This window comes from Peromyscus californicus, unplaced genomic scaffold (assembly GCF_007827085.1).
Source record: "Peromyscus californicus insignis strain IS unplaced genomic scaffold, ASM782708v3 Scaffold_4__1_contigs__length_199733344, whole genome shotgun sequence".
NCBI lineage: Eukaryota > Metazoa > Chordata > Mammalia > Rodentia > Cricetidae > Peromyscus > Peromyscus californicus.
The window spans coordinates 49,572,866-49,701,809 of NW_026294562.1; the positions used below are offsets into that span (position 1 = coordinate 49,572,866).

Here is a 128,944-nt window from a genome sequence, read left to right on the forward strand (position 1 = left end):
GTGGCCAGATTAGCTGAAATTGGGATATCTTTGAAGTATTTTTAAGATATTGACGTATCCATATTATTGACTTAAAATTAGAAGTTAGTATTTGAGGGCTTGAGAGATGGCTCAGTGGTTAAGAGCACTGACTGCTCTTCCAGAGGATCCAGATTCAACTCCCAGTACCCACATGGCAGCTCACAACTGTCTGTAACTCCAGTTCCCAGGGCATCCAAAACTCATGGCAAAACACAAATGAATAAAACAACAACACAAAGAAATTATTGTTTGAAAATTGGTTTTATGAACTATAAGTTAGCATGGCTTTTTAAATGCATATCAGTTGCTTGTTTCTATGATAAAATATCTGAAAGAATGGCGGAAGCTCTACTGTTGGGCTCATAGTTCAAGGGTAAACTGTGACAGGGAAGGGAAAAGGTGATGGATACTGGCCCTCAGCTCTCATTCTTCCTTTTACTCAGAACTGCAGCCCCTGGGATGGTGCTGTCTACAGTTACGGTGGGTCTTCCCACTGTATTTAATAGATTCTAGGTAAGTCCTCCCAGGCATGCTGGGAAGCTTTTCTCCTGAGTGACTCTAGATACTGTTAACCTAGATAACAATTAATATTAACAACTAATTACTGATGTAAATTTACCTGTATATTCTCTCCCTCTAGCAAATTACCGAGGCTGCAAATGCTCTCCTGTGTGATTATTCATTTAAATTCTACTATAATACCCTGCCGTGTTAGCATGGCAGACACAAGAGGAGTAAGTGCAAAACTAGCGTGGACACAGGAAGTAGAAGTCTATTTCTTCCTGTTTGTCTTTCAAGCAGCCAGTTGAATATTTCTTAATACCCACCCCTTGCCTAGATTAAGCTTGCTCCACCCTGGAATTCCTAGTTTATCTGCTCAGGAGCAGTTTTCTGCTTGTCTCCTCAAACGTAAAAAGAGCATATGAAACTCTGAAAAAGCTATTCTAAAAAAGATTCATAATCTCACTACCAATATAAAATTATTCCAAATTCAGTCTTCACTTTATCAGAATGAATTCATTGTATGTGTGGTTTTACCCACAGAGAAACGAAGTGTGTGTTCCCTGACAAGGTTCATACGTAATTCTCTTAAAAATGTAATGTGTTTTTTTTTTTTTTTTGAGACCTGGTCTGGATATGTGGCCTGAAATTCTCATCTTCTTGCCTCAGCCTCTCAAGTGCCACAGTGACAAGCGTGACATTCCATGCCCAGCAATAATGTGCAATCCAGACTTCAAACCCCGTTAGTGAGAATGCACTTCAAAATATTTTCTTCTTTAGCCGTTAATGATCAACGTAAGCGAGTCTAGCTTGTGTTTGTTCTGCTCTCTCATGGTTTTACTCAGAGACACTGCAGGATGAACCAGTTTAGTCAGTGCCTTCTAACTCGAATAATGGCCAGACAAGAACTTCTCCGCTCTCTGCATAGGCAGCTTAAATAAACGCAGTGGTCACCGGTGTGTGGCCTTTGACCTGCACATGAGGTTTCCGACCAGCAGGGGGCGTGGAAACGTTAGAGCTCTGCTGCGAGCGGCCAGGGGGCGTGGCTTCTGCATCCTTGACGGACAGCTAAGGAAGGATGCAGGCGAGGATGAGGTAATAGCAGGCAGAACGAGGAGGGCGTGGGGTTGTTCGTGCATGCGTGTGTGTGTGTGTGTGTGTGTGTGTGTGTGTGTGTGTGTGTGTGTGTGTGTGGTGTGTGTGTTTGTGTGTGTGTGTGTGCGCGCGAGTGTGAGTGTGTCCGTGCGTGCGCGAGCCGGAGAGAAATGCGAGCCTCGGAGCTCGCACCGCGGACACGGCCGGCTCTGCGCTGAAAACAGAAAGACAGACAAAAGTTCCATTTTTAAAGAGACTGCAAAGTTAAGGCCCGGCCGTGGCCGCTGGGGTCGGGATGGCGCGCGTGCTCTCGGCACCCGGGGACTAGGGAAGCGTCCGCGGGCGCGAGCTCGCCCTGGCGCACTGCCGGGGAGGGGCGACTCCTTCTGGAAACCACTGAGCGGAGCCACAGGGAGGGGGAGCTGTGCCCCCGCGGTCGCTCCGCTCCGCACCGAGAGAGGGCGGAGGGCGTGACCGTGCGGCGCGATCCACGCGGGCGCCCGCGGAGCCCCAGGCGCAACTGGTGCGAGGCGGGTGCAGCGTCGCTCGGGCCGCGCGCCCCCGGGTGGCTTTGCAAGGCGGGGCGGCGAGTGCGCAGGGCCGGGCCTTTGCATGAAGCCGCTGGACCCTTCGGAGCAGCGGCAGCAGCGGCGGAGCCCGGCGGCACGCGGTCGGAGGCGGGCGGCCCCGGGGTCCGCGTCCCGGTGCCTGTGCGGCTGCGGACTCCCCCATGGGCCGCAGCTGAGGCTGCCCGCGGCGGCGGGGCGCGGGGCCGGGGGCGCGGTCCAGGCCCGGAGGCGGCGGCGCCGGAGGAAGCGCAGGAGGCCGGGCCCGGGAGGCGGGCAGCGCCGCGCCACGGCCCCGGGCTCGCCATGCTCCTGGCCTCGGCCGTGGTGGTGTGGGAATGGCTGAACGAGCACGGCCGCTGGCGTCCCTACAGCCCGGCCGTGAGTCACCACATCGAGGCGGTGGTGCGCGCGGGTCCCCGAGCCGGGGGCAGCGTGGTACTGGGCCAGGTGGACAGCCGGCTGGCGCCCTACATCATCGACCTGCAGTCCATGAACCAGTTCCGCCAAGACACGGGTGAGCCGCCCACATCCCTTGTCTATCGCGGGTGCTACCGCCCTCGTGGTCGTGGGTCGTGGGCAGTTTCTCTTACTGGTGTCAGGGATCAGTGCTGAGGGCAGGTGCTTCCCTTCCCTAGGTCCTCTCAGGATCCCATGACCACCTCCAAATAAATGTCCTTCCAAGTAGTTGATCCAAGTGTCTTGACTGTGCAAACCCATCTGCAGCCTAGCAGCAGGAGACCCCCTTTCTGCCCCTAGTAGCTCTTTGTGCAAGAACTCTAGGACTTTGCAGCCCCCAAGCAATGCTTAGCAAGCAAGATATTGTGGAGCCCCTTGGCTACTCACACCTTGGCTGACCCTGCTTTGTCTCAAGCACCCTTGGGGCTACCACATGTCCCTTTTAACCTTACTGTCTCTGGCTCTCTTCTGTGGACTCAGCTTTCCCACTGCCTGCTCCTGGGTATAAGACTTGGGGAGCAGAGGGATTCCCCTGGCTTAATTACAGTCAGTCTAGTGTGTGGAAGTGCAGGAACATTACTGGGAAGAGAGAATGGAGCCAGGGGTTCCAGGGCAGGAACACCCTGGATGTGGTGACATCCACAGATGCCTCTACTTGTATCCTCCAAGCACTGAAGCAACAGGCCAGAGCAGATGGAGAGAGGAGGGGGAAGGACAGGGCTCTGGAATGCCTGCCAAGGAAGCTGCTCCCTTTTGTCCATGGAGGAGGAGGGAGGGAGGAGGAGGAAGGCTAAGAAGAAACTGTCCCCAGGTTTTTTCTTAAAGTAGCACACAAGGGTCACTGCGGCCTCCCCAGGCACTGAACTCTTCTTGTCTTTACATAAAAACCAAGTTGCCAGCAGGACCACTCCAGACCTCCCAGCTGTGCAGCCCTTCTAGATCCTAGCCAGGAATGGAGCTGCAGAGGTTAGAGCGTGGCCTGGGAGCCCCTGGAGGGAGGAGGAAAGCAGTTGCCCTCTCCTCTGGGTCCAGTGTGTTCAAGTTTAACAGGTGACCTGGGATAAGTTTGTGTCTCCAGAGAGTAATCTTTTCAGTTGGGGGTCATTTCTGGAATTCTGGCTGGCCTTTCCCAAGGGTGTAACTGCAGAGCCCGGAGAAGCAGGTGTGGTGGGGAGGGGCAAGAGGGTATGAAGAGGAGGGCCCTGTGGCCCAGGGAACAGCTGCTGGACAGGTCCTCTGAACGGCCTAGGAAAACCCTCACATCCTGCGTGCTAATTGGAATTGTCATGGGAAAGAAGTCTATTCCTTCCTCTTGTAATCTGTAGTCATAACTCTGAACAACCGCTTTGCCAAGAACTGTATGACCCTGGCCAATGGGGGAAAACTTTTTTTGGGGGGGAAAAAAAATTCCAGAAGTTTTAGCATCTGTCGGGCTTGAGCCTTGATGGAGAAAGCAGGGAGGAGGAGCTGAGAGGAAGAGAATAAAGAGAAATGAAGAGAAGTGGGGGAAGAGAATGAAACGTGGCCTGAGATTAGGAATATAAGATGCTGTTGTGCATTTGAATACAGCATGTGGAAGTAAGGAGTGGAGCGAGTGAGCGAGCGAGGCCTCAGATGGAGGGCGAGCATGTGTGTGTGGAGGAAGCAGCTGAGCTGTGGAGGTGGGATCAGCAGACCACCTGACAGGGAGTTCCAGGCCTGCTCAAAATAAAACAGCAAGTTTAGCTCTTCTATTTCAGACTAAGTCTGCGCAGCATATGGAGAGCCATTCTAGCAATGGGCAGCCCCCATCCCCTGCCCCACTGTTAGGACGTCAGAGGGTTCACCTGCATTTGGAGCTATTTAAGATGGACGTAGAACTAGGAGCAGTCATGACCTAGACATTGCTCTTGACAAAAGTGAAGTTCTGGAGAACCAGGAGTGAATTGACAGTATCTCCTCCCAAGGTCTGTCTGCTGGCGGCTGTTCTCCGGGCAGTAACCTATTGGTTACTAGTGGTTATAGCAGATCACTCAGCACTGGAGCGTCTTCTGTTTTATGTCTGAGGCTGAGAAATAACAATGATCCTCGGCAAAACTCTGCCACTGAACTATTTCTTCTGCCTCAGCCTTTTTAAAAATATGATCTAGGTCTTTGCTTCAGGCTGGCCTCAAACTGGCCAACTACCTGTCTTAGCCTCCCAAGTGCAAGCATTGATTACGGGCGTGCCCTCCTCCTCCAGCCTGAATCCTTTTAAAGATTGCCTCGTGGGTGTCACATCCACGCTGCTTTGGCTTCATCTCCTCTTTCCTGGATCAAGATCACTTTCCTAGGCACCTCTCTCTTATGTCAAGTGCTGGGCTGGGATGCTGAAGGCATACATAAGGCTGAATTCCTAGAAAGGCTGGGCCTGCCAAGGAGCTTGTCAATGCAGATTAGAGTCCCTTCATGTCAGCTCTGACCCCTTCTGCTCCCTTCCTCGTCCAGACAAGAACTCGGTTCCTCTCAATATAGACCATTGATGAGACTGTGACGTGGTAGGAACTTTAAGCCACCAGCTCCCAGGCAACCTCAGCCAAGCCCCAGCAATGTTTAATTAAATTACTCACTGTCCCCAAGCCACACTGTAAAGCTGGGAACCAGAAAAAAAAAATCCCTATAGAGACAGACAAGCTGGAAGTTCCCTGCCTAGAAGCAATTCCTCTCTCTTTGGTTGTCTTGTTTTATAGGCATTTGACATGAGAGCTTTCTCTTTTCAGAGTTGTATGCCTGGATACCTAGGGAGCTTGGTCTCTCCATTCCTCAGAGCTCTTGACTGCATCCAGACTGTCTCCAGGGAGATGGCTGGGAGGTTGCAGACACCCATCTGCCTGCTTCTGTTTGCCCTGGGTTCTCCTTCCCCAGATTTTGCAGATAGGAGCTGATTTGCATTCTAGGCTACTTTTCTCTGGGCATTTGGGCTGGAGACTATTAAAGAAGGTACGGAGTGGGGAGGTTCGGGGTTAGTCTGTGTGCCTTAGTGGAGCCTCTCCATCCAAAGTCCTCCACTGTCATTTTCCTTTTCCTTTGCAGTGAGGCCTTCCCATAACGGTTCAGGTCTTTTCCTTTGTAGACTGCAGAGAAGCCTTCGGATCCCTTTCTTTTCCAGCATAGGCATCTGTAGGTGCATGATCTGGACCCCCTGCACCAACAGTGATGCTCGGGAAAATAGATGGATGCAAGAGTAAAGTGTTTCCAGCTCAGCGTTTTCAGTACTAGCCTGTCTCTTTTTTTTATCTTCAATGTAAAGGGTCCAGTGGAGTGAGTGGGATTACACGAGTTGACAAAATCTCTCCTATTCCTTCCTACCTCGTGTGGGCACAGGAAATGAGGAGTCAGACATTGTGATTACCATGTGGATGCTTCAGTATAGAGGAGATGTGTCTGTGACATGCCAAGCAAGTTCACAGGTGTCTTACTCAATTTTCATAAGGATTATACGAAGACTAATTATTCCCATTTTATAGAAAAAGGAACGAGCTGAAAGAACTTAAATTGGTCAGGAGTTCAAGTTACTTTGTCAGTGACTGAGCTAAAAGTCCAATGGAGTGTCCCATGTCTGCTTCCTGCATTTGTGAACATTGTGGACTGACTTCATGTGCAGTGGCAGGTGTGTGGGGCCTATCGGGAATAGAACATCCAAGCATTTACCCTCATGGAGCTTTCTACACTGAGGGTGAGGTGAAGTCGTGCTGGTAGGGGGTGAGGATCTGACAGCGTAGACTATAAAAACACAGGTCTGGGTTACACGTCAGAGACCTCGGCCCATGCCCGGAGCACTGTCTTCTAGTTCCCAAAAGACAAAACTTTTTTGATGCTTTTGGGTGCTGGTGTCTGGGTAGCTGGGAGAAAGCCATTTTTCCTTCTCTTCCTTCCTCTTTGGTTTGTGAACATTCTCTATGCCTGCCGTATTGGAAACCTTCTCCTTGGGTCATCACACCATAGTATAAGATGGAATTTCTCCAGACTGTCTAATCCATGGTCCTGATTCTAGAATAGCCCAGGGCTAGACTATTCCAAATAGTCTCTAGAAATACAATCTCACCTTCTCTCTTCTCCCAAATTTTTGGTTCTGAGGTTGTGTGTGGGTTTTTTTTGTTGTTGTTGTTGTTTGTTTTGTTTTGTTGGTTTTTTCGAGACAGGGTTTCTCTGTGTAGCTTTGTGCCTTTCCTGGAACTTGCTTTGGAGACCAGGCTGGCCTCGAACTCAAGAGATCCACCTGCCTCTGCCTCCCGAGTACTGGGATTAAAGGCGTGCGCCACCACCGCCTGGCTGAGGTTGTGTATTTTTAATGACTACTCTGTAGGGCTGAACTAAATTCAATAACTTTGTCTCCAAAAGACTAGCTCATCTTTGCATGCCTCTGTTTGCTGCCACTTTGCAGTTTCCTCCTGGTCATCCTCAGGATTCTTTGACTCATTCTCTTATTGAGAGCCTGGGAGGCTAATATGTCCAGTATTGCAAAATGTGTAGCCCTTGGTTGAAATTTTAATGTGCATGAAGAGAACTGGATTCCCAGACCAAGGCTCTTGGGTCTTGAGGTCATTGCTGGGCCCCTGGGGGTTGTTAACAAATGGCCTTGAAACATCATTTTCAGAGAATCCAGCTGCCCATGCTCAAGTCCTTCCTAGTCCGCTCTGTAGGGTCTCCCCACCTCTCTTTTTGCTTTATCTAACATCCATCTGCCACTCTGAACTGATTAGGAGAGCAGCTTTGGTCTTGTCACTTATACTTAAAACCCTTCACCATCTCTTCCTTACTCAAAAACAATGCTATCACAGCTTGGTGTTCCAGACCTTCCATGCCCTAGCTCTAGGCTGGTCCTCTGTGCCTTATGTTTTCCCAGTAGTTCTGAGGTTTCCTCCACCCTACCTGTTCACATGGTTCCCCCTTGAAGGGATGCCCTTTCTTTCTATTTGACTATTGAAATTCTCTTTATCTTTCAAGTCTTATTTATCATCTATTTCTTCAAAAGTTCTGCAAACCATCACCACTTCAGGTATTAATCACTATTAATTGGGCCCCCGCCCCCTCAGGCTCAATAAATGTCAGGCCTATGGGACAGTGCTAGGGTAAACAGTTTACGCTTACTGTCACCGGATTGAGGATCTAGGGAGGGAGGCAGGTCCTCCTCTAACTAGCCACATAGATAAATGTGCAAACTGCACATTGAGATCAGTGCTGTTAATTCGGAGGGGGGACCTAGCATGGTGAAGGGTCCCAGAGTCAGAGAATAGCAACAGGAGAGACTGGAGGCCACTGTGAAAGAAATGTGTGCAGAGTGTGTGGGGGAAGGAGCTGTGGAGGTGGGTGAGGCCGGGGATTTGGGTCCTGGCCGAAGAAAAAAATTCTGGGAAGATTTAAGCAGAGAAGGGTCTAGTCATTTTCCCGACAACTTGCATTTCCTTGATGTCCTTTGGCTCATTTTGCATCATAAACAACCACTCACACATTTGCCCACTAACTCCTTTTGAGACTGCACTCGGCTTAAGAGTTTTATGTTCTCCATAGCAACTAATGGGATGCTGAGCAATATGCGATCAATGAGAAAAATATGATAGCAGCCAGACTGTTCAATCAATCATGGCACAGTTTATGGTGCTTTTATAACTGCCGGACATTGCGTTGGGGAGTGGAATACAAAGAGCCACACAGCTGTATCCCTGCCCCCACTCAGCACCTAAAAGGAGGGTAAGCTTAGACATCTAAAAACCGTCAGTCCAGTTCTGCACCTAAAACTTCCTGGGGGGTGAGTGAGGCTGGGACTAAAACATTTCAAAAATGGGTGAACAAGTGGCCTAAGAACCCAAAAGAGAATTTCAGTAAGTGAAAATGACAAGGAGTTGTAAGTGATAAGGTTGTGGTGTGGAGATGTGAAATATAGTTAGGAATACTTGAGAATTAAGGGGTTCTGGACTTGACAGAAATAGTGGAAAATGCAAAGGATAGGAGAAGATAAACTAGGAACGTGTTATGGAGCCAGGACATGGTCTAGAGAGTTCAGAGACTGTTCAAATTTTTCCAGGATCACTAACTTTACTGTCTAAAAACCAGTTGCTCAAACAAACAAAAATGTCTTGTAAGTACAGTTGTAAGCACTGATCAAGTGCATTGCCCCTATTCCCTAGAGGGAATTTTCAAAAGTGCCATGAAAACTCTCTGAACTTAATTTTCTTATCTGCAAAAGGTGTTTTATAGGATTGCCATGGAAATTGTATAGAATGGGTATCTGTGAGCAACCAAGAGTAAAGACTGTGCAAATATTCTGGGGTGATGTATTTTTTTCTCTTCCTCCGTATCTCCCCCCTGTACACACACACACACACACACACACACACACACACACACACACACACACACACACACACACACACACACACACACGGGCTGTGTCCTCTAACTACACTTTTCCTATAACATCCCAAGGATGAACTACAATCATAATCACTTGCTGTGTGACAGGTTCCTATTTGTAGTTTTATACTGGATTCTCCATTCAATCTTCAAATTCACCTGTTACAGCTATGCAGAGACCTAAGAGAGGAGGAAAGAAGGCTTCCTCCCACTGCAGGAAGGGATGGAACCTCCTCCGTGGACCCTGGGCTTTGTTCCCCAGACTGCTGCTGAGGAAGGAAATGGAGGCTAACCCGGGCACTTCCCCCCTCCGTCCTGATACCCCAGGGCCCCCAACAGAGGTCCTGGCACTGAATAGAGAATTGTTCTGCTTCTCCCTTGTGCCTCTGAATGTTGATGTTTTGGGTTATTAAGGGGCTTGGAGATGGGGTGGGGAGTAGGTTATGACCCTGGCAAAGTCCTGAATAACCATTGTTCCTTTCTTTTCCCCTTGAATGGGATTCTGTCCCAGTCATGGTGTCTCCCTCTGGGTTGGGGGAGGGGGCGGGTCAGAGGCCAGGAAAGGGGAGCCTTTTCCCACCACTTCCTCATATAAAGCTTAAGCTGGCAGATGCAGGGACCCCCAGCAGCTCAGAGCCCTCTTCAACCTTGAGCCTTGATGTTGATGCCATGAAATGAGTCCTGGTTGGAGACAGAATTTGGGACTAGGGTGGGTAGAGGAAAAAGAGGCAGCAATTCTGGAGTCCAGATCTCTTGTGGGCCTGCTGGGTCACCTGCGCTGTCCCATTATCTTGTTATCTCCCTGGCTCTTGCAAACCCACAGGGAGACCATTAAAATGAAGAGGATGCTATCTTTAGAAGGGTTGAGTTTCTTGGAAGAAAACCTTAGATAATTATGAAATGATTCTCGTGACCATTGAGAATGCTATTATTACTGATAAAAGACTTAATAGTGGGAAATGGGTGAGAGTTCTCTCAAGATGATGCCCCATCTCCCAATAACACATTTTCATCTTAATTTTTTTTTTACATTTATTTGTTTTGGCAGGGTAGAGGATGGGTTGAGCCATGGCATGTGTGTGGAGGTCAGAGGGCAACTTGTGGGAGTTGGTTTTCTCCTTCCCCCGTGTGGGTCCTTGGGACCAAATTCGGGTCATCAGGTTTAGAATCAAGTTCCCTTGCCCCCTGAGCCATCTCGTCATCCCAATTCTTCCTTCTTCTTAATGTGCTCCGAAAGAGCTATGGTCAGCTTAATTGCCATAACCTCTGGCCTTTTAGATGGAAGCAAAGTTGTCCTCTTTTCTTCTGGACTTGGATGGTTCTGTGTTCTTTTCCTCCATAGCCCTGAGTGCAGGGCTGTTCAGAGAGGCAGAGATGGCCTATGAGCACTTCTCTGTGTGAGGTCATTTCTCTGCCAAGTGAGAGTTACCAGACATGTGAATTTCTATGCGTTGACTATATAATCACCTTTAGTGTTTGTTTACCAAAACGTCCAGGGAGTAGTTACCCCATTTCTCTGAGCAAGAGTTGATGGAGTATCCTTATTAGCTGGAAGGTGAATTGATTGGTCTGCAAATCAATACATCTGAACCCTGAGTTTGGAGGTGTGTTCTGCTGCTTGGCAATGCTTCCCATGCCCTCCATGTGGCTTCATCTGCTTCTGCTCTGGAGAGGTTGTAGACCCTGAATGAGTCTTACTCAAAACCCTACTAGGCAGCACAGGGCTGACCACACAGTAGGACTGTTGTTATGTTTACCTGTGAATCTAATACAAATCAGTGGTATTCTCTACCAACTCTGACCCCTCCTCTGCCTTACTTTGACAGGGACCCTACGACCAGTTCGCCGCAACTACTACGACCCATCCTCAGCCCCTGGGAAGGGTGTGGTGTGGGAGTGGGAGAATGACAATGGTTCCTGGACGCCCTATGACATGGAAGTGGGTATCACCATCCAGCATGCCTACGAGAAGCAGCACCCCTGGATCGACCTCACTTCCATTGGCTTCAGCTACATCATTGACTTCAGCACCATGGGCCAGATCAACAGGCAAACCCAACGCCAGCGCCGTGTCCGCCGCCGACTAGACCTCATCTACCCGATGGTCACAGGCACTATGCCTAAGGCTCAGTCCTGGCCAGTCAGTCCTGGAACGGCCACCTCCCCGCCTGCACCCCCCTGCTCCTGTCCACAATGTGTTTTGGTGATGAGTGTCAAGGCGGCTGTGGTCCATGGAAGCACTGGGCCCCTTCAGCCTCCAGGAACACGCAAGAACGTGGCTCCCTCTGGAGTGGGCAAGCTGCCCCCGCCCCCGGGCCCTGGGGCAAAGCCACTAGACACCGCAGGCACCATCCGGGGCCCAGGGAAGTCTGCCCCATCACAGGTGATCCGGAGACAAGTCTCTAATACACCAGCTGGGGCGACTGTAGGCTCCCCCACCAGCCCACAAGGAAGCAACAGGAAGACTGGAAGGGTGGCACTGGCCACTTTGAATCGGTCCAACCTGCAGCGACTGGCCATTGCCCAGTCCCGGGTGCTGATTGCCTCGGGGTAGGTGTTCCCATGGCTGCCACAGAGCATTTACCCACCTCAGAGATAGCACATGACTCACCTCTGGGTCAGACAGCTAGAGGAACTGGCTAAGGCAGGCATACCTAGTCTTCTCAGGCTGAGCTGAGTGTGGACCGGGAGGGATTTCACATTGGGTACCAAGAGGTCTGGATATATTGAGGTTTTGCTTCTTAGTTGGCATGTGATCTGAGGCAAGACCCACACAGGAAGCTCTGACTTCATCATTAGCAAATGCTGCAGACATACCCATGTTACAACCCAAGAGGGGACAGATGGCCATCCTAGGAAGTCTTAGTCAGCATTGGTTGAATTTCCACTGTGTTCTGGTTTAATGGTTTTATCATCTCGTTTATAATCTTTAAAATGACTCTGGAGACATTATCTCATTTCACGGATAAAGAAAATCAGGTATGTTATAGGAGTCCGGTCTTACCCATTCCCTACCAGACATTTATGTCAGTGCAGGCATACAGTAGGTGCCAAGCATGGATTGCTTCTTCCATGCCCCATCTTAACATTCTTAGGACATGCTGGTGCTGTTGGAGGTAACATTAGTGTTTCTTACATTCTTGATATCCCTCATCCACCAAATAGGAGTGCCCGGGCCCTGCAGCCTTTGCCTGACATGCTGGCTTCTTGTCAACCCCAACTGCCCTCCTTTTGTCCCCAGCGGTCTGGCCCTGCTGCTGCCCTGTGGCCCAAATGGTTGAGATGGCGTTAGAGCTGGAATGGGTCCCTAGACTGAAAACCTAGGCTGCCCCGAGGCAGTGCCGTAGATGCACAGCTGGGTCTGCAAACATCTTAGCACGGGAAAGGAAATGAAAGAAGGGATGCAGCTGGAGGGGGAGCACTAGGCTGGAAGAGCCTCTGTTCCTGCCTCTCATTTGTGTAAGCCCTAGGATCTTTGCAAGGGTCAGTGTCCTTGTGTGTCAAATGACGATTCCAAGTTTACAACCTGCTCATGGGAACACAGTAAAAACCTCCACGGATAGAGTTGACTCCTTGACAAGTCCCAGATGTGCTTGTCCATGTTATCCCATTGATTTCGCTGATGTATTTTAGGGATGGGCACTTTGCTAAGATTTTTCTTTCCTTGGAGGGTCACCCAGCTCATGTGGTGCCGAGAAGTTGGGACACAAGATTTTGTCCACTGTTCCATCATTGTTTTGACTAAAGCCTCAGTGACGGTGAAGGCAGCTTATAATGCAAGTCAGAGGCATGGGTACGCTCATGACTTCCTCCATGGTGAAGTATGGGACAGGGGAAGAAGTGCCTGGATCCTGCTGTTCCTCTGTGCCTCTACCCTGGATCACAGTAGAGTTCTAGGTGCTCTAGCAGAGTTCCAGGGTGATTGCTGGCACACAAGAGGAGCCCTTCATTGCTGGGCTTGAACCCAAGTTCCTTGCTGTGCCACTTGGAGTGAGTTTTGCATCCTCTGTCTTCAGTGTTCTTAGCTGTTGAGTGGCATTATAATAGTACTTCAGTTCTAGGGCTGCCACGCGGGTTCAGTGAGGCCTTCAATTTGGAGACTACATGGCATCCAGTGGGTGTTAGCTACAGATGATGATGTATCTAACGGTTATACACTTGCGTTGTTACTGCACTGAAGACAAAGCTGAACTGATCCAATTTACACCTCATTTCTGTCCCCTTTGATAAATGCCCCAGTGACCCTGTGCCATCACGGAGACAGATGCCCCTTGAACTGCAGTGAGTCCCAGGAAGTCAACAGGCTTCATTTCTTTCCTTTATTCCTCTCCTAAGCTGGACGAAGGAGTGGGGCTGTACACTTTCAAAGGGGCTATAGAAATGAGTCGCTTTTGCTCTGTCTTCCTGAAAGGGAGGCCCCTCCCACCTCTCTCTGTCTTCCAGCCCTTTCTTCTCACCTTTTCCCACCTCCCACACCCCTCTGCCATCTCTTCCAGCTTTTCTTGGCCACTAATGAGCGTGTGTCACCCCTTTGTCTGGCACCACCATCAACCTTCTGTCATTACACAGCCAGTCCCATCCTCTCTGCCCGTGACCTCTTCAGGCAACTTTCCCACAGGAAAAGAAAAAAAAAAAGGAAGATCAGGCAATGTGGGATGAACAGAAAGTCTTGGCAGGGAACAAAAGATGCAGTGAATTATTCAGAGACACAAGCAGGAGGTTCTTAAAAGGGGTAGGGAGGTCTGTGCAGGGCAGCAATCACCCCTCTCCCCCCAGAGTCCAGGTTTCTGTACCTCCAGCTAGGCATGGTTGTTGGTTGCCTTAGAGACAAGGCCATTGTCCTTCATGAGGCTTCCTGGGTTGGTGAATAACTCAGAAACACCAGCTTTCTTACCATGGGGTCTGCAAGGATATCCCCCCCCATTCAGGCCCCTTCCCTTTACTGTGTTAGCTCCCCTCTCTCCTCAGTTTTATTTTATCAATGGAAATAGAAACTTCGACCCTCCCATAACTGGTAACAGCCCAAGAGGATGGGGGAAGGGCTGTCTTCTGATTGGCCAGCACATGACTGGGTCCAAAGGCTTTGGCTGAGTTGCTTGGAGGATGTGAGAGGCAGGCTTGTGATTGGACTGCTGTTTCCTAGAAGGAGGGGCTCATGCTCAGATGGCTGAGGCCCCAAGGGCAGAGGACAGATTTTCTGGGGTTTTCATTTTAACCTGGAACTGTGGGGGAAGGGTAGGCAGGTGTTGCCTGCTCACAGTCCCGAGCACTGCTGGGCTTTCAACTCTGCCCTTTATACCTGATACCCTGTGCTCAAGAATGTGAGAAAACTGGATTATTAAAGCAGGAAGTGGCAGGAATCAAGTCCTTCGACAATTGGAAAATAAAAGTGTAAACAGTTGCCCAAATTTGCACAAGGCTCTGCTGTTTACCAACTACTTGACCTAGATGCTACAGCCTCACAGGGACCCCACGGGAGCAGACATTTATCAGGTCTTGTTTACAGCTGGGGTAAAGGCAGGCAGATGTGATCACAGAATACAGAGGAGCTGGCCAGCGCTGCCAAAGGCAAAAGCAGGCTGAGTACAGATGGGGCAGGCACTTTGCATTTCTCCCTCCATGTTTGGTGTTTGGTAAAGCACACAGCCCTGGACTGCACTGAGTTTCACTGCTGCCCACAGACGAGAGACCACATGGCCCCCTTCCGGACACACAGGGGCAGGGTGGTCCAACCAGTTGACCCCAATCTTCCTAAGTGTTCAGGGGTTTCAAAAGCGGACTTCCCCTATGTCTCTCTAGACTCCCACACCCCACAATTCTTGGGCTGCTCTGAGGGTTGGAGTATTTCCTGGTTGACCAGATAGCATGTGGAAACCTGCCAGTCCAGTTTGTGGGAACAAAGGTGGCCTTTGTCACTCAGATCACAGTATTTTATCAGCTGAAGTGGGGGCTGTGGAGATGGTGAAGGGGCAGGTGCAAGGCTCTGCTCATGCTGTCCCCCTGGGGGAAGCCAGGGAACATACCACGGGAGGCAGACTCTTCAAACCTTTTCAGGTAGAGTCTGGAAGGTGAAACTGCCCTGGAGGAGGTCCAGGGCCTCTGAGTCACCTTCCTCTCAAGTAGTTTTATGGGAAATTGCCAAGGGGACACGTTCTAGCCCCACACCATTGAGGCAGTTGGCCGACTTCATATTATTTGCAGTGTTTGGTCATTTACAGAACCCGGAATCAAGACTGTTCCTTTTTCCTTGGTCTGGTGACTCTTATTTAATAATGACATCTTTTTCCCTGCCCACATCCGGTCTTGCTTTATTCAGGGAGCAGTTCAGAAAGAAAAGTAGCCTTTTGGTTTGGCCAGATAGATAAACATAACATCCTTTTATGAGCTTCATGGCTTCTGTGATCAAGGCAAGAGAGGAGTCGCATCATACTGGGCCTGTGTGGGACAGAGAGACCTGGTTCTTGGGTCTCTCTTCTGTCCTAATGGTGGCTTTATTCGTTACAGCATGGGGCAGTGGAGAGCTTGGCATCATGGGAGGCACAGTGGAAGGACCCTGGAGCCGGATACTGTGTTGGACTCTTAGTTGCAATCTTGGCCTTGTCCTAACCTCTGTGTGCCCCAACGCTGTTACCTATACAGTGAGATTGACAATGGTACCTCTTACATAGATTGTTGGGAGGACTGGGTGGGTTTATCTGTTGTGGGCAGTTATGGTCACCCCCTAGCCAGATCTGAGTTCTGTGAATCATAGAGTAAGAGCCATGGGGTGTCATGTTCACAGCTACACCCCCAACATTAAGCATAATTGTCCCAACATGGGTTAAACAAGTTCTTTTCAAATAGATAAATAAATAAATATTGACTCCTGACTTCCCAGCACAGCCCTAGCCCAGCTGGATTCTCAGGCTGCCTAGCTCCCAGGCATCTATCACTAGCCCCACTGGCTTCTCCAAGCCAGCTGTGGAAGCCTGGTTGGAAGAAGCCTGGAATGGCACAAGTCCCATCTCTACGTGTCCTGTATTTTCTCTGTCGGTGCTTTCGCTGTGGGCGGCCTCGCCTTTCCCAGGCAGCTGTGTGGGCTCCTCTCCAGAGATGGGGAGGACAGGGAGGGGAGGAGATTCGACTTGTGTTTATAAGTTTCTGGGACAAGGAGAAGTGACAGCTGTTCAAGCAGTGGTTTCCAAGTACTGGACCAGGGATTGCAACATCTCCATTCTGAGAAGCTTGGGGAGGGGGGGGCGGGGTGCTGGGGGGATGCAGATTCCTGTGGTGCATGAATTTGTGGGAAAGGGTTATGACTCTGATCTTGGCTAAAGATCTGTGTTTTAGCCAACACTAAGGGAGTGTAGGTGGAAATGGGCAGTGACTTGGAAGAACGTCTTAGGTAGAAGAAGCAACATTTATAAAGGGGCTTAGGCGGGAGCATGACTGGCAGGTGCTAGGACCAGCAAGAGCACAGAGTAAAAAAGCGCTGAGAAGAGCCTGGCAGTGGACTAAGGAAATCAGGGCGGAGGTACTGGCGGATCCTGCAGGGCCAGGAGCCCTTGCTTTGACTGGATCCATTCTGCACTCTGAGGTTCTGAGTGGAGGGTGTTCTGACCTGAGTTCAGTTTTGAACCTCTTCCCTCCCACTGATGTGTTAAGAACCTACTGCACGTTGGTAGGTTTAAACACGGGTTCATTTTATTCTGTTTGTCAAAGCCATATTATATGTGCCCTTTCCTTCCACAGGGTCCCCACTGTGCCTGTGAAAAACTTGAATGGGTCCAGCCCTGTCAACCCTGCCTTGGCAGGTAAGAACTAACTAACCTGGGCTGGACTAGCTTAGGCTGAAAAAAATCAGTCATGGACTAGCTGAGGAACACTTGCTTACAAAGAGGAGAGAATGTGGGTGCTAACTGAAGAAAATGAGATCTTAGGAGTTGAACAGGAAGATTTGGGGTGGTGCTAAAAGCAGAGCATGTCATGGGGCTTGGGAGATAGCTCAGGTAATAAAGGGTTTGACAGGCAAGCATGACGGCAAAAGTTCTATCCCAGAATCCCTGTTTAAAAAGGAAAAGAAAAACAATTTGGGAATAGTGATGGCTGCGTATAATCCCACTGCTGGAGAGGCAGAGATAGGCAGATTCCTGGAGGTTTCTGGCCACCAGTTTCCTGGTGAGGTCCAGGCCACTGAAACCTTGACTCAAAACACAAGCTGACCCTCTAAGGTTCAAGGAACATCATGGAAGAGGGGGTGAGAAGAATGTAAGATGGGAAAGATAGGGATAAGGGCTGTAAAATTCCACCTTGTCAGTATACTACAGTTTCATCCTGATCTTACATTGGCTGTGGCTGCCTGCCCCGGGCCTAGAGAAGAATGGCTTTGTCATTGGTCAGGCATGGACTGGGAGGGGCCTCAGAGGGCCCTGTATGTCCCTATTGAACTGATAGCTACTGGTAGATTCTGAGAGGAGGAAGAGACCTTGCCTTCAGTTATGGGCCCCACCAAGCTCTTAACGGCTCCTCCATACCCATGGTCATACACAAGCCCCTGGTCAAAATTAATGATTCACAGAACAGAAAGACATGAATGTGGAACAGAGACTTTTAGATAAAGGGAGAAGGAGTTAACAGGGTAAGAGTTAGAGCAAAAGTACGTTTAATTACCAGGGTATTTTTTGTGTGTGTGTGTGGGGTGGGGGGGGGGGTGGTTTAAGTGAGGTAGTTAGCTTCTGAGGAACAACTTACAGAGCTGTCTTCGGGCCTTCATCCACCCCTGCACCCAAGCATGCCACTGCATATATGTGTGTTAAGAGAATGCATGAATTATGAGAACTGTCTGTGGAGAGGAGGAGAGTGGGCAAATGGGAGGGAGGGAATCTTGGGAGCACATTCTTCAGCCCTTCCTCACCCCTGCCCTGCCCCTTCCAGGAATCACCGGGATCCTCATGAGTGCAGCGGGATTGCCTGTATGCCTCACTCGGCCACCAAAGTTGGTCCTCCACCCACCCCCTGTCAGCAAGAGTGAAATAAAGTCCATCCCAGGGGTGTCCAACACAAGCCGCAAGACCACCAAAAAACAGGCCAAGAAAGGTACAGGCCTCTTCTGATTAGATCTCTGGAGTGAAAGGCTGGGCCTCCAGCCCCGGCTCTGCCTGCACCAAGGTCAAAGCCGTGGCTTACCCCCCTGGGCTGTCACTTCCCCGGCTGCTAAGCAGGCCTCACTCATAGATTTTGATGAGTCTACCAAAGTGGTTTGGGTGTAGGTCAGAAAGAACTACCTGGAAACACATAAACACGCAAGCCTACGGTGGCAGAGGCATCAAAGTGTTAAGTGCTGTGCAAGGACAGTGTGTCAGGAGAGAAACAGAACTGGTGTCAGAAGAGACGCCGTGAACCAAGAAGTCCTGACTTTGTCACGTGCGAGTTGGGTGCAGCTTCTGCTCTCCCGTCTTTGTAATGCCCGTGACCAGCAGCAGGTAGATCCTGGAATGTGCCCATGGCGACTGGAAAGCCAGCACGGTCTTAGGTCTCTCTGGACCTCTGGCCCCATGAACTCTCTGTATACCTGTCCATCATCCAGCGACTAAGGGAAAGGTGCCTCCCTTGACCCCAGAGACTCTGGGTTGGCAGGTTCTGTGGCTGATCACCCTGCTAGCTGCTGTTGGTTATGAAATGACCTGCTGCTTCCTCCCCAGCCTTCATCTTACAAACGTCTCATGAAATTGGAGTCAGAGTGTATGTGTGTAGCACTTAGCCCAGGGTCTGGCAATAGGTAATAGGCTCTCAATTAATAGAAGCCTGATTCTTTCGAGAGAAGCGGGACATTAGGAGGGAGGGGCTGCATCTCCGCCGTTTGGCTGTTGTCCGCTAAACTTCCTCAAACCCTTGTCCTACTTTTCCTGTCTATTTCAATTTCCCTGCTTCAGTGAACTCGCATGCCTTGTTCTTCGCCCAGTGGGTCAGGCAGGGGTTTAGACTTCTGCCCTCTTCCTGGCACTATTAATAGCACATACTGTCTCCTTATCTGGCAGAGTGCGATCGGGCTGTACATCCATCAGCTAATTAGTAATCAAAGCACCCACTGCGGTAGGTACTATCAATGCGTCCTTATTTTATGGGTAAGAAAATAGCTTGGAGAAGTCAGGGGAGTGGCCCAAGATTCCATGGGTCTTTTTAAGCTCTGTGGGTTCTTGTAAACCCATGTGAACCTATCCTATGCCTTCGGGTTAGCTTACTTCCCAAGGATCCAACTCCGGAAGATCCTTGATTCCTCTGGCTCTTAGGATGCTTCCCACAGCCTTCCCCTTTCCCCACTGCTGGACTGCATCTGCTGGCAGCAGCAGCTTTATCTAAAGCCAGGGAGGATTGTCCTGAAACGGGGGGTCACAACTTCCTGCTTTCCCATAAAAATAATTTGACTGTGACACCATGTCACAAAGCTGAGCTAGGGCTTAACGAGTTGTGAAAGGAATGCAGACTGACCGACCGACTGGTGTTTGTGGAGCGGGGCAAAGTGTTTTCATTTCTATTTTCTCAAGGGATCGTTTAGGCAAGTCTAGGCTCTTTGATTATCAGGAGGAGAAACTCAGTTTATCTCAGTTAAAATGCAGGTTTGCTGAAATAGGCAGACATGTCAGAGAGTGGGCTGGAAGAGGTCAAGGCAGACAGGAGCATCTCATCCTTCCTCAGGCCACTGTGATTGATCTGGGAGAACCTCTGTTCTCATTCATGCCCCTTAAATCATTGCCATATAATTTGACCTCCTTTTCTCGTGTGTGTGTGTGTGTGTGTGTGTGTGTGTGTGTGTGTGTGTGTGTGTGCGCGCGCATGTAAGTCTGCACGTGGAAACCCCAAAGGTCATCCTCAGCATCGTTCCTTAGATGCCGTCTACCTTGTTTTTTGAGACAGGATCTCATTTGCTTGGGGCTTGCCAGTTACTCGAGAGTTGCTGTCAGCAGACCCCAGAGATCTGCCAGTCTTCAGTTCCCTATCTCTGGAATTAGAAGCATGCCCCACTGCACTGGCTTTTCACTTAGTTTCTGGGAATCCATCTTAGGTCCTTGTTCTTGCAAGGCAAGCGCTTTCCTGACTCAGCTGCCTCCCAGCCCCTTTTCTCTTTGAACTTGCTTCTCACTTTCCTCTCTGACACATAGGATGGCAAGGCTGGTTGATCCCATCTCCTCTGCCTCAGTGACATGGTGACTGTCTTGTCTCCATAGGTAAAACCCCAGAGGAAGTGCTAAAGAAATATCTGCAGAAGGTCCGGCATCCCCCAGAAGAGGTGAGTTCAGGAGATACAGGGTAAGGTTCACTTTCTCCATCACCAAGTGTGTCTGTCCTCTGTCTCCATGTTCTGCAGGATGTGGCAGGTGATGCTTTCTAAGTCCTGACTGGCACAGAGCAGATTTAGCTGATGCCTTCCCTTCAAGGCTCAAGGTTTCAAGCTGCAGTCATGGTTCAACTTGCCCTATTTAGCAGAATTCTAAATGATTCTAAGCTACCTTCCATGCTTGTCTGAATTTAAGCGAAACAGTGTGCCAAAGCCGTGTGAACTCCCTTTAGAAAGGATTTGATACGGATCAGCGATTCTCATCTGAAATGATTTGCCCCTGAAGGAAGATGGGGCCTTGTGTGGGGATTCTCTGGGTTGTGGTGATTGCCTAGGGAGTGTGCTACTAACATCTAGTGGGTAAACACCAGAGACACTTCTGAGCACCTCATAAGGCCTGGAGCAGTATCCACAGCAAAGAATTACCTTACCACAATGTCCACAGTGATGAGGCTGGGAAACAGGCCATAGATTTATTTAGATACAAGTCCCCTCTAACACATCTGAAATACAATACCTTTACAGATGTGCAGCATAAGCAAAGCTTGCCATGGTATCTGTTGACAAGCAACTGGAAGACTCCAAGCAAAGGCAATGTCGCATCAAGAGTATAATATAGTCAGTGAGTCCAGGTTGGCATGTACGGGAATTATTTGAGGAATTTCTCCGCTGTGTAAAGCAAGACAGCACTATATTTAGAATCCCCCCAAACACAGCACCCCTGATGTGTGGACTTTCTAGAAGAGGGGTGAACCACTCCTCGGATGCCTGCCATGGTGCAGGAGGAACATTTCATGCCCTGGCTGCCCTGGCTGGGTGAGAGTTGATCCCTCTCTGTTCTTCGTCTACCAGGACTGTACCATCTGTATGGAACGTCTCACAGCCCCCTCTGGCTACAAGGGCCCGCAGCCTACAGTCAAGCCTGACCTGGTGGGGAAGCTGTCCAGGTGTGGCCACATCTACCACATCTACTGCCTGGTGGCCATGTACAACAATGGGAACAAGGTTAGTGTCCCTGGGGCGGGAGACGGGCCTGCGGTGGTCAGCCACGGCTTGTTCCTCGGTGTCCTTGTTCTCCCACAAAATGCTTTGGAGCATGTAACCGGTACTCCAGGCATGTGTGCTACTCTGCCTATTGCTGTGGCAGACTACTGGCAGAAGCCATTTAAAGAATTAAGGGTTGGGTTTGGCTCACAGTTTAAGACAGCCTGTCATGGTGGGGAAGTCATGGCGGTGGAAGGAGCTTGAAGTAGCTGGTCATATCCATACGGAGATAGGAGGCTGAGAGTGATGAGCACTGGTGCTCAGCTCACATCCTCTTTTTTATTTAGTTCAGGACTTCAGCCCATAGAGTGGGCTGCCCACATTTAGATTGCTGCAGCCCAATCTAGACACTCCCTCACAGACATGTTTCCGTGGTAAATCTAAATCCCATCAGGTTGACAGTCGGGATTAACCTTCACATCAGCGCGCATCAGGAATGAGCATTTTCGCTGTTTTCAGGATTAGTTAGCCCCCACATTGCAAAATCTGTCTTCATTTTCCCTTTGGGCCAGGTTCCCCTCATCTCTAGTTTGGGTATGTATGGTGGTCTAGCAGCGGTGAGCTTTGTCCACGAAGGTTCTGAGGGAAATGGTCCACCGCTAAGTGAAGTGGATTCCCATCAGGGAAGGAGGCCTTCATCACAGTGCTGTGGACATAGTGAGCATTTGTTCATTCATGATACTGTAAGTGGGTTCTCAATAGCTTCATTCTTCATGCCAGTGGCTGAAGTTGAAATTCATCTTCTCTGGACAAGTCCAAACACCTTTGATTGTCCCTGCAAAGGCATTATCAAAGTACCTGGTGATCCCTGCCCCTAGCATCAACTATTGGAGACTGAGACGAGGCCTCTCTCCATTAAGTGACATAGGGTGCCCTCATTGTAGTTGGTGTCAGAAATCTGGGTGTTTCCCTTTTCAGTAGCTGGGCTTTTCAAAGTCACTGACTTGCGTTCTTGCCCATGTCTGGAACCACCTTCACCCTCTTCTCCGTGAGTCTGAGTACCACTCATGTCTCTGGACTCAGCTCACTTTGTATCCAAGTCTCAGATTTCCATGATGTCTCTCAGCTTCTTACCCAAGAACATGTCTGGGCTTTAGGGACTGCTCCTTATGTCTGGTGTAGTGGGGAAGAGTGGGGGAGGCATGACAGGAAACACACCTGTGTGGAAATCTTGGCTTAGGAGCTGAATGACTCACAACCTCTTCAAGATTTCACTTTCCATTTCCAAAGTAGAGATGAAACAGTAGCTGCTGCTCCTCCCCCCATCCCCGTGTGTGTGTGTGTGTGTGTGTGTGTGTGTGTGTGTGTGTGTGTGTGTGTGTGTGTGTGTTCCTGTTTGTACATGCACATGAGGAGGCTGGAGGGCAACCTCTGGTGTTACGTCTTGAACACTACCTACCTCTTTTGAGACAAGGATGTCTCATAGCTCACAAATTAGGCTAGGGTGGCTGGCCACCAAGTGCCAGGGATCCTCCTGTCTCCATCTCTCAGGCACCAGGGTTACAAGTGCATGCCATCACTTCTGGCATTCTAGGGATCAAACTCAATGCTTGTAAACAGACTACTTACCTTCTGCGCCATCCTTCCAGACCAATGGCTACATCACAGATGTTATAACTGTTGTTACTCAAAATGGTATCTCCTTTTTATTATGGCTCTCATTTCCCTCTTTCATCTTTACAAAGGGCTGAAATGCTAACGCTTCAAGACTGCCCGGTAGCTCCACGTATGTGTCTGTAGGGCTCCAAACATGTTTCTCAAGCCACTGTTCTTTGTTCTCCCTTTCAACAGTACTTTGAAGCGTTTTTCAATTCTCTTAAGCACATCGAAGAAAAACATGAGAGAGAATGGACTCATTTGCCCCAGGTCCTGAAGCAAATTAAGGCTAGTGGAAAAAGCAGGGCCCTGGTTTCAGAGAGCGGTGACTATGAACATGAGCTGTTATTTCAAACCAGCCAAGCTTGGCTGGAAACATGCCTGAATAGCCCTAAGAGGGTCTCCTCTCCTTCTTACAAAGCTTCCAGGTGTCTGTCTGCTGGTCCCAGCTGAGCAGCATCTCATTCTGCATACATGTGCTTGCTGCCCATGCGTGCTTCTTTTCTCTGAACCTGAGAATTTCCTTCGCTGTCTGGGACCTCTTGCAGGTTATAATCAGCCCTAGCAGGTGATGCTTCGCCAGCTCCTCCTGTGAAACTACAACTGTTTGCGTTACTGTCTCCACAGCCCACATTCAAGTCCGTTTTCATGTCTATGACAAACATGTGAGAAAAGAACAGAAAAGGAAGGAATGGGTTGGTTTTTGTTGTTTGTTTGGTTTTGGCTCATCACTTCAGGGGTATAGTCTGTGGTTGACAGAGTTCATTGGTGTGGGCTTATGATGAGGCAAACCATGGCAACAAGCACATGAGAGGCGAGTGGAGGAAGTCCATCCCTGAGGGCAAGCCCTGTGTGGGTATATCATGGAGCCTCTGTGCCTGCCCGCCTTTCCCCTCCCCACCTCTGTCGCCTCTGTTTCTTCCTGTCCTTCGCACCTCCTGGCTGCCGTCACGTCACTCCACCCATGGTAACTTCATCTACTGTTGAGGTTTGAGTCCTCCTTATCCAGTCACTCTCCAGAAGCTCATCAGTGAGCTGGGACTCACATCTAGGGAGCTTTACTTTAGAGTTCACACTCCGGACTCTGCACTTCTCGGGCTCCCAGGTCTGACTCAGCAGGCCTGACGTGGGGCCTGGAGGTCTTTAATTTTAGCAAGTTCCCTGGGTGAGTCTGGGGCTCCGCGGCTGGGCAGCTGTTGCTCTGGAGCAGTTACTGTGTGTTCCGCCCACGTGGGTATTAGTTAAATCGCAGTTCCCTGTCTAGCTTCCTGCCCTAGTTAGCGCTTCCTCTCAAGGACAGGGGTGTCTCATCTGTGCGCCTCAGCTACTTGTGTCATTTTCTTCCTGCTGTTTTAGAGAAAGCCTCAATGGCTTAAGTAGCTTGAGAGGGTTTCAGGTCTGTTATCCATTGGGTGAGTTTTGTCTCGAGACCTTGGTCTCTGGTGCTTTAGGGGGCTGAGGGAAAGGTCATGACCACAGTAGTTTCCTAATCTGGCTGTCTTGAAATTTGTTTCCTTAGGATGGGAGTTTACAGTGTCCAACATGTAAGACCATTTATGGTGTCAAGACAGGCACCCAGCCTCCGGGGAAGATGGAGTACCACCTCATCCCCCACTCCTTGCCTGGCCACCCAGATTGCAAGACCATCCGGATTATCTACAGTATCCCACCTGGCATTCAGGTGAGCCCACCCTTGGATGATGACGTTTATTATTTCAACTTTGAATGTTTGTGGGTAAAATGTTATACTTTAGAAAAAGCCTCCTTCCCATCCTGTCCCCATCATGTGTCTCACTCCCCTGGTTCTCCCCCTTCACTACCATTGTTCTAATTTTTCTGTATCCTTCCAGCATTCCTTGTATATACTCAGTGCACACTGCATCCTCCCCTCCCATTTCTGCACAAAGAGCTACACTTAGGCACATTGTTTCACACTCTGCCCTTTTCAGCTCACAATATGGACCTTAGCTTTTTTTTCATATAGAATGTCCTCATTCTTTCTTATGTCTGTATAATAATCTAGCATATATATAATATATATATATAATATATATATATAATTTAATTCAACACCTCCATTAGCTGTCTGTTGAGGTTGTAATCTTTGGCTGGAGCAGATAATGTTATCACTGATAACCTAGTACACCTGTGACCATGTCTGTAGGATAATTTCCTGGAGGCAGAAATTCTTGGTCAGTTATTTGCATTTAAAAAAAAATGGATGGTTATGCTTGGCTTTGTCTTTGGTGGCATTTCTTTCCTCTCTGGTTTCTGAAAGACAGTCAGCCCTCAGGAACGTTATGAATAATAATCCCGTGAGTAAGTGCAGTGTAGCCCTTCGCTCCTACGGTGGCGCCTTTCCTAGGTGTCCTCGGGAGCACACTGGACTCATCCCTTAGCAAACGTTGGATAGCTCACCCTCTCTCACCCCCACCTGTGTCTTCCTGCTGTCCTTTGTCTGACAGATGTTTGCATGTGGGCTCTGCCCAGGTGTGTGTTGGGTTCTGGTGAAACTAGTGTTGGAACTGGCTCAGTCTTTGATCCCTGAAGGCCCCACCGGGCCGGAGGATGATAAGCAAATAAATGACAGAGCACTTCCATACAATAGCAAGTTACGAGGAAATAAAACAGAGAAGTGTGATAGTTCATAAAACATGCACCTTCCCTGGGGCATTTGGTAACGAGGCAGAGCATGATAAATACCTTTCGCTTCTAATCTGGAGAGCAGAAACGGATATGCACCATTGATGAAAGTGAGCAGACAAAGGGAAGTGCAGGGCTTCAAAGTCTTATGACCCTGGGCCCCACTTCCTGTCTTCAAGGTGCCTGCGTCTTTTCCATCTGTGTTTGCTGGGAATCTGCTAGGCATAGAGCCAAGGGTTGGAGATCCAATCCGTGTGCACATCTCAGGGCCCACTACCAAGGGGCTCAGGACCTTGCTTCCTGCTGTCTAATTAGCTGATAGGTTAGGATGAGGAAGAGTTGTTTATGTGTGGTCTATCCGGAAGGTGGGAGGAGAATTTCTGGTGCAGGACACTCTCTAGAAAAGCTATGGAAGACATAAAAAAGTGCAGAGTTCATATTTAGCTGGAAGAGGTAACAGTTGTTGAAAAAAGTTGCATGTGTATGGACAATCGCATGTACTCAGGAGGTTGGGAGCTGAGGCTTGCAAAAGGCATGGAAGAAAGAACGTGATGAGCATGTACGGGACAGTCACAGAAGGCCTTGAATGCCAGGGCCAGGCATGGAGACTTAGGCCTGGAGATTGCTCGTCTGATTGTAAAACATCGTGTAATTGACATTATGCTTTACAAAGCCGGTGTGACTTAAGAACCGGAGCTGAGTGGAAATAAGACCACGGCAGCATGTCAGGCTCCTGAATAATGGGAGGGCCAGGCTAAGAAAGTGAGATGTGGTTGGCTGGTGCTCAGGAGATGGTTGTCGAATGGTTCTGGGGTGGCTTCTAGAGTGGTAGGGAAGAATGAAAATGTGGGAGTGGGCTGGAGGGTTGGCTCACTGGTAAGGAGGCTTGCGGCCAGTCCTGACAACTGAGAGCCCCTCCTGATAAACCAGGTTCAATCCCCAAAACCCATGAGTGGAAGGAAAGAACTGAGTCCTGCAAGTTGTCCTCTGACCTACACACACACACACACACACACACACAGTTAAAAAGAAAATGAAAAAAGTCCAGGAAGGGTGAAAGTAGAACTAAAGGTCAAGGTGGGGCATCCGTTGAGAAGACATCCACATTTTTAAGCCTCCAGGGTTAAGGAACAGAGAGAGCCACTGTAGAGGGGCCAGTGCTGCCTGGCCAGTGCTGCCTGAGCAGGGTCCTAGCACCTCCAGCAACACCCTGGCTTGTGGAAGCAAATACATCTCTAAACAGTCAGGTGCTCTGCGGACTCATTACTGTGAGTCAGTAGCAAGATGATCCGTGCTGTGTCCCTTGAAGCTCCAGGGACAATGCAGGATTGGGCTTCGGTGAGCCCAGGTCTTCAAACTCCGCTTTCACCGCAGAGAGTGAGTCCCTTTGGGAGAAGCTTTGGGCCAGGCTGAGGCAGAGTCGTGACTGCTTTGCCTGGCGACAGGCCCAGAATGCACAGCCTTACTGGGTCACTGCCAGACAGGCTGAGTTGGACACACACCCAGCAGCCCCAGGCATCAGAGAAGCAGTTGGAGCTCTGGTCAGGCCTGGTCCCTCAGTGTTGAAGGCTGCCTTATCCTTCAGTGTTGGAGGCTGCCTTAGAGAAGTGTGGCCATGGGAATGTTGTACATTTATAGAGGTTTAGTCTGCATGTGAAGTTACAACTGTCGGATTCTTTTGTTCCAAAAGAACCTCACTGCTTCTTTTAGCTCACAGTGACATTTGTATATCTTCTAACATTTTTTCTCTGTGATCAAAATATACTATGTACACATATGGAATTCTCAAAGAATAAATAAAAATATACTTTAAAATTTTGTAATAGTTTTACTCTTTGGCAGTATTATGCATGTGTACACTGAGTTTGAGCATTTTCACACCCCTCTCGCTCGCCTACCAAGTCTTTGCCCCCAACAATCCCTTTTCTTTTTTTTTTTTTTGAGCCAGTGAGTTTAATTTATTTCTTTCATCCATTCATTCGTTTGCTCACTTATTATGTAGCTGGTATACATTTATTGACCTGTGGGAAAGCATGAACCAACAACTGCATAGAATTGTCAGTATTATATGGCTTGCATTTATAAAGAGTTTTAAATAAGGGTCTACTTCCAAGGGGTCAGGAATGTTCAGAAATTATAGACAAGCATTTGTATAGGTGGAAAGTTGTTGAGTCAACCTTCATAAACTTTGCAAAGGGACCATTGAATCTGTTGAGGTCTGTGATAGCTCTGTCAATGCGACACAATTTAGAATCACCCAAGAAGAGAATCCCATGAGAGATTGTATAGATTAGTTTGGTTTATAGGTATGACTCTGGGGGATTTTCTTGAATACATTAATTGAGTTGGGAAGACCTGCCCACTGTGAGTGACATCATTCCCTAGGAAAGGGGGATCTGTAATATGTAAGAGGGGAGAAAATGAGTCTGTCATGCATGTTTTAAATCATTGCTTTGTGTGCTTGACTGGATGTAATGTGACTGTCCGCTTCAAGTTCCTGCTACTCTGACTTCTCCACCAGAACAGACTCTAACCTGAAATCATGAGCCAAATAAACCCCTTTCCCTTAAGTTCTTTTGTTGGGAGTATTTTGCCATATTAACAAAAACAAGACCAAGACAACACCAGTTGAGAAGCCTAGTTTCTTGTTCTTTTTTGCTGTAGCATAACAGAATCTCTGAGCTGAGTAATTAAAAAAAAAAAAAAGAGGTTAATGTGGCTCATGGTTCTGGGGGATGGGAAGTCCAGCAGTTGTGTCTGGTTGCATTGGGCAAGGATCTCCTGGTACCTCAGCTCATGGCCGCAAATAGACAAGCAGAAGTGTTCAGAAGAGGAGAACACAAGGAGCGGTCTTGCTTTGTAAGCAGCATGCTTTCACACCAGCTAACCCAGTCCCTTGAGAACAAGATGAGAACTCTCTGAAGAAAGGCATTCATCCCCTCTGACAACCTCATTGCCTCTTACATGCCCCAGCTGCCCACAAGGCTGCAGTGGAGGCCAAACTCCAACAAGAGTTTGGGAGGAACAAACCATTCCCAGTAGCATAGCGTCAGGGTTCTGACTCAGCTCTCCTCTCGTGTCTTTCCCACTCAGTGTCCTGAGATGGCTGGTGTAAGGAAGTGTTGGGTGAGGATAGCTCAAGTGCCACAAGATTTTCTGTCCTGAACATTGGACTCTGTGTAGTTGACTGAGGAAGCAAAACCCATGGAGACAAAGAAGAAAATCCACAAGAATCCTGCTCTGACTGCATGGCTTGTAGCTCAGAGAACTTTATTATTCTGAGTAACTGGTTTAAAAGTTCAGTGCACAGGCCTCAGAAAACCTTGGATTAAGTTCGTTTTGGCAAAGCCAGTAACACTTTGCAGCCAGTTAGCTTCTGTGGGCTGTGGTTTTTCATCATTCATAAAACAGTAGACTAGGTGGTGTTGGTACAGATGATAAAATTTTCTGTGCTCTTCCTGAATATGGGCACCAAGTTCCTTGAGCCTTGGTAACACCCCATAAGGTGAGTCAGAAAGGGGAATTCCATACGATCCAGCAGGGAGCTAGCAGCTGCTGTCCAAACTCAGGTCACATGATGTGTGACAACTTAGGCCGATTTTTTTTTTCGTTTGTCCTCTGTCTGAACCCTGTGGCTCTTGTTATTGTCCCACTAAGTCTGTACTAGCTTCTCATCAGAAATGTTTTGCAAGATGCCTTTGTTTTCTTTCTGCTTTCAGGGACCAGAACACCCAAATCCCGGGAAGAGCTTCAGCGCCCGTGGCTTCCCACGACATTGCTACCTTCCAGACAGCGAGAAAGGGAGAAAAGTAAGAGCAGATGTTCTATAGTCTGGATAGGGGTTGATTTTTGTTTCTGCAGTGAACAGAGTGGAGGAAACTGGTTTAATTGTGTGTATGCCGTAATGAGGTCATATCGGAGTCAACCATTGGTAAGAATTGGTATCATTAGGATGCTGTTTTGTTTGATTTCTTTTTCAGTGTGTGTGTGTGTGTGTGTGTGTGTGTGTGTGTGTGTGTGTGTGTGTGTGTGTTGCATGTTACATGGGATTACAGGCACTCCTGTACCACAGTGCATATGGAAGTCCGAGGACAACTTTCAGGAGTCAGTTCTTACCTTTTGTTTTGAGGCAGGGCCTCTCTTGTGTCTTGCTGCTGTATCACCTACTCCAGACTAGCTGGCCTGATAGCTTGCAGGTGATTCTTCTGTCTCTGCCACCCATCTCCCCACAGCGGTGCTGGGATTATGATGTGAACCACTGCATCCAACTTTTAACGTGGGCTCTTGGGATCTGAACTCAGGTCATCAGCCTTGCATAGCGGATGCCCTCACCCACTGAGCCAGCTCACCAGCCTGGCTAGAGTGGAACGGCTTTTCCCTGTCCTCGGAGTATTATTGGCAATAAGTCACCAATTTTAGGATCCTTATCTAGAGCCTGCTGTTCAGTGCTGGTCCTGGGGAAACACTGGTGCAGACTCCTAAGAGCTTAATAGGAACCCAGAGCTGGAGCCCATTTCATCTTCTCAGGATGCCTGATTGGTCTAATCCGAATACACACAAAAGCACGAGCAGAGTGTTCTGGGATCTTAATTGGTGGGAAATTATTTTATTGGTTTTCTGGATTCCTTGTAATTCATGATCAAGACTTCTAAATATTCTAATTGGAATGACTGGGTTTTCAGAATCTTGCCTGATGTCAAGAGGACTAAGAACATTAGTCTTGGGGATGTGTTGGGGAAATGCAAGAGGCATGCTTTTAGTCAGCTTCCTTTCCAGATCTGAGAAGCCTACTCAACACACGTCTGTCTTTCTGCGTTTTGAGTGTTAATGGCTATGTTGCTGCTGCCGTGGAGACGAAGTTCAAGCGTATGTGAGCATATTTGAGTTCCAGCAAACTGCCACAGATCATAGGCAGAGTGGTTCACAAACAGCAGATGTTTATTTCTTTCAGTACTGGGGTCTAGGAGGTCCAAGATCAAGGTGCTGGCAGATTCAGAATCTGGCAAGGGTTCACTTCCTGCTCATAGACAATGCCTCTTCTCTCTGTGTCCTCGCCAGGAACAAAGGGCAAGAATTCTCTTCCCAGTCCCTTTTTATAAGAGTGTGGATCTCATTCATTGACACTCATTTCCATGATTTAATGAACCTCAGAAAGTTCCATATTCTAATACTCACTTTGGAGGAGGTGAGGAGAAGTTCACATGAATTTAGGGGGTGCATAAGCATTTACCCCCAGACTCGACATGTGTCCTTGCTTTGGAAGCCAGACCGCAGGGTTTCCAAGAAATGTAAATGAGACCATCGGGTGGTCCTTTGGGGCATCTGACAAAATTCCAGTTGAAATAAGGAAAACTCTAGACCACAAGGATACAGGAAGGCAGGGTGTCGTCATGGTAAACAAAATTAGCAGTTTGAGATTCCCAGAAAATAGTCAGGAAAAGATTCCTACTCCAGGTCATGTACATCCAACCTTAAGCCTGGTTTATTGCTATTTTAACATTCTTATTTGAAATATATCTGTGTGTGCAACCGTTGCATCAAATGTATATTGTACTGGAATTCTTGATTCTCAGCTAGCCAGAGGTTTCAACCAGACTCCAAAGTGGAGGCTTCCATTTCCTCCCCGTATCTCATAATACGCCATATCTTTCCATACTGCTTCAGTGTCACGGGGTGTGGGTGTGTTCTATCCTCCCAAGAAGGAAAAGGATAGTTTGTAACACGGACAACATCAAGAAAGATGCACTAGTGCCCTTTTCTCAAATTGAGAGTGAGGCAGGCAAGTGTTTTCCACCCAGAGACAATTTCTGTGCCTCACTCAGCCCAAGATCTGCAGCTGAATGTCTCCACTGGGAAGTCTCCTGTTAAGACTGCAGTCATGGGCTGGGGGAGTGGTTCAGTGGGTAGAACACTTGCCTAGCATCTGGGCAACCCTGCCTTCCATCCTCAACACCTTACACTTGCCTAGAATCTCAGCACTGAACCTATTAAGTTTGAGGCCAGGGTGGATACATGAGACTGTCTCACACAAGCACAAGACTACACTCCTGTTGCTGAGGGCTGCTCCTTTTGACCTTCTTCTTGATATACCAACAGACCCCGATTCCTTGGGACCCACGCTGTGCATATTCACCATCTTGAGCTCTTGCCTTCAGTGACCAGATACACTCAGCTCATTCCTCCCTGCTTTGCCTCCCAAGCCATTTATTCCCCTGCTCATCCTCCAGGAGACTGCTTCATCTTTTTCCGAACACCATGTCAGCTATCCCAAAACACAGTTTCTGACATCAAGCCCCTTTGTTTAAAAGTAATTAAAACTTAAAGTAACACATAGATGTTTCAATGGCCTTGCCCTTTCTCCTTTACAAACTATACTTGTCTTGGCTTAACATAAAAAGTCTCCACCTTACAGTATGGATTTAAACCATCTCCTCTCAACAGTCCCCTTAGCAATACCATCACTGGTAAATGTCTTCCATATCCACAGGTCCGGGACCCTAACCTTGGGCTTTGTTGCAGGCTGGGTGTAATACAAACAAGGTCTTTGAAGCTGCATCATACTTTTAGTGCTGCCGCTTACTAATGATGAATCAGTGAGAGACCCAGTCTCCAAAAACAAAAAAACGGGTGGAGAGCACTCCAGGAAAACACACCGCTTCATCAGTGGCCTCCGAGAGCACACACATACAGTTGTGTGCCCCCATACATGTGTACATACATATGCTACACATGCACACAACCTTTGGGGTGGGTGATCCCATTGCCATTTTATAAGTAAACCAGTTAAAGCTCAGAAAGATGTTTGAAGTAGTCAGAAGTTACACAGTTATTCAGCGACAGAGCCAAGATTCGCTCTGTAGTGCCCAGACTCCAATTTCAAATCTCTTCCTCTTCTTCTGGGTTGTTTAGAGCATCATGGTAAAGGAAGGGTGGGGGACCTTGGGATGAGTCCACCATCTGAAGACCAATCCTGAATGTCTGCCTGTGGTCTTTCAACTTTGTTGCCCTAGGTTCTGAAGCTGCTTCTGGTGGCCTGGGATCGCCGTCTCATCTTTGCCATTGGGACCTCCAGCACCACGGGCGAGTCTGATACTGTCATCTGGAATGAGGTGCACCACAAGACAGAGTTTGGCTCTAACCTCACTGGCCATGGCTACCCAGATGCCAATTACCTGGATAATGTGCTGGCTGAACTAGCTGCCCAGGGTATCTCTGAAGACAGCACTGCCCCGGAAAAAGACTGAGGTGGGAGGGCACTGGGGACGTCATGGCAGGAAGTGGAGAGAGTCGAGGTGGACGTTGATGCCATGCCTCCTGACGGCCTCATTTCCCTTCTTGTTCTGTCTCCATCTCTCATCCCTCTCAGTCACAGAGGGGACTAAATTAAGGTGATGTCATTCATAAATTTTATCCAACACAAACAGGATGTGGGGTGAGGATCACCCCCTTTTCGTCCCTATGGAGTCTTCAGTGCTGGGTAGGCAAGAACCTGCACCCCTCCCCTCCCCTAAGTAGGGGTATGGTCAGCACACTTAAGGTGTGGGCAGTGTTGAGGCACTCCATACCCTGGCCTTGTGAAGCTGAGATCCCTTGCCTCATCTGGCTTCTTGCTGCTTCCCCTCTGCTTGGAGAGCAGAGTTTCTGCAATTTTTTTTCCTCCACTGGAGTCAGGGAGCTCTCACTGTGCAAGATTGAGGAGAGAGGTGTAGACTGCTGTGACATCAGAAATCAGAAATGCCTTGGTGTAGAGTAAGGAGGAAGTTCTTCCTAAGAGGGTCAGAGTCAAAAGCCTCTGGGAGCATGTTCAGCTCTCCTTATAGTCCCTGGCTTCTCTGGGCCCTCCTCTCCTCCTCATGCCATTGACCTGTCCATGGGCATCTGGTTGTCTCAAGTGGATGGAAGGACTCAGGGATTCCTCTCTGGGGTGGCATCCTGTGATGCTGCTTCCAACCCCTCTCTGATCAAACCAGAGCCTGCATCCCACTGAGCATCTGCACTGTCCTCAGGGAGAGGAGCCTGTAGCCTTCTTCCCAACTCATCTCAGACCAGCTCAGTTTCATGAAGTCACTGTGAGTTGGAGCCCATGCTGGGCTCTGTGTCATCTGTGCATATGTTTGTGTGGGTGTGTGCGCATCGCTGGGCTAGGTTGTTGGGAAAGTCCCATCATGTCTCTGAATTCTGTTTCACCTGCCAAATCCCAGTTCTGTTGTGGATCCAATAGTAAATGTGTGGCCCTTCGATTTTTCTCACCCTTTGCCAGCCCATCTCATGACAGACTTGGACCCTGATGTGCACAGACCTGTACTTGGGAAGATGCGTTGATGTGGGAGCTAGACTGGCCCCACATAATCTTTCTTATTAATATTAGATCGGAGCCAACCTCCATCCAGTCTTGTTTATATGAGAGCTCAATTCATCTCCATGCAGATTTGCTAATTCAAGACCAGAGATGTTACTGGTCTCCCTTTCTCCAGCCCCCATCTAGTACAGATTGACCAAAAGCATGGTGGTGGAAACCTCTTTAGTTCATTCCTAACATGATTAGAAACACATTTTAGTCTTCTCTAACCTGCATCTAGGTGTTGTCCCAAGATCCAGTCTATCCCCAACACCTTCTCACCTTTGGCTCCATTAAAGAATGGATTAGGTGTCTGGTAAGAGAATGAAGAGTCAAGAGGGAACCAATTCCCCTTTGGAAGTAGGTTCTTTGAACTGTGTTTGGGGAAAGTTCCTCTGGATACTAATTTGAATTTATATACCTCATGTTTTGAGGGTTTGACATATATACATATATACACACATATATATGCGTATATATACATATGTGCATATATATAGATAGATAGATATGTATAAAATTTGAAAGTTTTGATGCTTGAAGTAAAAAGAAAAAAAAAGGAATCAAACAACCTTCCACAATGGTACTTACGTTAGAACTGGAGTCTACACTTTCACAGCACCCTGCTCCAGAGACAGCTCTTTTGGGCCTCCAGCATTGTTGATATTGCTGTGGCCAGTAGACTCACTCCAGTGTCCCCCATCAGTTCCCTGGAACATGCTGGTGCTGAGTTTTCTTTCTCTCTACAAATGACTAATGGAACTTTAATTGCTTCCCACTAGGGGGAGCTGTGGTAAGAGACAGTGTTCACCCATTTTAATCCAAGCCCTCCTATCACGGGGAGGCCATTTTGTCTCACTAGCTGACCAGGAGACTGCTGAGATCACTGAGCCCGGGGCAAAGCTTCTGCCACAACAGAGAAAGAAGCATCAGAACTAAATGGAAGGCATATCTCATGGAATTTAAAGTCACACCCATGCCTTTTATCAGGTCAACACATTTCAGAAATTATCAGAGCCTCATTGAGGGCTTACAGTCCTTTTTGCCTTCAGTACCCTTGTTACCTACCTGCCCTGCTTCTTGGCAACAGGGATGAGAAGATAGATGGGAGGCCATGGGTAGGAAAATGAGGCAGTGGGAAGCAAAGAAATGGAAAACAGGCTCTGAGGTGTGGAAATGGACAGCGGGGGACGTTCTCACAAAGCAGAGGAAAGGGGTGGCTCAAGGCAGAAGAAAGGACCCAAGGGGACATCTAAGGGAGTGATTGTTCTAGGAAAAACGAAACAAAACATTTTGAGAGTTAGTCTTCATGCCTTCAAGAATTTCCGCAGAGGACTTTGAAGTGTCTGTGCCTCATTTCCTTCTTCTCCGAGGATGCTCTGAGGGGCTACCTCACCCTCATCTTTCAAATTTCTGGGCTGAAGGAACCTTGGAAACAGTGTACTGTCAGTCAAAGCAATGGCTACTATTGCTCTTTCTCTTGTGCCAACCCCAAAAGTTACAGAATTGAGTTCAATGAGATTGGGCCCTGGGCACCAGCTACTTTGACCCAGAGTGGTTTCCCAAGAGAAGCCCAATGTGCTCTGCTGGGCCAAGCAGGGGACCCCACGCTTTTCCTTTCACAGTCTCAGCACCAGCAGCCATGTACTCCCTCTCCGAGGCTCCAGAGATGACAAATGGGATTGGAGACACACCTTGGGAGATGCTGATCCCTTGAAGTTACGTGGTGTATCTGTGGTTGTCTGTGCCTTTGTGTTTCCATTCCCCTCTCCTTTTTGTAACATTCAGACTTCCTGTGGTTTTAAACTTGGTCAAAAGCACTTGCCCTGGTACTGCACTGTTGTGTGCGTGAGAGGATTGGGAAGAGGCTAGCTTGGCTCAAGAAACAACCACTGCCCCCCTTTGCTTGTTGATGGTCACCTATGTCTCAGTGGGGGTGTCTGGGAGAGGGCTGGTGAATGTCCAGATGTCAGGTGTTCTGTGTGTAACTGTTGTGATTTGAAGTTCTTGGTGTTGTTCTACGAGAGGACATCGCCCCCTGGTGCTCATGAGGTGTATGTGCAGAACAATAAACTGCAAATGAACAAGCACAAATTGTTGTTACTCCTGAGGGCCTGCTTTTGTAGAAGTGCTCTGACACCTGTCTCAGAAGCATGTGGGTTACTTCCTCTGTGTGTGGGCAACCTCAATCCAAATAGCTCGATAAAGGGAAACTCCCTTTTTATTTTCTAAAACTTTCCACATCTCTTCTACCCACACACTTGACCTGGCTTGACTCTAGGTTCCCCTCAAAGAGACAGACCACATGGCAAGGGAAATAAGTGTATGAACTTTGCGGAGAAAGGGTGATCCTGAAAAACATGGACGTTGGTTTCATGTGTGTGAGGGGATGCATTGTATGTGAGGGGATATATCTAGGAGGTGCATATGTGTGAGGGGATGCATGTGTGTGTGTGAGAGAAGATGTGTGGGGGTGGGTGCGTGTGTGTGTGTGTGTGTGTGTGTGTGTGTGTGTGTGTGTGTGTGTGTGTGTGAAGGTGTGCTGGTCTTTGTACACACATACTGAGGTCAAAGGTTGATATCAGGTATCTTCCTCTATTTTCTTCTACCTTTTGAAGAAGGGTTTTCTCTCAATGAACCTGAAAGTTGCCATTTTGACTCGGATAGGCTGGCTGACAGGCCAGTGAGCCCCACGAGCCACCTGCCCCTACCTGCCAGTGCTGGGGTTACAGGTTCATGCCACCGCACATCTTTTACATGGATGTTGGGGATATATACTCAGATTCTCATGACTAAGTAGCAAGCACTTTATTGAACCATTTTCTTATCCCTGAACACTGACCTTCATTTTCAGGCACTTTTTTTTTTTCAAATAATTCTTATTGAGCATCTGAGTAATCATAGGAACACAAAAACAAGAGGCAAATGTCTAGCCTCCTTTGTCACCAAACTGTGTCTCCATCTCTGATATCCCATGGAGTGTGGCTTTCTCAGAAACCAGCCCTGGTCTTTCTGTAGACCCAGCCTTAGAAAGTCAGAACCCAGCAGAGCCCTGGAGCCCCACTCAGAACTCGGTGAAGTGGCTTGAGCATGAACTGGAAACCCCAACATTCTGACTTCACACAGACGAACACCCAAACAGAATGTTGCTGAATATACATTTTAATGCATACATTTTTGTTAGTAGAATACATGTTTATGGAACAAATATTAAAAGTTTTCAGCAGTAAGCCTATGCAGTAAGGTCTAGGAGTCTCCTGCTGTGTCTTGCTTTGTAAACTCAATAATCCTTAAAAGAATTTACAGAGAAAAGTTGGTACTTTAAGAAAAGTTGTTAGCTTGCCTGAAACATACAGAACTGAGGCAGAACCCACAGAGCACAGAAAATATTTTAATACTGAAAGAGGCAGGTTTGGTTGAAGAGGTCATGGAATCAGTCCCCTTGGCTGGGCAGTAGGGAGGGCAGAGTTCAAATTCAGCTATTCACTCCTCTCTGTATCTCAGCTGGAAATGAATGAGGAATTTTTCCCACATTCCAGCAGGCAGAAACTTGGAGCTCTTGAGAAGGGCCTACTGTGTGCACAAGCCCTTGGTTGTAAACATTAAGGAGAGAACATATTATCTTTCATAGACAATAGCCCATTGATGATGTGCTGTGGTGAACAGATACATAATTTCTAAAGCAGCTGTGGAGGGATTTCTGTGTTGTGAGAAATAAATCAGAATTAAAATTGAATAAAACCCCAACTATTGCCAGATGTCAATCATGTACCCTGCCAGATGCCCCAAGGAAGTCATCCTGCAACTGAGATGTCACAGGTGGTTCTGGATGCCTTTTCCAGCTAATGATATAAGTTTTTTATTTTGTTTTTAAACATATCAGCCCTATTTCTAGCATTAAAAAAACAAAGCCTAAAGGGACAGAAGATGGAGCTTTCTATAGTTTTAGTTTTAGGGAGGAAGTAATTCTCAAATGGGGGCTTATTTTGACTTTTTGTGCTTTTTACCCCTAGGAAAGTAAAAGCTTCTTGTTGGAATATAGGGAGTGTCTGTGTGTCTACACCAACACCCATGATGAGAAGACAGAAAGAAGAAAGACATAGGAAGAATGAAGGATAGAGAGGAAGGGGTTATGTTTTTGAAAGATAAACATGAAACCATAATGCTTGGTCTACCCAAAGTACAGCTCCATTCAGTTCCTCATTTATAATGCTGTTAGTGGACAGATCTAAATTCAGTTCTGGAATGGTGGCATCGTCTCCAGAACCGCAGTTTTTATCCTTCATGTGTTACTTACTTCCCTACAGTTTGTTCATCCTTCACTCAGCAGAAAGTTACAAGTTAAAATATTTTCTGAAGACGTGTTAACACTGTTCAGAAGCCCAAGACTGATCTAGACTAAGTCTTAATTGTGGGGAAGTTGGGAAAAGTGGAATTTGTGTAAGTCCCTTGCATGCCTGGGGATGACTCTGTGAGAGCAAAGTCTGTAAATCAACACAGAGCCCTTAAAGCTGAAGAGTAGTGGCCATGTAGGCCTCCTGGGGCATTTCAGGGTCATGTCTGCTTCTTGGTTTGTGGAACCCAGAGAGCTTCTTTAACAACAAAATAGAAGTAATGAGGTACTTAAAGCACAAACCCCTTCAGCTCACAAACTGGAAAGCCTTTCGAATTCAGACTAAATTCCTGATCTCCAAATCCAGTCTCTTTTCATACACATGCATTTCGGTAAGGACATCTGTGAGAATGGATACACGCCTCCTTCACACCTTGGTCCCAGTCCAGCTTTTTCTGAATGAATCATCCCCTTCCCCCACACCTCCTTAAAACACCCCTTTTAATTTCCTGGTTCAGAGGCCTAAACAAGAAGTCCCACAGCTGTAATACCTGCTTTCCGTTGGAACTTTCACTTCAGTACTCAGGAAGGCAGAAACAGAGAAAACCAAGAAAAACGTGCTTGAAGCTGTGGCTGGAAATGACACAGACTGCTTTGGAGACAATTAAGCTGGACTTGGATCTGATGCCTCTGTTGCTAAACTTCCAACCAAACTCTGTTGCTCCTCAATTGCCTGGTATTCCTTCTTCTTGTACTTGAGGGTACTGTAGACGGCCAAGGCAATGACTACCCCTAATGCCACAATGACTGCCAAAGTGATTCCAGCAGCTTCTCCTCCTGGCATACCACCGCTGTCTCCATGGATGACTGTCATGGCTCTACGCAGCTCCAGTGGGTCTCCCAGCCTCCACTGGTTGGTCTGGGGGTCTTTAATCCAGGATCTGGCAGTCTCACTACTGGTCACTATGACGGTGTTGGTGGCAACTTGGCTCATGAGGGGTGGTCTGGTGTAAGGTGGGAGCCTTACAGGGAGCAGAGACCCTCCTGTAAAGATTCCAGCCTTGACGCAGTAGGACACTTGGCATCCATCACTGATAATGGCTAGGTGTTGGCTGAAGCCCCCAGGACACTTTTTCAGAGATGGTGCCCCTATATCTTTAGATGTATTAGAATTAACCAAGGGATTCCCCATTATACAGCTAAAGAACCCACCAAAGGGTACTGAAAACTTGTACCCCAACTCATAGTCCAGAGAAACACATACCTTAAGGTTCTCAAACAGTCTCAGTGGAATATAGCCAGCTGGGCATGACTGTGCATTTGTCAAGGGGTTGATGCTCTTGTCAGTGAAGACTCCCCCAAAGAGAAGTCCTGAGTTTTCAGGTACTTGGCCAGTGGCTGCACACCAATAAGCCTTGAATTCAGCCTTGGCCACTCGGAACACATCTTCGCACACTGTTTTGCAGAAGATTTTGAGGGTGCACTTCTTTTTACATTCCAGGCGACTGTAACCCTCCTCATGGGTCTGAGTCAGCAAATGGACAGGGGTGTATCCAGAGGGACAGGAGAAATCACCGGTGAGCAGATTCTTCTGCTCCAGGTTTTGGCAAAGAACATCCCCTGACAGTTCAGTGCATTCCTGGTAAACTCCACCAAAGGTGAAGTTGGTTACTTTCTCATCACATGAGCCGTCATCCACATTGGCTTGAAAATTGTAGTTGGGGGAATCGACATTTGTGCAGCCAGGGTGGGTGTTAAAAGTGTAGTAGTGTCTCACAGCAGTTTCCACTGTCTTCGACAGCTTCTTCACCAAGGGACCTGGCAAGCCAGGCAGCTTGTCGGGCTTGATGAAGAAATGCAGAGGCAAGCCAGCACGGTCTACTGCCACCAGGTGGTTAGTGATGCCCTTCTGCCAGATTTCCAGAGTGATGCCTGGGTAGAATGGAACCCCGCCCATGCTCTGCACCCTGGAGTTGGTTCTGTTAGAAAGATAGCACTTGGTCAAAGCGTTCTGGGAGGTGTAGTCCGCCTCAAGTTTGAAGTTCACGATGTTTAAGAAGGCAATCCCAGCAGAGGCAGTCACTCTGTCCTGGCTGTTCTGGTTGTCCAGGAGGAAGGAGGACCTTATGTGATCCTCCTGAACCAGTGCGGCCCCAGCATCCACACTAGTGATTACGTGTGTGCCATAGTTGAGAACTAACAGTTCTGCAAGGTACATGGCCATCTTTGTCTGGTTTTTCTCCAGCTGGTCACAGATGTCCATAAGCGCCTTCGTAAACCCCAAACTGAGCTCTGAAGTTGGGCTGCTTTTGACTGTATAGACCAGGTTTCTTACCTGAACCCTGGTGGTTACAGCTTGGTCCTTTACTTGAAGGGTCTTCATCCTTTGGAATTCAGTAGAGAACTTGCCGTTGACTTTGGAGAAAAGGGAGAGTTCTGTGTTGATGGAAAATGAGGTGGTGCTCTGGTAATTCACCCAGGAATCCAGGATTTCTGAGTTCATCTCCAGATTGCTCTCTTTCTGGGCAATGGTAAAGACTTCATCAGGGATGATGTACTGTCCATCTTCTGTGGTCTTACAGTTGGTGTACGTCAAGTCCATCACCCGGCCCATGTCTATATTCCTCAGATTATCCCAGCCCCCTCCTGGTAAGACCTCCAAGACAGGTAGTTTCAAGGCGTCTTTGCATGTTTGGAATCCATCCTTAGCCGTCTCTCCAAGAGGCCTGTCTGTTTCAGCATGTGCTGTCATGGTCCAGATGATGGCCATGGCCATGAAACTGTTCACAGTGCAGACAGCTGCAGCCATGTTCCAGCCCCAAGCATTCACCGACAAGACTGGAGTCAACAGAAAGATAGGAAAGAAAGCAATTGCTCAAACAGAAATTTCTACAGTTCTCCTAAAACCATCAGTTCCTGTTTATGCTGCTCTAATTACAAAACAGAGAAACGAAAGCTGTTTGGAAAATTAGGGACCATTAGGGCCTTGTAAAAATTATTCTACACTGAATAGGCAAACATAGACTCTTTACCATTTACTCCCCTGTGACCTGCACCCTGCCTTTTTTTTTTGCTGAAAGTGGCAGCTGCCCAGTAAAAGCATGGATCCAACACCTACCGTGTCTCTCTGGGAGGGCTCCGGTCTGGCTTTTTGTTCACTCTGTTTGACTGATTTCAAAACTGCCTGACTGTTCTCTTGTGGAATCACCTTACTAGTTTCTTTTTACTGGAAATGCAGTAGTTAGTAGCAACATTGGCCTTATTTACATACCCCGCCTCCCCTAAGCAGGCTACTCTGTGTCAAGGACAAATCTTAGGTATCTCATTGGCACACTGAAGTCGAAGGCTGTCCTCTGAGGGCGGAAAGAGTAAAGAAACTCAGATACTTGTTTTGTGAGGTCTCATTGTTACAAGTTTTCACAGTCCTGCTTTGGATATGGAGTTATCAGGGGCTGAACTCAGCGATCTAGAAAAAAACATTCCATTTGCCATATGCTGGGAAACCTCAGCCTGAATTGTCCTGAGCATCCTGTGTGAGGGTGAGGGCTCCCACACTGGGCTGTTTTTCTCCTTTCCAATAGAAATATTTCAGAGAAGACAAAAGTCACACTATAAATTTTGTTTTACTCAAAGCATAAAGTGGCTCAGGAGGGTATATGCATGTGTCCACACACTTGTCCGGTCTTCCCTGGGTGTACAATTTTAAAGTAAGAGGTAACTGACCATGCCTTTAACCTTTCCACCCCTTTTTATTGAGTGTATATATAATCAAGAAAGCTGTTCTTTATGACTCAGGTTAAAAGTATTAGCATTCATTTCTTATATTGTCAGGAAAACATAATCTTAGGGGTTTTCTTTTCTTGTTCTCCCCTCCTTTGGGAGTTAGCAATGCTAGCTCCTTTAGATTTACAATTTAGAGAGATGTATTCTTTCCCAGTAATCAAGTATCGGGATGGAGGGAACGCAGACGAAATACATACTTGGAACAATTGGAGTGGTCTCAGTGCATTTTACTGGCAGCCAGGGACTCCATAACAGATTAAAAAGCTTCACATGGCACCCTCACAACACCCCAGATCATTCTATGAGCAAGATGCAAAGCTAAGACTTTTGAAAAAGAATCCTGTTTCAGCCACAGGTTGCTACTGTCACCTGTGCACAGGCTGGGAAGATCCCAAAGAACTGAATTATCTCAGGCTGTCAATGAAAAGCAGAGAGCATTTTTTAGAAGGAGCAAGGCTGCCCTTCACAGACTGAGTTTCCCTAGTCTCTTTTTGGGCCCCAGTGATGCTCTGTAAATCCTCAAAGGCCTCGCTGTGGGTCTGTTCATGCCAAGGTGTTTGGGGAAAACAATTCACACCAGCCTTGCAAACAATGTCCAAGCTATCCTAAGCTGGAGAGCACAGCCTAGCCACTGCAGAGAATGCTCTAGTGTATAAATAATCAGGGGTTATATAGTCATACCTCAGGAGAGAGTCCAGAGTTAAAAAGCTGAAAGTTGAATGCCCTTTAGTACTTGGAATAATTCAATATTTGCACTCTTGATTTTTTTTTTGTTTGTTTGCTTCATGTATACTCATCTGAAGAAAGTCTAGCAGTTTCTCCTTGTTCTCTCTTTTCTAGATCCTGTTGAGAGCTGGGAGTGTGGTCCTCTGGGTGCAGTGTTTATGTATAGGGATCGTCAGATACCACCTAAAATGTGGGCACAGCAGTGCATGCCTGTAACCTCATGCTAGGGGATCCCTAGAGTCTGTTAGCTAGTGAGTCTAGCCAAGATGGGAAGCTTCAGGTTCAGCAAGAGACCCTGTTTCAAAAGCTTACAGTGGGGAAGCAATTCAGAAAAGATCCTGATGGCAACCTCTGGCCTTCATATATGCTGGCATGGGTGAGCATCATAAAAACCCTGTGTTCAACCACCCCAGCACATGAAAATGCTACAAGTAATTTGATGCTTAAAAAAAAAAAATAAGGACACACCAATTGGTTGTCCAAGTGTCAAATGGTCATTCCCGAAAACACAAACACAAGTAACATCATACAGACTGAGCAGGTTATATTTAGGAATATATATGTATACACATATACATATTTGCATGCAATAACAATTAGTGAAAAAGAGGCCAACCACCTGTATATTACACACACACACACACACACACACACACACACACACACATGCACGCACACACCACACACACATCACACATACACCACGCCACACACACCACACATACACCACACCACACACACACACCACACTCACATACACACACCACCCATCACACACACACACACCACACACACACACCACACACACACACCACACACACACACCACACCACACACTGTAGTGGGTAGCTGTTCCAGCTTTGACCTGGAAGTACTACCCCCATTGAGGCTTCGGTAACTGTCACGCCTACAAGGCAGGGCCGAGACAGGAGCCCTTAAGACCCGAGATCCGGATGTGCCTGCTCTCTTGGTTCCTGGATCCTGGATGCTGGAGGTAGACTGAGCAGAGTTTTGATATTGGTTGTAGTATTAAGTCAACTCCACGTAGTTAAAAGGGAGGTTTATTTTGTGGGGTAACTTACAAATAAAGGGATAGGTTACAGGGTCCAGGAGAGGTGAGGTGCAGTCCAGCGGTGCTCTCTGGAAAACTCTGCTCAGTCTACCTGCCAGCATCCAGGATCTAGGAACCAAGAGAGCAGGCACATCTGGATCTCGGGTCTTAAGGACTCCTGTCTCGGCCCTGCCTTGTAGGCGTGACAGTTACCGAAGCCTCAGTGGGGGTAGTACTTCTAGGTCAAAGCTGGAACAGCTACCCACTACAACACACACACAAGTACAGACACATACACACCATACCACACATACATCACACACACACACACACACACCACACCATACATATACCACACCACGCCACACACACCACACACACACACACCACACACACACACACACACACACACACACACACACACACACACACACACACACTGTTGAGGCCTTGATGTCCTGAAGCGAGAGAACAAGCAAAGTAAACAGTTCTACATTCAAGTTTTTCTAAATTGTCACTTTTTATTATTTTTACTTTTAGTACAGTTTTCCACTCTAATATTACATAAAACTGAAGAAACTATATGGCAGAATATTATACAGCTAACAGTTTTTTCAAACAATTTTGATTTAGTGAGAAATCCTTGTGTTATCATGATGTACAAAAACAATAATAGGCCTTCAGCATGACTCTAGACATGGTCAAATATATAAAATTAGAGGTTTCAACACCAGCCCATTGACAGCAACTACATCTGGTCAATAGAGTTGGTTTTGTTTGTTGTTGTTTTTTCTTTAAATAATTCTTTTACTCTTAATTTTCCAGAGGTTCTTTGGTTTTCTTGATTTTTCAACAAGAGAATGTCTTACCTATTTGAGATTTTTCTTTATTTTGTTTTGTTTTGTTTTTACTGAGTATTTACTAAGTACCGAATAACAGTGGATATCATTTTGTACTAAGTAAAATAATTCAGACTATAACATGTATATTCATAAATTTTTGGTTTTGAGATTATAATTAAAACATTTCTCCATTCCTTTTCCTTCCTCCAAACCATCCCATATACCTTCCCCAACTCTTCTTCAAATTTTCACTAATTGTTATTGCATGCAAATATGTATATGTGTATACATATATATTCCTAAATATGACCTGCTCAATCCATATGATGTTACTTGTGTTTGTGTTTTCGGGAATGACCATTTGACACTTGGACAACCAATTGGTGTGTCCTTTTTTTTTTTTTTTAAGCATCAAATTACTTGTAGCATTTTCATGTGCTGGGGTGGCTGAACACAGGGTTTTTATGATCCCTTTGCTCAAGGAAGTTCTCTTTTCAGCTGGTGGGAAACAAGGAAAGGAGAAGCGAAAACGGGGAGAATTTAGGGCACAGCCTCCATTTCTATGCCAGGGCTGGGGAGTGGGGCTCAGAATGGGCAGAGGAGGGTTTAACTACTGTGTCTTACTCCCGTTTTTTCTGTTTAACTCCCACCAACAACTTTTTTTCCTTTTTTTCATACTGAAATATGCGTGTAAACACATGTTCTCTCCAGATAGCTCCCCTGAGGGAGTGAAGGGCTGAGGCAAACCACTGAACTCTGACCTTTAGCAGAGAGAGGCAATTCTTCCACAGAAGGTATTCGTCTGTGGTGCTGAAAAGCAATTTCACTTCCTCCAACAAGAGGGAAGTCACACGTCTGCTTTCTTTCCCAGTCTGAACACGTGCGGCACTTCTGACACTGTCATGAGGAGTTAAGCCATGATTCACGTCTGAGGTTCACTTCTGTGGGCTTGGGGCCTGTTCAGGTGTCACCAGTGGTCTAAGATGGTTACATTAGCGAGGATCAGCCCTTTTTGTTTGCCAGGGATCTAGGAGACCAGTCTGAAACCTGACATACAGAGCATTGCTAAATGGAACCTAGAACCACGACTTTTGTAGACCCTGGAGTAAATGTTGATGAAAACAGAAGGCCTGTGTGGCACAGAGCACAGTGACAGCTTTTTATGTCTGAGCAGTTCATTTCTCACCTGATATTCTGAGCTTTGCTTTGTTGTTAATTCAAAAGAAATTCTTTGCGTCAAGACTGTTTGTCTACTAACCACAAAGAAATAAGAACTCAGTGGTTTCATGCTTTCCTTTATTCCAGAGGGCAAAAACAGAAGGTATGTGGGAAATTCTGCATAGTCATGTTAAGTGTGAGGCCAGAATTTGGCAGCCCAAGCCATTTTATTCTGTTATTTTCCTGAGACAGGGTCTCAGTGTGTAGCCCTGGCTGACCTGGGATTCTCTGTGTAGACCGAGCAGCACTTGAACTCGCAGAGCTTCCACCATGTTAAAACAGGAGGGCTGAAGAAAGAGCTCAGAGGTTAAGAGTACTAGCTGCTCTTCCAGAGGACCCAGGTTCTAGTCCAAGCACCTACATGACCACTCATAACTGGCTGGAAGTCCCAGTTTCGAGGGATCTGAGGCCCTCTTCTGACCTCAGTGGACATTGCATGTATATGGTACATTTACATAAATACAGGCAAAAACCTCATACACATAAAATTTTAAAAATAAAAAATATTGTTTCAGTTTTAAAAATCCCTTTCTAATTATTTTATAGGATACCTTAAATATTCATCAATATGCGTTGTTAGGAGAGTCCAAGAGACACCCCAAATGATATAGATTATTACTGTTGCCCTCAGTTATCTTCCAGAAAAAGAAGGTAAGACTATTACTAAAGATACCACACATGTTGGACACAGAACTTGGAGGAATTGATATGCATCTGACCTGAAAGCCTCCACCCTGAGGAGTAGCTGTTCCAGCATTAGAAGAAGCTATGAAAGATGTCAAGAAAGCAATCAGTCATCTTCTGTGGCTGTAAGAACTACAAACCACAATGATCATCATTGCAAGATATTCTGAAAGGTCCAGTAGCAGCACTGATATCATGGAGGCAATCAACAGCCACCTAATGGGACTTAAGGCTCAATCAATAGGAGAGAATTCACACTGGATGCTATAAACTTGGCCAACTACCTATGCCTGCTGAAGCCATGGAACCTAAAGGAGAATTTATTATTTTGGTATTATGACAGAAATAGTTTGGGAAAAGAAATGGAAAGTCACATTTTCTGTTTTCTAACTGAATTATAAATACTTATCCTTATATACCCAGATAAGTGTCACCCTCATTCCTCATCAAAGAAGCTTCATTTTGCAGCAGATAAACACCATTACAGAAAGCCACAACTGGACAAAACACAGAAAACAACTGACTGTGGGGTGCCCAACTCCCGCTGATACATCTGCAACACAACTCTTACACCTAAGGCTCGGAGGACATTGCAGAAGAGGGAAGAAGGGTGTTGCAAGAGCCAGAGGGCTAGGACAGTGTGAGGTAGTGACTTCCAAAAAGGAAGGAAAAGGAGGACAGGAAGTGGAGGAGTATAGGGAGGAGGGTATGGATCTGAGTGAAGTCGGCAGAGGAGTAGAGGTAGAGTATGATCAAAATGCACAGTGTGAAATTTTCAAAGAACTAATAAAAGTATTACATTCAAAAGGGGGGCTCTATTGAGGTATGAAATACCATAAAGATTGTGCCATTGGACACTGATTGCTGTTTTTGTAATTTGGACAATAAATATTAAATCCAAATATGTCTAACAGGAGTCAGTTTTAAAAGTTGAAGCTATTTCAAGGTAGTCAAATATCTGAAAATACTGCAGGGCTTTTAGAGCCTTCAATGTGTCTTATCTTAATGCTTTAAGTTCAATTTGTATTATCTCAATATTAAGAACTTATAATCCAATTACTTGGATCTAGTTAGTATTCTTTTTTTCTTAAGTAGGAAGAATTTGATTTAAGAGTTTTGAGTCAAAATAGAGGTACTTACATGGATGGAGTTCCTCTTGGAAGATTTAAAATAAGTTATCAATGAAAAAATAAACTAAAAATTTAAATCTGAATTATACTGAATAATGAGAGACACTATTTTACAAAGGTAGTAAAAATACTTGAGTCTTTTCAAACATGATAACATTGTTTCAGTAAGGTAAGAGTTACGGGTAAATAATCAGTTCTAACAAGAATGTGCCAGTACAGTCGAAGACAGGTAGGTGTCATTGAGTTTTTTTGAGGTCTCTGTGGACGTGTTTTCAGAAATTGGCACAATTTGAGGTGTGACATATGAGTTTATGAATTTATCTCTTAAGGTTTTACAGCACAAAAGTTAGTTAAAAGTACCCAGTATGGGGCCTGGCCCACCGCCTCCAGCCTCCCACTTCCCGACCCCACGGATCCCTGCAAAGTGAGCAAGCTTCGGGCCTTCGTGAAGATGTGTAAGCAGGATCCCAGCCTCCTGCACACAGAGGAAATACATTTCCTGAGGGAGTAGGTGGAGAGCATGGGAGGCGGAGCGGGGGCGGGGGGGGGGGGGGGGGGGGGGGGAATACCACCTGCTACTCATAAAACTAAGTCAGAAGAAAATACCACGGAAGAAAAAAGAGACAATAAGACAGAGGAAAACACAAAGATGGATGAACCGTCAAGTGGGAAGAGTGATCTAGAAATTGACAGTGAGGGTGTAATTTTTAAGGGCCTTTAATTACAGCAACTGAAAACATACACAATGTATCTTAAATATCTAGAAGTTACAAATACAGGCAAAACAGTGAGCCTTTTCTATGTTCTTTTAATAAATTTAAACAAACTGTTTCTTAAACATCTAAATCTTATTATAACTGGCATTTAGAAGTTGCTTTTGTTGTAAAAGGTGTGTGGGGGAGGGGTCCTTCTCGTTTGCACCAGGCATTTGTCTCCACCCTGTTTTCAGTTCCTTCACTTTAAGTCAGCTGTCTTCTACCTTTGTGGTAAGAATATTAGTCATTTAATAGGCATTCTACTCAAGTGGTTTTTCCTTTCTTAAGGCTAAAGGCACGGAGATTAGTTATTGTCCTAAATACACTGTAAAAGAAAAATTACATTTATGAAATAGTAAAACATGTTGGAATCTACTATAAGCCTTATCATACAAATGTAAGCCTTTATGTAGGTGAAGTAGGGTTTTAAATGACTGTTGTTTTTTTCTTTAGTCCCCAAACTTTAGACTTATATCTTAACTAGGTCTGATTAAGATAAGGATCTTGAAAAACCTGTTTTTAAAAGAGCAGTCAAAACTCACCCTAAAAAGTCTACATTCACACACACACACACACACACACACACACACACACACACACACACACACACACAGGTGTTTGCATGACTCTTCCAATGAAAATGGATCATCCTTGAGTTCTCATGTTCAGGTGCTAAAACTGTCCATGCAAAAACAGAGCTCTTACTTGAAAGATAAAATGAGAGTTTATTCTGAAGCCAAATCTAAGTTGCCATGTGCTGGGGAAACAGATTCAGCTTACCTTAAGTTCCGTTGTGATAATGACTTCATGAACTTTTTATAATGGCAGAACAAAGTCATAATTAAAGCTGGTTTTCAGATACATTGGTAGGAACATCAGGTAGGTAGATAGGCGGGTTACAGCAGAGCAGGGAAGTCTTTGCTACAAGCTTCAGATGCTGTCTGAAGATGCTGCCATTCTTACCCTCTGAGTCGGAAACTGGTGGTCTGTGTGTACGTTCCAAACAGTATTTCACCTGATTGCCACAAGCATATGAAGTCAAAAACAGAGACAGATGATAAGTAGCAGCCAAGGAGGCTAAAGATAACTCAAGATAATTTGGATCTGGACATGGAGCATTTACCTGTCCTTAATTATAGATATTCTTACACAATCAATCAGCATTGTAGAATTTTTAGCATGGGTGCTTTTTTGTTTTTGTTTTTGTTTTCTAGGCACTTATATTCACAGACTGAAGAAGTATTCTTAATGCCACTCCATGATTCCAATAGCAGACATTGCTAACTAGATTTTGATTGCCTCTGAATTCTGAGGCCACCTCAGCACAGTCCCAATACACATTTTCAGAACATTCTAATGGAAACCTGTTTAGTTGTTCTATAAGGCAAACAGAAACTGAGTGTGTATTATTGGTCAAGCATTCTTTATGGTGCCATTGTGCAGTCGCCAACGTCAGATTTAATGTTATTATAAAAGTCAAAAGGATAGTGTGAACCCTTAGGGTCTCCCCTTCCCCTTATTTTTTCAGATATTTGTGTGTGTGTGTGTGTGTGTGTGTGTGTGTGTGTGTGTGTGTATGTGTGTGTGTGTATGTGTGTGTGTGTGTGTGTGTGTGTGTGTGTTATGTATGTGTGTTTGTGTGTTGTGTGGATGTATGTGCGTACTCATGTGTATAGAGGCCTGGAGTTGACTTCAAGCACCTTTCTTGATTGCTCTCTACTTAATTAGTATTATGGAGGCACAGTTTCTTTTGAGGCCAGAGTTCACTGTTTTTGCTACACCAGTTAGCCAGCTTGCTGTGATGAATCCTGTCTCTGCTTCCTGCATGCTAAGATTGCAGATGAGCCACCACATCCTCTCAGCCTTTATGCAGGTCCTGGGGATGTGACTTCCAGCCATCACAATTGCAAGCGCTTTACCGGCTACTCTATCTCCCCAACCCACTTCCTTTTCATCTCCCCTTCAAACTCAAGTCTACGAAGCTGGAGCAAGTACAGCTGACTCCTTTTTCCTCCTCACTTTTCTTCAGGCTTCTGAGTGATGCTCTGAGAGCCTACTATGAAAAGTATCTTCCTTTAGCAGGAAGCAGGACCTTGGCCTGGGGAGCACAGAATTTTATTCTGTCTTCATGTCTTCTCACATCTTTCTGGCTATTTGACTTCTTATTTGAGGAAGATTTGGGCAAAAGAGGTGATTGAGTAACTTCGGGTTTCTCTGAGTTAACTGTTGTCAAGCTTCATATTTCTATGTATGTTTTATTATCAAGTAATACAAAAGAAAATTCAGAATAACAGTCAGGGTTTCTTTTAAATTTTTATCATTTACTATAATCAGTAGATTTTGAAGTGTATAAAATAATTTTTGTAAACATATGGAAATATTCTGAACCATAGCAAGTCTGTTTTGTTTCCTCCCTTGTTGCCATAGGATTGCAGTTCTTTGCATTTTACTCATTATAGTTTCTTTCTGTTTAATTTTTTTAATTTATTGAGTACTGAACTCTAAATGGGACATTTTTATCAGTACCACCACCACGCAGGCCCAAGGTTTGGCAGGGGGCAGGGAGAATGTAAGAGTCAAAGGACAGGGAAGAATGCCATGAAATGCTGTCATCCAGAAAGGACACAGCCTTTGAAATCATGAACACACAGCAGCAATAGATACCTGCGTAAGACTGGGCCCTTCGACATTCCATCATCAGTAGAGAAGCCCTCGAGACTCCATCCCTCCCCAAGGAGCTATTAATGGCTCCCGTGGGAGGAGGTACCATTTTCTTCAATGTTTCTTTTATCATCACCTTCCAATGGGCCTTCAGATGAAGCAAAGTCAAAGTTACCACCATATTTCTTTCTACCCAAAACATTCAAGAATAGGTCAAGATAAAAAACAAGAGCATTAGCTTAGGCTTTCTTGGGTGGTCCTTCCATCTCAGGATATATGTACTTGGGAACTTTGGGTCCTCTGTTGAAATAGAGGAGTGTTTGTGTGTATGTGTATGTGTGCATGTGCATCTATATGCATGTAAAACAAAAATGAGGTTAACAGTGTGTGCTGGGTTGTGGCTTTATTCAGTTCCTAGATTTTGTTTGGTTTTATGTAGTCACTCAAGTTTCTTAATTGCTATTTTGACAAATAAGGATGTGACAAGGGAGATTTTTTAGAACTGAAATAACATTAATATCCTAGTGCTGTAGTTGACATCACACAAGTTCTGGGTTTTCCCTAAACGTTCACCCCCACAGCAGTGAAATAAAGAGTAGCACCTATTTGCAAGGCATAGATGAAGGTGCTCAGAGGATTGGCTTCTGGCACCAGTGGAACATTCACATGGTACGGGGGGAGTTCGATGGATATCAGCTTTTGCTTTCTGACCTTGCTAGGAAGTCTGATGGTTGTTGTAATAGCTCGTTCTTTCCAAGATTTGGAAAAGAGCGTGTTAGAGGACCTCAAGATCCTGCTTTTCCTGGTTATGGCAGTGTAGGGAGCCATATTCTTGTATAATATTAAAAGGACCTGCCTTAATATTATACATCCCAGGGGCTCAGGAAAGAGAACCACAAATGGAGAGGACTATTTTCAGGAAATAGAATCTCAGCACACTGAGCTCTTAGTCCAGTCATTTATTCTTCCAAATCTTCTTTTCCATCCTCCTGTGCCCTGGGAGTCCCGGTAATATATACACTTACAAGCAGTAATCCCTAGGCAGTGTAAAGCCAGGTTTCCAGGCTCAAAAAGGGGTGATAAGAATCACAAAGAGGGGCAGTAAGTGTTAATTATCATTTGCAACCCAAAAGGGAAGTGACTAATGGGGAAATGAATTAACTAAAGGCTAAATTCGGGTAATAGTTAAGAAGAGGGATCTTACGTGCTCACCTATAATCTTAAACGTGATTGGTAGAAAATGTTAAGAATCTATAAACTGCTAGGTCAATGGGAGAAAATAAAACTGCCCTCTTTTTTCCTGTGGCTTCTATCTGTCCAAGCTATCTGCCATTTTTTCTGCAGGGTAGGGGAAAATGTGCTCAGTCACTATGCAACCTGTGTATAGCTAGATGCCTCTGGTGATAGTTAAAGGGAAATCTGGAACTAGAGGTAAGATTTGGGAAAGGAGGAAGTTAAGCTTAATTGGCACATCCTCCAGGCCTTCTCAAACAGGTGGTCTGGAAGCTTAAGTCTTGTTCTTAGAGAGTACAGAGGTATCTCTGATAAGGTACTTTCCTCCATCTGGCGATGGACCTGGCCAGATGCTGCCAATGATGATAATTACAGGGAGGCTTGAACTGGGGTTCTGGCTGTGCATCGCTGTCAGGGTATTAGGTTATCTAAATATTCCTAGAAGTGGTTAGGTAAGGAGTTAGAGGTCTATAAAGTTAGTAAGGCTGTAAGAAAAGGAGGGTTCAAGCTAAACTGTGCAAAGCTATTACTTAAGGTCCACCTGACCTAGGCAGTGTCTCCTTGTGGAATTTACCTCAAATCAGGAGACTAGCATGTGGTGCTCTGGGCTGTTATTTCTGCTAGTCCTTGAATGTGGCTAAGGGAGATATCTGTTTCCAGTGCTGAAAGGGGAGAAACGCTTGGGCAGGAGGAAAGGAAGCCTTTCCTGAGGCTGTTCTCCATATACCTTGAATGTGTATGTCCAAAGAGTAGTCAGTCCACACTGTTAGCAATTCTTTAGGGAAAAATCAATTGAAAAAATTATGAAGGCACACATGATTTTCATAACAGAAGACAGCTGATTTATAACAAGCCAAATAACACCAAATGCTTCTTGGAATTTGGCTTACTCTGAAGGAATTCCTTGATCCCTTCAGGTAGTGGCTTTGCCATGACCAGCTGAGTTCTTTAATATATTCCTGTGGCCCGTAGCACCATATTAACTCAGAAGGATGCCTGAATATTTTATTAATATCCTAAACAAAAGAAAATGGTGAGCTTGTAGTGACATTTGGGTTATTGACACAGGCCAAGTAGAATTTCTGATGGCTTGCTTTTTCAGATAATTCATTCTAGGCTTCCTTTAGAATGGAGCAGACCAAGTTGTCCTGTAAATGACCAACCAGCTTGTATTTCAGGCTGTGCCAGCAAATGGTCTCTTCAGCTTTGTCTTTTTTGTGCAAGGTATGTGATGTGTAAAAACACAGTCATGCTTGTGTTCTAGTAAGTTATTACTTACAAAAATGTGTCAGAGTGGACTTGTCCTAGATTCTGTTGTCTACTGACCCCTTATTAAGAATAACTGTATTATAAAATATCAAGACTTGAACATGAAAAAAAAACACCTCAATTCTACTCATCTATCATAAGGTCTCATTTCACCCCAGCAAGAAGGTTATCAATAAAAGACAAGAAATAAATGCTGAGAAAGACTCAGAGAAATGGAGACTCTTAAGCACTATTGATGAGAATGGAAATTAGCACAGCCATATGGAAACCGGTATGGATACTTCTCAAGAAACTCAAAGTAAAACTTCTGTATCCTCTAGCATATACCCAAAGGAAATGAAATCTTTATACCAAAAAGATGTTTGCACCTCATGTTTGCTGTAGCACTACCCACAATAGCCAAAACATGGAACAAATCCCCATACCTTTCACCCAGTGAATAAAGAAACTAGAGTAATGACTCAGACAGCATGAAATCATGTCCTCTGCAGCAAAAGGAATAGAATTAGAGAACATTATAGTAAACGAATCTACATGGACACAGGAAGATGAACAACCTAAGTTTTCATTCATTTATGAAAAGCAGCAAGCTTGTAGATGCACAGAATGAATGGTGGGCACTAGGGATGGGAAGAGTCAGAGACAAGCAGGGCAAGAAGAGATTAGGAGGGACTTTTATGTAAAAGCTTCATTTTTTGACAATGTCATATTTGTACATAACCCATTCTGGTCATATTCATCCCTATACCCTCTCTTGTCTTCCATCAGTCCTCCTCCTTCCCCCTGCCAAGTCCCTGTCCCGTTTTTATTTTGATTTTGATTTTGTTTTGTGACCCACCAAGCTTCATCAGGGCTACTTATGTGGGCTTGGGTGTGAAAATATTCACTGCAGCACAGGAACTCACCAGTGGTTACTTCATGAAAAACAGCTATTTCTTCTCTTCCAGCAATCTTTAGCTGCCCTTTGCTCCCCTGGGTGAATTCAAGTGGGCGCTATGAGCTCCTTCCCCACCTATGGCTGAATATTTACTGTCTCAGTCTTGTGTAATCCCTGTGCTAGCAAATGCTGCTGTCATGAGTTCATGAGTGCCCTGGTCATGTCATGGCCCTAAGACAGTGTGTCAAGGCCCTCCTTTCCATCATTCAGCTCTTATATCCTTACCTCCACAGGAGGAAGCTTTAGAAATAGGAAAGGGTCTAGGGAGAGGGAGAGTAGATTAGGAAGGTACAATCAATGCTCAATATATGCATGCATAAAAATATCACAGTAAGTTGAGGAAATGACTGTCAATAAAGTGCCTGCCATGTAAGTATATGCACCTGAGTTTGACTACCCAATGTAAATGGACTTTTCCTGTCCTGACCTCCTGGTCCCAAATAATCACTCAGAGGCTTATATTATTACAAATGCTTGGCCAATAGTTCAGGCTTGTTACTAGATAACTCTTGTATTTAAATTAACCCATTTCTATTCATCTATGTATTGCCACATGGCTCATGGCTTTACCTATCCTCTAGCATGTCTTGCTTCCGGGGCAGCTGACTGCCTTCTCTCTGACTTCTCCCTCCTTCTTCCCATCATTCTCAGTTTGGCTTCCCTGCCTAACTCCCTGCCCAGCTACCAGCCTGTCAACTTTTTATTAACCAATGAGAGTAATACATATTCACAGTATACAGAAGGATTATTCATAGCAACGCAACACTCATTATTATACTAGCCAGACTGAATAGCAGAGGGGCACAGGTCTTTCAACTGAATGCTGAGTGAGGAACAAAAAAACTGGTAGATGCCTGGAGCTCACTGGCCAGCCAGCCTATCAAAATGATTAGCATCAGATTCAGTCAGAGACTTTGACTCAAATAAATAAATTATAAATAAATAAATAAATAAATAAATAAATAAATAAATAAATAGAGAAAGACAGAATACCCAACATCCTCAGTTGGCCTCCACACAGCTGTGCACACTCATATACACTTGAATACCACCCCTCCCCCTAATACATACACAAAGTAACACAGAGCTAGCTGGGAACCTGGAGATTGGATTCAATTCCTCATTCTGCCACTGAGCTGCTGGTGGCTCTAAGGAAGTCAGTTCTGCCTTTGAGTCTCTGTTCTCCTATCTGCAGATCTGCGAAGGCCGTTTCCAGGGTGGCTGTGACACATGGCCCAGAATCTGCAAGCCAGTTGTAGCGATCTTCTTCACTCGAAACTGCAGCTGAGATACTTCACTTGGTCAAATTGAAGATCTTCTTCATTGATGTCATGGACATCACCGTTAGTGCACCTGCTAACTCTTCCTCTTGGTGGCTTGTTCCTTTGTGTGACGTGTGACTTATGCATCTTACTTTTATTTCCACCAGAACCGTTTGTGGTGAGGTGGTTTGCCCAGCTTGTGGTGGTATCTGTCGCTGAGTCTTTAGCTTTGCCTCTTGCTGAGAGGCCTAAGACACTCACACAGTGCTTATGCTAATTCCTTGGTTTGGGTTAATGGGAACTAGAGTCACATCTGTGTTGATACAGGTCTTCTTGACTTCGGGGGCAGTTCTTAACCCCTGGAACACTGAACATAAGACCAGTGGCCTGTGTCCCTCCCACATCCTTTAAGGCCCCAAGTCCCCTGGCCTGGCTCAGAAAGCCCCTTAGAGTCAGGAGGAATCTCTTACCCCTTCTCTTATGCCAACCCATAAAAGTATAATTGCGATTTTAAGGAGATCAATCCCTGGGCACTAGCTACTTAGTTTCCCAAAAGAAGTCCTAATGTGTTCCGCAGGGCCAAGCAGGGGGCCCCATGCTTTTCCTTTCACAGTCTTAGGACCAGCAGCCATGTTCTCCCCCTCTGAGACTCCAGAGGTGACAAATGGGATTGGAGACACACCTTGGGAGATGCTGATCCCGTGAAGTTACGTGGTGTATCTGTGGTTGTCTGTGCCTTTGTGTTTCCATTCCCCTCTCCTTTTTGTAACATTCTGTTGTGGGATAATGCTTTTGTACACTGGTTTAATAAAATGCTCATTGGCCAATAGCAAGGCAGGAAGTGTAGGTGGGATAAGCAGACAAGGAGAATTCTGGGAAGAGGAAGGCTGAGTCAGGAGACACCAGCCCACTGTCCAGGGAGCAGCATGTAATGGCACATAGGTAAAGCTGTGGAAAAGATGGTGACATATAGATTAACAGAAATGGGCTGAGTTTAAGTATCAGTGCTAGCTAGTAGTAAGCTTGAGCTAATGGCCAAGCAGTTTTAATTAATATAAGTTTCTGTATGTTTACTTGGGTCTCAGCAGCTGTGGACCAGGCAGGACACAGGAAAACTTCAACTACAACCTTCAGACTTTTTGTGGTTTTAAACTTGTTCAAAATTCCTTGCCCCAGTCTTGCTCTGCTTTGTGATTATGTTGTGCAACACTGTTTCAGGAAAGGCAAGAATAAATGTCTACTCATCCCAAATGTGGAACTAATGACCAATGAAGTATGGATACCACCAAAGTCCCTCTTGGTGAGCCAAGGAGGTTTTTTTGTTTGTATTTTGTTTTTGTTTCCTTACAGGAATATGGGTGAGGGCTTACCTATAGGATAAGAAATGACACAAAGACAATAGCATCACCTACCCTAGCATGGGTGACAGCTCACAGAAGTTGGAAACCTAGAGCACAGTGTACAGCCTGAAGGTGGCCCAACAGCTTGGAGACTGTCTCTTCTAGCCATTTCAGGTGATGTGAACTTCTTCCAGGTGACTCTGCAGGGATCACCCTGCCTCTTCCAGGCAGCTTAGCTGGTCTGAGCCTTTTCTAGGTAGTCAACTTGTCTGAGAATGTCTCTCAGCAGTCCTTACTGTTTATATATACCTGGTTGTCTTAGCTAGGGTTTTATCACTGTAAAGAGATACCATGACCACTTCAGCTCTTGTAAAGGAAAGTATTTAGTTGGAGCTGGCTTACAGTTCAGAGGTTTAGTATCATGGTGGGAAGCATGATAGCCCACAGGCAGACATGCTGCTGGAGAGGTAGTGGAGAGTTCTACATCTGGATCCGCAGGCAGCAGGAAGAGACACTGGGCCTAGACACTGGGCCTAGCTTGAGCATTTGAAACCTCCATGCCCACCCCCAGTGACACAGTTCGTCCAACAAAGTCACACCTACTCCAACAAGACCACACTTCCTAATAGTGCTACTCCCCGGGAGGCTATTAGGGGGCATTTTCATTCAAACCAGCACACTGGTCAATTCTGGGGACTTCCTGAAACCTTTGAGTTATTTATTTCCCAAGCTTAGGGAATGTCCTGGTTAGTTTTTTTTGTCAACTTGACATAAGCAAGAGTCATGGGAAGAGGGAATTCAACTTAAAGAAAATGTCCCAACAGATTGGCCTGTGGACAAGCCTGAGAATTGTTTTCTCAATTAATGATTGACGTAAGAGGACCCATATTGATGCAAGGCTGCCCCTGGTCTTTTAGTCCCGGTTGAAGGCAGGCTGAGCAAGCCATGGGAAGCACACTAATACGCAGTGTTCCTCTATGGCCTCTGCTTCAGTTCCTGCCCTGACTCCCCCCCCCCCCCCCCAAGGGATGAGTGTGACATATAAGATGGAATGTTTGCTTTCCCCTTAGAACATTCTGTGTCTTATGAAGCTTCCCTCCAAGATGGAAATTTTTTTTTCTCAGAGGAGATTGGCATGCAGCGGCATGAGAGCATGGAGAATACATCCACCCAGCACAGGGAACAATTATTGCCTCCTTTGCTTGTCTGTTACCAACAGCATCTGAATGGGGGTGTCTGGGAGAGGGCTGGTGAATGTCCAGATGTCAGGTGTTCTGTGTGTAACTGTTGTGATTTGAAGTTCTTGGTGTTGTTCTACGAGAGGACATCGCCCCCTGGTGCTCATGAGGTGTATGTGCAGAACAATAAACTGCAAATGAACAAGCACAAATTGTTGTTACTCCTGAGGACCTGCTTTTGTAGAAGTGCTCTGGCACCTGTCTCAGAAGCATGTGGGTTACTTCCTCTGTGTGTGGGCAACCTCAATCCAAATAGCTCGATAAAGGGAAACTCCCTTTTTATTTTCTAAAACTTTCCACATCTCTTCTGCCCGCACACTTGACCTGGCTTGACTCTAGGTTCCCCTCAAAGAGACAGACCACATGGCAAGGGAAATAAGTGTATGAACTTTGGGGAGAAAGGGTGATCCTGAAAAACATGGACGTTAACTTCTCTTTTCTTAAGAGTTATTTGTTTTGATTTTAAGTGGATGAGTGTTTTGCCTGCAGTGGGTCCCCTGGAACTGGAGTTACAGAGGGCTGTGAGCTGTTGTGTGGGTAGTAGTAATACAACCTCAGACAGCAGCAAGTGCTCTCAGCTGCTGAGTCATCTCTCTGGGCCTGAATGCTAAATTCTTGAAAGTGACTTTGCTTGACTACAATAGAGTATACGCTTTCATCATTTGTAGGTGGATTTTTTTTTCCTTCAAGTAAATGTTTAGTTTTAATGATTATAACACTGGCTAGAACACAATAAGAAAGAAACAAAGAGTTTCCATTATCACCAAACTCTCTCTCTCCATCTCTGATATCCTACAGGATGTGGCTTTCTCAGAAGCCAGGCCTTGCTTGTCACGGACTCCAACCTTAGGAACCCAGAGCTCAGCAGAGCCAGGAGTCCCATTTGGGGATCAGGATGTGGCTTTGTGAAATGGCTTGAAAGTGAAGCAGAAACCCCAAATTCTGACATCATACAGATGAGCACTCAGAATGGTACTAGGTGCGCATTTTAATGAATATTTACATACATCTTTGTTAATAGAAATATATTAGTGAAATACTTTTGTCTAAACGGGAAGTTTGTACCTTAAATGTCTAGGAGTCTCCTACTGTGCTTTGCCGATTCAGTAATCCTTAAAAGAATTTACAGAAGAAAGTCAGTACTTAAGAAAAATTATTAGCTTGGCTAAAACATATAAAACTCACTCAGAATCCACAAAGCATGGAGGGAAAAGTTTTAATACTGAACATTTAATACTGAAAGGGGCAAGTTTGGTGAAAAAGTTATGGAATCAGCCCACTTGGGAGGGCAGAGTTCAAATTCAGCTATTCACTCCTCTCTGTATCTCAGCTGGAAATGAATGAGGAATTTTTCCCACATTCCAGCAGGCAGAAACTTGGAGCTCTTGAGAAGGGCCTACTGTGTGCACAAGTCCTTGGTTGTAAACATTAAGGAGAGAACATATTATCTTTCATAGACGATAGCCCATTGATGATGTGCTGTGGTGAACAGATACATATTTTCTAGAGCAGCTGTGGAGGAATTTCTGTGTTGTGAGAATTAAATCAGAATTAAAATTGAGCAAAACCCCAACTATTGCCAGATGTCAATTGTGCACCCTATCAGATGCCCCAAGGAAGTCATCCTGCAATTGAAATAGATGTCACAGGTGGTTCTGGATGCCTTTTCCAGTTAACTTAATGACATAAACCTTTTATCACATCAGCCCTGTTTCTAAAAATGAAAGCAAGCCAAAACTAAAAGGACAGGGCATAATGTTTCTTGTTTTTAATTTTAATTTTAGGGAGTAATTAATACTTAAATGGGGGCTTATTTTGACTTTTGCATTTTTCACCCCTAGGAAAATAGACTTGTTGGAATATGGGGTGTATCTATGCATGTGTCTTTGTACTTGTTCCCACACTTGTGATGAGAAGGCATGAAGGGGGAATGTCATTCACAGAAGAAGAAAGGGTTATAATTTTGGTAACATAGAAGGCTAAACCATTAAACCATAATAATTGACCTATCTAAACAGCAGTCCCTTTCAATGTCTAATTTATGATAAGGTAGACCTCAGTTGGCTAGAAGAAATCAGCCAGTTCCTAGAACATTGGAGTCCTCTTCAGTTTTTACATTTTTTCATTTATTTCCAGTTTCCCACCACCCTTTTGCTTTTGACCTCCTGTGAGAAGTTTGTAAGTTAAAATATTTTCTGAAGACTTGTTGACACTACTCAGAAGTCTAAAAGTGGTCTGGGCAAAATAAATCCTAACTGTGGGGCAGACATAGAAAGTGGACTTGCTATGAGCCCAGAATCCTTCCAGGTGCACAGGGGTTTGACATGGTCATCAATTCAGAGTTCAGGAGGCTCCACAGCACTGCCTGAACAGAACTGTCCGTGTCTTTTCAGAGTTCTGACTGCCTCTAGGAGCATAAAACCCAAAACAAGATACAGGGAAGGCAAAGTCTTCCAGCACGTAAGTCGGAAACTTCTGCCAACTTCAGATCAAATGCGGTTTCACCCCAAATCTCTTGTTGCTCCCAGCCCATCTCTTTTCACACAGAGATTCAGATGAAGGCAACCTGTGGCTTATTTGGGAATGAGCACCTCCCATTACCGCTGAGAACCAGGGCTGGTGTTTGCTGAATTAGTTACAAGTCTTCCTTCCTCTTCCTTGTTGGCATAGATTCTTTAATTCCCAATGCAGAGACATGGACACAGTCACAAAGTTATAAAACTTTCCTTTGGTTGCAACTGTCGCTGCACTTCTTAGGAGGGCAGACATGGAGGAGAAAGGAGTGAAAGAGACGCTTGAACCGATGCTTGGAGATGAGAGAAACTGTTTCTTTAGGAAAGAATTAAGCTGGGTGTGGATCCTTACACTCCATCAGGGGTGGCTCTAGCGATTGCAATTCCTTTGTGTTCATTCTTCTTAAGCCTCCAGTTGCTATAGATGGCCAAGGCAATTAAAACCCCTAATGCTAGGATCACCCCAACTGTGATTCCAGCAGTGGCTCCTGCTGATATGCCTTTTGATGGCTCCTCTAGCCTCAACTCCTGGGTGTGGGAGTCTTTAATCCAGGATTTGGCACTCTCACTCCTTGTCCCTCCAACGGAGCTGGCATCAGACTGACTCATAATGGGTAGTTGAGTGTAAGGTGGTAGCCTAACAGGGGCCAGGGATGATTTTGTAAAGACCCCAGCCTTGACGCAGTAGGACACTTGGCATCCATCTCTGATAATACCTAGCTGTTGGCTGAAGCCCCCAGGACACTTTTGCGGAAATGATTCTTCCCCTAAGTCTTTGGATGTTGAAGAATCAACCAAGGGGTTCCCCGCTGTACAGCTGAAAAACCCACCAAAGGGGATTGAAAACTTGTGCCCCAACTCATGATCCATAGAAACACATACCTTGAGGTTCTCCAACAAGCTCAGTGAAAGGTAGCTGGTTGGGCATGATTGTTCATTTGTCATGGGGTTGATGCTCTTGTCAGTGAAGACTCCCCCAAAGAGAAGTCCTGAGTTTTTAGGTACTTGGCCAGTGGCTGCACACCAATAAGCCTTGAATTCAGCCTTGGTCACTTGGAAAACATCATCACATACTGTCTTGCAGAAGATCTTGAGGGTGCACTTCTTTTTACATACCCTGTGCTTGAAAACCTCCTCATGGATCTGAGTCAGCAAATGGACAGGGGTGTAGTCAGAGGGACAGGAGAAATCACCAGTGAGTGGATTCTTCTGCTCCAATTTTGGGCAGAGTTCCCCATACCATATGAGTTGAGAACACACCTGATAAACGCCTCCAAAGGGGGAGTTGGCTACCTTACTATCACAAGAGCCGTCGTCTGTATTGGCTTGAAAATTGAAGTTGGGGGAATCGACATTTGTGCAGCCCGGGTATGTGTTAAAGGCGTAGTAGTTTCTCGCAGCAGTTTCCACTGCCTTCGACAGCTTCTCCACCAAGTGGTGTGGAAGACCAGGCAGCTTGTCGGGCTTGATGAAGAAATGCAGAGGCAAGCCAGCACGGTCTACTGCCACCAGGTGGTTAGTGATGCCCTTCTGCCAGATTTCTAAGGTGATGCCTGGGTAGTATGGAACGCCTCCGATGCTCTGCATCCTCGAGTTGGTTCTGTTAGCAAGGTAGCCGATGGTCAACCCATTCTGATAGCCAACGTCTGCCTCGGGCTTGAAGTTCACCATCTTTTTGAAGGTAATTCCAGCAGATATACTCACAGCAGCACGGTTTCCCTCACTGTTCTTAAGGAAGGAGGACTTGATGTGATCCTCCTGAACCAGTGCGGCCCCAGCATCCACACTAGTGATTACGTGTGTGCCATAGTTGAGAACCAACAGTTCTGCAAGGTACGTGGCCATCTTTGTCTGGTTTTTCTCTAGATGGTCACAGATTTCCATGAGCTCCCTCTTAAACCCCAAGCTGAGCTCTGAATTTGGGTTGTTTTTCACTGTGTAGACCAGGTTTCTCACCTGAACTCTTGCAGTTACAGCATGACCCTTCACTTGAAGGGTCTTCATCCTTTGGAACTCAGTAGAGAACTTGCCGTTGATTTTGAAAGGAGAATCGAGTCCCATGTTGATGGAAGATGAGGTGGTGCTGCGGTAGTTCACCCAGGAATCCAGGATTTCTGAGTTCATCTCCAGGTTGCTCTCTTTCTGAGGAATAGTAAAGACTTCATCGGGGATGATGTACTGTCCATCTTCTGTGGTCTTACAGTTGGTGTACGTCAAGTCTATCACCCGTCCCATGTCTATGTTCCTCAGATTATCCCAGCCACCTCCAGGTAGCACTTCCAAAACAGGTATATTCAAAGCATTCTGGCACTTTAGAAAACCAGTCTCACTGATCTCTCCGAGAAGCTTGTCTGTTTCAGCATGTGCTGCTGTGGTCCAGATAAGGATTGTGACAATGAAGCTTTTCATGGTGCCGACAGTCTCAGTCACACACCAGTCCTGGACCAGAGAGCCTGGGACAAACAGAAAGATGGGAAGGAAAGCAGTTGCTTAAACAGTAGTTGCTTGAAAAATTCAACAATTCTCCTAAAAACCATAAGTTGCTCTTAAGGCTATGTTAACTGCGAAATTGGCAAAGGAGAGTTGGTTGGAGTATTTAAGACCACTAGGACATGCAACAAAATACAGCATACCATACATGTGAACACATATCTCTACATTTCATGCCCTTGTTTTCTCCAACCCAGCTGTTTACTCTGCCGCAGTGATGAGTCCTCAGAGGCAGACACCACATCTCACTTATTTTTTACCTGGAAAGACTGCTTTGGCTTTTTGTCCACTCTCTTGGCTCACTGTTCTGTTCTCTTGTCAGTCTCCAGTGCCAGATTCTTTTGCTGAAAATGAAGAGGCCAGTAGCAACACCTGCCTTTCTTGACACGCTTTTATCTGCACCAGATCCAGGGTATTTCTACCTCGTGGACAAGCCTTAGGTTTCTCATTGGCTTACTGAGGCTGAGGTTGTCCTCCCAGAAAAAATGGGGCAGAGTAGCACTAATGCACGTTTTATGATGTCTCATTGCTACAAGCTCTCATGTCCTGGTGTATGTATGATATTATCTGGGGCTGAGATTAAGGATGAAGATAGTTCTGCTTGTAGTATGCTTGGGACACTTCAGCCTGACTTGTCCTAAGCATTCCATGTGAGTGAGTAACCTTACACAGCAGTTGCTTCTTTTCAGATAAAAATATCACAAAGAAGGCAAAAGCCACTCCATTTTCTCAGTTTTAATTTCTCAAAAACATACAGTGACCAAGAAGTATGTATGCCTGTGTACAAACACTTTTTTCTGTTCTGTATATTCAATTTGCCAGTGTACCTTTTGCACTTTTAAAACTTTCAACCCACCATAGGTATATAAAAATGAATGTGGCTTTTCCTTATAAAATTAAAGAAATTAAAGTTTATCTTTATGTGCTTTGAAGAACATAATTTCATTCCCTTGCCTCTCTCTTTTTGTGCTGATGCCGTTTCTGTTAAACTAATGATTTGGAGAGATGCTTCAGACCCAGTGGTGAAGGATCAGGATTAAAGGAAGCTCAGCTCCCCCAGTTGTTTAGGATAATTAGAATGTGCATTTGTACATTAACTCATCCTCAGGGAACCTAGAGGAACTAAGAACACTTTGAATTGCACTGTCATGGCTCCCCAAACCACACCACAGCCAACATGCAGTCATGTTTCAATTCATAGATCGATATTGTCACCTGGATGACCTGAAGTTTTCAGGGAATTGAATAATCCTGGGTCATCACTGATGTAGCAGAGAAGCAACTTTAGAAGGAATGGGGCCTGTTTCTGGCCTTCACAGCTGAGTTTCTCTAGTCACTATTCAAACCATAATTGTGTTCTGTAAATACAGAAATACCACATTTTGCATCTGTTCAGGCACAGAACCCTGCTTAGGGAAACTGACTTATACCAATTGACAAAAAAGGGTGAGTTTGTAAACAATGTCTAGCCTATGCTTAGCTGGAAAACTCAGGCACCTCAGAGGATGCTGTCCTTAGTTTATAATCAGATGGTTATGTGCTAATACCTCAGGAGAGGGAGGTATTAGCCTCCCATCAAATGCCTTTGAGCAGTCATAATAATTCTGTATCTGAGTCTTCCTCTTCACACTGTTTCAGGGATGCTCATCAGTAGTGAAATACTCTCCCTCCTACATTCATGTGGAGCCAGGCTACCGATTTCTCATTCTTTGTTTCTCTTTTCTTGATCTCACTCTTCTGAAAGAATACCAGCAGGTAAATGTAGGCAGTTCTAAATCTAGATGTTTCTAAACACTTAATGTCTGCCTTTTTGTTTCTTTGCTACAGTCTTCCTTCTCATCTTTGGCATAGGCAATGAAAATTAATATAGTTATGAAAGCCAGCAAGAGTTATATGACAAAATATTTTAGTAGGAAGAGGGCAAGATGAAGTGAATATGACCAGAGTATATTATATATGAAGATGCCATGATGAATCCCATTATGTATAATTGATATATGCTGGTAAAATAGTTAAATTTTAGAAAATAAACACTAAGATTTTTAAGAAAAACATTTTATAGAAAACACAATTCCTTTAAAATGACTTATTTTTATTTATGTGTATGTATCTCTCTCTCTCTCTCTCTCTCTCTCTCTCTCCCTCTCCCTTTCTCTGTGTGTGCATGTGTGTGTGCGTGTGTGTGTGCGTGTGTGTGTGCGCGTGTGTGTATGTGTGTGTGTGCGCGTGTGTGTGTGTGTGTGTGTGTGTGTGTGTGTGTGTGTGTACCCATGTAGACTAGAAGAGAACATCAGATCCCTTGAAACTGGAGTTACAGATGGTTATATAAGAGCTGCCTGACCTGAATGCTAGGAACAAAACTCAGTATTCTGGGAACACAGCAAGCACTCTTAACTGCTGAGCCATATCTCTAGCCCTACAACACAACCTATTCAAACAATTTTAATAACATATTAAATAATGCTGAAATGCATTCACTATTACTAGATATTTACAAATATCTACTACTAGAGGCATCTACACCAGCCCATTCATGGTAATGAATCTGATTGGTAAGGATTATTCAATTGCTTTGATTTTTTTCTTATCAATTTTATTTTTGTTTTAGTTTTTAATAATGCAAAAAGTAAGTAGCAACTGCCAAACAATACTCAGTAAAATAATCAAGAAATGCATAATTTTTAAAAAAGAAACAGATCACTTTGGGGGTTTTCATATGCCTGAGGCTGTTGAATGCCTATGGACTCTGTGATTCTTTTGCTTAGTGAGTTGTGTTTTCAATTCATGTAAATGATGGGAATTTGGGACACAACCCAAATCTGCACACCAGGGCAGTAAGTTGGTTCTTAACAGGCATTTTCCTGTTTCTCCCCTTCCATTAACAATTTCCTTTGCTCTCTTGCATTAAGTTATGTGTGCAAGAACATATTCTTTCAGGGTGAGAAAATGCCAGGGGCTACACACTAAACCCTGGCCTCAAGCAGAGAGAAGTGATTCTTTCACACAAGATATGCATCTAAGGTGCTAAAAGGCACTTGCATTTCCTCTAACAAACAGGAAGCCATGTACAAGCTTCTGACACCATGTCATGAGGAACCATGATTCATGTGTGATGTTCATCCTGTGCAGGCTTAGAACCAGAATAGATGTTTCCAATCCCTGTAGTTCATCATCCATCTGGGATGATTTCATGGGCCGTGATCATCCCATTTTATGTGTTCTGCAGGAATCTGAGAGGCTCATTAGAAACTCAGCACACAAAACAGGGAGCCAGGACTTCTGTAGCTCCAGTAAACTCCAGTCTAGACTGAAGGATGTACCAGTGAGGCAGTGACATTTTTCTCTTCTCAATAGCTGACGCCTAACTTGATGTTCTGGGACTTGCCTGGTCCACTCTTTCCCTTCAGCAGGAGTTCTCCCACCAGGACTGTTTGTCTACTAAAAGACGAGCCCAGTGGGTTTGCAATCTCTCTTATTATGGAGGGTAGAAAGAGAAAGGTGATGGGAAATGCTTCTTTGCAGTTATGTTAAAAGCTAGTTCAATTTCCAGAAGATGACAGATGTCATGCCTGTATCTTTAGTGAATAAACTTGGGAGAGTTGGGTAGCAGCTGTCAGACAGAAGAAATGGGTGATGGCCAGGAATCTCTAGTTTAACATCAAAGTAAAGAAGGAACCTTACAAAGCAGAACATGGAGAATCCAGCCTGTCCTGGATGGATTTGCATGGTCTAGGGAGCAAGCTCTCCTTTCCCACTAAAAGCATAACCAGAGCTATGGCCTAAGACAGAGGTCCTTAGAACACTGACACTATACTCCACAAACAGACATTTTAAAGAGAAAGGGACAGAAAGAAAGGTTGTACTCAATAACAGAAAAGTCTCTGAATCCCTCCCTACTCAGTCCTCTACCAAATCAACAGCAAGACATCATTTTTAAAAAGACCCCTGCTGAGTCATGGCTTAGCAGGCCCAGACTATCTATAAACCATACTCCTGGGAAACCAAGAACACGTTTCACCAGCGTTGTAAGCTAAAGGGTAACCAGTAGAATTATTCTAGACCATAGGAAGAAACTTTACATCAGAACTGTATAGTATTCAGGTAGGTGGAAACCTGGTAGGAGTCTGCAGGGTAACACAGATTCAGCTTCTAAGCATCAGTTTGCCAGACTTCAGGCAACTGTCTAGGGGCAGGGCCAGCATTGTCAAAATGATGGTGAAGACAAGACCAGACTCCATAATCTGGGCTTGCAAGGGACCACACAGGAGGAAGAAGAGCATTAGAGCCTGGTCCCTGAAGGACAGCTGAGGTGCAACCAACATGGAGGTGTATGTTAGGCATGTGAAGCCCTGCAAACTGGTGGAATCGAGCTCTGTGATTTGACCTCAAAAGGGGTTAATCAGAGTTGGGGCCAGCATTCACAACTAGACTCCTGAAGCATCCACAACCAGACTGTCCAAAGGTATGACCATCATCTATGGGATGATCCATGAAAACTGTTCAATGATGGGACCAACACCTGTGACTTAATCTTGCAAAGGTCTACTCAAGGAAGAGATAGGCATCTGAAAATCAGGGAAAGAATGTTAGAAGTTAAGGCTAGGACAGTGGGTTTTATATAACTTGAATATTGCTTAATGATTGCATCTAAGTAGCCATTGGTTTGTCCTAAACTCTTGTTATTTAGTTGTCTTTGTGTTTTAATTGGCACATAGTAACTGCATTTTTATGAGATATTGTATGATATTTGATACAAGACATAATTTTTAATGTTCAAAACAGGTTACTAACATTTCATCCTTTCAAAACATACCATTGCTTTATGTTGGGGCTTTTAATAAAAGAGAGTAAAACATAAATTACCACCAACTTCACACATGCTAAAGATAACTATAACTTCCTTCTATTTGACTTATTATCTAACTTCTTTTATCTTTCCCTCTTCCCTTCCTAACCTGTAATAACCTCCATAGTACTCTCTACTTGGGTTCTCTGGAAGAACAGCAAGTACTGTTAAGCCCTGAGCCATCTATCCAGTCCTGAATTTTTTAACAAAGGGATTTGTGCATGTTGTTGAATTGAAACTCAACTTTTAAATGTGCTGTTTATAATGTCTGGCATATCATAAGCTTCTAGTAAGACTCTGTTTCCTTCCCTTGGATTCACATCTCTAAATACAAGGCAAACTTGGATTTATTTGTTTACTGAACAGATACTTATTGAGCACATAGTTCGTGGAAGGTTCTACCCAGTGTTTTGGAGGAAAGAGTTAAGGAGAGCTTAGGCATGGATGCTAACAACTTAGGAGAAGACATAATCAGAAAAAAAAACATAGTATCAGATGGAATTAGGGGGTTCCTACAGTATTTTATAAGAATACATTTCCATAGTGGTTATACCTGGTCTGTAGGACTCTGGAATCAAGGAAGGCTTGACAGAGGAATATACTGACTAAATCATCTCCACCCACATAGATTTTGCTAATAATTCAGCTAGTCGTAGAAATGATCAAATGAGAACACTGTAGAATGCAAGAGTACTAGGCAGAATACTGATAATCAGGACAGATGTGATTCAGAGTTGGTTGTTGTAACTCATTGTGGTTTATTTACACAATCATGAAAGAAATAAGACTCCATTTACCATTTACTCTAGAATTATCTTGAAAAATGTGGTTAAAGATGGTTTTAGTGACATATTCCATTCTGCAGCAAATTCTCCAACTTAAGTGCCTTATTTGGGATCCTGCTCTGGAATGCAGACACCACTGGAGTGGTGACACTTCTTAGAGAATGTGTAGAAACTGAGTCAAGGCTATCAGAACAGCAAGAAAGCCTGACATCAAGATTCAGGGAGACTGCAGACAGGACACAAACTAACAGCCATATGAGGTCAAGAGTGAAAACTGATCTAGTGAGCAGATGTAGTTTTTCTCTTCTGACTGGTCATGCTTAGTCACAAGATTTCCAGCATGAACCTCATGCCCTTCTATTTACAGGTATGTCCAAACTTTTGATATTGTAACATGGAACCATCTACAAAATCCATAATTGAGAATACAACTGAGTTTTAAAAAATGCTCCAAAAATATCTTATAATAGTTAAGTAAATTTGCAATTTTGCATTGGGCCATATCAATTACTCTCTTTGGTTGCAGGTAACCCCTGTATACCTCAGTGTAGGGCCTCTCATATGTCCTATCCCTACTCTTTCCTCATCATGACCTTATAGATATGTTGGTGGTCTTAGCTCCTTGTATCTGGCCTCCAAAGACTTTATGACTATACACCCATTATCCTTGATTCTTCCTAAACATAGTTTACACACACCCTACTACTCTATTGCCTCTGAGTCATCATTGTTGAATTCATGTCAGCGGGGACTCGTGAGTTCCTAATTCCAAGTTAATATTTCTGATTAGCACCAACCCTTGGATAGGTAGTAATACAAGACAAGAGGAACAGGCACTATATCCCAATAGGTAAGTGAATTGGCAAGAACCATGCTTTATTGTAATGAAGACATTGATGAATTATATGTCCCTACAACTAGGTTTTGGCTCATATCCCTAAGACATGGCATCTTGAACTTAGCACTTGGTACTCTATGATAGAGGAGTACCATCAAAACCATATTTATTTTACCTTCCAAATGACCAAATTTAAAATCTAACACCAGCCCATAAAAAAGAAGTAAATAAATAAATAAATATCCATTGAGTACAATTGTCCAGTACATATGTCAATTTGAGGTAGGGTTTTTTTTTTCTTGAAATAGTTTCTTTAACTTACTATCAATTTTCTGAGCCACACTATTATTTTATTATTTACATCTAACAAAAGGCCTAAGTTGTTTTTTTCTTCTGTTTATACCTAAGAAATTATAGCACGGAAACAGGACATCCGCTTCTTCCGCTCCTTGAGTTTCTTCAATGCTTCTTTGATCTCCTTGTTTCTCAGGCTGTAGATGATAGGGTTCAACATGGGGATCACTGCACCGTAGAACATGGACACCACCTTATTTTTGTCCTGTGAGTAGCCAGCATTAGAATGGAGGTACGAGAAGAGACCAGAGCCATAGAAAAGAATCACTGTAGTTAGATGAGAGGCACAGGTGTTGAAAGCCTTCATCCGCCCATGAATTGAATGAATCTTCATGACAGCAGCAATGATGTAGCCATAGGAGACCAAGACAACCAGGGCTGATGTCCCACCAACTGCACACACGACAAGGAAGTTCACTATTTGGCTAAAAAAAGTACTAGAACAAGACAAGGACATCAGGGGTGGCAAATCACAGAAAAAATGGTTAATGACCCGAGACCCACAGAAATGAAGCTGGAATATGGAGCTGGTTTGGACCAACCCAGTGAGGAACCCTCCTGTGTATGCTGTGATAGCCATCCCCACACAGATGGTGGGTGACATGAGGGATGGGTAGAGTAGAGGATTGGAGATAGCAGCATATCTGTCATATGCCATGGCTGCCAGGAGACAGCATTCAGTGCCTCCCATTCCAATAAAGAAGAAAAGCTGTGTAGCACAGCCTACAAAGGAGATAGTCTTCTGCTCCCTAAAGAAATCACAGAGCATCTTAGGGGCTATGGAGGAAGTGTATGAGACATCAACAAAGGACAGGTTACTAAGAAAGAAGTACATGGGAGAGTGGAGGTATGAGTCCGTCCTGATCAGGAAAATGAGGCCCAAGTTTCCAGCCATAGTCACCAGGTAGATCCCCAGAAACAACAGGAAAAGGACAACCTGCAGCTTGGGGTGCTCTAAAAATCCCAAAAGGATGAAATTGGTCACCATGCTAATATTCCTTCCCACAGCCATGTATCAGCTCTGCTGTCTTCAAAGTCCCAGAGATAGAATCTTGGGGGCAATCGAAATCCAGGTGAAGAAACTCTTCTGCTTTGTCAAAGAATCATAGACTCCTACAACCAGAAGACATTCCCCAAAATAAATGTCTGAAGCAGAATTCCCCTCCACAGCATATGGAGGTCACTATCCCACTTATCTGATGAACTTGTTAATGTAAAAGTATATCAAGATAGTAGTCTTTGCATCAATACCATCACAACTACCATGTTAATGGAGGGGGTTACTTATTAGTAGTATTTGGGCTGACAATCTCTCTCTTCTTTTAAATTGTTCAATATGTTGCACTCGACTATTAAATCACTTAGATTTAGACATGTATTCTTTTCTTTTTAAAGAGAAGAAATATATCAAAACTCAAAATGCTTTCAGAGGTAATTGTGTTTTTTAGTTTTGTTTTTTATTGAAAATTCATGCAATATGTTCTGATTACAGTTTCCCCTCCCACATCTCCTCCCAGTTCCTCCATACTTCCCCACCCACCCAACTCCACACCTTCTTGCTCTCTTTCTTTAGAAAACGGATAGGCAAAAAAAGATAAATAATTAGAAGAACAATAAAACAGCACAAAACACACACACACACACACACACACACACACACACACACACACACACACACACACACACACACAAAGACAAAAAGCAGTAAGATGTTTTTAAAAATGCCCAAACAAAGCATATGAGAAAAAAAATCTACAAAACACTATTGAGGTCATTTTGTATTGGCCATCTACTGCTGGGCATTGGACCTATCCTTAAATGTGTTTTATATACTCAGTGAGACTCCGTTGGACAGAACTAATTTTCCTGTTGTAGTTTTATCATTACAGTTATAACCAGGTTTCATGAACAGGACCCCCTCCTGTGTGTGTGTGTGTGTGTGTGTGTGTGTGTGTGTGTGTGTGTGTGTGTGTCCCTCCTTTTTTTCTTATCCTCTCCCCTCTATCTCAACAGTGTGAAGCATATAGGGATAATGAAGACCACATGAGAATAGGAAGAAGCAGAGTGCTAGAGAGGCCCACAGAAATACACAAAGATACCCACACAACAGACTGCTGGCAATGGTCGAGAGACAGCCCGAACTGACCTACTCTGGTGATGGGATGGCCAAACACCCTAATTGTCGTGCTAGAAACCTCATCCAACTACTAAGGGATCTGGATGCAGAGATCCATGACTAGGCCCTGGGTGGAGCTCTGGGAGTCCAATTAGCGAGAATGAGGAGGGTTTATATGAGCGAGAATTGTTGAGACCAAGGTTGGATAAAGCACAGGGACAAATAGCCAAATAAACGGAAACACATGAACTATGAACCAATGGCTGAGGGGTCCCCACTGGATCAGGCCCTCTGAATGGGTGAGACAGTTGATTGGCTTGATCTGTTTGGGAGGCATCCAGGCAGTGGGACCTGGTCCTGTGCTCATTGCATGAGTTGGCTGTTTGAAACCTGGGGCCTATGCAGGATTGCTTGGCTCGGCCTGGGAAGAGGGGACTGGACCTACCTGGACTGAGTCTACCAGGTTGACCTCAGTCTGTGGGGAAGGCTTTGCCCTGGAGGAGATGGGAATGGGGGGGGGGGGGGGGGGAACTGGGGGGAAGGTGAGGGGGACGGGAGGGGGGAGAACAAGGGAATCCGTGGCTGATATGTAGAACTGAATTGTATTGCAAAAGAAAAAAAAGAAAAAAAAAGAAAAAAAAAACTTGAAAAATACTGACTAAACCAGAGAGTGAAAAACGTTAACCATGAGCAATTTGAATGCTTTTTCTGTACAAAGATTATCAACAACTGGCCATCTCACACTGTGTGCTTGGTAGAGCTAAATGCTGATGATGTAGATATTAGTAACACATTATATTAAGTGCAGAATACTCAACAAAATGCACAGACAGAAAAACAGGTGATCATTAGCACAGTATAACAAGTGCTGTTAGAGAAACCTTTATACACTGCCTTGGAGCCTGGAGATAGTAAGTAGTGCTTTTTTAAAATTCTCTGTGAGGAGAACTGCAAAGGTAAGTAAAGGAGTCCCAGGATGGAAGACACTGTGAGAGGCTTGGCGGGGGTGGGGGGTGGGGGTGGGGGGTGAGGGTGGAGTGGTGCTGAGATCTGAAATACTCATTTTAAGCAGGAGGAGAACATTTGCAGAACTACAGGGGAGCAAGCTTAGTATTTAAGGCGTATAAAGGGGGGAATAGAAGACACAGAAGGGAAGTTCTGAAAGCCAGAGGTGGGGAGACAAATTATGAAAGATCATTGAAAACTTAGGTGGAAAAGACACATTTGTTTCAAACACACAAAATCATAAACGTGCAAGTATACATACATATGTAATCACATAAACTGTATGCCATCACATACATGTGTACATTCCTGTTTAATTTCAGCCTCTCTCCACTTCCAGACTTCCGATCCATTTATGTGGCTCTGTCCATTTATGTGGTTCCATTTTTAGACAGAAGCCATCACCTTAGAATGTTGCATAGATTCGAGTTGTTTCTTGATTTTTCTGTCCTTCACTAGAACAGAAGTGTAACAAAGACAGTTAATTTTAGCACAGAGCAGGGTCTCCCAAATATCTAGTGGATAAATATCATGTTAAAGAGCTTGACAGTTTCCCTGCAGTCAAGAGAGAAAACATGAATCATTGTGGATTCCTAAACATTCTGATTCCTTATTGTAAACAGGTAACTAGCTGCAAATACGAAACTAAACACTCATGACCTTAGTGTAACTCAGAGTGTGACTACACAACTAAACACTTGTGACCTCAGTATAACGCAGAGTGTAACGGATTTACAGATGTAGTAAGGAAGATGACTGGGAATCAAAGGGAACAGAGAGAGATGACCAGAAAGTTGCTCTAAAATACATACCTAAGGTTAACAACAGTTTGCTGGAGACAGGCAGATTTACAAACTAATGCTCCTTTAAGCCTTTCCCTGTAGGAAAAAGAAACCACAGGGGGCTAAGCCCTTGGCAAGGCCTGCCCATCTTTACTGTGCAACATTCGCTGTGATTATCAAAGGTTTACTTTACCCAGATACATATGATTCTTTCCTATTTCAGCCCTGAGACATGGTTTCTAGGCTTATATGTTTAGAATATGGTAAGAGTTAACCACTAATTAATTTATATAATTCCTATGTAGGCAGGTTGGTTGTTTTTACCTAAGTTATCTACAGACAATGATATAGGAGAGTATACGAGGCCCACTATATTCCCTTATAATACTACTTTCTATCATTGTCATGGCCTGAGTGCTACCATCAACTGTTAATTTTTTTGTTGTTGTTGGTGGTGGTGATGGTGGTGTTTTCTCCTCCCCCCCCCCCCCCGACCCCTGTGGTTTTGAGCTTATTTAGATCTCTACAGCAATTATCCATTTGTGGTTACTCAAAGCAGAGCTTGGAAATCAAACAAAGCAGAGCTAGTCTCTAATCTTTGCATCTAAATTCATCAGTTTTGTCACACTGGACAAGCCAGTGGTGCTGAGAATTGGGTTTGGAGCCTATTGCACAGTAGGTGGGTTATCTATTATCGAGCTATATCCTCAACTCCTGACACATCACACATAAATCTCTTCCTGTGATTTCCCTTAACTTTAAAATACGGGCAGCAATAGAAAAAAAATAATTTCACTATTTCACCAATGATCAGCCCTATCAGGATTCTGACCAAAATCATTCCATCATTCCATCTCTACACGGTTTGCTTCTCATCTGCATCTGCAGACTGAACGCAAGTGTGTGTGTGTGTGTGTGTGTGTGTGTGTGTGTGTGTGTGTGTGTGTGTCTGTGTGTCTGTGTATCTGTGTCTGTGTGCATTTATGCAGCACAGCAATGGTTACACTGGCACTTCCTTTCATGTTATCAATCTGTATAGCATCATATTGGTTCATTTCACAACACTTAGCATGCTTTGTATTTTTGTTGGATCCCTTCTCCTTAACTATAAGCTATGGGATGGCATTATAACCCAAGTTCTTTGCACCTAGCAGACCTGAATGGCATCAATTTATAATTTTTAAAAATATATATTGCTGACAAGAGATATATTAAAATTATGGAAGAACAAAAAATTATTCAACTGTTGAGTCAACATTTAAGCTTCTAATTCCTTGACTCCCAAGTTTGTTGTCTTTCCTGATGCCTAAACCCATCTGGAGGTGGATCTGAGCAATTGATGGTACTCTACCATTCATACAACTGCATGAGGTGTGATCTTTCACCCAGCCCATGTGACTGGACAGGACCAGAATCTGAAAGTGATTATGAAGAGTTTTCTTGTCCTCAATCTTGGCAGCGTGATTAACTTTTAACAATGAAGTTAATGTGTAAAGATCAAAAGGAATAGATCTGTGATGTGGTCATTTCCAAATAAATGATTTCTCTCAGGGGCACACAGCATGCACCTGTAGTTTAGTGGGTTCTGTAGGATGTGGTGAATGAAACAGAAAGACCAACAAGAGGAAAAAAGTGTTTACATGGATTACTTTCTCTCCATCATTTATCAGAGTGCTTGGATTTTACAGATGCCCGGTGGATATTTTGTTCACTGGCCAAATAAGGGTTACCACACCAACCCTATAAACTTGTTCTATTTCCAAGACCATGGAGCTTTCCCTATTTTAAGTACTTCCTGGATACTCAAAAAATATTGAGAATATATTTAAACTAATAAAATATCATAGCTGGAAATCAGCCAGCTGAGACTTTGCCCATTAAAGTGGATAAAGAGAATGTCAATATAGCTGGTTAGTACTGGAGGAGAAATTAGAACCTGTGTCTCATGCTTTAGGAATAGCCCTTTACCCTCCACCTTCTTCTAAAACCTGGTGTCTCAATGGGAGTCACAAAAGACCCTTTACTTTGCAGACACACTCATGATTGCACACCCCTAAGAGTCTATAGCAACATAAAAAGTACTGGCTTTTAAATTCTGTTATTATTATTTTGCCTACATTTTACTGTGTGACCTTTGCAAAGCATATTTTCTTCTCTGAATCCTAACCTCCTCCTCTTCTGAAGGTGAAAAAAGAATGATTAACTTAGATCAGTATTGGCTTAGTTCATTTCTCTTCACATTTCAAATTGTAAGTAATAGAAACCTTTCAAAGAAATAATACACTTTCCAAATTCTAAAATCCCAAATAGTCAAAACACAGCTCCCCTCATTAAACTCAGAGCAGTAAGACCAAAGTTCCAAGTATCTTTCCTGGCCCACCTTTCCCTCTTAGTCACTGGCTTCGCCATCCAAGGAGTCACAGGTAACCAGTTCAAGGAAGTGCAGAAGGGTGACTCACCTGGAATACCTTCCAACTCTGTGCTTCAGTTAGCTGACTGAGGCCAGACTCTCAAAGAGAGAACAAAGCCCTTTCCTGCCAGAACCTGGAAGACAGGTCATATTGGAGGAGATAAGTAAGCGTCGGATGTAGCCATGTTAAATTGACTGCCAAGAGAAGGGCTTAGAGTGGGGGAATTTAAAGAAAATCAGGTTGTCTCCCGGTGCCATTGAGTCTCTGTAGGTGGAGATATGTCCCCAAGAGTCCTAATGGGCAGTGTGGCTCAGGAGTAAAAAGGATGCCAGCTTTGTCTGAATAAAGTTGGTATCAGCAACTCCCCCTACTTCCTTTATATTCCCAGTCCCTCATCTGGCTCCAGTGAGAGCTCCCTGGAGGCAGTGAACACAATTCTATTGTAGCTACAATGGGCACCAGCTCCCCATACTACAGTTACCTTTGTAGAAAGGTGGGCATTTTCTGTGGCCTACTTGAATTATGCAATGTCAGAACTAGGAATAAATTAGTGCAAACCTCAGAAAAGAATGGAGAGAGAGAGAGAGAGAGAGAGAGAGAGAGAGAGAGAGAGAGAGAGAGAGAGAGAAGAAAGGGGAGGGAGAAAGAGAGGAGAAGAGGAAGAGGGAAAGGGAGAGAGGAAAACAATAGCATAGTCCTAAAGAGACATGGATGTCCCAGAAAGGGATTAGTATACACAGAGTGTGGCAATGAAGGGGTTTAGCATTCAAGAATCTGAATTAATTGACTCTGTGGCTTCTTTTTTAAATTCTGGGATTCTGATTCACCAAAATAAAGAGGAAAAGACACAGATGGTTGCCAACATTTTTCATTGCATGGACAGCAAACAGCGTCTCTTGCATAGTTTACTTCATCATATCCTCAGAGAACCCCTAAGAAAAGCCATCTGCAGTGGATTTTCACATGAGAAAATGGAACTTTGGAGAAGTAGCTTGCCTAAGGTCACACAAACATCTCTTGGCAAAGCAGAAACTTGAACAAAATCCTTCCAGTATCAAAAGGCCACTCTTGGTCCTCTGCACCCCACCGCCTCATGAAAAGAGAGACGGCAACAACAACAAAAAATAGCCTTAAAAAGCCCACGAGTGGGAATTTTAAAGAAAAGTTTTGGGTTTTGACCAGAGCAGGACTTCCCTCCTGTGGGTACTTTGCTTCTGACTTCTCAAACATCTGGCTTGAACAGATGTGAGTGTTTGGGTACTGCAGGGAGGAGTAAGCCAGGACAGAAGTAAGTGGGCACTGTGCAAACCCACAGGACACTGGGCTTCTTTCATGAATTGTGCCTCATCCGATTTGTGCTGGCTGCGCTTTGACTTCCATGAAGACGAGAGAAGCCTGTTCCAAGTTTGCTTCTCTTCCCCCAGCCTGAGCAGCTCCCCTCGCGTGGGCCGGGAGCTCATGCTATAAAGCCAAACAAAGTACACCCTCTCCCCCAGACCCCCAGCTCTCGGCCCTGTGCCTACATTTGGGGGACTCTTTCAAGCTTGACACTAAAGAATGGAGCATCATGGTTAAAGTGGTAGTTTCTATGTAATTAAATCTTTTCTAGGAAAAAGAAAACCACAACAAAACCAAAACAAATTTCTGGTTTCTTTTTCTTATTGCAGAGTGAAATGTGTATGGGTGGGGTGGTAGAAGACGATAGTGTTTACAATTCCTGTCTCCCTTCCCCTTCGGAAAAAAAATACTCTCTCTCTCTCTCTCTCTCTCTCTCTCTCTCTCTCTCTCTCTCTCTCTCTCTCTCTCTCTCTGTCTCTCTCTTTCTCTCTGTCTTTCTCTCTCTCTCTCCCTGTCTCTCTCTCTTTCCCTCCTTTTCTTTTCTTTCCTATTTGAACCATTCTCAACCATGAGGGAGATCTCTTCTCATGCAATTTGCCCCCAGGCAATTGTTTGGGGGGGGGTCAGAAAACTTTGATTTGATTGTTCACAGCCTGACACAAATTTATAACTGGTATTTTTTACTCCCTCTTCTCTCTCCATGCCTTCTTGTTCTTTACTGAAGAATGTACATTTAGTCTGTTGCTTGTGAATGTCCCAGAAACATCTTCAGAGGCCTTGGTGCTTAGTGATACTTTAGGAAATCAAAGAGGAAAAGTGTGAACAGACATGGAAAGAAGGTAGGAAACTGTGGTCTTCTAAGCTTGTGTTCATAGAGTGAAGAATGGAGCTAGGCAGTCTCAAATAGTGGCACAGCAATGGGCTCAGTGGGTACTTGAGTGAGGCTGGGTACTAAAGAAAGTGACAGGTAAGTTTAGCAAGAGTAGAAGGGAATGGGGGCAGGGCTAGAACAACACCTCAGCAGTTAAGAGTGCTTGCTGCTTTTCCAGAAGACTGGAGTTTGGTTCCCAGACCCATTTCAGGAAGCTCATAACTACCAGTAGCTCCAGCTCCAAGGGAGCTGATGCCCTGTTCTGGCCTCTACAGGAATCCATATACACGTGGTAGACACATATACCTAGGTTAAAAGAAAAATGTAAAAATCTTTTTTAAAAAGGAAATGGAAAAGTAAGTGCAGTCAGTAGTTTGTACAGATTGGCAAAACCAGAGCAAGCTTGGAGAGAAGGGCAGGGGCCATAAAGAGGGACTCTTGGGCATGAGCCAGCTCACACTGTTCACTAGGTCATATCCTGTCACTGGCAGGGCCAGAAATTCCTGTGACTCTGGATATGAAAGAAGATGGCTCCCTAAAAAAGACACCAGCAAGAACAGAACACAGATCAGACAAGGACTTAGAACATTCATACAGAGATGTCTGTAGGCTGTTACACTTTTCCTCAGAGCCTTGCATGTCTCAGATCGTTGGAAATAATATAACAATTCATCTATATATATTTTGCTAAATCAAAGGACAAAGGGAGAAAAGTTCCATGAAATTGTATCTGCTCAGAACAGTGCTGTAGGCAGTAATGGGAAAACCAAGCAAAGAATTGCGAGCCACATCTGCCAAGCATCTGTGGCACCACACACAATGTGCCTATTATCTGTTCTCCAAAGAGACTGTTCCTTTGATCCTTCTCAGAGTGAAGGTGAAGAGCCTCTTCTAGTAATCCACAATACTGTGAGATCCCCCACTGACAGGCCACCCTCCACTTCTCTTTTTTTTTGTGTAGAATACTGCATGTGAGTGTACATTGTATGTGTATCTGTGTTGCGGTGCATGGGCATATGTGTGTGCACATGTATGAGACCAGAGGTTGAGGTTGAAGAGTCTTCCACTATTGCCCTACACCTTGTCATTTGAGACAGGGTCACTTAGTGAACCCAGAGTTCACTGTCTGGCTAGATTGATTAGCCAGTGAGCTCTAGTAATTTTTCCTGTCTCCTCTGTGACCACATCCACCTTTTATGTGGGTGCTGGGGAATCTGAACTCAGGTCTTCATGCTTCTGCAATGGGTGCTTTACCAACTGAGCCTAGCCTGCTTAAGTTTTCTTTAAAGAGCCATGTGGAAACTGGGAATACAACAAGCATGTGGCTATTGGGAATCGAGCCTCCATTGCACATTGGCATTGCAACACTGAGTCGTCCCCTAAAATAGAGCTGAACATGATGTGTCTCTGGAAAAGTACACCCGCCCTCAACTTGCTTGATCTTAACAGTGACATTTTGCTGGTGGGGTTCAATTTTAAGAAGAGGCAGCCATGATTGGAGGCAAGCATTAATGGATGTCCCTGGAGAGGCGTGCCCAGCTGGAGCTCAGATGGTGGGAAAGACCTTGTCTATAGAAAGCCACAAAGACCCAGGCAAATGGAAGATGTTTGGGTTGACATGGAGATAGATTGTTTGGGAAGGCTAGCAGGGAAAAGGAGAGATGGCAGTTGTACATTTCAAGCATCTGCTTATTTTGTAATTATTAATTAGCACTGAAAATACAAAGTGAGTCACTGTCTTTGTGTGTGTGTGTGTATGTGTGTGTGTGTGTGTGTGGTGCATGTGTGTAATATGTATGCAGGGCTACATATTGAGGTGTCCTGCTCTATCATTCTCCAAATAATTCTCTTGAGACAGGGTTCCTCACTGACCTGGAGCTAGGCAGATAGATAACAAGACCTAGTTAGTGCTCCTCCTGTCTCTTGCTGCCACAGCCCTGGGGTTACTGGTGCAGGCATGTGGCCATATCCAGCTTTGCTTTACATGGGTGCTGGGATCAGAACTCAAGTCTTCATGCCTCTGCAGCAAACATTTACACTCACTGGACAGAGTCACCAGCCCCAAACAATTAACCATGAAATTCTCTCTGCCAGATGGAGCAGAGAGGGCAGGGGGTGGGAGGGACATAGCAGCAACCACCAAAGACAAGTTTCTTTCTGCACACTGCCTGTATCTTTGATTATGATCTGAAGGCATTATTCTTGTCAAACTAATCATCAGTGTGTTTGGGGATTAGCTTAGAAGCAATCACATGACTAGGTTTGGCCAAGGATGACTTCTTGTCCTCTCTTCAAGACCAAATTGCAATCTCCACATATTTGTAAGCTGACTTTCCTCTCTGGAACAGTTTCATTTTATTGCAAACTTCTAGCCTTCTGTGGTTTGACGTCCTCTATGAACAGTACACTGCAGGTAGGATGGGAACCAGAAACACAAACCCCAGGCGGCCTTCTCTCAGAATCCCCTGGCAGGGCACTCACTGTCTTTAACTCTGTCTCCACTGACTTAAGACTGCCCCATCTCAGATGCAGGACATGCCAGTGAGGTGCACCCCAGACTTCGCCATAGTGGGAAACCACTTGCTAAGATCTCAAACCCAAGATGTCTCTCTGCTAGGATGTCCTTTTCCTATCATGGATATCTCACCGAGACTTTTTTTTTCATGACTTCTTGTGCTTTTATATCCTTCCAGTGTCCTAAACTTATCATCTCTGCTGCAAGAGCTTCCTGCAAAGAGGCTTTGTATTTTTTTCATTTTCCCAGGAACTTCATTAAACTTTGTCAGGATGTTTTTTTGGTGGGCGTAACAGGTTAGACACTTTAACAGTCTCTCAACTCAAGATGACCTTCACTGCTGCACACAAGCTCTTTTGAACTTCTGGCCAACCCCCTGACATGCCCCCTAGCTATGTTAGCACAACTATTCTTTGTTTGTTTGTTTGTTTGTTTGAGACAAGGTCTCTATGTAGCCTTGACTGTCCTGGAATCACTTTGTAGACCAGACTGACCTCAAACTCACAGAGATCTGCTGCCTCTGCTTCCCGAGGGCTAGGATTAAGGGTGTGTGCCATCATGCACAGCACAACCACTTGTTTTAATTGGGTATGTTTATTATTTGAAGTGATGGGTATCATAATGACCTTTGTTCAAATATATCATTTTCTTTGACTGTATTTATTCCTCCTCCTCATCTTCTGCTCCTCCCTCCCCCACCCAAATCCTTCCCTTCCCAGATAGTCCCTCTTATATTTTCATATCCTGTGTGTGAGTGTGTGTGTGTGTGTGTGTGTGTGTGTGTGTGTGTGTGTGTGTGTGATATGTTCTAGGTTCTACATATAAGAGAAAATAGAAAATATTTATTTTTATTAGTCAGGTTACTTCACTGAATACTATGATCTCTAAATCCATTCCTTTTCCTGCAAAGGACATCATTTCATTCTTTGTAGGTGGATGACACTCCATTGTGTGGATGAAGCAATGGCTCAATAGTTACAAACTTTTTCTGCTCTCCCTGAAGACCAAGTTCAGTTCCCAGAACCCACACTGAACAGCTCACAACCACATGTCACTCCAGTTCCAGGGGATATAACATTCTCTTTTGGTCTTCAGGAGTATGTGCACATGAGCGTGCGCATACACACACACACACACACACACACACACACACACACACACACACACGCACACGCACACGCACACGCACACGCACACACACGCACACACACACACACACACAATGGTGGAGGGAATCTTAAATAAAAGCATCCATTGTGTACATATACATTTTCTTTATTCCTAGCTAATATCTGTATTGATTCTACTTGGAGGATATATACGTGAGTGCTGCCTAAGCATAGGTGAGCCCAGGATAGCCTTTCTTGACCCCCCCCCTCAACTAGCTATGCCTTCCCTTTCTTCTCAGTTCTCCTGATGGGCACCTGTTACCTCTCATCAATTTCTGGCTCAGATAATAGCTGTGTCTGTGTATGCCATTTCTCTCTGTGGTCCTTTAGATCTGATTGCTCATCACTGCATTTCAGTGCCTGTCACAGTATCTGGCATCAGGCAGATGTGGAATTTCAAAGGAGAGCTTTTCTACAGAGGGTCTTTTCACCTCCCTGCCCCAGTAGCTATCTCGCTGTTTGTCATGTCCCATGCATTCCTTTACCCTCCCACCAATCCCTAAGATTTCATCTTCCTCTCTCATGGTTCCCTTTATAGCCTCAATACACACACACACACACACATTCATTAAAATCTAGAATTTGCAAGAGCGATAACTCACAGTATTTGTCTGAATCTGGGTTATTTCACATAACCATCTCCAGCTTGACCCACTTTCTAGCAAATGTCACCACTTAATTTTTCTCTGCAGATGTACAAAATACTATTTTTGTGTAAGTACTACATTTTTATTATCCAACCAGCTGTTGATAGGCATCTAAGGCTGATTCTGTTTCTTGGCTATTGTGAATAATGTAACAACAAACATAGTTGTATAAGTATCTCTGATGTATGTTGAGTTCTTTGGGAATATACTCAGGAGCGGTATAGCCGGGCCATATGGATTTTTATGTTTGGTTTTTAAAGAAACCGCCATACTGATCTCCATAGTGTTACACTAGCTTACATGTCCACCTTCAGTGAACAAGGATTTCTTTCTCTTGCCAGTATCTTTCAGGCTTTGATTTCTTGATAGTATCAATTCTGTCTGAGGTGAGGTGGAATCTTGAAGCAAATTTTATTCATATTTCCCTAATGGGTGAAGATATTAAATGATTTTATAAATATATATTGTGTTTCTTCTTCAGAGAATTATCTAGGCAGTTCCTTATTTTATCAAATCAGTCCTTTGACAATTTGATACACATATATACTGCATCTACTTGCTCTTCTTACTCTCCCACCTCAAGAACCCCACTTGCCCCTGCCAGTCTTTTCCCCAGATACATGACTTTCTGTTTTTATTGTGTAAGCCATTCAGTTAAGCCCTGTCTGTGTGACCATTGGATTGGGACTACTGAAGCCTGATGGCATCATCAGGGGTACACAACTGAAGTCAATGACTCCATTTCCCTGACTATGTAGGAAATAATTCTTCTATCCATGCACGACTGTTGACTGGCCCGTTCTTCTGAAAACCCAGTGCAGGCATCTGCAGTTATTGAACTGTGTTTTGCCCAGAGGATGATGTTTCATAGCCCTTCTCCTTGTCTCCTGGCTCTTACATTCTTTCTCTCCTCTCTCTGCAATGTTACCTGAGTCTTAGAGGAGATGGTATAAATGAGCTCAGCAGTCACTTATTCTCAGAACCTTGTGCAGCCATGCATCTCAGCTTCTCCTGAAGTTCACTGGGGAAAAAAAAGAGGCTTCTGTGGTTAGGAGAGACAGTGTCAATTGTCTATGGGTATAAGTATACATATTTAGAAGGCAGTTTCGTGTTATGTCAATTCAAATAAACAACTGAATTAAGTTATACCCTAGTAATTAGATCATTTGTTGACTAGAAGATATGGGATGGGAATGTTGGTGTTTAATTTGGGGAGTTTTTGTACATCCTAAATGTTAATTCTCTGACTTATAATTGACAAGGATTTCCCCTATGATGTGGATTTTATCTTCACTTTGGTGATGATTTCTTCTGCTGAGCAGATGCTTTTAATTTCATGTAATTCCCATTTATCAAGCTTCGGGGTGATTTCCTTTGCAGATGGAGTCATTTCCAGAAAGTTCTTACCTTTGCCTACATCTTGAAGTGCTTCCTACTCGCAGTTTCCAAGTTTCGTATCTTTGACCCCATTTTGTGTTGATTTTTACTCTACCAAGGAACTTTTAAAAAAAATACAATAACTCTAGTTAAAATAGCAGCTGCAAACTTTGGAGGGAGTTGTTTTTGTGAAGAATAGTCATAGAATGTGCCATGAGGGACAGTCATTTTCTGTTACTTTATAATGAATTAGCATACTTTAGCAGCAGAGGACATTGAGGTGCTTTAACACTGACTTCAAGAACAAAACTGTCTCCTTTGGCGTCCTCTGAGATAGGAAAGGGGGCCATTTTGATTTCACATTGCAGAATTGGGGAAGTCAAAGGGTGAAGCCATTTGAGCAATGATTGTGGCTTAACTCGAGGATTTTTTTTATAGCCTGAGTTTTGATACTTATTTAAAGGTATGAGAATAAGAGATCACAAGCCCACACAACACAAAGAAGAGAGGATAATATATGCATGGTGTCTCAGGAATGCATGCTAAGACATTTGTAGGGATAATATCATCTGAACTAGCAACTAGTTAGAAAAAATAGTATGCTGTTTGCATGAATGTGATAGGAATGTTCATATTCTCTCTCCCCTTGGGTGACACTGGTGCACATTCGTGTCTGGACCCCTATCTGCAGCTCTTTTGCTAGGTCACTCTCACCAAGTGTGAGCTGAGCCTTTGCTGTCTCACCTGTACGTGTCATGAAGACTCTATGTGGATATAAAATCCAAAGGATCACACACATAAAATTCAGCATAGTATTATTTAAAACATTAGACTTAGGCCAGGCAGTGGTAGTACATGCCTTTAATCCCAGCATTTAAGAGGCAGAGGAAGGTGAATCTCTGAGTTCGAGGGCAGCCTGGTCTACAGGGCAAGTTCCAGGATGGCCAAGGCTACACAGAGAAACCCTGTCTCAAAAAATCAACAAAAACCAAAACATTAGACTTGGAACTAAGCACTATTTACACACAGACTACCATGCCTTTGTGCTGTTTGTGAGTGGAGAGTCTCAGGATGGGCCTCTCTCTACTGGTTAATAAAAGCCTAACAGAGTTTCAAATTAATATTTTAAATTAGTTTCGTTAGAATATCATATATGCATTCAATCTATTTTTATCATATTCCCTTCCCCTCTCCAACTTCTGAACTCATCCCATGTCTCTCTCCCAACTTCATGTCATATAACCCACTGAGTCCACCTAGTGCTGCCCATAAAGGCATGAATGTTGGGCCATCCACTAGAACTTGGTCAAACTACCAAGGACCACACCCTGGAAGAAAACTGAGTCTCCCTCCTCTGGCAGCCATCAATTGTCGATAGTTCCTCAGCTGGGAGTGGAGGCTCATGTGCCCCTGCTCCATGCAGTCATGTTTACTAGCTTGATCTTGTTCAGATCATGTGCAGGTAACCACATCCACTGTGGGTGCCTGAGTGCAACAGTCCTGTTGTGTCCAGAAGACACTGTTTCTTTTTCAACCTTTGGATCTTACAATCTTCCTCCATGATTTCTGAGTCTTGGGGAAGATGGTGCAATACAGATGTCCAATTTATGACCGGACACTCCACAGACACTTGTTCCCTGTACTTTGGTCAGTTGTAACATTCTGTATTATCCACTGTCCACTGCACAAAGATGCTTCTCTGATGCGGGCTGAGAGGATTTCATATTTTGATAGCTTGCTATGTCAAATGAAGAAGTTGTACGGAAAACCTTGCTCTGTTTTATGCAGTGCTTCTTGTTCATTGGTTAATTACATGTTCCTCTAGACAGCCCAAAAGTAACCCAAATTGGTGCAGGTCAAGCTATGTTTCAAACTCATAAAAAGCAATGACTATTTCCGGGGAACTTATGTTAGCTTCATCATATCTACTTCTAGCTACCCCTCCTGCCTTCCTCATTTGGCTCGTTCTATGGCAGAACACTCTTTTCCAATGACTGACACATACAGACTGCTCCATAACACAGTAGGTGGGGGATGCTGCGAACCCCATAGTCTTAGGTGGTCACGGCTCTTCTGAGGCTTGAGACATGAGACATCAGAGCTCCACGGGCGACACAGAACATGTGGCTTGTGTATTTCTCTGAATGGTTGATTCAAATGTGTCTTCTGCTGATGAAGGGAAGTTTCTTTTTTAGTTGATGGCTTAAGGGTTAGTAATTTACTTGATTTTAAAACTTTGCTTAAATCTATGTTTGCATGGATTACTTCTTTTTGTCCCTTGTTACCATACCTCTAAGGATACTCACCTCAGGACGACACCTGCCCAAGCTGCACACCTTTGATCTGATACAGGTCCAGTCTTTCCTTCCCTTCCCTCTTTCTCTTACCTTCTTTCTCCCCTTGCTTTTCCATCCCCTTTCTTCCTCTCCTTCCTTCTTTCCTCCTGGTTTCCTCCTTTCTCCCTTTGCTTCCTCCCTCTCTTTCCCCTCACCCTGCCTTTCTTTATTTCCTTTTCCATTTCTTCTTTGCTTCCCGTTGTGGATATATACTTTGCAGTGAGACTCCACTGGAGAAAACTAATGTTTCCTTTGCAAGTGGGCATCAATTGAAGATAGCTTCTTGGTTAGGAGTGGGAGGCTGTTTCCATTTCCTCTTCCTGTGCTAGGACCCCATCTCGCCTGACCCTGTACAGACCCTGTGAATGCGGCCAGTCTCTGTGAGTTCATATGTACATCAGTCCTGTTGTGTCTGGAAGACATTGTTAGAGAAGATGAGGTTTTTTAGGGGATATTTCCTCTGTGTTTTATTGTATATTTTCAATTGCCTTGTTCTCTTTAATGGTAATTCCAGTATCTGGAGATTTTTATTAACAAAATTTTTTGAATTTCATAAGATTATTGTATTTATGTAATTTCCATTTAATTCTCCTATTGTTTGCTCCTGTACCCTCAACTCTCTCTCACGTTCAAGATATCTTCTTTAATTATCATTACTACATGTAATATATATGTGTATGTAGCCTGCTAAGTCCATTTAGTGTTGCTCATATATATATATATACATATATATATATATGTATATATATATATATATGCATTTAGGGATGACACCTCAGATTTAATCATCTATCGGGCGGGGGCTTATCTTTAGAGAAGATTGATTCTCCCTCTCTTGGCAGCCATTAATTGCAGGTAGCTCTTTATCCAGGAGTGGGTCCTTGTGAGATTTCCCCATCCATGTTGGCATGTCAACTGGTATTGTCATTGTCTATGCCCTGTTTTGGAAACCATATTTTTGAGATTTCATGGGCAAAACTCCGTGTGTGTGTGTGTGTGTGTGTGTGTGTGTGTGTGTGTGTGTGTGTGACACTATCTCACAGCAGAAGTCCTGAATATCTGACTTTTACAGTCTTTCTGCCTCCTCTTCTATGATGTTTCCTGAGCTTTAAGTGTAGGGGCTATGTTGTAAGTATATTGTTTGAGGTTGGGCAATCCATTGCCAATTGTTCTCTGCAGTTTTGCTGGTTGTACATTCTTGTAATGGACTCTGTTTACCAAGCAAAGAAGTTTCTTTGACAAGGGATGAGAAGTATACTTATCTGTAGAAATAAGGATACGTATTTAGAATGCAGTTAGAAACTAAACTACAATGGCTTAAGGAAGTGGCAGTAGTAAACTCTCCTCTACGGCAATGACCCCACCAACCATGGCTGATTGGCTGGATTTACAGTGCTGTGCATGAATTCCCTCCTATTGACTGGGCCTTAAGTCCAATTAGATGGATTTCAGTTACCCCCAAGATATAAGTGCTACTACTGAACCTATTGGGGATAACTTACTGTACTGGTCAATTTTGTAGCTTGTAGACTGTACAGCTGGGTAGGGTAGTGTTTGTTTTTCTCCCTTGACAACTTGTATAACACTTTCAGATATTATGAGAGCTAGTCTTCAGGGAGAAGGCTTCTAAGTCAGTTCCAGTTCAATTCTTGGAAGTCCTGTATCTAAAGTGTGTGTTGTCTTCAGCAATAGAGTCTTACCTGCAAATTCTGGGAGGGAAAAAGGACCACAGAAATAGATTATATTGTTTAGGGAGTCTCGTAGGCTACTCTGACCAACAACTCCAAAGGAGGTTTCCTATGCCTGTCATTAAATGGCTCTTTGGGTTAGCGTTATCATCCCAAATGATGTAGCTTCATTTAAAATATATGTGCATTTTAAGTCAATGTGAAATTATGTTTCCATATGGCTCCTGTCAAACACCATTAGTATTATTTATCCCTCCTTCCTCCTTCTCCCTCTGTATCGGTCTTCCCTTCTGGCAGTCAGGATCTCACAGTTCTGTTTGTATGGCCAGGCTCCTGATTATGAGTATTTGGATCTGCATATTGTATTTCTTTTTACTATGAGCCATTTCTTTTCTTGAACACAATCTTTAGGATGTCTAGAACTTACAGGAAGGTGATCTTTCAGACCCATTGGGTCATATTCTGACTTGGTGTTGAACCCTTCAGCACCCAGACAGTCTACACAGTGTATTCAGCCTAGTAATCTACAGCTTCGTCAGGACTCCTCCCACCTCCACTCCGTAAAACCCACTTGTTTACTCCCCTGGTTGCCCAGTTGTACTTTATCTGAGTCTAGCTTATGCCACATTTTCACAAAGTCAGAGGACATATAATACATATAAAATTTATTCCAGTTCCAGTCCTTCAGTTATTCTAGATATGAGGGCCATACATACACATATGAATATACACAATACTACCAGGTGCAGAAATCGTTAGTAAACCTCATTTTTTTCTCTTAACTATATTTTACTCTTTATCTTAAAAATTTAAAATGATTTACTATTAGTATTATTTGAGAGAGAGAGAGAGAGAGAGAGAGAGAGAGAGAGAGAGAGAGAGAGAGAGAGAGAATTATGTATTGATGAGTGCAGATACTTGGAGAGTCCAGAAGAAAGTGATTGATTCTCTGAAGCTAGAGTTGCAGACAATTGTGAGTTGCCCAGCATGGCTGCTGGGAATGAAGTCAAGCACACTCTTAACCACTGAGCTATCTCTTTTGTTCATAAATGTTTTTGATTACTATGTATTTAAAGATGTTCGCCATCAGAACGCTGTCAAATAGTTTCTCCATTACAAATTCTGTCCACTGAAGATCATGTGACATTAGAGCACACACCTCCACGAGGAAGCATGGTTACAAAATCTCAACTTACTTTTCTTTGTACCCAAATGAAAGCCTTGAGAGAATCACAATTTTCTTTCTTGTGCAAAGGCTTGTCTTAATTCTGTAACACACTGAGGTGTAATTCCATTGAACTCTTAGACGTGTGAATGGGTCTCCTATCATGTTCTCAGGTAGCCCCATTTTCTTGAATTCCATATGTTCTGTCAGAACCCAATATTTTTAGAGTTAAATAAATTCCTCCCATGTGTGAAAGCTATCTTCAGAGCTATATGTGTTCTTAGGATTGTTGTTTTCACATTATGCAAATTTATGTGCTAGAAATTTCCATTTTTGTTTGCTCAGAAATATATTTTAAGATATTTTCTGAAAATTACTCCACCCAGTACCATTTGTTGCTTTATAGAAGTTATGGTGTATGAACTTTGCCTGGAGAAGATGAGCAAGTATCTTTTTACCCTAGATAGAGCATGCTGAAAGACCAATATACCAATTCCACTCAAGTCTAACTTGGTGAATCATTGACTTTATAAGGGCTGCTTGCAGGACCATGGGTGAGGATTATATACAAGACTATGGGCAACTATGGGCAGGTACAACACTGAAGAAGGTGTGGCTTCCATGAACTGTTCACTAGATAATGCTTGTCTTTCATTTATTCTTCTCCAGTCCCTGATATTCATGGGTCCTGGGGTCCAGCCTCAGCTCAAGTTCAGGTCCTGAGCTGGGGAAGGAGCCTCGGCACAAGGAAAGCTTCTGACCACCAAGTGGATTGCACTCAACTGGCCCCAAATAGCTTGGGCCATCTTTATTTATACTTAACAGAATTTTTTGTTTTTGTTTTTTTAACCAGGGTTACACGAACAACTTTATTATAGGCTTTCTATTTTGACATGACAATTTAAGGAATACATCATGATTATTATGAAAGTCCCCATTGTTCCCCTTTATGCTTCCCCAAATACACCTTCCCACCCCCTGCACAACCTTATTCTAGACACAGAGTTCAGCATTTTTGCAGCTTAACTGAATATCGAGCCAGACACATCCTGCTCTCTAAGCACTTATGTCAGCTGGCCGCCGCTTGCGGTTACAAAGTTATAAAGTAATAGACGTGCGTATAGTGCTTTAAGGACAACGATATTCAAATCCAGACAGTTCTTTCGTGTCTGTATGTTTTTAGACAATTCCCTTTTCCATAAGAGGGTCCCAAGTCTCAATCTCTCTGTAAAAGGCAGGCTTTGACAAGGCACTCTTTTCTCATCTCACCATACCATACTTCTTCCAGTTTTGCGTCTTAGAGCATACCAGATCCTACCAATGATTCTATGGTTGGTGTCCAGAGAACTTACTCTCAACAGCTGGCACTATGTGTATTCCTAAGGCCTTTTTCCTATTCTGTGTATGCATGCCTTAGTCTCCTTTCCAGAAGTGTGGGACATGGTGAATGTTGCAAATATTGTTTTCTCTTATGTACCTAACTATCTCTATTGAGTCAGAAAAGTTTCCAGGATTGGGAGTTGTAGTTAGTAACTCTAGATAAGAGATTTGAGAAACATTAACCCCCTGCTGAATCTCAGGGGAAAATATTAAAGAAAGAACAGAATTTCCAGGGGAAATTACAGCTGTTGCATGTGTGACCAACAAAGTGAAACTAAAAACCACCCAAAGAATCACCAATATAATGAGAGAGAAAAGAGCCTGCAAACCGCATGGATTTTGCAAATTCCTACACTGTCCCATGGACTACTGGTCCTTGCCAAGTGAGAGTATGTTTCCACGGGTGCCTTGCCCTGAGGAAACCTGTTGGACAGGCAGTCTTATGCTGATCTGAGACTAAACTGCATTGCTCCCAGCATCTCCCCCTTTTTTATTTTTTAAAATAATGAGGCAGGTGTCACAGGTCACAGCATGCAATGCAGAACTCAAATGTTTGATGGTGACTGGAAAAAGAACAACAAGGATCAAAAATAATCCTACTGTAATGTCCAGATTAACAATAAAAGGCTGAAAATCCTCAGAAGAAACATAAGACTGGATAAAAGAAAGGAAGGAGGCAGCAATTCCTTCTGGAGAAAGAATTTGTAAGTGAGCATGTGAGATAGTAGAAATCCGATGATGTAAATCATGAATATTAATATCTAAATCAGAACTATTTCAAATTTCTTTAATATGTGCCTGAATCTGCTTCCAAGTAAAATCAGTGCCATTATATGGCAAGAGAGTAACACAAATCTATTTTTACGCTGCATGACAAGAGACCGTGAGTCTGACATACATTTAGAATTTAGGTGCTCATGTATAATATAGCCTCTTCTGAAACATTAACCCTATCCACTAACAATTAATCTATGCCTTTCTGTGTAACAAGTGCCAGAGAAATGTTTTTGATAAATTATTAACATGATCAGCTGTATGAACTTGCTGTACCAGAGCAGTGGTAGATGCTGCTGCAGAAGCTACAATAGATATCAGGGCAGTAATGCCCAAAATCAAAGCTGCAACAAATCACTTTGGATGAAAAAGAGCTTGGAAAACAGTCTCTAAGGCATAAATACCAGGATCATCAAACCAAGCCAAAGGTAAGTTTATGGGAAGTAAAACAAAAAGAGGTTGTCTAACAATCAGGAAATTACCTGGGGTAAAAGTATGATCAATTAGTTAGTAATAACAGGAAATATATGATTTTACAATAAGCAAAAAACCAAAATCTCCACCTGTTAGCACAGCAAAAGGAACAGTAACACAGGCCTGAAGGCCACTTACGATTATGGAGGATTGTAGAGGCCTTCTAACGTAAGTATAATTGGTGACTGTAAATAACTTGAATAAATGTCTTTGAAGAACAGGATGAGGTCAATGTTTGGCCAAAAACATAGGGAAAACCCATTCAGGTGTAAACCAATACAGATTTCCTACTATTAAAAATTGTTCCACTGAGAAAATCCTTGTTTATTGATAGTTAGATATCATGTATAATCATGGGCAGGACTAGAAACCCATCATAAATTTTATTTTGGACATCCCCAGGGGAACAAACAACACCCTATCAGAAAAACACAAGGAAACCAACTTGGACACCCTTAACAGGACCAATAGACTCCCATGAATAATTGTATTTGTCCTAGGGCAAGCAATCGGGAACCCCTTGGGGAGGTCTCTCTTCAGTGGTAGCCAATTGAGTTGGGAGGGTTTCATCAGCCCCTGAGACAAAAGAGAATAAAACAAATATCCCTTTTATTATCCTTATTTCTTCTAGGGGAGTCAGTCACCTTTATCCCACAAGAGAGGGAAACACATGCAGGCTCAGAAGTGACATCAACTGAGAAGCAGATAGGCCAGGCATCTGCATGCCATGTATAGTTTAGGAGACCAGAAATCTTATGATGAACAACAGCATCTCTATCTCCCCATATCAGCTTAAAGTCATGAACTGTCACTCTCATTTCCTCAAAATCCCAAGCTGCAGGGTGAAACAGAGGTGGCTCCAGGACGTAAGTCCACAACTGTTCCTGAGCAGCACACATTGGTAATAAAGATAGCAGTACCTGCATGGGGAGCAGAGCAATCATAGCCAAAATCAGAGATGGAGGACTGACTTCACCGCCCTGATCAATCACAAGATCCTCAGTCATATGTCCCTGGCTTGGAACTCAACATCCCAGCCCTCCTGTTGAATGAGTGACCACTTCCTGCTGACACTGGGGCATCGCTGGGGACCCAAAAGACTGGAATTTTGGCCAAGTCCTGGAAGAGCAGGCTGCTCCATTCGATGTCTAGGCTCTGCAAAACCGTCTGAGGTTAGGGATGTGCAGGCAAAGTTGGAGAAGTCTTTAGTCTTTACAATATGCAAAAAAACAAAATCTCCACCTGTCAGCACAGCAAAAGGAACAGTAACACAGGCCTAAAGACCACTTATGGTTGTGGAGGATCGTAGAGGCCTTCTAACATAAGTATAATTGGTGGCTGTAAATAACTTGAATAAATGTCTTTGAAGAACAGGATGAGGTCAATGTTTGGCCAAAATCATAGGGAAAAGATATATATTAAAGGCAAGAAATAAAGTTAAGGACTTGGTGGGGGGGATTTTTTCTTAAGTGTACATTTGAAACTTCCAGGTCCATGGTCCTGGCAGCTGGAGGAGGGGTGTTCCAAAATCAGGGAAAGGAGAAGAGTTCCCACCCCATCAGGATTAGGTAGATGGGGAAATAGGTTGTTGATTGGCAATACTTATCTGAAATCACTTTGACCTGTGAGAGGAGGATCCAAGTCGATCTCCTGAAGTTTAAAAGAACCTTTATTTTTAGAGGCAAAAGTTTTAGATATGTTAGTGTTGTTGTTGTTTGTAGTCTGTACTGAAATTCACATTGTAGGAAAGGCAGTAGACTCATGCCTTTGAGTCATAGTAAAAGTTTGTGAACCTAAAATAAATTTGTTTCAAAGCATTAACTTTTTTTATAAGACTGGGTGTATATAGATTAGAAAAATGTTTTAGTCCAATGAGAAACATTTTTAACTCTGTATTTAGAAAACAACCAAAGGGAAATTTAAAATCTTAAGCTTGTGACTTTGACAATAGTAGTCAGTGTTTACCAGAGCTAGATTAACAGATTATCGGAACTTAATTTGTTAATGTTAGAACTCTAAACCTTTGAAGTTTTAATGTAAAAATAGCATAGTGAGGGAAAAAAACTGAAACATTTTTATATACCTTAAGTCATCTTTTTATACCCTCATAAATTACATCCACATACCTCAAAACACTTTTCAGATCCTCATCAACCAAGCCTTCATGTCCTCAGACATCTATAACTTGTATTTACATACCTTAAGTTTTATATATATATATATATATATTTAGACCTAAAAACGTGTTTTAGATCTTTATAGCTTATGTTTATATCTTTAGACCTTGTATAAACTTTTCAACTTTTTTATTCAGTTGCTTACCATGAGACATAGGTGGTTGATTACTAAAATATTTATTGTTAAGCAAGTTATTTTAAATAAAGGAATAGTAAAAAGTTACTTTGAAACCTGTTTGGATTTCTCTTTTTTGGAATCTGGTAGCAAAGCAAACTGTCTTAAGACCTAGTAATAGCTTTAGGGAAATGAGCCTTGTGACTTGATTTTTACAAAAAAAGAGAACTGAGAAGGCACCTGAAGTCTTGCAAAAGGAACTGGGTGCTGGATGCTCTTAAAGCTACAGTCAGTCAATATCCTCAGAGATCTGAAAAGGACAAATTATAACTGGAAATATAATCTAAATAGTCTATGTATCAATTAAAATGACTGAGACACATTCCTTAGACAGGTTAACAAAGGCTCTGGTGATCTCCATAGTTTCGTTAGGGGCAGTAGTTGTAGTTCTTTGGCTGTCATACAGGACAACCTGTGATCTTTAGCTGTCATACAGAGCAGCGTAGGCCTTTGGTTGTCAGAACCAGGTCTGAGATTTTTTTTCTGTAGAGGAGCAACTTAAAGCATTGGCCTCACCTTGACCAGGCAAAGTAGGGTGATCAACCCAAAAGTGTCCACAGTGTGAGCAAAGCTCTGGCAACGAGAGGCATGGGACAGTTTCACCCAGTGGTTAGTGTTACCATCATCCAGGTAGAGTTGTCATGCCCAATTTTTTTTTCCTTTTGAATACCTTAAGGATTCCTGCTAAGTAGGGCAGTTCTATCTATTATTGGAAACTTAAATATTGTATTTTGTAGGTCTCTGAAGCATATATTTTAATAGAAACTTTATTTTTAATTACTTGTTTTAGGCTTAACTTTGAAAACATATATAGAGGGCTAAGTAGGGTTTATTTTTATAATTAATAAAATTAGTATTTAGCAAGACTATAGCATAATTTTGAACATATTAAAGAATTTGATCATTTATAAGGTGACTAACCATTAACTTGTATTTTTTAATTATCCTTAACAGTTTACACTAAATTAATAGCTTTTATAATACCAAGACTTTATGTGCCATCTCTGTTAGGATTAGCCTTTAAAAATAATTATCTTGAATTATTTTGTATCAAAATAAAACTTTTAATCATAGATACAGTCCATAGAGAGACTGGTAACCTTACCGACCCTTTTATAATGCGCCATGAATGAAAAATGGACTCAGCAAAGAAACCAAAATAGTCGCCCCACAGGTGAAAAGGGAAACTGTTCATTTCAAACTACCAAGGCTGTCTCCTGAGAAAGCAGGGAGACATGACAGGGGAAAGAGTTTTAGGCTTACATGAGAATTGGAGAGTGCAGACTGCTCTTAGCGGGAAGTGAAGGAGTTCCAGGAAGGAGCTGAGAACAGTTAAGAAAAAGCAGAGGGTGTAAGTGGCAACGAATTTCAATCCTAGTTGTCTCCAAACGGACTGAAAGATTTGTCAGAGAGCAGTGTCCCAAATCACAGAGAAAAGGAATCCCTCTCCATGTTCCACGTGATGGGAGCCCAGTAGGGCAAAAGGAAGCTTCCTGACAGGCCTGTCTGGCTGTCACAGTAAAAGTAAGCAAAGCAGGGAGTAGGAGGAGAGACTAGTGGTTAGAGCAGGAAGGGGAGCAAACAGCTGGAGAGATGAATGAGTAAGATTGTCCCAAGTGCTGGGATTAAAGTAGGAACAGGGGATCGCCTTTTGGAATTTCTAATTTAATGTCAGGGTCGTGGCAGAGCACCATAGACACTGTCAGCAAGGCTTTCTTGGTTAATTCAGCCAAGCAACCATTCCAAGCCGTTGGCCCACACCCATAAGCATCTCATAAGTTAACTCTTTTTTCTCTTTCCTCAATGAATCATCCTGCTCGTGGGCCTGACACACAGCACAAGGGCAGCAAATCCCATTGCATCGCCCCACCTCCCCCCACCAGCCCCACCTCCCCCCCAGCCCCACCTCCCGCCGCAGCCCCACCTCCCCCCCAGCCCCATTCCCCCCAGCCCCACCTCCCCCCCAGCCCCACCTCCCCCCCAGCCCCATCCTCCCCAGCCCCACCTCCCCCCAGCCCCACCTCCCCCCCACAGCCCCACCTCCCCCCCAGCCCCACCTCCCCCCCCACAGCCCCACCTCCCCCCAAGCCCCACCTCCCCCCCACAGCCCCACCTCCCCCCCCAGCCCCACCTCCCCCCCAGCCCCATCCCCCCCAGCCCCATCCCCCCCAGCCCCACCTCCCCCCACAGCCCCACCTCCCCCCCACAGCCCCACCTCCCCCCCCACAGCCCCACCTCCCCCCCCACAGCCCCACCTCCCCCACAGCCCCACCTCCCCCCAGCCCCACCTCCCCCCCACAGCCCCACCTCCCCCCAGCCCCACCTCCCCCATACAGCCCCACCTCCCCCACAGCCCCACCTCCCCCCCACAGCCCCACCTCCCCCACAGCCCCACCTCCCCCCCACAGCCCCACCCCCCACTTTATTTTTTTCTTTTTGAGACAGGATTTCTCTGTGTAACAGCCCTGACTGTCCTGGAATCACTCTCTGCAGACCAGGCTGGCCTCAAACTCACAGAGATCCACCACTGGCCCCTTTTTAAGTTTCTCAGGGGGTCGTGTGGGGTGATTTATAGTCAGGCATTGCAGGGAGTGCCAATCAGAATTATGATACTTTGCTGCCTCTTTCTTAGATCCTAAATGAGATAACAAGGGTGTTCCCGCTGTAGGAAACCAAGGACAAACATTCTAAATTGACTGTAAAAACTCGATGACTTGACTAGTAGAAACTTTTAAACCTTTTGCTTTAACCATATGCTTAATAAAATCTGTATAAAGAGCAGGTTCCTTTGAACCACACTGTCCCATTTCTGTTGGAACAGGGCACTCACTTCTCCAAAGTTCTTTGATTACCTGTCCTTCCCTAAACCAGGGGCTCTCCTGGCAGGTCTGCAGCACCCTTAGACAGGATCCTATCCCCTTCAGTCCCAATACATACCACCTTCAGGTCCCTGTTTGTGGTGCCACCCTGCTGGGGTCCAGCCTCATGGGGAAGAGACACTGATGCAAGGAAAACTGACCACCAAGTGGATCGCACTCAACTGGCCCCAAATAGCTTGGGCCATCTTTATTTATACTTAACAGAGTTTTTTGGTTTTTTTTTTTTTTTTTTTTTTTTTTTTTTTTTTTTTTTTTTTTTTTTTTTTTTTGGTTTTTCGAGACAGGGTTTCTCTGTGTAGCTTTGCGCCTTTCCTGGATCTCGTGCTGTAGACCAGGCTGGCCTCGAACTCACAGAGATCCACCTGCCTCTGCCTCCCGAGTGCTGGGATTAAAGGCGTGCGCCACCACCGCCCGGCTGGTTTTTTTTTTTTTAACCAGGGTTACACGAACAGCTTTATTATTGGCTTCTATTTTTGACTTTAAGAAATACATGACAATTTAAGGAATACATCATGATCATTATGAAAGTCCCCATTGTTCCCCTTTATGCTTCCCCAAATACACCTTCCCACCCCCTGCACAACCTTATTCTAGACACAGAGTTCAGCATTTTTGCAGCTTAACTGAATATCGAGCCAGACACATCCTGCTCTCTAAGCACTTATGTCAGCTGGCCGCCGCTTGCGGTTACAAAGTTAAAAAGTAATAGACGTGCGTATAGTGCTTTAAGGACAACGATATTCAAACCTAGACAATTCTTTCGTGTCTGTATGTTTTTAGACAATTCCCTTTTCCATAAGAGGGTCCCATGTCTCAATCTCTCTGTAAAAGACAGGCTTTGACAAAGCACCTTCCCCCATCTCACCATATCATACTTCTTCCACCAATATAAGCTCCTATGAATGATAAAGATGGATCTATCCATCCCGAATTTTACATTGGAGTTTTTCCTCTTGGAGCATACCAGATCCTACCAATGATTCTGTGGTTGGTGTCCAGAGAACTTACTCTCGACAGTTGGCAGTATGTGTATTCCTAAGGTCTTTTCTCTATTCTGTGCTTCCTCTCCTTTCCAGAACTGTGGGACATGGTTAATGTTCCAAATATTTTCTCTTATATATACCTAACTATCTCTATTGAGTCAGAAAAGTTCCCAAGATTGAGAGTTGTAGTTAGTAATTCCAGATAAGAGATTTGAAAAGCATTAGTCCCCTACTGAAACATGGGGGAAAATATTTGAAAAGGAACATAATTTCCAGGGAAAATTAAAGCTGTTGCATGTGTGACTGACAAAGTAAAACTAAAAACCACCCAAAGAATCACCAATATAATGAGAAAGAAAAGAGCCTGAAAACTAAATGAATTTTGTAAATTTCTATGCTATCTCATGGACTACTTACTGGTCCTTGCCAAGTGAGAATCTGTTTCCACAGGTGCCTTGCCCAGAGGAAACCCACTGAACAGGTAGTCATATGCTGATCAGAGACTAGGATGCACAGCTCTCAACAAATGGGGCCCTAGAATTTTCCAGTGTTCCATATGGCTCAGATGAGCCAGGCAGTCAAATACTGACTTCTCTCATGTTAACTCATTATTCAGCCTTTGTCTTTGGAACTTTGTGTCATTTCCACAGCAACCAGATCGATCCCATCTATCCTCACGATTTTCACATACTATATCCTATAAGAGTTTCTTTAATTTCCTATTTAAAGTCTATCCCAATTCAAGCAGTTTAGACAAAAATAGTCTCTGATTATCATAGTTTCCTGTACAGGGCGTCTGCATGCTGTATCATGGATTTCCCCCTTTTTACATTATCTTCTATCATGTCTCCCTCACTTTCTCCCTCTTCACTATCCAATTCTTCCCCTGGGTTACATGTCTTTGGATCCCAGGAGGGTATATTTACCATGGATCTAAGTTGTGTTCTCTTTCCCTTATATCTCCCAGAAAGAACCCATGAAGCCAACATGTCCACCTCATCTTCCTTTTCTTCTGTCAGTTTCAGAGGCTGCTGTGGAGGGTAGCATCTGCATGCCTTTTTCTCATTGAAATTATTCCTTACACAGGCAAGTTCTTTATGAGTGGATAGTTCAGCCTTGGTTGCATGTGTTATTTCCAAGGGCAAGGTCCACATAATTGATGCCACAGTCTACTTACAATCCCACCCAATAATGCTACTTTCAGGGATTTTAATAGATCCTCTAGTACACCAGTCATTTGAGAGGCATCCACATAATCACTCCTCATACTTACAGGGAGTCTTGACACTCCATTCCACATATAGGAAGACAGTAACTCTAGGATTTCCTCCAACAGATATTCCACTTTCAGATAATTTTGTCTTAGTTACATGTCTTCTCATTCATAGCAGGGATGGTGCCACTACTACTGCAGCAAAGATGCATGCATGCCATTCTATGCCACCTTAGGAAGGATGGCTGCATTAGAATTGCTCCATGGTTGTTCCACCCTCAGGAAACTTAGCTTCAGTTTCGTGCCTCATCACCCACAGCAGAGACAGTGAAAGTGCCCCTCCTAACTAAGCTTGGGTTCTGCCATGCCCCATGTTTGAGCACCAAGGGTTTTATAAACATTTTCTGGGAGACATGAACAAATGTTCACTCACCTATTGTGTAGCAGTTTCCCAAGAAATTGAAACATTTCATTCTGCAGGGAAGTTCATTTAATATAGGAAGTAAACAACTCAAAATAGCTTTAGGAAGTCCCTGAAACTGACTAAACTCACTAGGTCCCTCCCTTACTAAAAGTTTATAAGCAATAAAAATGGCTAAAAGTTACTCTCAAACAATCCCAGGCTCCTGGAACGTGCAGAGACTAGCTGAGCTGCTTGGAAGAGGCTCAGAACAAATGTGCCACCTGGAAAGGACACCTTCAGACTTGGTGAGATATCTGCAGTCTGTGCAGTATGCTCCAGGTTCCCAGATTTTGTGATCTGTCATCCATGCTAGGGTAGGTTTTGGTGATACATCTTTCTTTGTGTCATTTCTGCTTATGTCAGTAATTCATCCCTCATATTCTTGTAAGTAACCGCAGTAAAACTCATTGGTTCACCAAGTTGGACTTTGGTATTAGTATTTTAGTCTGTCCTCAGTTCTGTATTAGAGGTGAGAGGACATTTGTTCAGGTTTTCCCAGTAACAGTGTCACACAACATCATTCCAGATAGATCACCAATGACTGAAACAAAGATATGATCTCACCCAAGTGTAGAGTCATATCATTAAAATCCTTTTCTCCATTCACTTGCAGGCTATTTATGTATCATTCTGAAAATAAAAGCCTAGAATACAAGTTCTAGAACAAAACCTCTATTACATATTTTCTTGGCAGATAATTCAGGTCAAAGTTTAGAATGACACTTTCTCCACATTCTCATCTTCATTTTTTTGGAACTTGTCTAAGTACCATGTCTTAGGGTTTCTATTGTAATAAAACACCATGACCAAAAGTGACTTGGGGAGGAAAGGGTGTTGTATAATATAATTTTAAGATGTGTTACATGTGTTTATGCTGTGAAATATTTGTTTAATGATGCAAAAATGTGTTGCATTCTTTTATGTTGTATTCAACTCCGTGTTGCTTTGCCCATCTAAAACACCTAATTGGTCTAATAAAGAGCTGAACAGCCAATAGCCAGGCAGGAGAAAGGATTGGCAGGGCTGGCATACAGAGAGAATAAATAGGAGGAGAAATCTGGGAAGAGATCAAGGAGCAAGAAAAGAAGGGGCCAGACACCCAGCCACATAGCCAGACATAGAATAAAAGGAAAGAAAAGATATGTAGAATCAGAGGAAGGTAAAAGTCCAGAGGCAAAAGATAGATGGGATAATTTGAGTTAGAAAAGCTGGCTAGAAACAAGCCAAGCTAAGGCAGGGCATTCATAAGAAAGAATAAGCTTCTGCCTGTATTTATTTGGGAGCTGATGGCACCCCCCAAAAGAGTCAAAGAGTAAAAAACAACCAACAACAAAAGGATTTATTTCAGCGTATGTCTGGTAGTCCAGCATGAAGGGAAATCAGGAAAAGAACTCAAGGTAGGAACCTGGAAGCAGGAACTGAAGCAGAGGCCATGGCTGAGACTCTGCTTACTGTCTTACTCAGTCTACTTTTTGCATAGTACCTAGGGCCACCAGCGCAGGGGTTGCAATGCCCCCAGTGAGCTGGGCCCTCCCACACCAAGCATTAATCAAGAAAATATCCTACAAACTTGCCTACAGGCAACCTGATGGATGTATTTTCTCAATTACAGTTCTTTTCTCTGGATCACACTAGCTTGTGTCAAGTTGATTTAAAAATCAACAAGGACACATCTCAAGAGTCTGAAGTCACAGACAAAGCAGCCATTATCCTGTTTGAGATGTGGTGACTGAGAAGGACCATTGGCCTTGTGCTTGGTCCTGTTTTTCTTTGGCTTAGTATCTGAAGTTCTGAAAGAAAGAATAAGAGTTGAGAACTTAAGAACAAAAGACTGTTACCACAAAAAAAAAAAAAAAACAAAGGAAATGGTGTATCAACTGCTCTGTAAGGCCATCCTGGCACAAGAGAGGAATCAACTTCAAGCCTAAGAGGACACAGGACACAGGATTCACATAGCATGTGCCAGCCCTGGAATTCCATGGAGTGACTCACTTGCAATTCCACCACAGCATCAGGATATTTGAATCACATTAAGTATAAAGACTTCCAGTCAACAGAGTCACTAGCCTGACAGATCTTTAACAGTGGCAATGGGAAAAGCACCTCTTCTTACATCGCTTAAGAGCATCTTTGATGTCCTTGTTCCTGAGACTGTAAATCAGAGGGTTCAACATGGGAATCAGCACTGTATAGAAGATTGATGCCATCTTGTCATAGCCCTGAGAACTGTCAGAGCTGGGGCGCATATAGACAAAGAGTCCTGATCCAAAAAAGAGAGTGACTGCTGTCAGGTGAGAGGCACAGGTATTGAAAGCCTTGGCCCTGCCATCTGCTGAGCTGATCTTCAGGATTGTGGCAACAATATAAGTGTAGGATATCAGGATGACCAAGACGGATGCCACCCCAAAAATCACTGCTATTACAAACTTCAGAACTTGCAGGGGGAAAGTTTCAGAGCAAGAGAGGACTAATAACTGAGGGAGGTCACAAAAGAAGTGGTTGATAACATTTGGCCCACAGAAATGCAGCTGAAGTATAGCACACAGTTGTATCAGTGAACCAAAGAGACCAGTGATATAGGCTCCCGCCACCATCTGCACACAGAGGGAAGGGGACATGACGGCTGTGTAGAGCAGAGGATTACAAATGGCAGCATACCGGTCATAAGCCATGGCTGCCAGAAGACAGCACTCAGCCAGACCCAGGCTTGAGAAGAAGAAGTATTGCATGGTGCACCCCAAAAAGGAGATGGATTTAGGCTTCTGGAAGAATCCTGAGAGCATTTTAGGGGTTGTAGAGGAAATGTACCAGAAATCTAAAAATGACAAGTTGCTGAGGAAGAAGTACATAGGTGTATGTAGGTAAGGGTCAATCCTAATCAAGATGATGAGGCCCAGGTTCCACACTACTGTGGAGAGATAAATTCCCAAGAAGACAACAAAGAGAACCAGCTTGAGCTTGGGAAAGTCTGAGAATCCCACAAGAATGAACTTGGTGATGGTTGTACTATTCCTCTCTCCGGTCATCGTCTTGGAGCACCTTAAACCAGATAGATAGGTTTAAATCTTAAACCTGTAGACAGATACTTGAATTAAAAAAGATTGTTTAACATTATGGATCTTCCTTGTTTTGAGTACAGTACTGGATGAAAAATAATCCACAAACTAACTTTAACAAAATCAAGAAAAAAGTATTATTCCAAAAATTACTAGAAAACCTCCCTACCACTTCACTGTTTGAATTACATTCTTACAATTCTTCCTACACATACAACAGATGATGCCAAATTCTTGTCCAAATGTTGATACTTATTTACACTAGTATAAAGATTTCATGACAGTATTTCTTGTTATTTTCTTATCAACATTGCATATAATTATTTAGATTCAGTCTTTGACAATCTTACCAGTGAAATTTATTTTATTATTCTAAATTTGTATTTACTGTCCCCCTTTTTCTACTAGATTTGTGTATGAGGCTTTCCATCAAATAAATAGTTTTATTTCACCATTCCCCAATCTGGACAATTATTTTCCAAGTTTATCACCTATGTGATAGCATTGTCAATATGAAGTGCATTCAGTCATTTAATATATCCATTAATTTTATTTTTATCTATTCAACTCCATGTGATAATTATGGTCCTTGCTTTGGTGTTACACTGAAAAATATTTATTTATATAATTTGATAAGATCCTTATGTGTATTTTCTTTTAGTTTTTATATTTTTGTTAATTTTTGAAAAAATAATACATTGTATGAAGTATAAATCTGGGGTTATTTTTCTAAATTTATTGACACTCCTCCCACTACAATAAATTAAATGATTTGCCTATCAATTAAAATCACCTTTATAATAGGATCAATTACAAACTTCCCATTTTTTTCAATTTTTAATCTTAATTCACATGCCACCTGTTCAGTTCCATGCCATTTTATAATTAGTTATGATCATATTTTATTAGTAAGACATAGAGCATTGTAATAACTGGCAAACATGCCTTCATTTTCCAGAGATCACTTTGATGGTTCTCATGTTCATGCCTTTCAAAGATCTGTATAATGACTCCATCAAAGGGAATAAAATTAGGATTCACACTCCATTTCACTTTTCATTAGTCTAAGGATAAATAATATATAAGTTGATAAATGAAGGTTTATAAGAGGTAATACTAACTCTTAATAATTCATTACTGCTACACTTGATGGGAGGAACTAGGTCTAGAGACACCAGCTCTGGATTCCAAGGTCTGTCTCTGGGTCATTCCAACACCTCTGGGACTTTGGTTTCTCTGTTTCAAAATGAAATCATTGTAGCTCTTCTCTTTGCATCAAAGGGATGTTTCCTGTATAAAAACAGTAACTGTGGTGAGAAATCGCACAGCAAGAACTGTGGTCTGATAGTCTACAGCAATAGTAACATGATTTCAGCAACCAAAGAAGAGGATAAATTAACAGCCTACAAAAAGGAAATTACATTGAGCCATGCCATTCATCACTGTACATAAGAAGGACACATCAAGGTCCAGGCTACCTTCCACTGTGAAACTGACTTATGGGCTGCCTATCTTTAAAACACATTCAGTAAAGACAGAACTAGTTTAAGTGAATTGTTAAAGAACTTTGACTTCAGGAAATTAGGTAACGCATTGAAAATACTAATTACTGTGGTGCTTCTGTGGTTTATTTTCTCAAGTCTATTCTCCAGACACATATGTCATGGAGACCCTGACAGTTGAATATTACGCTTAAAGCATTAAGAAACGCATTCAGTGAAGATTTTTTATCTTCCATATGTTTAAGTGAACAGATCTTTTAAATGAAAACATCAAAAACACGATTTTTAATCTTTCAAATGAATGTCATCTCTCTTCTGGTTCACTGATGGGAAGAGAAGATGAAAAGGTATTCAGATGACAATGCTGGCGACGATACTCCTTCCACAGTGGAGAAAGACAGAAAGGGCGCTCCCACATTAGTTCCTGCAGTTACGTTTACTTCATTTCCTGGTGTCCACTCAAGATGAAATTTACATTCTGGAATGCCATAGTAAATGTGGCTCCTTCACGCTACTGTAAGTCAGTGAAACGGATCAGCTGACCCAATAGCCTGATGGCAACTTAATCACATGTAGTATCACAGAAATGATGTCAACTGAGGTATAAACAGAGCATATTAAGGTCAGATTTGGGGAACTGGAGAAGGCTCAGCAGTGAAGAGGGCTTGGTGCTCTTCTAGTGGATCCAAGTTTGGTTCCTAACCCACAGCAGGTGGCTCCCAACTGCCTATAACTCCAGCTCCAAGAGATATGACATCTTCTTCTGGCTTGTCTGCATGAGCATGCTCATATCCTCACAGACACACACACACACACACACACACACACACACACACACACACACACACACACACACAAATAAATAAATAAATAATAATAAATCTTTTTAAAAGGATCAAATTGTTGATTTTATTGTTCTAAGTTTTCTTTTACTGTGGAAATTCATTGCAGACACAATGTTTTCAGACTACCATAAAAATAAAAAATTATGTAAAGTAATTTTTAGGAGTTTGAAAAAAGGCACACAGCCAGTTACTCAATACAGAAACACTCATTCCTATTCTTCTGAAAAAGTAAAAGTCAACAGTAATAAATTATTCATAAGATTAGAGCCCAAGGGATCAGACCCAGGGACCAAGATATTTAAAAGTGAAGGGACAAAGAACCAGTCCTTTATTTTCATTTGTGATCTTTCTCTCATACTATAATAAGATGTCATAATCTTCTAAATAAAATTTCATATCGTGTGAGCTAAATGGTTTATTTTGTTTCTTTAATACTGAAACCCAAATTAAATCTTGATGTAGGAGTCACAGAAAATGTTTTCCTGTTGTGGAAATAATATGGTGTTTGTTGAAATCTAACATCTGCAAGGTACCAATAAGACTATCATTTGGGAAACAGCAGAAGGAAGATTAAATAAGTTCTTCAAATCGCTCCAGGAACAATCCATCACTATTTTTTAATATGTTTTCGGAAAGGAAGACAAAAGAAATAGGCAATTTAATATGAAAAAGGAAAGACACAATTTGTGAACTAGAACTTATTTTCTCACCCACTTTGGAAGACTTTTCTATTATAAATTCCGAGTTCCTTCTAAACCCATTGTACGTGGGTCATTTTCTAATGCACTGAAAATCTCACTGCTAGTATTTAAAATTTATAAGTTTTTTTATTATACCATAGGCTATTGATATAATTTCAGGTAAGAAGAATTTTTTAAAAATACATCAACTAGTATAGCAACTAATACATCTGTCCTATACCACTGTGTCAAAATGACTCAAATGTATTTGCTTAAAACATCAATGAGAGGCGGATCAGTTGGCTCAGGCAGTATAAGCACCTGCAGCCGACCCTTGTGACCTGAATTCAATCCCAGAACCCACATTGTGGAAAGAGCTACTCCTGCAAGTTGTCCTGTAATCTTCACACATGCCCTGAGGCACATGAACACATGCATACGTGCGCGCACACAAAAAATTAATAAGTGAGGAGTCGTAATTTCTCAAGGTCCTTCTGGATGGATAGTTCACAGGTTAGCTGCATTGAGATCTTTTCATGGCCATAGTCTACTGAGATGACTACGCTGTCTTTCAGTTGGAACCGGGGCACTAATATAATTCCACTGAAATGTTTTGGCACTCATACAGGATGACTGGGATAGCTGAGATTTCTCTCCACATAGCCTTTCCATCTAGATTCTTCTAGGAATAAGCTAAGACTTCCAAAGAGCAAGACTCAGTATCATGTGCTCATTAAGCTATTGGCTGTATAATATTTTCTGATGTTTCATTGGCCAAATCAATTCAAATGGATGAGAAAAGAATCAGTAAGCAAGGGGGCCCTCCAAGGACATGTCAGGAAATGTGACTCACTGATGTCCACTAATGCATTACTGTAGCACATAAGGGTCTAACGTCAATTCAGTGAGCACTGGGCCAATTTGAGAGACTGTATCAAAAATCAAGGTGGATAGTACCCAAGGAATGACAGTCAAAGATGTCCTGGGGCCTCCACACATAGGTACACCTGAATACACACACACACACACACACACACACACACACACACACACACACACACACATTTTAAAATATTTAATGTGAAGCCATTTAGAAAAACATTCAAGAAGATTAGTCTGTTTGGGGAGAACAAATCAGGAAAATTATAAATTTGGCACCTAATTTGTACTAATTTTAATTGGCAAGCCATTTCATTTTTTTAGTTAGGCTTTATAATATGTTTTGGAGAGCCATGATACATGTTGTAATGCATTTGTACACATATATGCCATTGTGTATTGCTGAGCTGTGCATAAATTCTGCAAAGTGTGCCATTTAGCAGTTTCATCACCCTGTGAATGTTGCAGTCTATTTATACAGACCTCAGTGGCATGGGTTACTACATAGCTAGACTCTATGCCATGTGAATTAAACAGCACAAGATTAAGTCAAGCACTAGAGAGGACAATGGAGTGTTGGTAAATTCAAGATGTATGAAGCTGCTGCTTGGTTGATGCATACTGTTTGCAGCAAACTGTTCTCTGTAAGTACAAGAGTATGTGCTAAAACAACAAGACATGGCATAGCACAATCGGTACATAATGCAGCAGTATAACTGTTTATTATTATGTAGTTTATACTCCACACATTGGCATTGACTACACTGCTGGGTCAATGGGTTGTTTACCACAGCATCACCACAGACAAGTGCAATATAATATGTCCCCCTATAGTGTTCCAATGGCTTGTGGCACTAAGCCATAGGAATTGTTAAATTCCATTATAATATTTTGGGACCACGCTTGTACACTCAGTTAGTCATTTGCTGACCATCCTTGTGGGTGCCTAACTGTATGTATGTTCCTGTAAATTTATGTAGTGTTCTATACACAACCATTTAAGTGTAAGTCTCTTTCTTGATTTTTTTTACAACTCAACTTTTTTTTCAACTTAACTCAACGTTTTATCTTAAAGTGGAGATAAGTGTCATCAAAGCACAAATCTATCATTGATTCCTCTTTCCACTCTAAAGAGTCAGAAATTGGAGAGGATGGAAAGGATTGCCTGAAACACAGGAAAACAAGTATCTCATGGCAGTAGTTGATCACAAAATGTTTGGTTTTCTAAGATGATTATTGCTTAAAAAGCAATGGCCAGTACAAAATTAAAGCTTAAAGAGATTTTGTTCAAGCATAATAATAAATACATGACTTTGAAGAAGTAAGAATTAAGAGAATGCTTAAAGATATAGGGAGAGACTTCTTTTTGGGAGGTGGGAGGCAGGGTCTCACTGTGTAGCCTTGGCTGGCCTTGAACTAAGAGGGATCTCCTTTCCTGTGATTCCATCAAGCCTAACATGGAAGACATCTCTTACATCACCTGCTTCCTCACACAGCTGACACTCTTGGCTCTGTGATGGTGGAAGCACACAAAACAATAGTCCTGGTGGTGAATAATAAGAAATGATCTTACACAGGAAAAGAATAACATACATAACTAAAATGTCAAGCATTCTTTTCTTTTTTCCCTAGTGAGGGTCAAGCCCAGGGCTTGCACATGCAAGGCAAATGGTTACCACTGAGCTGAATGTGAGTGAGTTGGATGTCTGGAAATCTTTATTTTTACTTTTATATTGAAACAGGGTCTCACTAAGTTGCCCAGGTTGACCTTGAACTTGAGATCCTCCTGTTTCAGCTTCCAGGGAATCTGAGATTATAGGCCTGTGCTAGTGGGATCAAATCAAAAACCCTTTCTCTGAGTTTGAATTGTATTTGGTGTGATGGAAAATTTATCTTTTACTAATCTAGCAAATTGCTTTCTGTTGGGTCCTCATTTTATGATAGGCATAATTCCCAATAATTTGCATATAGTATCAGATTTGTTTTTACACAGTTCTATGAACATTGTTTCCTGTAGATTATAAAGGAAGAAGCTGAGACATTGGGAATCTAAGACACTGGGTGTCTGAGTCATAGACTTCAGTCTCACAGCTGCTAACAACTGTGGTTAGATCCAGAAAACTTCAATATTCTTTGTGCTAGCACTAGATTTAGCAAATAGAAATTCCAAAATAGTACACTGATTGTATTTAACTAATTAATTCTTAATTAGTGCAGTTTTTGATTAACGCGGCTTTTAAAAATGATACTGAGCAAAAGTGAGAGGGTGATAGTAAATGATACTTTGCCAAGTTTTGAAAAAAAATAGATTCCTAGTTCCATATTTACTTAACTAACTACATATTCTGTCTCTCTAGTGAAAAGATTCAGTTTCTGAGTATGTCTCCAGCAGGGGAGCAGGGGAACAGCTTAGGAACAAGAAGTTACTGGAAGGCAAGGATGCTATGGAAAGTGACGCTAAAGCAGGGTGGAGATCTTGAACACTAACGTTCCTGGGCTGCCCAGGCTGGCCTGCGCTGTCCCTGCTCCTGTTGACCACAGCTCTCACTCAGATGTTTCTGAGCAATGTGTGTTGTTGATGGCTGTTTGCTCCACTGCAGTGTGGAAACACAAAAGCACCCCCTTCTCACCTCTTGGTCTGGACTCTGCTCTAGATCCTGTTGAAGGTCGTTACACACCTGCTTTCTACCATCCTCCAAAGGAATGTTCCTACAGGAGGCTCTTTCTCCTCCTAACTCTGCTTTGTCCAGCAAGCTCCTGGCCATCCATAAGAGAGTTGTTTCCACTTGAGGTTCACTTAAATACCCCCTTAGACCCAGAGTGCAAAAAATCACTAATTAACAATCCATGTAATTGTTCTCCAGTGTGATGGCAATGGAAAAAGTGAATTCTCCCCCGGTGATTTTACTTCTACTTGAGGATTATTCTTCATTAAGAAAATGTTTTTAGAACAAGAGGTCACTAGAATAAGAACACGTACCTCATATATCTTCTCCAAATTTTTAAACTATAGATTGAATTTCATCTTTTCTGCTACCTATGGGATGCTGCCTTGTGTATATTTCATTCAGAATGTTATCAGGCACATTTAAATCTATCACAAATGTCATAATAAACATTTGTATTCTACTCCCAATTCTCTTCAGTTAGGTTATTTTTTTCTACTGGACTTTAAAATGGAATATAAGCTTTTGCTATGGAAACTAATCGGGAGGCCAGCATGCAGATGTTTCAATAAAGGAATACTTGATCTGTTATTACAAATCTGATTTCCTACATCTTTATTTTCACTTAACTTTATAGTTTCAAAATATGAAGAAAATTTCACTTTTCACATGAATTTTATTACTTTAATTTATTTAATTCACTTTAATCAAGATTCTCCCTATTTAGAGGCCAGATAATTAACTATTGTTTTCCATGGCTTGTCATTTTTTTAAGAAAAGGTTTTATTCACTTTACATACCAATTAAAGATCCCCCTCTTCCCTCCAGCCTCCCTCTTCCAACCTCCCCATTCCGTCCTACAAGAAGGTAAGACCACCCATGGGGAGGTACATTTAGTAGAGGAAGGTCCAAGCCCCTCCACCTGCCTCAAAGCTGTGTGAGGTGTCTCATCATAGGTAGTGGGCTCCAAAAAGCCTGCTCATGCACCAGGGATGGATTCTGATCCTTCTGCCAGGGGTTCCCTTAAGCAGATCAAGCTACACAACTATCTTGCTATGCAGAGGGCCTAATCCAGTCCCATGCAGGCTCCACAGCTATTGATCTAAATTTCATGAGTTATGATTAGTTTGGTTTGGTTTTCTCTGTAGGTTTCCCCATCATGATCTTGATGCCCTTGCTCATAGAAACCTTCTTCTCTCTCTTTGACTGGACTCCTGGAACTCGGCCTGGTGTTTGGCTGTGGATCTCTGCATCTGCTTCCATCAGTTATTGGCTTGTCATTTTTAACGACTCAATCCATAAATGACTTTAATTTATGGTATAAAGAGTTTCTTACATACTTTGTTATTTAATCTAAAGGACAATGCTATTTTTAGTCATTTGTAACCACTTTATCACATATTATATATTATATATTTTATATATGAGAATCATCAGCCAATTTAGGTTTAATGTGGTCTGTTTCTACCTTGAATGTAATAGCCAGGATTCAAGGTTGCATGTTTTTTAAATTTTGCCTTTATTCACATTGTACTGAAAATGCTCCTTTCTACATTGTATCTCTGCTAAACTATCAAGTTCCTAAGAAGGATAGCTGCACTGTTAGCATCCCTCCTCTCTCTCTGCCCACCAAAAAGTATCCACTAAATATTATTTACTTCTTAAGTGATCTCACATAGCCCAGGCTGGCCCAAGCTTAATATGTAGTTGAAGATGAATGTGGACTTCCGATCTTCCTGTCCCCATATCTCAAGTGCTAGGATTACAAACATGTACCACCATGTACACTTTATGTGATGCTGGGAATTGAACCCAGGGTTTTGTGCCTGTTAAGCAAGCACTCTTCTAGATGAGCCCTATCTCCAGCCCTGAATGTTATCAACTTCTGGTCCTGGGTTGAAGTATCTAAATGAATCAATCAAGGGACTGGTTTCTGGGATGTTGAAAGTTGTGAGATACTTTGGTTGACTCTTTTGATAGCCGTGTGGAAAAGAGAATCATTGGAATATATTTTGTGGCTACAGCAGCGGCAGCAACAGAGAGGCCAGTACCTGGATTGTCATCAGTCTCAGGATACTGGTGAAGAATACCTTCACTAGAATGCCAGCATACCTGGGTATAGATCATCCCTTCCTGGCTCTCTCCCTGCCAAAAGGTTAGGTGTGTTGCGACCTCCTCTCCACGGAACAAGAACTTCCCTTCACTCTCCTTTCCCCCCACTCTTCCTTGTCTTCCTTCTGTGCGGTAGCCACTCCAAGTTTAGCCACCCACTCCACACAGTTCACGCCAGAAGATTTGCTATCCTAGAAATAATGGCCTTTCTTACTTCCATTTCACCTATTTTATTCATGGTCTGTGCATATGCTGGAAACTTAGAATTAATATTGTTACAAATCAGTCATTAGATTGTGGCTCATTCCTGTTAAGTTAAAGTAAGACAAAACATTTTGAAGTCATGTACTGAAGAGGGAAAGCTCATTTGTTTCTGTTTTGAATCTCCACATCCATCTGATGGTAGAAACTTTACACAGCCATTATTATTTGTTAAGATTTAAGGGTAAAGTCATTAGGTAAGGATTCTATTGCTCCCCAGTCTTGGATAACTAAATTCATAATTAGGACTTTTTATTTGGGACTTTGGTTTTTGTTGAGACAGGGCCTCATTATGTAGCCCTGGTTAGTCTGGAACTTCCTAGAACAGCCCAGACTATCCTCATATTCATGGAAAACCTCCTGCCTCACTATTACAAATGTTGGGATTACAGGTCTTCACCAGCACTCTGTCATTTGCTGCTTGGTAGTAATGTTAAGCTCTGGAGTTTGTGGAATTCTGCAATACTACTGAAGTGAAACCCATTGTCCATGTCCGTATTGTTCGGCACTCTTTAGGCTGCCCAGCTTTTTCAAATGGCTCTTGAGCAATATATTTCCTTGACCTCTAATCTCAATCCTTGGGCACCTGCTGAACTGTCCTTGGTTCTGATCATCTCATTGGTTCTCCAACTCTGCATTCTCTTTCTAAGCAGTGGTCCTTTGATCTGTTTACACTCTCTCTCCCACCCTTCTTGGCCTGTATGGTAAACTCTGATCCTCTTCCATACTTCTCCAAGACACAGAAGATTCAGGGTGATTTTCCTAGGGTCTTCCTATGGTCTTCGTTATCCAAGAATTTTTCTTGTTGCTATGTGTACTCTACGTTGTCATATTCATAAGTGTGTAGCAAAAGGATAGTAGCAGCTATGTGACTTACCCACATCCCATCAATGAGCCAAGTGTCTGCTGCATTGAACTCTCTCAAGAGCTTCTAAATCTTTCTCCAAATAATCCATGATTGACAGACAAGCCTCCCAAACTAACACATGCAAACTTTATTGATTCACACCCAGCTGGAGACATTCTATCTTTGTAGTGAGGAGGGTCTATTTGGGTTTATTCAGTTTGACACTTGGTGAGTCTTTTTGTCTTACACTTGAGCCAAAGCATTTGAACAACAACAACTGAAGTATGCTTCTCCTCTATTTTCTATCCCTGCTGTGGAGACTTTTCCAATAATGTGAGTGACACTGGATCTGAATTTCCAGCTATAAAAATGGATTTTTCAAGATTAAGCCAAAAAAAGACCCAGTAAATTAAAGAGATTATAAGACACATTCCTTGCTAAATACTATCCTGTTGCCACACAGAAGATGAACACAGAAAGCTCACATGATCAGATGTGGAATGTCCAAGGTTGCAGTAAATGGATGTGGAATGTCCAGGTTGGATCCTTGTCTGCACCATTGGCTAGTAAACATTGGCATAGTCACCTATATCCTTTTGTGTCTTACTTTAATGTAAAAATGAGTGCCTGATAATAATATGGCTCTCCAAAGATTGGAAGGTCTGAATAAGCACACACAACAGTGCTGGCATCTCATAAAGGCTCTAGACACATTATCTACTTATTACCAACAGGCAGATCTGGTATGTCATTAGTATTCGCTCTTGTGGCCATATGGGCAGTTTATTGAAGCCTTTTTTCTAACAAATTGATGTGTATCTGGTGCCAAACACTGAAGCATATTCTAAGCATCTGTGTAGTGGGAGCTGCCAGGTTGGCTTGTTGAAAACCAACAGATCTGGGTAATAAGAATGTAGTGAGTTAAAATGGATTTGAAGTGATCTGTGGATTCAGTTTCTCAGGTTCCATGAGGGCAATGTGGCGGTAGCCTCAAGAAGGTCATGTGCACACAGTTTGGGTCTTTGTCACTGAGGACTGATGTCCTGAAGATAATTCCCAGATCTGACAGGTACTACTGGCAACCTGCCCACCTTCCCCTCCAGAGAGAGACATTATTATCTGAGAATACAGGCACCTGTTCTCTGTGTGGGGAAGGAGATGTTTCTATTTCCATTTTACTGGCTTTTCCCGACCTAGAGATTTCTCAAACACTGCACAGTCATTTAAGAAATTAATTATCTGAAACAATGGACCAAATGAATTTAATAAAACTACTGAATCATAATAGTTAACTTCATGTATTTGGCATAAAAAAAGAAAAAAAAGCTTTCTGATGTTAAGCTTCTCTTGTTTAAAAAATACGTTTAGGTGTCTTCCACAACAATTAGATCCTATTCAATATTTGAACTACTTTAAGAAAAATGTGTTGGTTTTAGTTGTGATTTGAACTTACTTGATTTCTTTGACTTTAAGTATATTCGTATATGCACACATGCACACACATGCACTCACCAAGGCATACATACATGCATTATAGCCATGCATGCACACACATGCATACACATAATAACCCTTTATCAATCATTTCTTACTTCATTTTCCTCAGACTGCTTCTTTGTCATATAACTTCATTTTGGTTATTCACTGAAGGTGTTTAGAGCCCCCACAGCCTCAACTTTGTTTACTTTCCTTTGTGACTAAATCCACTGATTGCTATTTTCTTCTTCATTTACACATACATTCGTTTATACTTTATGAGATTCTGTGGTGGTTTCCATCTTCCACAGGTTCCTGTGTTTAAACATCTTGTACCCAGATGATGGTGGCCTTTGAGGAGGTTGTGGAACCTCTGGGTGAGATCAGGTTAGAGGAAGTGTGTCATTGGAGGGCAGGCCTTGAGTTTTATAGCCCGCCTTGAGTTTTATAGCCCGCCACTCTTGGGATATCTCTCTCTCTGCTTCTCGGGTCCATCACACTCTTGCTACTATAGCTATGGGTCACCTCAACTGTTCTAATGCTGTGCCTTCCCCATCACAAAGGACTGTTTTCCAAAAGCAAACTTTTCCTACATTAAGATATTTCTAAATTATGCCACAATGACAAGAAAAGTAATGCAGACACATTCATTGATTTTATTCATATATTTTTGCCACTGTATATTATAGCTGAAATATATTTTATTCATTGCTATTTGATCTCTAGGCAGCAATATTTCACTTATATGAATCAAACACAAACATTTCTACATTTTGAAGTTGTTACTCAATATCCAGGTCATGGTACATAATCTTTTTCAATTAATGTGTGGAATAATAATAAATTTCCCTTATTAAAGTTGTTTCAAACTTAACCCAATCTTTTTCTGAAGTAAATTTTTCATTTCATTATTACTTTATTCTCAATAATTGTACCCTTGCATGTTATTGAATTATTGTTTGAATTGAAATTTTCATGTTAACAACATTTTTCAAAATTACTCTTTCTTGTGAAGCTTTATTCTCTGATTTTAACATGAGTACATTTTTACAAAGTCTTTCCCAATACCATGCATCCTTTCCACAAAGTCCATTTAAAATTTGGATTGGAATTAATTTTAGCAAACTGAATAGTTAAAAAGGCAAGTTTTTTGCATTCTTCCTTCAAACCAAGGAATTATCATTCCTTAAAATTCAATATACTGTTGCCTCCATCTGTTTAGACACTTATTCCTGACTATATTATACGCTGAATCTCCATGGCAATTCCTCAGACCTTTCCATCAGTCCAATCCCACTCATCTCTTTATGTTCATCCATATTCTTTTTTTTTTTTTTTTTTTTTTTTTTTTTTTTTGTTTGTTTGTTTGTTTTTCGAGACAGGGTTTCCCTGTGTAGCTTTGCGCCTTTCCTGGAACTCACTTGGTAGCCCAGGCTGGCCTCGAACTCACAGAGATCCGCCTGGCTCTGCCTCCCGAGTGCTGGGATTAAAGGCGTGCGCCACCACCGCCAACTATCCCAGTAGCTTAAATTCAATGGTTAGTTTTACAAAACACCCACTTTGTTGTTATCTGCTTCAGTGATGTAAAATTCTTGGATGCAAATGCCCATCTTCTTGAAAAACCAAAGTAATAATAATAATAAACTTTAAGAGTTTAAAGAAAATATAGATAAGTAATGTAGACTATCAATAATTAAACTATAAATCAGTAACAAAGTAATGAAAAAACTATTATACTTTGAAATTGATTATATTTTAACATTTTTAGACATGGTCAGATATAACCCAAGCTAGCCTTGAACTTATTATGCAGCTGAGATTGACCTTGAACATCTGATCTCTCTCTCCACTTCCCAAGAACTGGGGTGACAGGTTTATTACTAAGTACATATAGGCAGAATGAATTCTATCTTTCACAGATTGAGACTAAATTATAGCTTTTTCTATGACTTTAATGTCATTAGACATCCCAAGCCATAGTAGTTCAATGCTTCAAGACCAACATCAGCTTCTACAAAAACAAACTACCTTCTTATCTATCAATTTTGAATAATTGTTTCCATCAATGGAGCCAATGTTCTGTCTTCAAGTTCTTGGCAAGTTTTTCCAAGAAAGATACCAATTCTTATCTTGGTGGCATATTACCTGGGGAGTGTTAAGAACTCTCCGTTTGTGTAGCATACATAACACTTCAGAATTAGAAGAAAGCTGAGTGACAGTATCCAGAGATTTACAAGCCTTAAGGCTATTAAAATGATGAAGAGAGTTCACTGAGAAGTCTCAAGTGCTCAGTTCCTCTCACCTCTACTTCTAAGTTCCAACTCTGGACCTGAGAAATGGGCTTGTCTCACCTCCTAGGCCCCCAGCCCTCTCCTTCCTGCTCTGTACACATGACTTCTCTGCTCACTTTCATTTACCTCTTGATAGATATTAGGATTGCTTCTAATTTTGACTATTGAGAATAAGTTTCCTGTGAACATTTGTGGAAATGTCCTTACATAGATGCACAATTTTATTCCTCTTGGATGAGTAATTAAGAATTAAATTACAGAGCTTTGTACTTGTTTACTTTTAGTAAATAGGTGTCTAAAAGAAACTGAAGGGCTGTGGAGCTGGCTGAGTGAGTAGAGAGCCTTCTGTGCAAGTATAAATGGCTGAATTCAGAGTCCAGCATCCACATACAAAGCTGAGCACAGTGGCACATATCTGTAAAGCAGCACTGGAGGGAAGGTGGAGGCAGGTGGATTGTCACAACGCACTGGCCAGCTAGGCTAATTGGTAAAATGTAGGTTCAGTAAGAGACCTCAAAACTAAGGAGGAAAGTGACAAAAAATAACACTCTGAGCCAACCTTTGGTTTCCACATGTGCACATATAAAAAGTGCATCTGCACACACATGTACACATACACACACACACACACACACACACACACACACACACACACACACATGAACACATTAGCAAACATACACCACACACACATAAAAGAAAACTTGAAAGTTTCTTAGTGTCTATACCATTTCATACAGCTTCAGTGAGTTATAATTCACATATCATATAATTTACATGGCTATTACAAAATGCTCTCAATAGCTGTGAAAATTCCAACGTCTGACAAAGAAAGAAATGACCATCATTCATTTCCTCAAACGAGGGAAAAACCTGTAAATAACTACAGAATAACTGTTGTGGGGGAGGAAGTTATCAATTTGAGAAACGAAGGATGTGAGAGGGTTTGAGAGAGGACAGCTAGGAGGGGCTGGATGGAGAGAAAGGAGAGGAAAAGTGAAATAATTCTATTTAAATTTAAAACTTACTCACCAAGGAATCAAGGCCCCTAAATCAATAGGACAGATGCACTATGAACTCACAGAGAGCAAGGCATCATGAACAGGGCCTGCACGGGTCTGCACCAGATAGGGTTCTAGAACTGAAAGAAGTGGATACATACCCCCATCAGTAATCTGGAAGCTATCTCCAAATGATAACCACTTGCAAATAAAAATTTAGCCGGGCGGTGGTGGCGCACGCCTTTAATCCCAGCACTCGGGAGGCAGAGGCAGGCGGATCTCTGTGAGTTCGAGGCCAGCCTGGTCTACAGAGCGAGATCCAGGAAAGGCGCAAAGCTACACAGAGAAACCCTGTCTCGAAAAACCAAAAAAAAAAAAAAAATTTAGTGTCCTCCAAGGGAGTCTCACTGGAGAAACAAACTACTATACTGAAGGGTAGGTCACAGGCCCTGTAGTAGATGCCAACAGAAAATGAACTCAGTGGCATCTTTGGAGACTCCTTGTCTCTTAATGTCATGTCAGACCTTTTTTTTAAATCTTTTTTAAATTTTTTGTTCTATTTTATTTATATATTTTTAATTTTTTCTCTCTTTTTATTCTATAGGTTCCTTTGCATATATAGTATGGCTTCCAGTGTAGTGTTTTATGGGATTCTTGAGTGTGCAAACCAGAGGATCTTTGCTTCTTGTGCCGTCTCTTGGGATCTTTTCCTTCTGTTTGTTTGTTTTTTTCTATTCCAATGAGTAAGTTTTTTTTTTATCTTATTTCATTTCATTTTGTTTCATTAGAAGCCTGTTAGCTGTCTGAAAAGAGACAAAAATGGGGTGGACCAGATAGGAGGGAAAGAGGTGAGGAACTGGGAGGAATAGAAGGAAGGGAAACCATAATCAGGATCTATTATATGAGAAGAAAAATCTATTCTCAATGAAAGAAACAATAGTGAAAAAATTAAATTCCTCACAGGTAATTTTCAGGGCTGCCATTTAGTCCACTATTATTTTGTATTTTAAAGTAGAAACTTTATCAATACTTCATTTTTAAAATAAACCTTATTGAAGAAACAGAACAGGTTACATTTAGAAAGATATATGAATATACATAGACATATATGCATGGAATAACAGATGTTTTAATGAGTCCATGAGTTTGAAGGAGAGCAGGGAGAGATATATGGGAAGGTTTGGAGGGAAAAAATGGAAATGAGAAATGTTTTAATTAAAGTATAATCTCAAAAGTAAGCAAACTATTAGGATTAATCATTGTCCTACTTGCCTGAATATTTATAATGAAGGTCCAGAAGAACACACCAGACACTCATTAGGATACATGAGAGTTTAACTAAAGCAACACACACTAAAATGAACCCTAGGAAGTGAGTTAATATCTAGGTCTCAGAAAATAGAACTTTGTGAAGTCACAAATATAAATGGTGCTCAGAACAGCATTTGATAAATGATGAGAAATACCCAAGGCAGCACAAAATCACAAGACTCTGAAAATATCATCGAGTTACATTAATTCATCTGGTGACTGTTTCATACTAAGCAAAAGTTTTGGGTGCCCCCAATAAATAAAAAGGAAATTGTAAATTGTGTACTAAGGAGCAGGGCACATTTGAGCATACTTCTTGCCATCTCTGAGACTCTTGGCTGATTTCATCATGCTTGGATGCCTCTTTTGCTTCATCTATAAAAGAAGAATAATCAAAACTCTTGGGCTTTTGTAAAATCTTTAAATGTTGTATGCAGAGAACACAAAGTAACAAGTTGGCTCTCAGAAATGGGAATTGTTACATTAATAATGAATAACAATGAGTAGATCCTAAAGATGGATTGCTAGCTAGATTAAAAGGGGAAGCTGAGATGACTTGGTATCAAAATCACTCAGTCCTGTCATTAAGGAGGTAAACTACATGAAAACCTCCCTGTCCCCCATTCCTCACTTAACGCACAGACTGATGTTTAAAATTCTATGTTAGTTTTTTTTTTAGAGGAATCACCTCTTTTTGTTGTAATTATTGTTATCCAATAGGTTTCTTGAAAAAGAGGAGGAGCAGACATCAAACCTAGCTATCTAGTGTCTTTGAGTGACATGCATAAGAGAACAGGGTTACAGAAAGAAGGAAAACTAGACCCAAAGAACTTTGCCCTACTCAAGTTGTACTCACACAGATATTTTGGAAGTGTGTAGTTCCTTACAGGTATGCTTCAATGAGACCATGGAGGCAATGTGGTCAATCCCTTCCTCCTGGGCAGTTTTCTAGTCTCCGGATATGTGTCTCTCAGAAATTAGAAACCACATCATAATGAGTGTTCAACTTTTCCTGGGTTCTGTGTTTTGGGCCATGTTTCTTACTGGTCATCGCTGCAAGGAAGCTGATTCCAAATACAGAGTTCCTTCAATTTCCTTAGGGTACAGTGTGGAGGAGGGAAAAGCAATTAGCAGAGACTCCCCATTTCAGTTAATTATTCTCAAGAGTGGTGGATGAAGAAGAGACAAATGTTCCCCACCGACTCCATTTCTCCACACACTCAGAGGTCCCTGGTGACCCAATGGAATCAAATTCCAATTTCCCCATCCACACTTCTGAATTATGAAATACAGAGGGGTCCTTTAAAGTAAGGTGACCCTATAACTTATCCAAATGGGACAATCTGGGGCATAAATAGGGAAGTTATTCATAATGTGGCAAGACAGAAAACACACAATGAAGTTGTCGTCATAAGCAACACAGATGATTAATCCCTCAACACTGTATGACTTTTCATAAGATTTTTATGGGTATGTGCATATATGCCACATGAGTGCAGGTTCTGGGAAAGATCTGATGAGGGCATCAAATCCCCTTGAGCTGGACTTACAGGTGGTTGTGAACAGCCTTACATGGGTGCTAGAAACCAAACTTGAGTCCTGGGTAAGAACAGGAAGAGATCTTAACCACCAAATAATCTCTCCAGCCCCTCTGTTCTATGTCTTCTATGCCTTTATAAAAACTGCCATGCATTGAATTTTGGGTGGTCACATGATCAGGCTCCTCCTATACTTGTTTGGGGCAAAATTCTGACTTCAACATATACAAACTGTATAACTTTGATCACTTTATTTAATCACACTATGTCAGTTTCTTAATCAGTAAAATGGAGGTGGTAAATAATAACTCCTCAATAAGGTGATGGTGATTTTAGTAAGATAGTATCTGATGATGCTTTGGAGCACTCAACTAATATTAGCAATTTATAATGAATCAATGTGCTGTTCTTTTAGTTTCTCCGTATTTTCTGTCCCTGTTTTTTATAAATACTTATAATTATTTTACTTTTTACATTTCCATTAATGTGATTATTACGCACACCAATAGAGCATGGTGTGGTATTTTAGAACAGACATTATGTTTTGGTTTCTGAAGTATCCCCAAAGGCTCATGTGTTCAAAGGTGGCTCCCAGAGTTTACAGGACTGGTTTCTGGGAAGTGATGGGTCAACCATCAATGTGTCCATGGTTGCATAGGCTATTGGAAAGTGGTGGAGAATGCATATGGTGGCACTTAGTTAGAGGAAGGGAAAGACTAAGAGGTGTTCCCTGGATGAGTCTACTTTGCCACTATCCTTCCTTCCTTCTGTGAACTGAATACCTTTCTCTATTTTGTGGTCCCTGCTATGATTTTCTGTCTCAGGATGGCCCAGAAACAACAGATCCAAGTAACCATGTATCAAAACCTCTCAAACCTGGAACCAAAACAAAATGTTCTCCCTTTAAATTGGTTTTGTCACAATGGTGGAAATCACCTAATTTTGTGGAATACACAAAAATATAGTGACTATTTCTGTCTCCTTGTTTTTGTCTTTTTGGAACTTCTCATATTCTTTCTTCCATATCTGTAGTCAGACTTGAAAAACTAGGTATTTAAATTGTTATTACTTGATTAATATGTTTAAGGAAAGAACACATAGAGATAACTGAGATGATAACTATTCAGAAGAATAAATAAAACATCTAGAAGATATATAAAAGTATTATGACTAAAACTTTAAATTCCTTGAATAAGTTAAACAGCCAACTAAAAGGAATTTTGATAGGATGTGCTTACTGGAAGATATCCATGAAAATAACGGGTGTTTTAATAATGTGTAGGATAGAGTGAGAAAATCCAACAAACATCTAACTGAGACTCCAGTAACATAATAGGAATACACAGAGTTTTCAGAATACTAATACTGTACTTGTTAAAGACTGCATCATGCCTGTCTAGTGACCATGACAACTATAACACCTTAAGAATCCATGCGGTATTAGAAGCAAAGTTACCATTTGTAGCATGAATCTTAACAGTTCTTATTCATAAAAACAAACCTAGAGCCAGGTATTGGGGTGAACGCTGAATGATCAGAGAAACAGAACAGGCCACAGCCACCTCACCTTGCCAATTCTTCAGCTGATCCTGTTTCCTCAGACTGGATGTCTCTCGCTGAACTGTGCTGCTCAAAAGCCTAAAAGCTTAACCAGCTAAAAGCTTCTAGTTTCTGGTCTTCATGCCTTAAATACCTTTCTGCTTTCTGCCCTCGCTTCCTGGGATTAATGTGAGAGCCCGTTTTCAGGTTCCTCGTGGCTTTTACCCAGCAGGTCCGCATAGAGGATGATTAGGGCCACGAGCCTGAGTGTAGGTGTCTGAAATGGTCTGCACTTGACTGTGCTGGGGGAGGAGGTCTTTTGCTCCACCCCTTGGTGTCTCTATAAAAACCCTGGGGCAGAGACAGTCGGGCCCATTGGATAGGTTCCAGGCACTCTCGAGGCTATCCTTCATTTTCTATTTATGTATCTCCACAATCTAAATCCTTCTATCTAATATTTCCTGCTGCTCGCACTCAAGAAAACTCTGGGGAACTGTGGGGTTGGTGGGTAAACGCCCCACAGATTAAAGGCTCCATTCTTGGGATTAAAGGCATGAGTCACCATACCTGGCTATTTCCAGTGTGGCCTTGAACTCACAGAGATCCATGCCTCCAGAAGGCTAGGATTAAAGGAGTGAGTGCCACCATTTTCTAGCCTCTGTATCTAGTGGCTGTTCTGTTCTCTGACCCCAGATAAGTTTATTAGGGTGCACAATATTTGGGGGAACACAATACCACTACAACCATTTTGTTTAATTCCCTGAAAATAAGATAAAACTGTATGAAAGGTGGTAAGTGACTGTAGTTAGGTAAGTAGGGGATCGGATCCAGTATCCGAAGGATTCTTTTGAAGCATCATCAACCCAAAGAAAATAAAGAATCATTAGACAATTTAATTTACAACCATGTCTGTCTTGAAAAAATATGGTCCTAAAGAAAGGGGAATGTGATAGTTCACTGTTCCTTGTCTCCAATCTCAATAGCACTTGCAGGGTTCATAAGTTGGTTCTGCCACATTTGCATCTGGCCTGCTCGTGGTGTGTGACTTCGTATCATCTTGCTCTATGACACCAATGTATCTCTGTATTTATGGAAGCAGAAAGGCAGTTACAGAATTATCAGTCTATCTTCACTGCAGACGAATTCAACCTTGGTTCTCAGCAGGTGTTGAGAGTGTACCCTCAGAAGCTCAGAGAACTTCACAGAAGATAAAGCTGAAAAAATACATGAACCAGATTAAGATGAGTAGAAGGGCTGAAAAAATGTTACCTCCAGGGTATGACACAATCGTTGCAATCAAGGTCTCACAGAACTTGCAGTTGCCTGCACTGGGCATGCACAAGACTGAGCCTATCAACAGTCATTGATAGATGAAGGAGGGGTCTGGGAAGCCCTGCCCTCCCTGTGAAACTATTGATTACTGATAGATTGAGGGGGGACAGTCATTATCTTCAGTTGTGTATCTAAGGGTGAATCCACCATGCTCCAATGTACAGTTCCAAACTCATAGTCACACAAATGACCATGGTCAAATCAGCTGGTCACAAAACAAGACAAAAAGACATGAAGGTGGGGTATGGGTTTGTAGGGAGAAGGAGGGACTGATAGGGGTGGGGGAGAGATAAAAGAGGGCAGAAAGCAATCATAATCTCTTACATAAATGTATAAAATTGTCAATGAACAAATTCAATCAATAAAAAAGGTAAGAAAGGGTATCTACTCCCACATCCTCATTTGACAGGTGGTTCCTAACAGGATTTATGATTTTTTTCAAGTATGGGATTAATAGCAGAGATGTACTAAGGCAGATTCACCCTGTTTTGTCATACAAAAAAGTATTTTGCTAATTTTTCCTATTTCTAGGAGTTCAAATGTCTTCAAACTGGTCACAGCTTAATATAATATTAAGATGTTTTACAGGACATAATAATTGGCTCATTTAAATAGTGTTTGTTTTCAAAGACAGAATAATAACATTGACTCAAGAATATTTTTTGAAGTTGGTGATTGGAAGACAAAAACAAATTCACCCTTGATGACTCAAGGTTGTGTATATGGCCAGCTATGTCACAAAAAGAAGAATGGAGAGTTTGTTTCTTTCCTGAAGAATAAAAGCATTTTCTTCTCTCATCTTTTCTTAGTAGGTTTCTTTTCTCTAGATGATGTTCTCAGGTAGGTCCATGGAAGAAGATGGACACCATACCTCAGTGTAGTACTGGTTTTCTTGTTGTTGTGACAACATACCTGACAAGAGCCACACATAGAAAGAAATGCTTGTTTTTTTTTTATCAGTTTTTTCACCAAAAGGTGACAATAAACCTGCAGGAATAAGAAACCCCCAAAAGTGAGGTGTCACGGGGGAGAACTGAGGAGAAAATAAAGAAGACAGATAGCTGTGATCAAAAGGTCTAATGAGCTGATGACTCATGTCAATAATTTTATGAGGACAAACAGCATCTTATATACTGTTTTCAGGGTGGAAATTGGCCACAGTCAGCAGAAATCTAAGTCAAACAATGCTGGCAAAGAGAACACTGGATACCTCCAACACAGCTGTGTGAAAGACCCTAACCCTTCAGGCTTACACCCCCCCAAGCCCCAGGAAAATAAGGAACTAAAAAGAAAACTAGTTCCAAGGGCCACCTGACTCAGCCATTATTCAACCACCCCTGCCACAATGTAACAATGTAAAGAGATCTCTGTTAAGAGACGTGCTCAGCTGTGACTGGGATAGTTGCAGGTGTTCCAGGAAGAACCACTGTGACCTTTGTGTAAACTCCACTCCCTCCCTGATACCCCCCTTGAGGTTTCGGGAAGAATGTACATGTGGACGTAACTGTACCCACTCTGTGATCAGACCATGATCTTGTGAAATTAGCCTCTAGACATAAATCAATCGAAACAAAATTGTATGGGAATTGTAATCTTATGGCTTTTGTGGGTTTTTCTTTTAAAAGTACCCATGTGATTGCAATAGGCGCGACTCTTGCTCTTTGGAGCTGAGTTAGCCCGTCTGTACAGTCGCTTCAATAAACCTCATGCTGTTGCATCAACTGGACCAGAGTCTGAGTTCTTGGGGTGCCCACTTGAGACCCTAGATTTTGGGGTCTATCACTGTGTGGTGGTATTGTGTTCCCCAAAATATTGTGCACGCTAATAAACTTACCTGGGGTCACAGAACAGAGCAGCCACAATATTAAATATAGAGGATAGGCAGTGGTAGCACACACCTTTAATCCTAGCATTCCAGAGGCAGAAATCCAACTGTTCAAGGATACAGCCAGGCATGGTGACTCACGCCTTTAATCTCAGAAAGCGAGCCTTTAATCCCAGGGACTGATGGTAGAAAGGAAAGATATATAAGGCGTGAAGACCAGAAACTAGAAGCATTTGGCTGGTTAAGCTTTTAGGTTTTGAGCAGCACAGTTCAGCTGAAAGCCATTTGGATATGAGGACACAGAGGCTTCCAGTCTGAGGAAACAAGATCAGCTGAGAAGTTGGCCAGGTGAGGTTAGCTGTGGCTTGTTCTGTCTCTCTGATCTTCCAGTGTTCACCCCAATACTTGGCTCCGGGTTTGTTTTATTAATAAAGACTCTTTAAGATTCATGCTACCTACACAGCTGCCTGAAGACTAATAACCACAAGCCCATTAAGGGTGAAAGTTGGATACCCAGGAACAAAAATCTTAACATCTTCTAGGCCCTGGCCCTAGCCCCGACCAGACCTTGCCAAGTCTAATGCTGAACAATGATGCAGAATTAGCATTTTCTTTGTCCTTACATTTAGGCCTCTAAAAACGTCTTGGACCTGTCTGGCTCCCAACATAGTTGATATTATTATGTTACATTCAGTACTACAGTAATGGCATGACTATTATGGGAGTAACCAGCCTCTTTCTGATTGGAAAGCAGGCCTGTTACACGTAAGGGAATTCATACCTAGAAGTATAAAATTGAACAAAATCCCACAGCTAGGGATGTCATAGGCTCTAGAGGGGAACCTATTATTATTTTTCTAAATGGCCATGTTGTCAAATTACCATACAAATATTCGTGTCTGTTATCAGAGGTCTGGTCTACAGCCTTGGATAGAGGAGCTTACTTTTGCAGCAGCATGGGCTAAAGCAGTGACTGGTCCAAGTAACAAGTGCCTGTGAGTGCTCAGCCTTATAAGGACCATCTATAAGAACTCCCTAAGGCTCAGAGACCATTGTAAAAGAGGGAGCAAAAGAATGTAAGAGCTAGAGCCTGGGGAGGAGTGCTATGAAACTGTGTCTCCTGGAATTGACATGGCCATTGTCCTTATGAACTAATAGCAGTTGTGGTTAACTACAGAAGACCTATACAAGATCAAGCTAGTAAGAGTTCCATCATGGATAGAGGAGGAGCTCATGAGGCAATGGCCTTGCTGAGGAGCTAGGGGACTGATGGTGGTTGTCAGCCTCTAGTATTCTATATGTATGTATATAGAATACATGAATAAAATTCTTAAAGAAAATATAAAAATTAAATGTTGTATTGTAGCTTTTGTTAGATTTAGTAAATATCAGGAAATTGTTACAAATTTTTAGCTGCTCTTGCCATAAGAAGAAATCTCACCCTATGAGATGGTGGCTGTCCTAATTTGCTTTACTATAGTAGCCATTTTGCTACTGTGTGTATCTCATAGTACACTGTACAGTGAAAAATAGGCAACAAGCTTTGTAAAAAAGAGAAGCTGTTCAGTTTAAATAGCTGAATCATCTTAATCCTTATCAGGGACATAGAAGTGCTCACCCAACAAGAATTAGATTATTAACATACTGCATTCACTCACTCCTTTTTCCCTACAATTAAGTGTGGCTAAAGCAGATAAAGTGAGAATGCCTGTATCACCAGTAACTATGACAATGATGAACACTCAGTTACATTCAAAATCTCCTCCAAGAAAAGGAACAAAGACTGGAGAATTGACCTAGAGTTTTACATGCAGATTTCCACATGGCCTCACCCCTAGATGAAGAGGTAGATGTTTATAATGAAGGATTCTTTTCATGAAGAACTAGAGGTGCAGAATAATATATTAGAAAAGAGTTGAAGGTCAAAGCAAAATGTATAATTTATGTGCTACATGAAACATGACGAATACTAAGAATACTACACACTACTTACCAAGCTTTAGTCTCTCTATTGAGAGCTCTCTGTGAACCAGTAACTACTGTTAGCTCCATTTGGTGGGTGACAGTAGTGAGGCCTGAGGAGGCTAACAAAGTCACACAAGCTGTAAGTGACAAAGCCAGAATTCTGAGTTCTGTGACAGCAACATTCAAAGTCATGACCATATTAAGTCACTAATGTTTTGAAGGAGATCTAGTGCATGTCTCAGTCTGTTATTTCTTCTCATGTGCATAGGAAATAATATCATTGTTAGGATGGTTGATTTAGGTTAGGTGTTCATGTAAATAAATGTTTGTACACCTTTAAAAATGTGTTGTGAACAAGGTGGTGTATGCAGCTACAACCAATTGTTTAAAGCTATGTGACTAGCCAGCTGTGCCTCCATGGGCTGTTGGAGCCCATCTAGGTTTCCTGGTGGCTTTATCCAGCAGGTCTGCATAAAGAGGATGATACACTTGACTGTATCTCGCAAGGGGGAGGTCTTTGCTCCTGTCCTTGGCATTGTCATAAATAGCCCTTTGGAATAAAGTTCATGACTGGTGGATTCAGACCCAGGCCCTCCTGAGGCAATCCTGTGTTTTCTTTCTTTCCTCTCATCATCTAAGAATCTCCTTCTAGCTAATATTTCTCATTTCTCCCTGCTCAAGAGTACCCTGGAAGAATAAGAGGGAGCTGGTCTTCAATGGGCCAACCCTTTAATCTCTCTGATCTCATTATTGTAACCTAAAAGTTAAGAGTTTGGGGGACTAGAAAATTTCCTATGTCCTTTCTAGCACAAATAACTCTAGGGTTGGTAGAGTAACAACCCTTAGATTATTACTGGACTAGGGGAGAGTGGGGAATTGATACACAAGGCAAAGTGGGCCTGAAATCATTAGGGAAATCTCCCGGCAACCATTACATCAGAGAACAAGTGTCTATAGTGTGTTCCCTCTAATTGGCTTTTCTCCTTTAACCTTAGCTCTCAACAGGACTCCAGTGTTTCTGTCTCACTTGGTGTGAGTGGACAGCTAAGTCCATGGCCAAAAGCATCTACTTAGGAGGGCAATCATACTCAACTGGAAAATATATTGGAAGATAAATAGGCAGTTTGAACCTTTCAGAAGAACCACATCTTCTTCCAGTATTAGAGTCAGGACTAAAAGCCAAGACTTGGAAGGTGGAATTGGTGCTATCTCAAAACCCACACAGTTTTTACAGTGGAACTTATGTGGGACTAGGTTTTTAGAAATTAACTTCACCCATCCATTCCCCCTCACCTCTCCCTCACTTCCTTACACTGAATGTCATTTTCTCTTCCTTTACTCAATTTTCTAATCTTCAGTGAAGAGAATTATCTCAAATATAAATCTGGGGTGTGAGACGGGTGCTGAATTCTAAAATATCTGACTGTAAAATCTATTACTTTCTGTTTGTTCACTTGTGTTATGAGGATAAGGGGGTCATCTAACCACAAATGAAACAGTGAATGTCAATCATGGTGTAAGGCAGTCATAGAGACCTGAGCCAAAACAAAATTATTATGTGTCAGGAAAGTTGACTGAGATCAAAACATGCTTGTCTATGTTTCCCCGTTTCTTTATCATCAGAATGCTTATATTTCATTTTT

General features: G+C 43.2%; 5 protein-coding genes across 6 annotated transcripts; 1 reads left to right on the forward strand and 4 right to left on the reverse strand.

The window, feature by feature from the left end:
- Positions 1-1,502: 1,502 nt before the first annotated feature.
- Positions 1,503-36,043, forward strand: Dtx4 (deltex E3 ubiquitin ligase 4). 2 transcript variants are annotated; one of them, XM_052761426.1, is made up of 9 exons: positions 1,503-1,617; positions 10,841-11,564; positions 16,746-16,807; positions 17,928-18,089; positions 20,219-20,280; positions 21,181-21,333; positions 24,488-24,649; positions 29,331-29,420; positions 32,622-36,043. In XM_052761426.1, the coding sequence occupies exons 2-9, from the start codon at positions 10,948-10,950 to the stop codon at positions 32,853-32,855; spliced, it is 1,542 nt and encodes a 513-aa protein (XP_052617386.1). In that variant the 5' UTR covers positions 1,503-1,617; positions 10,841-10,947; the 3' UTR covers positions 32,856-36,043. The 2 variants fall into 2 exon arrangements, with proteins under 2 accessions (XP_052617386.1, XP_052617385.1); XM_052761425.1 differs by lacking the exon at positions 1,503-1,617 and adding an exon at positions 2,390-2,700.
- A 1,050-nt stretch (positions 36,044-37,093) lies between these two features.
- Positions 37,094-41,505, reverse strand: Mpeg1 (macrophage expressed 1). Its single transcript, XM_052761424.1, has 2 exons — positions 41,401-41,505; positions 37,094-41,120 (listed from the first exon to the last, which is right to left on the reverse strand). Exon 2 carries the CDS (start codon positions 41,089-41,091, stop codon positions 38,947-38,949), a length of 2,145 nt encoding a protein of 714 aa, XP_052617384.1. The 5' UTR covers positions 41,092-41,120; positions 41,401-41,505; the 3' UTR covers positions 37,094-38,946.
- Positions 41,506-60,787: 19,282 nt separating this feature from the next.
- LOC128095040 (macrophage-expressed gene 1 protein-like) lies at positions 60,788-63,366 on the reverse strand. Its single transcript, XM_052713702.1, has one exon. It carries the CDS (start codon positions 63,331-63,333, stop codon positions 61,273-61,275), a length of 2,061 nt encoding a protein of 686 aa, XP_052569662.1. The 5' UTR covers positions 63,334-63,366; the 3' UTR covers positions 60,788-61,272.
- A 6,920-nt stretch (positions 63,367-70,286) lies between these two features.
- LOC128123768 (olfactory receptor 5A1-like) lies at positions 70,287-71,249 on the reverse strand. The gene has a single exon (XM_052760078.1). The coding sequence runs from the start codon at positions 71,247-71,249 to the stop codon at positions 70,287-70,289; it is 963 nt and encodes a 320-aa protein (XP_052616038.1).
- Positions 71,250-102,253: 31,004 nt separating this feature from the next.
- On the reverse strand, positions 102,254-103,201 carry LOC128094926 (olfactory receptor 1440). The gene has a single exon (XM_052713535.1). The coding sequence runs from the start codon at positions 103,199-103,201 to the stop codon at positions 102,254-102,256; it is 948 nt and encodes a 315-aa protein (XP_052569495.1).
- Positions 103,202-128,944: the final 25,743 nt, after the last annotated feature.

Coding starts and splice junctions, on each gene's coding strand:
- Mpeg1 (XM_052761424.1), bottom strand. CDS start 41,091: ATGGCTGCAGCTGTCTGCACTGTGAACAGTTTCATGGCCATGGCCATC.
- LOC128095040 (XM_052713702.1), bottom strand. CDS start 63,333: ATGAAAAGCTTCATTGTCACAATCCTTATCTGGACCACAGCAGCACAT.
- LOC128094926 (XM_052713535.1), bottom strand. CDS start 103,201: ATGACCGGAGAGAGGAATAGTACAACCATCACCAAGTTCATTCTTGTG.
- Dtx4 (XM_052761425.1), top strand. CDS start 2,490: ATGCTCCTGGCCTCGGCCGTGGTGGTGTGGGAATGGCTGAACGAGCAC. Junction 2,701..10,840: donor CCAGTTCCGCCAAGACACGG/GTGAGCCGCCCA, acceptor TTACTTTGACAG/GGACCCTACGACCAGTTCGC. Junction 24,650..29,330: donor GTATCCCACCTGGCATTCAG/GTGAGCCCACCC, acceptor TTCTGCTTTCAG/GGACCAGAACACCCAAATCC.
- LOC128123768 (XM_052760078.1), bottom strand. CDS start 71,249: ATGGCTGTGGGAAGGAATATTAGCATGGTGACCAATTTCATCCTTTTG.